The 144,179-nt window shown below is 44.5% G+C and overlaps 1 protein-coding gene across 2 annotated transcripts; it reads left to right on the forward strand.

The window, feature by feature from the left end:
• Positions 1-26,704: 26,704 nt before the first annotated feature.
• DCP1B (decapping mRNA 1B) lies at positions 26,705-110,518 on the forward strand. 2 transcript variants are annotated; one of them, XM_082255732.1, is made up of 9 exons: positions 26,705-27,014; positions 33,753-33,793; positions 40,449-40,576; positions 71,969-72,035; positions 78,377-78,509; positions 87,960-88,091; positions 96,371-97,135; positions 99,000-99,245; positions 110,165-110,518. In XM_082255732.1, exons 1-9 carry the CDS (start codon positions 26,868-26,870, stop codon positions 110,246-110,248), a joined length of 1,743 nt encoding a protein of 580 aa, XP_082111858.1. In that variant the 5' UTR covers positions 26,705-26,867; the 3' UTR covers positions 110,249-110,518. The 2 variants fall into 2 exon arrangements, with proteins under 2 accessions (XP_082111858.1, XP_082111859.1); XM_082255733.1 differs by lacking the exon at positions 40,449-40,576 and having other exon boundaries at positions 26,886-27,014.
• The last annotated feature ends 33,661 nt before the right edge of the window (positions 110,519-144,179 follow it).

The raw sequence follows: 144,179 nt of genomic DNA on the forward strand, positions 1-144,179 counted from the left end.
TCGGGGTTGGGCTCAGTCCGAGGGACGAGCCTCACCCCCGATCGCCGCGCTGCGCGCCCCCGGGGGCGCGCAGTAGCGGGGAGATCCGGGCGCCGTCATATGACGTTGGCCCGGATCGAGAAAGGATTTGTGCCGACGTCATTTTACATGACGCGGTACGGAAGGGGTTAAAATGACACTAAAGGATATCCTTATTCTCTAAAAATAATCCATACACATTCATTATTTAATTGCCCTGTAATCTATTTCAATGAAATTAGGGCTGGCCATACATGTTCAATTATCTTGTACAATTTTACTTTAGATTTTCCTTAAACCTTGTAGTGCAAGGACCTGTCCGTTTTAATACAATTGAAAGTTATTTCGTTTTGACCTCATATTACATTGTTTTTGGTAAACCTAAAGGAAAATTGTACAAGATGATTGAACATTGTAAGGGATTACTCATTGGTAGGCGTATGGGTGACCCCTTTGGGGGTGCGTTTTCACAGAGAGATAGCCGAGCAGAGGTTGAAAACAAGACTGATTTATTCATGCAATTTACTTCACACAATTGCAAGCGTCAAAACAGCCAAAATAAAATAAAAGACAAAATAAATCCTTGCTTCTGTGGGCGGCTACCTTCTCACGCTGGAACCTACCTAAGAAGTCTTTCCAACCTACTGTTGGGCCGACACTGCTGATCCTACAGCAGACACTCAAATGTCCATTTGTTTGCTTTTCACACAGCACAAACATTGTCCATTGAACATGTCCCTTTGTTTTCTTTCACACAGCACATGTTCATTTATAACAGGATCCTTTACTCTTCAGATTCTTCACATTGAACACAGTTCATTTAACAGGTCCCTTTACTCTTCACACTCTTCACATGGAACACTTTGTCTTCTCACCTTTGAGACTTCTTCACTCGTGGTTACCCTCCTTAGCTTCACATCGCTGTAGGGGGTCTTCTCCCATGCTCACCAGCTTGTCGGGAGGCACACATCCGACTGTCCCCCTCTCCCAGCCCACACGGCGACAGGCGGCAGCAGTCCTTCTCCCATGCCCACACGGCGTCGGGAGGTACACGTATGTCTGCCTTCCTCTCCCAGCCCACACGGCGACAGGAGGCAGCACTCAATAGATTTTCTCTGGACAAATTATAGAGGCCTTGATCTCCTCATTCTGAACAGCTGAATGGTTTTCAACTTCCTGCTGGCTCTTTTTGCAGCCAACACCCTATAGTATCAGTGAACTTTTCAAAGCAGGTGGGAATGTGTCTCCTCTCAGTGACTACATTCCCAGATTTACCTGACTTCCTGTCACATACCCCCCCCTCTTGTTTCAACCCTAGGGTTGGGACACATATTTCCAGGCACGCATGTGTCAGGCACTGCTGACTCACTGATAAGCCTCCTATTATCCTCAAACTTCCGGATGAAACTGTTTCTGTCATCTTCACTGACAGATTTCTCATAAATGCCACACAGTTTGTCTCTCATCTCATATACACATTCTTCAACTGCATTTTTGGCATAATTTTGCTCCTTCTCGTTTCTGTCATCTTCATTGACAGCTTTCTCATAAATGTCAGACAGCTTGTCCCTCATAACCGTCTGTCCAATCCACCATGGAGGACCGTGATCCATAGGCAACTCAATTGGGCTAGTCTTAATGTCTTCAACATTCTTAAGACGCCTCTCTCTGCAATCCATAAATGTTTTCCACAAAACTTTGAGAACCTTTGCTTCACTAAGCTTTGTTCCAAGTAGGGACTCTTGACATCGCTCTGTGACTTGAGTTGCCTCTCCATACAGCTGTACACAATCATTGACTTTTTGTTGTAAAAGGGAATGATCTTCCTTCTTGAGCTTTGCTTGCTCTAAGATGCTGTGCAGAGAATTTTCAAATTGAGACAACAGGCTGTCACACATTTCTTCAAAGTGACCCCTGTTCCTTTTCCCAGAGATATCAATATCATTCAAACATTTCATATTCATAGGCAGATCTGAAGCATTTGCACTCATCAACTTCTTAAACTTTTCGCCCTCCTGAGCGAGTCGCAGTAAAGGCCTACTATTTGATTTGATATTCAGTTTATATTTCTTGCCAAACTCTTCACAGAAGTAGCCAACCAGAACATCATCAACTTTCCTTCCACCAACATAGGGGTTAAAGGCAACAACACAGTTGAACCCAGCGATCTGGGTGGTATCCATTATAGACCTCCTCTCTGCATCAGTGAAGAAGCATGGAACTGCAACACATTCTTTTACAGGTTTCTTCAATGCACTTTCTGCTGAACTATTTGACCGCTCAAGGTCACCTAGTTCTTTTTCTCTATCTGAATTCCACATGGAATGCATCTCAAGATCACGATCAAACTTCTGCCACCCGTCTTTCACCAGTTCCATTTTGGAAACACTCCCTGAAAGGCACTTATTCATTTGCTTCACGTTTTCACCAACAGCCTTAGTTTTCCCCACTAGGTTTTCAGCCTGAACTGAGAAATCATCACATTTCTTACTCAGCTCCTTTGTTTGCTGAAGTTCTAATGATACATTTTCCAATGCTTGAAGTTTTTGAAGGAACGGTTTATTCCAAAGGGGTGATTCAAGCCACATGTCATCACATTTCTGAGGCTCACTCAGGACAGACCCCAAAACACTGATCCTTTTAAAAACTGCATCAGGCACACTATCCCCTCTTTGGGACAGATCCTCTGTTGCCTGGAATTCCTCTTCCAGTTCCTGCAACGGAATCTTCATCTCTTCTACTTGCTGTTCTAAGGCTCGCTTAGACTTTTCTAGCTCCTGAACTCTTTTCACAACATCATCCTTGGAGCTGACCAATTCTTCCATTTCTGTACGCAGCTGTTTGTCAACACTTTCTAGTTCAGCCTTACACTCTAGAGCTTCCTCCAAAGAGCGAGCCAAGAACAGGGCTTTGCTCTCGTTATCACGCACCTCCGTTTCTGCACGGGCGCGTTCTTCTGCATATTTTGCAGACACAGTCTTCTCTTCACCAAGCATCTGATCAAACTTCTTTTTCACATCTTCAACACACTGTAATGAACAAACGCTTTCTTCCATGCGTTTTTTCATATCCGCTATCTGAGCTTGCAATGTTGCGACTTGCTCTGATAGGTTTTTCTTTGCTTCCGCCTCCTCTTTTAATTGTTCCAGGAAGCCATTTTTCTCATCTTCCATTTGTTTGAGCTTTGTGCTAAAACTCAGCCTTTGACACCTCTCTTCCTGTAAGAGTTCCTGCGTGTCTTGCAGCTGCGATTCCAAGATAGAAAAATCTTCCGCAATTTCTCTAGATTTGCTGTCTGCTTGAGAAAGCTGATTTGTAACATTGTCCAACTCAACCTGCAGTCGGTTTGCCTTCTCTGACAGCTTAGCACACAATCGGTCACCTTCTGACACCTTGACTTGCGATTCCAGAAGCTGTGCCTCTACTTTTTCCCTCTTATGTTCACAATCTCCTTTTCCCTGCATAAGAGCCTTCACCTCATTGGCTAGTTTCTGGGAATGAGACTGTAATTCTGCCACACAGGCTTCTTTCTCCTTTAACTGCTGCTGGAAACGTTGGGCTTCACCTTTCCAACTTTCACAGTCTGCACGTAATTCATCTACCACATTGCTCAAAGTGGTGAGCTCATACACAGTACTCAGTAATTTAGCCTCTCTTTCACACAGCACATGTTCATTTATAACAGGATCCTTTACTCTTCAGATTCTTCACATTGAACACAGTTCATTTAACAGGTCCCTTTACTCTTCACACTCTTCACATGGAACACTTTGTCTTCTCACCTTTGAGACTTCTTCACTCGTGGTTACCCTCCTTAGCTTCACATCGCTGTAGGGGGTCTTCTCCCATGCTCACCAGCTTGTCGGGAGGCACACATCCGACTGTCCCCCTCTCCCAGCCCACACGGCGACAGGCGGCAGCAGTCCTTCTCCCATGCCCACACGGCGTCGGGAGGTACACGTATGTCTGCCTTCCTCTCCCAGCCCACACGGCGACAGGAGGCAGCACTCAATAGATTTTCTCTGGACAAATTATAGAGGCCTTGATCTCCTCATTCTGAACAGCTGAATGGTTTTCAACTTCCTGCTGGCTCTTTTTGCAGCCAACACCCTATAGTATCAGTGAACTTTTCAAAGCAGGTGGGAATGTGTCTCCTCTCAGTGACTACATTCCCAGATTTACCTGACTTCCTGTCACATACCCCCCCCTCTTGTTTCAACCCTAGGGTTGGGACACATATTTCCAGGCACGCATGTGTCAGGCACTGCTGACTCACTGATAAGCCTCCTATTATCCTCAAACTTCCGGATGAAACTGTTTCTGTCATCTTCACTGACAGATTTCTCATAAATGCCACACAGTTTGTGCAGTCACTTGCACCAGACACAACAAAGTTCATCAAATAATTTTGAGACCGCTGTCTCTTTAAAACACTTTTTTTTTTTCTGTCAGGATCTTCTCTCCTGCACACATAGATTGTGCAATCTCATGCACCAGATAAAGTTCATCAAACATTTGCACTTCCTTGCAGGGATCTCTGCTTATGCCTGCATCCTCCACCATATGTAAGGGATTACTCATTGGTAGGCGTATGGGTGACCCCTTTGGGGGTGCGTTTTCACAGAGAGATAGCCGAGCAGAGGTTGAAAACAAGACTGATTTATTCATGCAATTTACTTCACACAATTGCAAGCGTCAAAACAGCCAAAATAAAATAAAAGACAAAATAAATCCTTGCCTCTGTGGGCGGCTACCTTCTCACGCTGGAACCTACCTAAGAAGTCTTTCCAACCTACTGTTGGGCCGACACTGCTGATCCTACAGCAGACACTCAAATGTCCATTTGTTTGCTTTTCACACAGCACAAACATTGTCCATTGAACATGTCCCTTTGTTTTCTTTCACACAGCACATGTTCATTTATAACAGGATCCTTTACTCTTCAGATTCTTCACATTGAACACAGTTCATTTAACAGGTCCCTTTACTCTTCACACTCTTCACATGGAACACTTTGTCTTCTCACCTTTGAGACTTCTTCACTCGTGGTTACCCTCCTTAGCTTCACATCGCTGTAGGGGGTCTTCTCCCATGCTCACCAGCTTGTCGGGAGGCACACATCCGACTGTCCCCCTCTCCCAGCCCACACGGCGACAGGCGGCAGCAGTCCTTCTCCCATGCCCACACGGCGTCGGGAGGTACACGTATGTCTGCCTTCCTCTCCCAGCCCACACGGCGACAGGAGGCAGCACTCAATAGATTTTCTCTGGACAAATTATAGAGGCCTTGATCTCCTCATTCTGAACAGCTGAATGGTTTTCAACTTCCTGCTGGCTCTTTTTGCAGCCAACACCCTATAGTATCAGTGAACTTTTCAAAGCAGGTGGGAATGTGTCTCCTCTCAGTGACTACATTCCCAGATTTACCTGACTTCCTGTCACAACATGTATATATGTTTTTTTTTGCCTCCTTGCAATGTTTCTCTCCACCCCCACATCCCACTTCTGTTTGTTTTGGAACAAACAGTGCACACTAGGTGTGGTCGTGTTCTGATATATGCAGATTTAAAATTCCATACTCTGTGCCTTCTGTACAGGATGCCAAGGATGGGTCCTAAAAGACAGGTATGTCTCTCCATAATTTAGGTTGTGGTTCCTTTAACCACTTCCCGACCACCCGCCGCCTTTTTACTCCGGCAGGGTGGCTCTCCTGCGCAAACCGACGTAGGTCTACGTCGGCCATGCGCGGGAAGCTAGGGGGCGAGCGTGCGCTGCTGGCGGCACGCTCCCACCCCCACTCAGCAGCAGGGATCCCGATGCACAGGTCAGGCGGCTCCGATTGCCGCCTGACACCCGCGATCGCTCCCGGCTGGGAGAGAAGGACGGTCGGCTGTTGTAAACACAGCCGACCGTCTTTCTCCCTGCAATGACCATAGAGCCCAAGTGATCCTTCTATATAGGATCACATGTCTCTATGGTCATTTCACAAGCCACGCCCCCACAGCTAGAATCACTCCCCTTGGCATACATTTATCCCATTGATCACCCACAGGGTTAACCTCTTCCCTGCCAATGTCATTATTACAGTAACAGAGCATATTTTTAGCATTGATTACTGTAGTAATGTCACTGGTACCCCCAAAAGTGTCAAAAATGTCAGTTAGAGGTCCAATCCGTCTTCCGCAATGTCGCAGTCCCGAAAAAAATGCCGCCATTACTAGTAAAAAAAAAAAAAAACAATAAAATGACATAAATCTTTCCCGTAGTTAGTAAACGCGATAACTTTTGCGCAAACCAATCAAAATATTTTTAGAAAAATATGTAGCAGAAAACAAACTAGCCTGAAATGTTAAAAAAATTTGATTTTTTTAATTTTTCTTTTGAGAATGTCATATAGCAGAACCTGAAAAATATTGTTTCTTTTTCTCTTTTTTTTTTGTTTATAGCGCAAAAAATAGAAATCGCACAGGTGATCAAATACCACCAAAAGACAGCTCTTTTTGTGAGAACAAAAGGACGTCAATTTTATTTGGGTACAGCGTCGCACAATTGTCCGTTAAAGTAACGCAGTGCCGAATCGCAAAATAGGGCCTGGTCATTAAGGGAGAAAAGCAGCCTACAAAGGTGCCTTAATAGGCCATACACACTATAAGATTCTGAAGACTTTTTCCTTTAGACTTACCAAAACCATATAATATGAGGTCAAACCTAAACACTTTCAATTTGTATGCAATCTGGCAGGCCCTTGCACTACATAGAAAAGGAAAATATGAAGGAAAAAGTCTTCAGAAAATCTTATAGTGTGTATGGCCCATAAAGCAGCATTTTGTAAACGCAAAATGTAAGAGCAGAGGGCAGAAGAGCAGAGGGCAGAAGAGCGGAGAGGACAAGACCAGAAGAGCGGAGTGGAGAAGACCGGATGAAGATTTTTAATAAACTTTTCAAAACGTCTCCTGTCGTTATTTACACACACGCTGCCTTTTATGGGGTGAATGGGTAGGGGTACAGTGTACCCCATACCCATTCACATAGGGAGGGGGGTCCAGGATCTGGGGGACCCCCTTGTTAAAGGGGGCTTCCAGATTCCGATGAGCCCCCTGCCCGCAGACCCCCACAACCACCGGCCAGGGTTGTGGGGATGAGCCCCTTGTCCTCATCAACATGGGGGCAAGGTGCTTTGAGGTGGGGGGTGCAGAGCCCCCCCTGCCCCAAAGCACCCACACCCCCCCATGTTGAGGGCGTGAGGCCTGGTATGGTCCAGGGGGGGTGGGGCCGCTCGCTCGTCCCCTCCCCTTTCCTGGCCTGCCGGGCTGCATGCTCAGATAAGGGTCTGGTATGGATTTTGGGGGGGACCCCACAACGTTTTTCCGGCATGGGGCTACTCTCAAATTCCATACTAGACCCGAAGGGCCTGGTTTGGAACCTGGGGGGGAACCCCACGCCGTTTTTTTTGGCGTGGAGTTCCCCCTCAAGATTCTCACAGCGCAAGTCGCGCCGTAAGTCGGATCATCCTGATCCGACTTGAGGTGCGACTTCCATTCAAATCAATAGGTTCCCAGAGGGAACCATTGATTTTGAATGGAGGCAGAAAAACGCTGCTAAAAGCCACGTGGCCAAACGTGCAATAACGCTAATGGAAAAAGCTACTGAAAGCACGTTTTTACAGCTGCTTTTTCCCGGCGTCAAGAAACAGCTTTGGAGCTCGTTTTTATGACGCCCTGTATGCATGGAGCCTAAAAGTGGCATTTTTTTAGGCCCAGTGTGCAACAGGCCTTAGGAGCAATATTAGCAGAGAGTTCTGTCCAGAGGATTATGTTCCCTGTGCAAGTTACAGGCCCTGGGGTAAGCAGCATCATGCCCTTTTTTCCCCCGAAAGGATATATCATAGCGTGCTGCTGAGAGCCCACAAAAACAAAGCCAAAATGCAAAATTTGTGTAGACTGACCTTTTGAAGCCCAACTCCAAGATGGAGGTAGGTATCTTCATGAAAGGATTTATAGTTTGAACCCATAGCCTGACCTCTTGTGATTTAAATAGATAACTTTGTCCCCTGTGCATTTGCTCCTCTAAATCGAACTGCTGGGATTCATCTCCAACGAGGAAATCTAGAAAGTCGTGTTCCCAACCGCCTGCCATTGAGAAATCCTGGCAGACAGCATGCGTTTCATCATCCAATTTACTTAATACCAGCTATCAAATCATTTAATGTTATCGAGAGCCACAGTTTATTGACACATAAGTAATTCATTGTAATTGCTATGCTAGGATTTAAAGCTGAACTCCAGCCTTCATTTCACTCTTGCACAGTTGTAGAGGCTCCTCTCCTGTACTGAAATTGTCTACCCTGATTTCACTGCACACTGTGAGCTTCTCATAATGTGCATTAGAAGTTGCAGCAAGTCACACAGAGTCTGCTTCACATCCTGGCTGGAGAACATCCAGCATCATCTAGTTCTTACCTTACCAGCCTGACTGTCTCTGGCCTACCCTTTCATTTATTGGATTCGGGTTCCTTCAGTCATGGAGGTTCAGGATCACATATGGGCATTACTTAGGGTGGTCTGCATCATTGGTGTGCACCCCAGAGCCCAAACACACATTGATGTCAGTGGGGCAGTGGACGGTGTCAGTAGTATTTTATTTTTATTATTTTTAATTATGTATACAATATTATTTTTTACTAATTATTACATATTTTTTAGGAGCCCTGTTATTGTGCTTTGGTGAAATAGCAAGGGTCTAAACAGACCCCTGATGTCTCACTTTTGAGACAGAGAAAGAAACTGAGGCTATACATTCCCAGTCTCTTTTTCTGCAGCCTGCAGTAAACATAGTTTACTACGCTTCAGTTAAGAATGCAGACAGGAGCGATCAGTACAAATCACTAACTGTGTTCATTCAGAATAGAAAGTTTGATTATTGAAATATTTACCAGCCCTTTCCCCACTCCTGAGAGGAGAGGATAGAAGCTGTCAGCACTGCAGGGGGGAGAAGGGAAGCAGGGGGGGGGGGTCGTCACTACAGGGGGTGATAAGGGTGTGCCAGGCTTACCCTGTGCGCACGCCTATGGTCTGCATACAAAGGTAGTTTGCCTAGGAATGCTCACTCCTCCAGACTGACCTCCACCCATCAAGGCACTTTGATATTTGCATAACTCCTCCCAAGAACCAGCCCATTGCTTGCATCAGGACTATGAGATCTTGAGAGGAGTAATGAGGCAGGGTGCTGTGATGTTTTTAGAAAGCTGTGTACAATACCCTGTCAACCCCTCCCACCAGCCATGATCCTCCTGCATTGCACAGAGACACACAGAGACCCAGTGATGACATCACTAAATCTAAATAACATATGTAATGAAAAATGAAGGATTCAATTTACAAATGTCATTAGCATATTAATAGGGGGGAGGGAGAGGGCAAATGATAAACAGACTAAACTTCAGCTTAAAAAATTGTTTCATTCAGAGAGAGAGACATTGGGGATCACTGTAACCTTAGCTGCCTATGAGAATGCAAGCTCTTCAGAACAGTGAAGCTGCTTCTGCATTTTGATATGTTTATTATGTCTTTTTCCATCATGGTATATTTATGAATCTACAACCTCATACGTGTTGCTGACTCTCATCAACAAAAACACCAGTTCAAGTAGACCTCTTAGGAATTTTGCAAGTCTGCATGAATACATTCCTGAAATGTTCCAACATATAGCAGTATCATTGCTCCACCTTTTAGCATTAAAAAGCCTTCTTTAGGCAAGCCATAAGTGATTTAACTTTCTTTCTTGTAAGTATGGTTTGCAGGAAACAAAATTGCTCAATTCCCTCATCAACACAGTCAGTGTTTAAGGGGAATGACTACTGCAGTGCTATTGTGTTCTGCCAACAGGGGGGCACGGGGAGCCTTGCGGGCCAGAGAAACTATGGCCGCTGGCAGTAATCAAATGCCAAAAGTCAGACAGGCTAGTCAAGCGATGGATCGACTTCAGTACAACCAGCCTGCCCATACATGGATCAAATCCCGGCAGGTCCCTGGTGAACCAGCCAAAATTCCATCCATCTACAGTGAGGGAAATAAGTATTTGATCCCCTGCTGATTTTGTACATTTGCCTACTGGAAAAGAAATCTTTAGTCTATATATTTAATGGTAGGTTTATTTTAACAGTGAGAGACAGAATAAAAACAAAAATATCCAGAAAAAGGCATTTCAAAAAAAGTTATAAACAAATTTGCATTAGAATGGAGGAAATAAGTATTTGACTCTCTTATTAATCAGCAATATTTTTGGCTCCCAGGTGTCTTTTATAAAGGTAACAAGCTGAGATTAGGAGCACTCCCTTAAAGGGAGTGCTCCTAATCTCAGCTTGTTACATGTATAAAAAACACCTGTCCACAGGAGCAATCAATCAGATTCCAATCTCTCCACCAAGACCAAAGAGCTATCCAAGGATGTCAGGGAGAAGATTGTAGACCTATACAAGGCTTGCTTGGGCTACAAGACCTTCGCCAAGCAGCTTGGTAAGCGGGTGACAACAGTTGGTGCGATTTTTTGCAAATAGCAGAAAAACAAAATAACTGTCAATCTCCCTTGGTCTGGGGTTCCATGCAAGATCTCACCTTGTGGAGTTTCAATGATCACGAGAACGGTAAGGAATCAGCCCAGAACTACAGGGGAGAATCTTGTCAATGATCTCAAGGCAGCTAAGACCATAGTCATCAATAAAATAATTGGTAACACACTATGCTGTGAAGGAATGAAACCTGCAGTGCCCGCAAGGTCACCCTGCTCAAGAAAGTACATGTACAGGCCAGTCTGAAGTATGCTAAAGAACATTTAAATAATTCAGAGGAGAACTGGATGAAAGTGTTGTGGTCAGATGAGACCAAAATTTAGCTATTTGGCATCAACTCAACTCGCCATGTTTGGAGGAGGAATGCTGCCTATGACCCCAAGAACACCATCCCCACCATCAAATATGGAGGTGGAAACATTATGCTTTTGGGGTGTTTTTTCTGCTAAGGGGACAGGACAACTTCACCGCATCAAAAGGACAATGGACGGGGCCATCTACTGTCAAATATCGGATGAGAACCTCCTTCCCTTAGCCAGGGCATTGAAAATAGGTCTTGGATGGGTATTCCAGCATAACAATGACCCAAAACACATGGCCAAGGAAACAAAGGAGTGCCTCAAGAAGAAGCACATTAGGGTCCTGGAGTGGCCCAGCCAGTCTCCAGACCTTAATCCCATAGAAAATATGTGGAGGGAGCTATAGGATTGAGTTACCAAACATCAGCCTAGAAACCTTAATGACTTGGAGAGGATCTGCAAAGAGGAGTGGGACAAAATCCCTCCTGAGATGTGTACAAACCTGGTGGCCAACTAAAAGAAACATCTGACCTCTGTGATTGCCAACAAGGGTTTTACTAAGTCATGTTTTGCGAAGAAGTCAAACACTTATTTCACTCAATAAAATACAAATAAATTTATAGCTTTTTTGAATCGCGTTTTTCTGGATTTTTTGTTGTTATTCTGTCTCTCACTGTTAAAATAAAGCCACCATTCTAGTAAATGAGTTCTCCTAGACAGAGATGATGTCAGAAGTCTGCTGTGACTGTATAGAAAGTGCACAATATAATTCAATGTATCAAGAAGATAACAATGTACAAAATATTGTGCGCTGGATAAATAATGACAATATCATTATCTTTATAGTATACAATATTATAATGTAGTAGATATGATGAATAGAAGTGTATCTAAAACAAATTTTGAGTTTTGGATGGAGTATGAGTTAGGCTGCATTCACATTATAGTGTTTTGTGAAAGTGCGCAAAATCATACTGCGCATACAGTGGCGGTTCTACATTAAATTGCTCCCCGGGCAAGACTCCCTCCCGGCGCCCCCCCCCCCCCCCAAAAAAAAATAACATGACAACATAACAATAAATGCAGAGTGCCACAGCATTGCCCCCAATAAATGCAGAGTGCCACAGCAATGCCCCCAATAAATGCAGAGTGCCACAGCAATGCCCCCAATAAATGCAGAGTGCCACAGCAATGCCCCCAATAAATGCAGAGTGCCACAGCATTGCCCCCAATAAATGCAGAGTGCCACAGCAATGCCCCCAATAAATGCAGAGTGCCACAGCATTGCCCCCAATAAATGCAGAGTGCCACAGCAATGCCCCCAATAAATGCAGAGTGCCACAGCATTGCCCCCAATAAATGCAGAGTGCCACAGCATTGCCCCCAATAAATGCAGAGTGCAACAGTAATGCCCCCAATAAATGCAGAGTGCCACAGCATCGCCCCCTTTCAGTGTAGAGATGCCAGCTTGCCACCTTTCAATGCAGAGCGCCAGCGTCCCCCCGCGAGATCCGTCCGTGCACTTACCTCACTTCTCTTCAGTTCAGACCCCGGATTCCCTGCGTCTCCTCAGTCCTCCCGCGGCCCCTACTCCTCGGCCAATGGCGTGGGGTTTGCCTTTTGGCCAATCAAGAAGTGGGAGGACCCGCTCCCTGATTGGCCAGGAGGAGGATCAGTGTGACAATAGCGAATTTTCATTCGCTATTGTCACACAATGGGCGGGCTCGGGGGGGGGAGCAATGCTCTGCGCCTCGGCTCGGCTGCCACAGTGAAATTATTCAAAGTTCCTCGGGCGGTCTGGTACCATTTGATCCACGGACCGGTACCGGTCCGTGGCCCGGGGGTTGGGGAACACTGTCATGCCGCCCCCCACGTGTCATGAAAAAATGCCGCCCCGGGCGGCTTCCCCGTTCGCCCATGCCTAAAACCGCCACTGTGCGCAAATGGTCGTTTTTGCACCTTGCTGCACCACACACATAGGGCAGTTCATTTATTATAAGACACTGTCCTATTTGCGACAAAATGGCAAAGTAGCTAATGCGCCTTTTTGAGCATTGTGCTTTGTGTGGTTTTAAACTGAGGGGTTTGATTTAATAAAGGCAAATAGACTGTGCACTTCACAAGTTCAGTTGCACTATGCAAGTGCAGTTGCTCCAGAGCTTAGTAAATGAGGTAAACCTTCACTTTGCAAAGAATACACGTGCAAGGAAAATTGAAAAAAAAAAAAAAAAAACCCTTCATTTTTGCTTGCACATGATTGGATGATGGAAGTCAGCAGAGCTTCTGCTCATTTACTAAGCTCTGGAGCAACTGCACTTTGCAAAGTGCACAGTCTATTTGCTTTCAATACATCTACCCCTGCATCTGTTTTGACATGCTCGGGGTGCCATTACAAGGAATGGCATCTCAAGCACAACACACAACACGTGTTTCGTAAGTGCACACGGCTTTGTGTGCATTCACTGAACTCTATAGTGTAAATGCAGCCCAACAGAACCCCTGTAAGGTCCGTTGGGGGTGCAGGGGCGCTACCCCCTCATCCATGGATTCCAATGGGGGTTTTTTTTTTTTTTTTTTAAACACATGATTAGAGCCAGAGGCTCTAATAGGCTTAAAAAAAGGTGGGCTTGGGGTGCAGAGAACTGCCCCCTGAGCCCACCCAGTTGTATGACAATAGCGAATTGTATGACAATAGCGAATGAATATTCGCTATAATCATACTGATTCTCCTCCCAGCCAATCAGGAAGCGGGTCGTGAGACTCCTTTCCTGATTGTCTGAAAAGAGAAGCGATTTTAATGGCCACTGGGCAGGAAGACGGAGGAGACGCACGGCCGGGCAGAGGAGATTCAAAGCCACTCAGCCATCCGGGAAGGAGGTAAGAATGCTGGCTGTCCGTCCATCCGTCCCGCAGGGGGGTGGATTTGCCTGCCAGCTGACTGTCCGTCCCGTGGGGGGTGTGGGTTTTGACACCCCCCCAAATTATCATGCACCAGCCGCCACTGCTAAAACTGGATCAGAGAGTGGGATTGATTTAGGCTCCGTTTCCACTATTGCGGCTACAAAGTGGTGCTACTTCTAGCGTGACTTTGTAGTGTAACTTGTTTGCGGCTTTCAGTGCGACTTGTCCTTCATTATAGAAGGAAGTCGCACTGAAGTCGGCCCAAAAGTAGTGCACAAACTATTTTTCAAGTCGCAGCAGTTAGAACGGGCCAAATTGAAATTAATGGCTTTTGACTTGCTGTGCGACTTGACATGTGTCAAGTCGCACAACAAGTCGGAACAGTGGAAACGGAGCCTTACTAAAACTGATGCACACAAAATCTGGTGCAGCTTTGCACAGAAACCAATCAGCTTCTCGTTTTTATTGTCAAAGCCTTAAGCCCCAAGCCTATTTTTGACACTTTTTGTTTACAAGTTAAAATCATTTTTTTTGCTAGAAAACTACTTAGAACCCCCAAACATTATATTATATATATATTTTTAGCAAAGACTCTGGAGAATAAAATGGCGGTCATTGCAATATTTTTTAGTATTTGTGGAGCGGTCTTTCAAACGCCATGTTTTTTGGAAAAATTGCGAAAAATCACATTTCACTTCATTTAAAAAACTAAACAGTAAAGTTAGCCCATTTTTTTTGTATATTGTGAAAGATGATGTCACGCCGAGTAAATAGATACCCAACATGTTACGGTTTAAAATTGCGCACACCCGTGGAATGGAGACAAACTACGATCAATAAAAATCTCCACAGGCGACTGTTTCAAATCTTTTAACGGTTACCAGTTTATAGTTAGAGTGTGTTTTTTTTTTTTTTTAATTATTGCTGACGCTCTGGTGATCACGGTGATAACTCACATGTGTGGTTTGAACAGTGATTTCATTTGCGGCGCGACTTCCATATACGTTTTCTTTCGTGCGTGAGCTCACGGCGACGGGGGCGGCTAAAATTTCTTTTTCCTGTTTATTTATTTTTATTTTAACACAGGTTTAAAAAAAAATAAAATAAATCTGATCACTTTTATTGCTGTCACAAGCAATGTAAACATCCCGTGTGACAGCAATATGCAGTGACAGGTACTCTTTATGGAGGGATCGAGGGTCTAAAAGACCTTAGACCCCTCCACTACACTTCCATGTATTCAAAATGCCGAAAACTGCATTTTTGAATACATTCACATTTTGAAACTGCTGCCTTTAGCAGCCGAGTAACCCGGATGTGACGTCATGGACGCCACCTCCGTGTTACGTCATCGGAGACCCGATCGAAGCCGCAAATGAGCAGAATAAAAAAACACCTTTTATTTATTTGCAAATAACGTTGTCATGCTTTTTTGCCAGAAACATAATACTGTATTCATATAATTTTAAACTAGGCAAATTCCAGAATAATATGTATACTTTTTATTCAAACAAAACAAACAAAAATACATTTTTTTTTTTCAATAAGAGCCCATTCACACTAGCGCGACTTGTGAGGCGACTTGTGTCGCCCCAGGTCACCCCAGGTCGCTTGACATAACAAAAGCAATGTTAATCAATCAGTGCCGTTAATTGGCACTACTGAAGTCGCTCCGACTTCAGAAAAGGGTCCTGTACTACTTTGAGGCGACCTGTGATCCGACTTGTCCCATAGACTTCAATGGGAGTCGCCTCCTTATCTTAATTGAAGCGACTTGTTATCAGACTTTCCAGGAAGAAGAAAGAGATTAGCCAGGCATTCCCCACATTGCAGCCATGCCTATATGGTATATATATATATGTAATGGTATATATATATTCCATTATCTCTGCTTGGTCTGTGTGAGTGGCACTGGTGGACACAGATAAGTGGCACTGGTGGACACTGATTCATGGCACTGATACGTGGCACTGGTGGACACTGATTCGTGGCACTGATACGTGGCACTGATACATGGCACTGGTGGACACTGATTTGTGGCACTGATACGTGGCACTGGTGGACACTGATTCGTGGCACTGATACGTGGCACTGATACATGGCACTGATACGTGGCACAGATACGTGGCACTGGTGGACACTGATACGTGGCACTGATACGTGGCACTGATACGTGGCACTGGTGGACGCTGATTTGTGTCACTGATACGTGGCACTGATACGTGGCACTGGTGGATACTGATTCGTGGCACTGATATGTGGCACTGGTGGACACTGATTCGTGGCACTGATATGTGGCACTGATACGTGGCACTGGTGGACACTGATTCGTGGCACTGATATGTGGCACTGGTGGACACTGATTTGTGGCACTGATACATGGCACTGATACGTGGCACTGGTGGACACTGATACGTGGCACTGATATGTGGCACTGGTGGACACTGATTTGTGGCACTGATACGTGGCACTGGTGGACACTGATTTGTGGCACTGGTGGACACTGATTTGTGGCACTGGTGGGCAGTGGCACTGGTGGACACTGATACGTGGCACTGGTGGGCAGTGGCACTGGTGGACACTGATACGTGGCACTGGTGGGCAATGAGGAAATGAGTAAAAAAAAAACAGAAAAGGGGAATTAGGTCACAACACATCATATTCTGATTGGCCAAACACAAAGTCGTCTGTCATATAAGTCGCGTAAAATAATTCACAAGTCGCGGTAAAGTCGCGGTAAAGTCACTGTAAAAAGTCGCTCTTATTTTTTGTTTTTCAGTCTAGATTACATAAAATAAAAACATTTTTTTTGCAAAACAATATTGTCATAGAAAGCCTAGTCCCCTCCCCCCCAAACAATGTATCTTATATATAACTTTGATATCTAAGTGCCAGTTCACACAATAGCGATGTCAGACATCGCATGTGATTTGCAGTGCACTGCTATGCAAATCAAATGCGATGTCTGTGCGATGCAAATTCAGCTATACAGATTGGTTGAATTTGCAACGCATTTGGAACAAAGTCGTGCAAGACCCTTTTTTTGGTCCGCACCAGAATCGGATCGCATGAGTGTTCACACCTATGCAATCTGATTCCTCTCCAAATTGACAGTTCGCACTGCGATATGTGAACTAATCTGGGGGTGTCATTAACTTTGTATTGACACTCCCAGCAGTTCCTATATGGCAGTGTGAACTGCCTGCGAGTGGGGTGCGATGCGGGAACCCGCAGTGAATTCGCAGGGTTCCCGCATCGCACCAGTGTGAACTGGCACTTAAAGTGTAAGTCCACTCTAACACTAAAATCCCTGCATCTTCAGGCATCCACGATCTAACTCTAACCTATATAACCCTGTAAAGAAGAAATCACCATACACACCTTTTTTTAAGCCGATCCGATCCTGTCCCTATCGGCGGAAGCTCTGCAGAGGACATAGCCGACAACGGGTGTGAAATGACAGGAAAGTGACATCACTCATAGACGTACTATGGGGCTTCCATTGTCGGATGTGTCCTCTGCACCTGCCTCTACAGCGAAGCCCCAGCTGACAGCTCAGCGTGGGATCAAGTCGGATCGACTTCAAAAAAGGTATGGACACTGATTTCTTCTTTACAGGGCTAGATAGGTTAGTGTTAGATTGTGGAGGTCTGTAGATGCAGGGATTTTAGTGTTAGGGTGGACTTCTACTTTAACCACTTCAATACCTGGCACTTTTCCCCCTTCCCACCCAAGCCAATTTATAGCTTTTAGCTCTGTTGCATTTTGAATGACAATTGCGCGGTCATGCAACACTGTACTTAAACCAAATTTATGTCATTTTTTTCCCACAAATAGAGCTTTTTTTTGGTGGTATTTGATCACCGCAAGTTTTTTTTCTTTTTTGCTAAACAAATAAAAAAAGACCGAAAAGTTTGAAAAAAAAAAGTTTTTTTTGTTTATGTTATAAAATGTTGTAAATAGATACGTTTTTTTCCTGCACTGATGAGCACTGATGAGGCCGGGCTGACAGGCACTGATGGGGTGACACTAATATGCGGCAGTGATAGGTGGCACTGATATGCAGCACTGATGGGCACTGATATGTGGCACTGATAGGTAGCACTGATATGCAGCATTGGTGGGCACTGATAGGCGGCACTGATGGGAACTGATAGGCGGCCCTTATGGACACTGATACGTGGCACTGATAGGCGGCACTGATAGGCAGCACTGGTGGGCAATAATGGGCACTGATGGGCAGCACTGATAGATGGCAATGATGGGCACTGGTGGGCAGCACTGATGGGGAGGGCACTGGCAGGCAGCACTGATGGTGGGCTCCCTGAGCCCTGATTGCCATCCCTGGTGGCCATGGTGGGCATCCCTGGGGTCATAGGTGGGCATCCCTGGGGTCATGGGTGGGCATCCCTGGGGGCTCTAGTGGCATCTCCCCAAGGATCTGCATTGGTAATCAATGCTCTGATTACCAGTGCAGACTCCCCCCCCGTCACAAGAGCCACAGATCGTCTCTCCTCTACTTGTGCCTGTCAGGCACGTACTGAGAAAAAGCCAATCAACGCCACTTCCTATTTACTATGTGACCAGCTGTGATTGGACACAGCTGGTCACATGGTAAAGAGCCTACGTCAGAGTGACACCCCGCCGCACCGATCCCCGCGCTACGCGCCCCCAGGGGGCGCGCAAAGCGCATTATCCTGCTGCCGTCATATGACAGCTTGTCAGGATAATACCACCACCTTCCTGATGTCAATTCCCTATAGGGCGGGCGGAAAGTGGTTAAGTAATGACAAAGTTACTGTAAAATAAACAAGCCCACAAGGAGTATACAGGTACGAGAGCTGAAGTAGTATGAAGTAGACGTTAAGCCAAAAACTTTTAGATTTTAGACTTTAGAGTGGGGAGGATCCAAACCCCTGTCATGTTTTTACTGCTCTCTGGGACTTTGTTAGAGGGATTTCCCCTCACTTCCTGTCTTGCTGACAACAGTTTATCCAAACAAGAAACCAGAGGCATAACCTTCAGGGCCCCAATGCAAGATACCATGAAGGGCCCTCCTGACCCATTGGTTCCTTTCCATCGGTCCTGAGGCCCTTTTCTCTGGTCCTGGGGCCGAGTCACAAAGTACCATAAAGATGTAAAGAATAGGCGACGTACACTGTCATAATGTATAGAATAATGTATAAGTAAGGAAAACGTATATTTGAGGCTTCGGTCACTTAAGGTGCAGTGTCGGAGTGAGTGCAAAGTTGTGCGTTTTCCTGCACAAAACGCACTGTCCTTATGCAAACACGCGCGGGTTAATCAACTCCTAATGGCACCTGCATGCATCTTGCAAATGCAGTCACTGCTAGCTGACCTGCATATGCACAACCCAGTGTACATGCAGGGGAACGCTGCAAACAGGCAGGTAAGTGTAGTTTATTGCAGATGAGACATTGCATGTTTCTTCTGCAATTTAAAAGCTGCCTGCTTGCAGTATCAGCTTTAAACCCCCATCACATTTGGTGGGAAGTACTGCCTGCTGAACTAAATCCCTTCAAGTGAATAGGGCTGCACTACAGCCGCATACATTGCAGCGCATTGGTGAAGGCTTTAAGGGGTAAAACAAGAGGTGAACAGGCAACATAATATGTATTTACCACCTGTCAAATGCCCTCTAAAAAGTGATCTACCTTGAATCTCTAGTCAGAACACTAACGCTAGTGTAAACAAGCCCCTAGTAAATTCCCCTGATTATCCTTGATAATGTATATAGTAAAGTAGATGCTACAGAAGCAGATCATAAAATGATAAATAAGTACAGTAATGCAGAGCAATCAATGAAATATATAATTACATCAGAACACATGAATTTTAAATTATCTATAGACTAAAATATAAAAACAGATAATAAAATAAAAAGTAATAAAATAAAATGCTCTACAGAGAGGTAGATAAAGTCAATCACTAAAATCTTCTATAGGCATTAAAGCGGAACTTAAAGTGGAGTTCCACCCTAAAATTTTACTTTTGTCCATCTTCTTGCCCCGGGTCACCTGTAAAACAAATGGATACTCGCAATTTTTTTTTAATTCACTTACCTTGTTTTAGAAGAACATATACTCACCTTACTTCCTCTTTCTCCCTCGGCGGCCACGGCCCGTCGTCACTTCCTGGCTTGCAATGATTCCTGGGAGCTGAACGTCATCGCTTCCAGGAATCAATGCGCCTGCACCGGCCCCGACGTCAGTTCCGGTGCAGGCGCCGTCATACCTTGCTAAACAGCTTCTGGACATGCCCAGAAGCTGTGCAGGGATGACGCTGCAGCCCAGGAAGTGACGGCGGGGCCGGCGCAGTGCATCGTGGGACCGAAGAGGATGGAAGAAGACGCAGAAGAGGATCGCGCTGGCTTCAAGCTGCCCACACCTGAGATGGTGCTGGAGAAGACATTTTCAAGGTAAGTATTTCTTCTTGCAGGTAAGTGCAACCCGGGACAGTTCAGAGGCTATCCATTGTGGAATGCACTAGCCCTGACTGTCCCGGGGTATTTTTATGTATTTTTTTTTTTTTTTAGGTGGAACTGCGCTTTAAAGTGGAAGTCTGGGCTAAACCTATCTAATATTCAATTGGCCCCCCACCCCCTCTTCTAACTCCTATATTAAGGAGCAGTTCACACCACATGCAGTCCAGTACATTTTTTTCTACATCAAAAACGCATAGAAATTAGGTTATATGGTTTCCAATAGCATAGTTCACACCAGTGCTTGCAGTTTTAGTGTGTTCCAGTTCCAGAAAAAAAAGCAACATACTGCATTTTTCCTGCGCTGGACCGTACTGGAATGCTGTAAATTGCATCAAAAACGGAACTGGAAAGCACCATAAATGCACCAAGAACACACATGTCCTTATTTAGTGACTGTTCACACTACCGCGGCACGACTTCGGGGGCGACCTGTGAAGACTTCGGCGCGACTTGCACGGACTTCATATAATGAATGTCAATGCAAGTCGCTCCGATGTCGCCCCGAAGTAGTACAGGAATTACTTTCTAAGGCGGAGCGACTTGAGTCGCTCCTATTAGAACGGTTCCCGTAGCAGTGCATGGACCGCGACTTGTCAGGCTGACCAGCCGCCTGACAAGTCATGGTATTGTGAATGGGCACTTAAAGCAAGGAAAAAAGAGGGGGAAAAATGCACTGGACTGCATCATAAATGCACCAAAAATGCATCAGAATCGCACTGAAACGCATCAAAAACGCACATGCAGAAAAGCATGTGGAAAGCATCTGGACTGCGTTTCTTTGGTGTGAACTGGCCCTAACTACCCTGTTGAAGAAAGATGTATATACTTACCTATTCTCAAGATTATCCTGTCCGGTCACAGGATCTCCGCATCAACCGACTTCAGGGGAGAGGGGAGAGCAGCGACAATGGCTAGAATGTCTGAGACGTAATATTTGGCAATCCATAGTCAGCTGTCCCTATTATCTGCCAAAGCCGGACCTGGGAGCCGATCATGTGACAGGACTGGAGCACCCTGAGAATAGGTAAGTATGTACATCCTTCCTCTACAGTGTAGTTACAATAGAAGCTAGAATGGGAGTGGAAGCAGATTTAGGATTAGATACAATTGTGCTCAAAAGTATGCATACCCTTGGAGAATTGGTAATGTACAATATGTACTATTTTTAAAGAAAACATGAGTGAGCAGGCAAAACACATTTCTTTTATTTCTTATGGGATTCATATTCATATGTAGGTCATAATAGAATGGCACAATCATAAAGCAATACATGGTAACAAGTAAACAAATGAAATGAAATGACCCCTGTTCAAAAGTTTGCATACCCTTGGTTCTTAATACTGTGTAGTGTTCCTTTAGTGTCAATGACAGCTTGCAGTTTTTTGTAATAGTTTTCTATTGGCACTTTTCCACTGCAAGTACCGGCTCGGCTCCACTCGGCACTACTTGGCCCAGCTCGGCTCGGTTTGCTTTTCCACTGCGTGGTACGAGTCGGCACCTTTTTTTTCGGCACTGTATAGGCTCTACTTGGCTCGGTTTGCTTTTCCACTAAAGTAGTAAGTGGGTGGGATTACAACGATTCTCTGACCAATCAGTGGCTAGTAGTGACAAACAATCAAGGCTGCATGTAAAGGATTGTGGGATATGGTATAGGTACGGAACGCTTGGGACCACAACCGAGGTGGTACTGTTTAAGTGAGCCGTATAGAGCCGTACCATGTAGTAGAAAAGTGATGCCGTACCAAACCGTACAGAACCGTTCTAACACGTACCATGCAACAACCTGATCCGTTCCATGCAGTGGAAAAACGCTGTATGAGGCCCCAAATTCTTGCAGGTGGTATAGCTACTAATTTGTCTTGGCAAAATGCCTCCAGGTCATGCAAAGTTTTTGTCTGTCTTGCATAAACCGCACGTTTGAGATTTCCCCCGAGTGGCTCAATGATAATAAGGGTAGGGGACTGTAATGGCCACTCCAGAACCTTAACCTTTTTCTGCTGTAACCACTGAAGGGTCAACTGAGCCTTTGTGCTTAGCGTCATTGTCGTGCTGGAAAGTCCAAGAGCATCCCATGCGCTGCTTTGTGCAGAAGAATGCAAATTGTCAGCCAATATTTTCTGATAACATGCTGCATTCATCTTGCTATCATTTTTCATGAGATTCCCTATGCCTTTAGAGCTCACACCAGTGGCGGCCGGTGCGTTGGGGGCGCAGGGGCGCTGCCCCCCATCCATGGGTCCCCCTAATCTGCATGCGGGGCGCCGGACGCATGGAGTTCAATGGGTTTTTTTTTCTTCTGAAGCACGTGATTAGAGCCAAAGGCTCTAATAGGATTCAGAAAATGGTGGACCTGGGGCGCAGAGCAGTGAGCCCCGGGCCCACCCATTGTGTGACAATAGCGAATGAATATTCGCTATTGTCACACGGATCCTCCTCCTGGCCAATCAGGAAGTGGGTCCGAGACCTGTTTCCTGATTGGCCGAAAGGTGAACTTTTGCGATTGGCCAAGGAGTAGGAGGAGGACTTGGGAGACACGGAGGACTGAAGAGAAGCCGCCGCTGCATCAGGTAAGCGCACGCTGGTCTCTGCATGCTGTGCTAACTCTGCATTGAATGGGGGCACGCTGTGCTAACTCTGCATTGAAAGGGGGCACGCTATGGTCACTCTGCATTGAAAGGGGGCACGCTGTGCTAACTCTGCATTGAATGGGGGCACGCTGTGCTAACTCTGCATTGAAAGGGGGCACGCTGTGGTCACTCTGCATTGAAAGGGGGCACGCTGTGCTAACTCTGCATTGAAAGGGGGCATGCTGTGCTAACTCTGCATTGAAAGGGGGCACGCTGTGCTAACTCTGAATTGAATGGGGGCACGCTGTGGTAACTCTGCATTGAATGGGGGCACGTTGTGGTAACTCTGCATTGAAAATGTGTACGCTGTGCTAACTCTGCATTGAAAGGGGGCACGCTGTGGTCACTCTGCATTGAAAGGGGGCACGCTGTGGTCACTCTGCATTGAAAACTCTGCATTGAATGGGGGCACACTGTGGTAACTCTGCATTGAATGGGGGCACACTGTGGTAACTCTGCATTGAATGGGGGCACGCTGTGGTAACTCTGCATTGAATGGGGGCACGTTGTGGTAACTCTGCACTGAAAGGGGGCACGCTGTGCTAACTCTGCATTGAAAGGGGGCACGCTGTGCTAACTCTGCATTGAAAGGGGGCACGCTGTGGTCACTCTGCATTGAAAGGGGGCACGCTGTGGTCACTCTGCATTGAAAACTCTGCATTGAATGGGGGCACACTGTGGTAACTGCATTGATGGGGGCATGCTGTGGTAACTCTGCATTGAATGGGGGCACACTATACTTTGATTACTGAAGGCCCCTTTCACACTTTTGTGACCTCAAAGTCATGCAATTTTTTGCCGCGTTTTTTGCAGCAAAGCAATGCCTATTCGATTTTTCTGTTTGCGCCCCCCCCCCAAAAAATTTTGAGCACCAGCCGCCACTGGCTCACACTCCCCCCCCCCCAATAATAAAAACATAATTGAGCCACCACCATGCTTCACAGTGGGGTTGGTATTCTTGTCACTGTAGGCCTTGTTGACCCCTTTCCATACACAGCGCTTATCATAGTTGTGCGCACAGGGTGTGTCGGTTTTGCCTGGAAACACTCTAATCAACCCATGGGGCACAGATTCCCCCTGCTGTACTGACACTGTTCATGTTTAAATACATTTTTAAATGTCTGTTTACATTTATTTCTAAAACAAGTGTGTGCGTGTGTATGTGTATATATAAATATACAGTATATATATATATATATATATATATATATATATATATATATATATACATACAGTATCCCACAAAAGTGAGTACACCCCTGACATTTTTTGTAAATATTTTATTATATCTTTTCATGTGACAACACTGAAGAAAGGACATTTTGCTACAATGTAAAGTAGTAAGTGTACAGCTTGGTTAACAGTGTACATTTGCTGTCCCCTCAAAATAACTCAACACACAGCCATTGATGTCTAAACTGCTGGCAACAAAAGTGAGTGCACCCCTAAATGAAAATGTCCAACTTTGGGCCCAAAGTGTCAATATTTTGTGTGGCCACAATTATTTTCCAACACTGCCTTAACCTTCTTGGGCATGGAGTTCACCAGAGCTTCACAGGTTGCCACTGGAGTCCTCTTCCCCTCCTCCATGACGACATCACGGAGCTGGTGGATGTTAGAGACCTTGCGCTCCTCCACCTTACGTTTGAGGATGCCCCACAGATGCTCAATAGGGTTTAGGTCTGGAGACATGCTTTGCCAAGCCATCACCCTCAGCTTCTTTAGCAAGGCAGTGGTCGTCTTGGAGGTGTGTTTGGGGTCGTTATCATGTTGGAAAACTGCCCTGCGGCTCAGTCCCCAAAGGGAGGGGATCATGCTCTGCTTCAGTATGTCACCATACATGTTGGCATTCATGGTTCCTTCGATGAACTGTATCTCGCCAGTGCTGGAAGCACTCATGCAGCCCCAGACCATGACACTCCCACCACCATGCTTGACTGTAGGCAAGACACACTTGTCTTTGTACTCCTCACCTGGATGCCACCACACACGCTTAACACCATCTGAACCAAATAAGTTTATCTTGGTCTCATCAGACCACAGGACATGGTTCCAGTAATCCATGTCCTTAGTCTGCTTGTCTTTAGCAAACTGTTTGCAGGTTTTCTTGTGCATCATCTTTAGAAGAGGCTCCCTTCTGGAACGACAGCCATGCAGACCAATTTGATGCAGTGTGCGGCGTATGGTCTGAGCACTGACAGGCTGACCCCCCAGCCCTTCAACCTGTGCAGCAATGCAACCTCTATTTCCCCAAAGACAACCTCTGGATATCGCCGCCGCTCTTCCCCGATCGTCGGTGAATCGAGTTTGGAGATCCGCCCGCCTGTGTAAACAAAGCGGGCGGATCTCCTAAGTGACAGACAGTGTCAGATTGCAGGGTTCAGCATAGCTGAACATGCAATCTGTCCCTGTGTCACTCAGTCACCTCCCCCCACACATGTCAGTAAGCACCAGGCATACATTAACCCCTCCTTCTCCAATAAAATTAACCCCTTCCCTGCCAGTGTCATTTTTACAGTAACAGTGCATATATATAGCACTGATTACTGTAGTAATGTCACTGGTACCCCCAAAAGTGTCAAAAATGTCAGTCAAGGGTCCGATCTGTCCGCCACAATGTCGCAGTCCCGCAAAAAAAAAAAATCGCAGATCGCCGCCATTACTCGTTAAAAAAAAAAACACCAAAAATGACAGAAATCTTTCCCTTAGTTAGTAAACGCAATAACTTTTGCGCAAACCAATCAAAATGCGCTTATTGTGATTTTTTTTACTAAACATAGGTAGCAGAAAACAAATTGGCCAAAAATTTTAAAAAATTTTGATTTTTACATTTTTTTGGGGGGGAATTTCATATAAAATAATGTGAAAAATATTGTTATTTTTTCAAAATTTACGCTCTTTTTTTGTTTATAGCGCAAAAAGTAAAAATTGCACATGTGATCAAATACCACCAAAAGAAAGCTCTGTTTGTGGGAAAAAAGGACGCAAATTTTGTTTGGCTACGGCGTCGCACGACCGCGCAATTGTTCGTTAAAGTTGCACAGTGCCGAATCGCAAAAAGTGGCCTGGACGTAAGACAGCAAAATCCTCCGGTGGTAAAGTGGTTAATATGTTATTGTCATTTCAAACGTCATTTGCAATCTTTTTCTATCTGCTGCTTTCAATAAAATAATCCCTAGTGATCCTGCCATGAATATCCTTGTTCATGTACTTCCTGTTTGAGAGTGACAACACTCTGCTCCTGATTTCTATTTGTGGTACTGTGTTGACACCTTTTCACAAAGGCTTCACACTCCACGATTGTCACCATCAGGACATCCACACTGAGAAATAACGTTCAACAATTGACAGAAGTAGCAGCAAAAAGGCTTTAGGAGATCGACAGCACTGAGATGGAACAAAGGATTAAATAAGTGGAATTCAGGTTTAATAAAAATAGTTATTGATACACAAGGCAAAGAGAAACAACCGTATGTGTTCCATTGTGTACTGACACAACAGGTGTCTTCAGATCAGTGCCATTATATCACACACAGGAATACACAGCCAGCTGATGGAATCATAGAATATATTATAACTCTGAGCCCCACCCCGTCCCTGGCAGTGTGGGCGGGGTGGGGCGTGTCCAACACAATCACCCTGAATGGTGGACGGGAAAGACCGCATCCTGCACTCTGGGTGGGGCGTGTCCACTGAGGAGTAAGCCCTGAAGGGCGTGTCCGGTGCTAAACTTGCAAGGTGCGCTGGGCGGGACGAGGTGTGTTATCGCCTGCGGTCTGGGTGGAGAGGGGCGTAACCAAAAGCGGTCCCCTCCGCAAGAAGGGCGGAGCGCTGCGCTCCTATCGCTCTCCATGGCAACACACCTCTCTTCCTGGTTGCCATGGGGACCACACTCGGCGCGCCGCTCTCCGCCCTGCTCGGCGCTCCCTTGCTCAGGCTTGGTTGGGAAAGATGGCGGCCTCCGGTGGCGACGTTCTGGGCCGGGGTCTGGATATCAGCCTGGCCGCCCTGCGCAGACATGACCCGTACATTCAGAGCATCGTAGACGTAGCCAGCCAGGTGGCCCTCTACACCTTCAGCCACCAGGCCAACGAGTGGGTGAGTCACCTGCTGAGGGGGGGAGCCTGAGTTTCAGTCAGAGAGGCTTATTATAGATTACATCGGCTCCTGCAGAGCAGTAACCATAGCAACCAAGCAGGGACCTTCCTGTGCTGCAGTAAAGTGAGTGCTTGTTGGTTGCCATAGTAACTGCGCTGTTCATTAACTCCTCAGGACTCTGACAGGCACACACATGTATATGGATATCACCGAGTAAACTTTGGGGCCCTTTCCCTTCCCTGAGACATACCTTTGTAGCGCCACAGCGCATGAAAATGATTCCCCTTTACATCTTATTAACCACTTAAGCCCTGGAAGATTTTACCCCCTTCCTGACCAGGGCCTTTTTTGCGATTCGGCACTGCGTGACTTTAACGGACAATTGTGCGGTCGTGCAACGCTGTACCTAAACTAATTTGAAGTCCTTTTTTTCCCACAAACAAAAAGATTTTTTTTTTTTTTGCGGGACTGCGACACTGCGGCGGACAGGTAGCGCAAAAGTTATTGCAGCTACTAAGGATGGGAAATTTATGTCATTTTCATTGTTTTTTTTTTTTTTTAACTAGTAATGGCGATCTGCGATTTGTTTTTTTTTATTTTTTTGCGGGACTGCGACATTGTGGCGGACAGATCGGACCCTTGACTGACATTTTTGACACATTTGGGGTTACCAGTGACATTACTACAGTAATCAGTGCTATAAATATGCACTGTTACTGTAAAAATGACACTGGCAGGGAAGGGGTTAACTTTTTATTGGTGATCAAGGGGTTAATGTATGCCTGGTGCTTACTGACGTGTGTGGGGGGAGGTGACTGAGTGACACAGGGACAGATTGCAGGTTCAGCTATGCTGAATCCTGCAATCTGACCCTGCCTGTCACTTAGGAGATCCGCCCGCTTTGTTTACACAAGCGGGCGGATCTCCACACTCGATCACCGCTGCTCTTCCCCGATCGTCGGGGATCACCGCCGCTCCTCCCCTGGCTGTGAATGAATACAGTGGGAGGGAGGGAGAAAAAATGGACATGGACTCATAAAATTAAGTAAAAAAAAAAGCGCAGTGCATCTTTGGTGCGTTCCCATTGACTGTATTGAAAGGTGTGTTTTTCACACAGCGTACTGAGGATGCAGCAAGCAGGACTATCTAAAAGCACAACACGCTGAGAAAAAAAAAAAAAAAAGCGCACAGATGTGAACAGTTACATAGAATTAAAAAGAGACTTTTTACATGTGCTTTTGACGTACTGGGAAGGTGCAATTTGGCGTGGCATAAGTGCACAGGAGTGAACAGAGCCTTAGTTACACATGAATTACAGGAGTTCTATCAAGAGTCTGACTCTGCATTCTAAGTGTCAGAGGTCATCTGTATGTAAGGTTGGCTGCCTGTCTCCCAGCTCTTGAGAGTGCATCTAATGGCGCTTTTCCACTGCATGGAACCGACCGGTTCGGCTCGCTTTTGCGCTTTTCCACTGCATGGTACCACATGGTACGGTGTTGGATCAGTACGGTAGGGCGGTGCTTTTCCACTACATGGAACCGAGTGGTACGGCTCGCTTAAACAGTACCACCTCGATTGTGGTTCCAAGAGGGCCGTACCGGTACCGTATCCCACAATCCTTTGCATGCAGCCTTGACTGCTTGTCACTACTAGCCACTGATTGGTCAGAGAATCGTTGTTATCCCACCCACTTACTTATAGTGGAAAAGCAAACCGTACCGAACCGTTCCAACACCGTACCATGCAGTGGAAAATCAAACCGGGCCGAGTGGAGCCGAGCCGGTACTTGCAGTGGAAAAGTGCCATAAGGCTCCTTCCACATGGGGATGGCTCTGATGGGAGTCTGCCTGCTCAGCAAGCGGATGACAGGTCCATGTTCACTCGGCTTATACAGAGTGGACACTGCCACCCCTCTCCATGGACATTTGGATGTAAGCAGATCGTCTATCTGTTTATACCCAACAGCCATCCGATCTGATCTGCCAGACGGATAGGGAATGGATCACCTTCCATCTCTTAGCGGAAAAGATCAGATGTTGGCAGGTGTAAACGGACACAAGTCTGTTTATACCCACTGATTCATAGAGAAGACTGGAGGATTCGATCAGGTCTGCCTGGAAATCTGACAGGCGGACCCAATCGGTCTGCTAGTGTGAAAAGGGTCTAAGAAGAATGTGCACCGTCACGTCATACTGCTGTGTACACCGAGGAGTCGGGAGTGTGTGAAATCTGAGGAGCTCACACTCTAATGTCCCCACCACAGTCACATAGAAACTCAGGATCATAGTAGACCCTCAGGGTTTCCTGAACACTCCTCTTTGTATGAGGAATCGGGACGCTCATGTGAGAGGCTGGCTGTAAAATAAAATGACCGATGACGTTCGTGTAGATGAGCTTTGCTCTGCTGCAGTGGTGCCCCCACCTGGTCACATCCCAGAAAAAAAATGACTGTTTTTTTATGATACACAAATCAAACTATATCTCATCCAGTGTGGATTTACCTTTATTTTAAGTTTCAGTGCCGGTTCACACTTGTGCGATGCGGGAAGGCTGCGAATATTCAGCATGTTCCCGTATCGCATCCGCACATCTGGCAGTTCACACTGCTATATGCGATACGCAGGGGGTGTCAATTAAAAGTTAACGACACCCCCATTTGCGATCGCATATTGCAGTGCGATCTGCAAGATCGCACAGAATCGGATCGCACTAGTGTGAACCACTGTGCGATCCGATTCTGATGCGGCTCAAAAAAAGCCTCATGTGCGAGTTTGCTGCAGATGCGCTGCGAATTCGCAAACCGCACAAGTGTAAACCGGCACTCAATCTTCCAAAAAGATATTTAGGTTTGCCTTGGTAAGCCTCATTCGGTTTATCAGCCCTACGGATACTGTAGAACAGGGCTCAAAATTTAAATTCCTGAGCTACTAGCCAGGCCTTAAGAGTTACTCGCCACCTGTTGCCCCACCCAACCCCTGCCCTGCCCCGCATTACACCCCTAAACACGCCGTTGTAAATTATTTCCTGAAATTACATTGTTAAATGTTTTAGGAATTAAGTTACAAAAATACATTTTACCAACCACAACTTAATCAGTGCCCATCAATGCAGCCTCATTGGTGCCCATCAATGCAGCCTCATTGGTGCCCATCAATGCAGCCTCATTGGTGCCCATCAATGTAGCCTCATTGGTGCCCATCAATGCAGCCTATCTCTGCATGGGGATCATAGGGAGAAGAGCCGGTCTGATCAGAGAGGATCTCCCGCTGTGACACAGCTTGGATTTGAAACCCTGGCTGCTGTCAACAAAGTCCCGCCTCCTGGACCATTATACTTGTGCGGGTTGGGAATGCTCACAAAATTGCGCACGGCCCGACCCACAGGTAAAATGTGCTGCCCTTTAGCAGATGCGCTGGGGTGCCATTCATTTTTAATAGCAACCCCACACATTAGAAAAAGTGAAGTTTTTTGTGCGCCAAATAGCTTGATACTGTGGCACAATTTGAAAAGAAGAGTCAGGGACTTTTTTCACCTGCATTTCTGTAGGTAGGGCAGCAAATTGAAATAGGTGGGTTGCCGACCTGCATAACACAGGCTGCACAAGTGTGAACCTAGCGTAAAAATATTTTGTATGACAAAGCTACTTTAAACACACCTAAGGCCTCATTCACACGTATGGAGGCGTCGGCAGGGTATAGCCTAAAAATCCTTTTCTGTGGATAGGGAGCCACAGGTGGTGCATGCAATCAGCCATAGAGGTGACTGGCTAACAATTAACCCCAATGATTTTTGCATCAGACGAATTCCTCATACACATATGTGTGTGTAAATGCCGATGCACAAAAGCATTAGTCTTTACATGAGTACAAGCTCGTACAGCCATTCACCTCTATGGGCAGCTGTGTGCGCTACCTGCAGTTCTCCAGTCATGCCAGGATTTCTATGCCAGACCCTCCCTGCTCCTTCAAACATCTGTGTGAATGAGGCCTAAACAAAGGTAAATGTACAGTTTGAATTAATCCATGCATGCATTACATGGATTTAGAAATGTCTTAAAAACTCACATGCATGTATGACATTGCCAGTGTGAATAAATCCTTTTGAGCTTGCTGGATTTCTGACAGATTGATAGGTAGAGTGGATATAAGAAGTCTACACACCCCTGTTAAAATGCCAGGTTTCTGTTAGGGATGCACCAAAATGAAATTCTTGGCCGAAGCCGAATAATAATGAAATGCTTGGCCGAAGGCCGAATACCCAACGCGGTGTTACGCATTTTTTCCATTTATTTTGCCAGTTTTTAGGGGGCACGCTGATGGGCACATTTTATGTTAGGGGGCACGCTGATGGGCACATTTTATGTTAGGGGGCACTCTGATGGACAAAACAAAACATTTAAATCAGGTTTGCTCTTAACATAAAATATGCCCATTAGCGTGCCCCTTAACATAAAATATGCCCATCAGAGTGCCCCTTAACATAAAATATGCTCATCAGCATGTCCCTTAGCATAAAATAAGGGGCACGCTGATGGTCACATTTTATGTCAAGGGAGCACTCTGTTGGGCACATTTTTTTTTTTTCTTTTTTTTTTTTAAGGGGCACTTTATAGGGCACTCTAATGAGCATGGCAACATATGGCAAAATATGCCAGTCTGCACACTAATGCTTGTGCAGCTACCGTATTCTCCCCCAAATGTGCTCCACATACCTGAACTGCAGCCAGGTCGGAGCCAAAAGCCGTGAACAGGGGGGCGGGGCGTGCACATAGTGTCACGTCCTAACTCGCTGGACCGAGTGTGAAGGAGCCGCAGTCAGGAGCAGGGGGCGGGACGTCACACCCCCTACTCGCGGCCAGACAGGACACCGGCGGCGTGTGAGCAGGGAGCCGGGAGCCGCAGTGAGGAAGGGGACTGAAGGACTCCTAGGTAGCGGGCTCGCGGTCCGGGCGGAAGCATCGCGCGGGCCGCCATTTAGTGACCGCCGCTGTAGTGATGGCGGGTCGCCGGTCGGGACATTGTTCGGCACAAATTTATTCGGCCTTTTTACTTATTCGGCTGAACACCGAAAGTGCTTTTTTTGCTATTTTCGGCCGAACATTCGGTGCATCCCTAGTTTCTGTAATGTGACAAAAAAAAAAAAAATGAGACAAAGATAAATAATTTCAGAACTTTTTCCACTGTTAATGTGACCTATGAACTGTGCAACTCAGATGAACAACATACTGAAATCTTTTAGTTGGAGGGAAGTAAAAATAAAAAGCTAAAATATAGTTGCATAAGTGTGTACACCCTTAAACTATCTGCGCCAAACGTATCTTTTGGAATTATGGCCAAAAAGTTCAATCTTGCTTTCATCAGACCAGAACACTTTTCCCACATGCTTTTGTGTTTTTGCAAAATTTAGATCAAATCTTTGTAAGAAAATGTTTCCATCTTGCCACTCTACTCCATAGCCCAGACATATGAAGAATAGGGGAGATTGTTGTCACATGAACCACACAGCCAGTACTTTCCAGATATTCCTGCAGCTCCTTTAATGTTGCTGTAGGCCTTTTGGCAGCCTCCCTGACCAGTTTTCTTCTCATCTTTTCACCAATTTTGGAGGAACGACCAGTTCTTGGTAATGTCACTGTTGTGCCATATTTTCTCCACTTGATGATGACTATCTTCACTGTGTTTCCTGGTATATCTAATGCCTTGGAAATTCTTTTGTACCCTTCTCCTGACTGTTACCTTTTTACAATGGGATCTCTCTGATGCTTTGGAAGCTCTCTGCGGACCATGGCTTTTACTGTAGGAAGGACTAAGTAAATGTCAGGAAAGACCTACTAGAACAGCTGAACTTTATTTGGGGTTATTCAGAGGCACTTTAAATGATGGCAGGTGTGTACTGACTTCTATTTACCATGAGTTTGACTGTAAATTCTTAATTCTGAACACAGCTACATCCCCAGTTATGAGGGTGTGCACATTTGCAACCACATTATTTTAGTTTTTATTTTTACCCCCCCCCCCAAAAAAAAAAAAAAGAAAGATATCAGTTTGTTTTTGAATTGAGTTGTACAATTTATAGGTCACGTTCGAGGTGGAAAAAGTTCTAAAATGATTTAAGTTTATCTCGTATTTTTACATCACAGAAACCTGACATTTTAACAGGGGTGTGTAGGCTTTTTATATCCACGTTCTATACAGATATAACAAAACACTTTAATTGTTCTATTTAAAAGACTAAAACAAACCAGATCAGAGAAGTTCATTATTGTGGTTAACCAGTTTAGCCCCGGAGGATTTGGCTGCTTAATGACCAGGCCACTTTTTTCAACTTGGCACTGCGCGACTTTAACTGACAATTGCGCGGTCATGCAATGCTGTACCCAAATAAATTTAAGTACATTTTTTTCCCCACAAACAGAGATTTCTTTTGGTGGTATTTGATCACCTCTGCGCTTTTTATTTTTTACGATATTAATAAAAAAAGAGCGAAAATTTTGCAAAAAATTTACATTTTCTACTTGGACAGTTAAAAAATATCCAATATATTCAATTTTTGTCATATATTTAGGCCAAAATGTATTTAGCTACATGTCTTTGACAAAAAAATTCTCAATGAGGGTATTTTTAACATACACTTTAATGTAAACATGGAATGTGGGGTCCTTGGATCACACATTCTCAGAGTGCCTTATAGGGAAAATTATGTGTTAAATTCCTCACATTGCTGCTTTCGTTGTTGCAGGAAAAGACCGATGTGGAGGGGACATTGTTTGTGTACAGCAGGTGAGAATGAGATATGTGTATATACTTTGTATGTCATACTATATAATACTTGGATTCTTCTAAATCTAAACCTCCCAGCATGCTTTGCATTGCGCTTATAGACTCCTGAATCTCCAGTTATCTGTTGCTAAGTAACATTCTATATTCCCCTTAAAGTGTCACTCCTCAATAAAGTTGCATTTTGGGCATTGGTGGATGCTGGAAAAAAAAATTACCTAAAAATAAGGTCTGATATAATAAATAGTGACCTGTTCCTTCATCTGAAAACCGTGCTTCTCACTACTAAGGGCCCAGTCACACTGTGGTGTTGCATTAGCATGTATGTGTAACGCCCCTGCGTTTTACGTGTGATGTGGATTTTCAGCTGCAGAAATATTCCACTTCAGTAGTCATGTAGAGAAACGCTGAGACACCAATCCCAACTCCCAAGACTCATCATGTGTGGATGATCTCAATTCAGCAAGTAAATACACACACTCAATAAGATGTTTCCTAGAGTGACTTATGTATATAGTAACACAGTGATGATAGGCTGAAGAGACAGGTTGGGTAGAGATGGTAGATGACAGACACTTGAAAGGAAATGTTCTTGAAAGTAAGATAGTAGCAGATGGGATGCAGATAGGTTTAGCAATCATGTATGGTAGCAGATGACAGAGTAGCAGGTGGACATACAAGAGAGATCAACCCAGTGCAAGAACAGGTGGTAGTAGGCTCAAGAGCTAGCAATCTTAGATAATGCAGATGTAGTAATAGTCCTTAGTATGCAGAGCTAGATAGTGTAAGCTTTAGTATAAAGGTTATAGAGGTTTCCCCTGTGGGGTACTTATCACTAATAGCAATGTAGCAGAGGAGAGGTTCGGCAAGAGCGGATGATCCGGTAGAGGGATACAGGGATCAGCGCAGCGTGGTTCCGACAGCGAGGTATGCTTGCAAGCATGAGAGCTTCAAGACAGGTTAGCATCAAGGCACAAAGCAGTTTGAACGAACACATGTGAGTGAGAGCCGGCGATCTAAATAGCCATCCAGTCCGGCGCTCAGTGATGACAGCATCAGTCTTAAAGGTGTATGCGCACCTTACCAAAAGAGAATGGTGGGGCGCATACACTTATGAAAGAGTAACTAGGGTACCCAAAGGTACCAGAACATTACAGTATGTTACCACCCTCTATGCATGTTACATGTGTTGGTGCATTCATTTTGAATGGCTCCCCAAATCCACCTTGCTTATGAACATATCACAGCACAGTGCAAAGTGCAGCAACTCATTACCATGCATTGTGGTGCACTGGCAGAAATGTTGCATGCACCATTACTGGCAGCACACTGGCACACACCATGCATATTGTGTGTTTCCATGCATTGCAGTGAAGCACACAGTAATGTCCTAGTGTGAATGAGCGAACAAAAAAAAAAAAAAACTTGTGCCGCCCCCCCCCCCCCCCCCCCCAAAGAAAAACACCTGTGAAATCTATACGTGCCTTGCCCCCTCAGCTTCCACACATGAGAAGGTGATATCATAGACCTTCTGCTGGGATCCTGGGTATGTGGAGTAACCCAGATCTTGTGAAAGATGCTACAATGCACTCTTTTGAGGTTTGGGTTTCTAAGCATTCCCAGAGTTTCACCCTTCAGAAGGATTGGGCAGAGGCCAGGGATAGGAGAAATATTTTTTTCAACTTTTCTCCACTTGTGGTTTTTTTTTTTTTACCTTATATGAATGAAAGTTTATCTCATCGTCTATCTCAGGTGAAATGTGATGCTACTTTTCCATCAACTTTCCATTCAGGTAGAGAAGAAGTCCTCCCCAATAGTCCCCTGTTTGTGAGTTGTGCAGATCACAGCCATTCTTCCTGTGTGTCCTGTACAGCTTTTATTCATGGGTTGACATGAGTAACTACCACAGATCTAAATATCTGAAGCAGATCATCAAAGTTAAAGTGATCTTAAAGCCTATTTATTTATTTTTTTATTAAAATGAAGAAGTTCTACTTACCTGCCCTGGTATTGCACAAAATGGTCCCTTATATCCTGCTCTGGAATCTCCTGCAATCGCTCTCTGCTCCTTCTTCCTGTGGGTGTCCTCATAGCAAACTGTGTGCTATTGGGGCACCTTTGCAGGTGTGCTCTGGGCATCCATAGACACACACAGCTGAGCTGGGCATCCATAGACACACACAGCTGAGCTGGGCATCCATAGACGCACACAGGGCAGCTTGGTCTTGCCCCCGCTCCCTCCAGGAACGCATTGAGGTAAAAACTGTTAGACATAGCTGCTTAAATCCCCAAATTCATGCCCTCCTACAAAAAGGAATGTTCCAATTGATCATTTTTTCCATGGATAATCACTCCTTGAATAAAAGAGAATTGGAAAGTAAATTTGGGACACACTTGCGACTTTCTATGTCAAGCACAATTAAACCGTTAACCTGCATCACCTTCGTCAGTGTACCATACACTCACCTACCGCATTTGAACAACTTTGCTTAGACAAAAGCCCTGTAAGACACTATGGGGGAGATTTACTAAAACTGGTGCATACAGATTTCACCCATGCGATCCGATTCTGGTGTGGCAAAAAAAAAAAATGGAGCCTGCGTGATTTTAGTGCAGATGCAGTGCAATTTGACCCCTACAGATTTAATGGCTTAAATTGCACTGCTGCAGAATCGCATGTGATTTGAACAGGAATGCGGTGCGATTCCTGTTCAACTCTCATGCGCATTCCGCACCAGTGTGAAACAAACTAAAACCTAGAAGCTGATTGGTTACTATGCACAGCTTCGCCAAATTCTGTGTGCAACAGTTTTTTAATAAATCTCCCCCTCTGTAACTTTTTTTTTTCCTCATTGCCCGAGGCACTTGTAAGAGATTAGAAGTGAAACCACAGTTTTTAAAATGTTGGGAAGCTGACCTGGAAGCTAAGTTTTCCCAAGCACAAAGAGAATGCATGATTCTTTTTGCACATAAAGCCTCCATGGTTGGCAAATATCAAAATGTGGTTCTAAACGTTTGACCAGGTGGTACAGAACTCCTAAGCTCCTCCACCAAAATTTCCAAAGGTATCCAACTGTTGTTGGAGATCTATGAATGCTGAGGGAACCCTTTTACATATTTTCTGGGAATGTCCCAAATTGCAGAACTTCTGTGAATCTGTAGTACAAACAAAGATCCTTCTAGGTGTGTCTCTAGACAGGAACCCTGTTCCATACTTGTTACAGGAAACTCCACTTTCTATTAGAAATGTTAAAAACACACAAACTTCCAAACCCTGCACCCCAGCAATGTGGAAACCTTTTACTTTCTACTCCATCACACTGGTTTGCTAGGATCACAGAGATCCAAGAAATGGAACAACTCACTAGAATTTTGATATGGCAGTGGTTAAATCGTTAGCACTTCTGTCTAGCAGCACTAGGGTTGTTGGTTCAAATCCCAAGCAAGGCACTACCTGCCTAGAGTTTGCATGTTCTCTCTGTGCCTGCGTGTGTTTCCTCTGGGTTCCCTGGTTTCCTTCCACACTCCAAAGACATGCTGGTAGGTTAATTGGCTCCTGTCTAAATTTGACCTTGGTATGTGTTAGTGTAAATTAGGAACCTAAAGGCCCGTACACACGATCCGAAAATTGGATGAAAAATAATGCTTGTGAAAGGATCGGACGATAATCTGATCGTTAGTACACAGCTTACGAGAGGCGATCACGACAGTTCGCCCGATATTATCCGGTCGTGCAAGCATAAAAATTTTGATCGTATTATAACACATCGTACGATAATCGTATCATCAGTATGTTGTTCGTCCGAAAAAAATGGTGAGCAGTAGACATCATTTTCCCCCACACGCTACAGCGTGGTTACGCATACCGGAAGCTTTTGAATCATCGCCTGAGAAAATTTGTATCGTAAGTAACCTCTCCCATTTGCAAATATAATTGAGAGTTCCTAGCAACCAAACAAAAACGGACGGAGAGTCGTCCGATTTTCGGATCGTGTGTACTGGGCATAAGACTAAGACTTTAGGCTCCCTGAGGGCAGGAATTGATGTGAATGTACAATATACAGTATATGTAAAGTGCTGCATAAATTGACAGCACTACAGAAGTACCTGTAATAAATAACAATAAAATAAAGAGCAGGATGAGAAATGCTGCCAAACCTTGGTTCTTTTTAGGGACCAAACCCTTCTAGCATCTTCACAGAGACCTGTAACCTAACCTCAAATATCTCTGTGCTGTATGGAACTGGTCTTGATCATCTGGACCTCCTTCCCTTCCCCACTATTCTTCTCTCATATCCCTATGCCCCATCCCCCATCCATTCCATTTGGCAGTCTTTGGCCTAACTTTTCCTTGACATTTCTCTTTTACTATTATTTCCTTAGTAAACCTGTAGTACACCAACTTTACACTGTAATGGTTCCTTTAAAAGGATAGTTCACCTTTACCAAAAAACTGCCGGTACTGATAAGTGGCTTCTGTAGATAAAAAACAAAACTGTGCAGCTCTTACTAAATTGAATAAAGCCCTTGCTATAGGTGTAGGCCATTTATACATACTTTATGAAGCCTGACTGGAATACTCCCAGGACGTTGCTGGTCACCTCCACCATCACAGGAGTGAGCTCCTTCTCTGATTCCACCCCCCTCACATGCTCTTTCTCTCCCCTGAACTAGGCCTCACTTAACAACGACCTGGGAGTACTTAGCAATGTCCTGGAATAATTCCAGTCAGGCTTCATAAGGTATGTAAATGGCCCACACCTCTTAGCTTAAGGCCCCTTTCACACTTGTGCGACTTGTCCTGCGATTTGGGGACTGCAAAATCGCATGACAAGTCGTTCTTCATTATTTCCAATCAGTACTGTTCATATCTGTGCAACTTGAAGTCGCACCGACTTCAAAGTAGTCCCTGCACTACTTTGGCCCGATTTTAATGCGTTTTTAAGGTCCAAAGCCCAGTGAAAATCGTGGTAAAATCGCGTGACTTTTAAGTTGCACAAGTGTGAAAGGGGCCTTATTTCAGTTTTATCAGAGCTGTAAATTTTTTTTTTTTTTTTTTGTCTACAGAGGCCCCTTATCCGCATAGGCAGTTTAGTGTTACAGGTAAACCATCCCATTAAAGTAATGTGTTTTGCGCTAATATAATAAAATATATATATTATACTAGCATAGGCTGATTTTGGCTAGAGATAATCAAAGGTTCTGCTGGGGGATATCGGAGGAAGAAGGGGTAGTGTGAGCGATGTGGAAAAGAGAGGGCAGGAGGGGGGAGAGTAAGGTCACAGTGACAGTGCTAACTCACGTGGATGGTCCCCAGGAGGACGGGCCTGCGTTTGTAAGATAGCTGCGCAAATACAGTGTGACATTAAGTATTGCAACAATCTCTCTATTTTATTCTCTAGGGTCTCTGCTAAGAAAAAAAATATATAATGTTTGGGGGTTCTAAGTAATTTTCTAGCAAAAAATACTAAATTTTAACCTGTAAACAAGTGTCAGAAATAGGCGTGGTCCTTAAGTGGTTAACAAAGAAAACTCCTTCCCAATTCATGTTGTCAGAAGAGAAATGTCACAAGGCCTGAGAAAGAAAATTATTTCTTTACACAAGAAAGGTGAAGGTGAAGGCTACAAGAAGATCAAAAAAGCTTTACTTCTTATCAGTCAGAATACTGTAGCAAATGTGATATAGAAATTTAATACAGATTGAAATGCAACCATCTGGCAGAGACATGCAGGCCATCCACGGATGTTAACACCTTGACAGGAGCGTCTTCGGATGAGAAGGGTTAAACAAAATCGCAATGCAAGTTCACTGCAGTTGGCTAAAGAAGTAGCCAAACTGGGGCGATTGTTTTGCGTGACACAATACGGCGTACACTGCAGGGGAATGGTATGCATGAATGTTGTCCATGAAGGAAGCCTCTCCCAAAGCCCATGCACAAAAAGCCTGCTTAGAATTTGCCAGGGCCCATGCTGAAAAAAGAAGACTACTGGGACCCTGCACTCTGGAGTGATGAGACCAAGGTATATGCTTTTGGAACTGATGGCTTCAAAAGTGAATGGCGTCACAATGGTGAGGAGCACAAAGAAAAATGTATGGTGGTGGCAGTGTCCTTCCGTGGGGCTGCAGAATACTTACCTAAGCCTGATGTCGATCCAGCGATGTGCATGAGACCTGAGGCTCTCCCGGGTCTCTCCCCCCTGATTGGCTCCTGCTGCTATCAATTGCAGCGAGTGAGGTGGGGGTGGGGGCTGAGCCGTCTTCTCTGCGTCTTATGGATGCAGAGAGCCGGGTCAGTAGCGAGCATGCACAAGTGCCCCCACAGCAAGTGGCTTGCTATGGAGGCACTCGGCAAGAGGGAGGGCCCTGAGCGCTGGTGGGGGACCCAAGAGGAGGAGAATCAGGGCTAGTAAGGATATTGATGTGAATTAAGAGCAGCAAACTATCCATATTTTGTACCCATAGTTTATTGTTTGCTTCAGTTGCACTATCAGGGACTGAAATGCTTCAGAAAAGCTTTTTTAATGCTGAGATGATCAAAATGACCACAACTGATTACAGTTGAAAGTCAAATGGCATTGAATAAAGAATTTATAAAAAAAAATGTTTAGACTTCAGAACTACTTTTTATTAATTTTTCTCAATGTCACATACCCATAGAGCTGCATCTCCTAAACATGGCTTCACTATTATGAACCGGTTGAGTATGGAAAACCGCACAGAACCTATAACAAAAGATTTGGACTTCCAGGTGCAAGATCCCTTTCTGCTGTACAGGAATGCCCGATGTGAGTATGAGATCTGTTTGTGGTCTTGTTTTAGTTGTATACATGTCATGATCCACTTATTAGTTAGAGGTGAAAAATGGGGGTTGTTCTCTAGTCCAGAGGGGAAGAATTGAGTGGGGCTGACATTGTTTGTTTGGAATTTCACTGCAGCAAAGGCAACCTTGTTATCTCACTGCAGAAAGTTAAGCCTTTCACACAAGCCGAATGTTGGGCGGCATCGGCCAGTTTCTATTGCACATTCGGCCCATGTGTACTTTCTGTCGAAGGGGCATGACTGAAAAAGGTCTGCCGATCGGCTCCCATCAGAACACAGTAGAACAGCAGGGGGGATCGCTGTACTAATGTCGGATAGTTAGTACAGCGGCTCCTCCTGAGCTGTCCATTTTTGTTTTTTTTTTCATTCAGCCCTGTGACAAATCACAGGAAAATATGCATGTATTACAGTAATGTACTGGAGTGTTGTTGTGTTTTTTTTTGACAGACACTTCAAACATTCTGTTTTTTGTAAATTATTTTTATTGTAGTAGAATGCAATGTATTTAGCATATGAATGTAAATCTGTCTGGAGGGTTAGTGTTCATGTACACGGACATTAACCTAAAAAAAAAAAAAAATTGCAAAGGGACAGGATTTTACATTTTAAATGTAGAAGAGACTCTTGCAGTCACTGTACAGCAGAGTTTAGGCTGAGAGAGGTAGAAGCAGAACCAAGGACCAGTCAGTGCTGCTGCAATGCTCATGGACAGGATTGGTAATGCAGAAGAGACATATGATGTCTCGTCTGCATTAAAGTTACACACCTGTCTGTCCACACGCAGCTCAGTGTAGAAGTTCGGTATTGCTGAAATGTCTGAACTCCCACGTCTGTGCAGAAGAGTCGCCATCTCGGCCAGGGATCAATACCCAGAAGCTGCCAGGCTGAAGATGTCCCGGGGCTCCCCACTGGCCGCTGACGTTGCAGAGCTGAAAAAGAAAATGAGTTTAATTCCTCTTTTAAATATAGGCATATGCCTGCATTTGTGGCGTCCTGAAGCCCCAGCCGGTGCATAATTCTGTCCATAGAACTCTGTTGACAGAATACGTTGTATGCTGGTATACATCTGTAAATGCCAGTAATTGCATTTACAGGCAGACAAGTATGGCTGTAATTTCCCAAATGCAAAGCATCCATTTAAGGACGCATGCACGTGTATATTGTCCTGAAAATGTAACGGGATTAGGTGTCCAAGGCCAATAGTGAAGGCACACTTGGTACAGTTTTGAAACGAGCCAGGGGGGTCGTCAGCAGTAACATCTTCTATGCTTTCACTTGCACAGGATCATTTTACAAAAGACAATCGCTGGATAAGTAATGACAGATTGTTGTCACACAGTGCAGTTTAGAGGCCTCCACCACTGCCTATGTATATACAGTGTCTCCTCATCCCTCAGACAGCCATGTGCTTACTATTGATAAAGAAATTATCCTTTTTAAAGTTGGATGCAGACGATGAGCCGCTCTGATCCCTTCTCCCCCACACCCGCCCTGTGGTTAGCCGCCTCTGCTTGTGTGTTATATTTGTTACTCTTTAGATATTGGCCTAATGAATAGTGGATATTTAGCTCGTCATAGTACAGCAATCAAATCAATCGATATTGTGGCATTTATACAAAAAATCCTTTCAGCTGAGACATCACTGAGCTGATGAGATTAATAGGCTACTTAAGTAGAAATAAATTTCAAAAAAAGGTTTATTATGTAATTAATCTCATTTCAGAAGGTGTGGTGTTTTTTTTTTTTTGTGTGTGGGGGGGTGGAAACACCCATTCCCCCATTCTGCCTGAGTGACCTATATACATTGCAAGGATTTTAGGAAATGTCACTTCACGTTTTTCTTTTCTTTTTTTTTTTTTTTTTTTTTTCAAATTAATTTTTATTGAAGTTTTGCAAACAAAAAAGTATAAAGTACAAACTTGTTAAGACACAAGGATAAGTGTCCAATACAACAGTAGTTTAGACAAACAGTAGTAAAACTACAACAACATTGTCTGATCAGATTCAAAAAGGGGAAAAAAAAGGGAGGGGAAGGAGGTGCTGGATGGGAAGCGATAATTAAGAGAGTGCATACCATTCTGTCCAAATGGACCACATGTGGGCAAATTTGGCGCTGACACCCGCTCTGCAAGCTAGCATAGATTCAAAATAAAAATTTGTGCGGACAATATCAAGAACCTCCGAAAACATTAGGAGCCGTGGTTGTTTTCCACTTTCTAGCAATAAGCAGTCTAGCTGCCAGAAGGACGTGTATAACTACACTACGATATTGTGGCGGGAAGGTTTCAATACCCAAATTTAAAACTTCCAGGGAGGGATTTGGACGGGTCAGGATACCTGTCATATCAGAGATAATACGAAAAATTCCATTCCAAAAACTAGTGAGCGATCTACAAGACCAAAATATGTGATAAATATTGCCTATATGCCCACAGCCCCTCCAACAGTCGGGGGAGGAAGTCCGATAGAACAGGGATAGCCTGTAGGGGGTGAGATACCATCTGAGCGCTATCTTCTGGGTGAGTTCCCAGAAATTAATACATCTCGAGGCTAGGTAGACCGCCCGAAAGGCACATTTCCATTGGTAATCAGTGAATGATTGGCCTAATTCCGACTCCCACTTTAGGAAGGGTTTGGATTTCAGGAAAGAGCACTTGTCTTGGAATAGATTATAGAAGAGGGAAATTCCTTTGTGGGGTGTTGTGGGAGAAGAGAAAAATTCCCACACAGATTTAGGGAGGGATAAAGGAGGGGGTGTCAAAGGGGGCAGAAGGTGGGAAACTTGTAGGAACTTGTAAGCGTCTTGTGGGGAGATATTAAAACGGATCTCAGTTGGTCAAAGGATAGAAGTGATTCCCCCTCGAACAGGTCTGAGATCCAAGTGATGCCCTTATCCTTCCACTGCAGGGGCGCTAGGGAGGGTAGGACATCTGTGAGGGTTTCAATGGGGTAAAGGGATGGCTATTCTATCCTGAGGCATGTCCTGACCTGAGTAAAGACGACGCCAAGCCAACAGTGAGGCCTGCAACATCAAAGGGAGGCCTTTGGTGCTGCTGGGTAGCCATATGTCAGTTAGTAGTAGGGAGCGAAGGGAGGACATGGGACTGAGTGCAGATTCAATGGATACCCAGGGGGAGTTCCCCGGGTGGAACCATGCTCTGAGTTAGGCAAGTATGGATGCATAGTAGTAATCTCCGATGTCTATCATACCCATACCTCCCGCCATCCTATGTTTAATCAGAGTCAATTTAGCACATCGGGGGCGTTTAGCACGCCAAAGATATGCGGAAAGTATGCGATGTAGGCTTTTAAGGTGGGTCGATTTAAGAGGTACAGGGAGGGTCCGAAACAGATACAGTATTCTGGGCAGGAGCAGCATTTTAAAGGATGCAAGCCTTCCTGACCAGGATAGTTCAGTCTTGGACATTGCAGCCGTAGCCGAGGTAAGTTTGGAGATAAGAGGGCCATAATTAGCGTCAGCCAGGTGTTCGGGTTTAGAGGTAAGGTGAAGACCTAGGTACGAGATGGTGGATTGGCTCCAGGTGTAGAGGAAGGCGGCTTGTAGGGTCAGTTTTTGAGTGGTAGGAACACCGAGGTCCAACACTAGGGATTTGGAAAAACTTACCTTGTAGAATGAGACACCACTGAATCGTTGGAGTAGTTCGTGAACATGTGGGAGGGATTTGGTGGGGGAAGTCAAAAAGAGGATAACATCGTCAGCAAAGAGATTCAATTTATGGGACCTTCCATTTAGGGAGAAGCCTGATATTAGAGGGTGGGATCTAACTGCCTCGGCCAAGGGCTCTAGGAGGAGATTGAATATGGCCGGGGACAAGGGACAGCCTTGTCTGGTTCCATTAGTGATCTGAAAAGAACGGGAAAGGACATTATTTGTGTAGACCTGTGCTCGGGGATTTGAATAAAGGGCAAGGATTGCTGATAGTATAGGGCCACCGAAACCGAAGGCCTCCAGAGCCCGAGTCATGTACTCCCAATGAACCCTGTCGAACGCCTTCTCCGCGTCCAAAGAGAGGAGCAGAGAAGGCGTCCGACAGGATCTGGCATAATGAACAAGGTTAATTACCCGCCTAGTAGCATCCGACGCCTGCCTACCCGGCGTGAACCCCGTTTGGTCAGGATTAATTAAGGAGGGTAGGATGGGGAGGAGCCTGGAGGCCAAGAGCTTAGCATATAGTTTGATGTCTGTGTTAAGGAGCGAGATAGGTCTGAAGTTAGGAGGGGAGATCAGCTCTTTGCCTGGTTTGGGAATCCTAACCACGTATGCACTCAACATTTCAGGAGGGAAAGAGGCAGAGGACATAGCGGATGAGAAGACCCTCAATATCGTCTGCGATAGTTCGCTGCCAAATATTTTATAGTAGTCGTTGGTGAGCCCATCAGGGCCAGGGGATTTACCTACTGGTAGAGATGCAATTGCCCGAGAAATTTCCATCGGAGTCATGGGGGCATTCAGGGTCAATAGTTGGTCAGGGGCTAGTGTTGGAAGATTCAAATTCCTAAGGAAGTCACAAATCAGTTCGTTGGTAGGTTGAGGGGTGGAGGGATCCTCGCAGAGATTATATAGGGAACTATAGTCAGTTGCAAAGGAGTCCACAATGTCCTTAGGGTCATACAATTTACTCTTAGTGACCGGGTGGAGCAAGAAGGGGATTTTAGTTTTGCGGCATTGTTCCTTAAGCCTCTGGGCCAGAAGCCTGCCAGCTCTGTTGCCCATAGAGTAGTGGGATCATTTTAATGCAGTAACGTGTTTGGTGTATTGTCCCAGAAGGGAGACTTTCAAATCACAGCGTAGCTGCATAAGTCGGGTAGACAGGGCAGGGTCAGGAGATTGTTTGTTTGTTTATTTTGGAGCTCTAAACATCGAATTTGAGAAAGAAGGTCGTCGACTTCCTTTGTCCTCCGCCTCTTGTCCCTAGCACTTAATTGCAGTAAAACACCTCTGATAAATGCCTTGTGGGCACACCACAGCGAGAAGGGGCTAGAAACTGAAGTACTATTGATATCAAAATATTCCTGCAACCGTTTTTTGATCAGAGGAATATTTTCTGGCTTCTGTAGAATGTGCGAGTTAGCCCGCCAAAGGTACGCAGGACCAGGGGTGCTCCCCTCCACCACCCCTACTGAGACTGGTGCGTGATCCCACTTCACGTTTTCTGTCTGCTCCTGTTCTGATTAAATTCATGCAAGACTTAGGGTCCTTTCACATGGCGGTCCGTATGTCCGTTTTTCATCCCATCCGATTGCGGATAAAAAACGGACATAATGCATGTCAATGGGATTGCGGATGACCATCCGCTGACATCCGATTTGCGTCCTTTTGTGTCCTTTCCTATCAGTTCAGTTTTTTGGAATGCAAGAGAACCCTATTTTTCTTCTGTTTAAAAAAACGGAAAGGACGCAAAAACAGATGTCAGCGGTGTCATCCGCTGACATCCGCAATCCCATTGACATACATTATGTCCGTTTTATCATCCGCAAACGGATGGGATGATAAACGGACATATGGACCGGACACTCCAATGTGTCATCCGTGTCCGTAAAAAAAAAAAAAAAAAAAAAAAAAAAAAGTGCCTAAACGGATTAAACGGTCTACCCCGTGTAAAAGGACCCTTACCATAGCCCTTACCAAATTCACTGGTTCAGGAAGATCTCCCTACATTATCACCACCTGACAAGTCTGTGTAGCAGTCGCAGCATTGCTTTAAATATGTAAAAGATCTTAGACTGTATCTGGTCAAAAATAATCTTGTGTACAGGGGATACCTTTTATGTGACTCTAAGCTCTGTTACGATTCCTAAGACTAGTGTTTCAATCACAGGGGCAGGAAGTATGATTTACTCTCTGTGAAAGTTTAAGACAAAATTAGCATATTTCAGGGGGTAATGACAAACATGGCTGTTGAACTCAACAAGTAGAAGAAGGGGCTGTTATACAAGTAACTAGGAGCTCCACTGTCATAATAGTGAATGAACCTTACAAATGTTTTATTTTTTATTTTTTTCATGTTTGACTCCTATCTGTTTAGAATGAGTAGTATATCAATGGCATTAATAGACACCAATACTGCTTAGTTTAGTTTGTCTGTAAAGGTGAACTCTACATAGATATAAAAGACACAAATGACTGCAAATTGCAGCCAGTATAAATTAAAAAAAAAAAAAAAAAAATTACTATAAGCCTCTTGCAGTCACTGTATAGCAGAGTTTAGGCTCCGTTCACATGTAGGCGTTTTGGGGAGTTTTTCTGCTCTAGGATCAGCTCTCGAAACGCCCAACAAGACAAATCCTATTCATTTCAATGGCCCCTGTTCACGTCTGAGCGTTTTGACGCTGTGAGCAAAACGCCCAACGCTCAAAAAAGTACATGAGCTTCTTTTTGGGTAGATTACAGGCATTTACCATTGGTCTCTATTCAATCTAAAAACGCCTGCACAAAAAACGCCTGTAAAACACCTGCAAAAACGCCCATAAAAACGCCTGTAATAGCAACGCCAAGATGTGAACGTAGCCTTAGGCTGGGAGAGGGGAAAGCAGCACCAAAGGCACAGTGTAGAATTTTGGTATTGCTGAAATGTCTGAACTCCCATGCCTGTGCAGAAGTGACGTCATCTCGGCCCGGCCAATGGAAAAGGCCAGGGCTAGGTAGATATAAAAGACACAAATAAAATAAATGCAAATTGCAACCAATATAAAAAAAAAAAAAAGTATATATAACCTGCTATAAGCCTCTTGCAGTCACTGTACAACCGAGCTTAGGCTGAGTGAGGGGAAGCAGGGGGCACTCAGTGGTGTTGCAATGCTCCCATTATAACGGACATGCTAATAGGAGAGAGCAGAGTGACCGAGATTAGCTCATCGGTCTACTTATTCTTTTACTATCCAGTAACAGGCTGGGGGGTGGGAGAGACAAAACCTGTGAGGCCCCTTTTACATGGGGCAGACTCCACTGCAATCGGCAATGGATCTGTGCGCTGATCGGAGCATAACAGGAGGAGGACATATCCATGTCCACTCAGTATCCGCAGAATCCGCTGTACTCCATGGGCGGCCAGGAGTAAACAGACTCCTCTCTCTGCAAGTGTAAATGGACACAAGCCTGCCTATAGGGACGAATGGGCCTTCTGATTAGGCCCGTCTGAAAAATTGACAGGCGGACCTCATCGGTAAGCCCGTCTGAAAGGGACCTAAAGCAGGCCATAGACGGTGCAGATTATGGCCATCCTAAGTGTTCATGGACTGCAGCAGAGAAAAATCCAGTCTCCTGCCCAGTCAGAGGACTATGCTGTGAGCAGAGCTGTTTAAATCTCAGGACTGCATTGACAGAAATACAGATATTTGGCAGATTAAACAGCTCTTGTATATATTTAATCTGTGTATTTGTTTATTATTCTGAGCAGAAAATCAGCTTGGTTTTTAGTACAGGGACTGCTCCTGGGAGATGGACGCCCACTGACAGCAGCAGAACCGCCCCAACTAGGGATCCACCAGCTGCTGTGCGGAGTTACAGCTATAATTACTGAAAGCAAGAATTAAGTATAGGGGAATACACCAAGACACTTGTCCTATGGGGCTCAAAATCATTATCAAGTATCTGAGAATGCGGAACCCGTGTCACTTAATACAATACACTCACAGGGATTTTACAGACCTACAATAAATTGCTACTTTAAAGGCAAACTGACATTTTACAGTTTTCTTTAGCTGTACAGTTTATGTAAAAGGATCAGATTAAAGTGGGCATTTCAGTATTAAATCTACATGAATAAATTCCTGACATGTGAAAACATACATTAACTTTATCATTTTTCAGAAAGCTTCACCTTTTATCATTAAAGATCTGTCCTAAAGAGGAGCTCCAGGCTCCTTCAGAAAAAAGTAAAAGTCAGCAGCTAAAAATACTGTAACTGCTGGCTTAATTTAAGGACACTTACCAGGGGTCCAGCGATCTCCGCACTCGAGCTGATTCTTCAATTGGTTTTGGGTGCAGGCACTGGCATCTCTAGTAACGGAGACCGTAAATGAAGCCTTGCGACTTCACAGCCTTTTTTCGACTGCACAAGCGTGATTTGCGCTGTGCCTTGCGAATGGCCCCGTAGCCCTTTAGGACCTGTGATGTGTCCCAGAAGACTGCGGAAGAAAGACTGCGGGGAAACTGTCAAAACCAGGTACCCACTGCACCCCCCCCCAAAAAAAAAAGTGGCAGTGGAGAGAGGGAGGGAGCAAAGAAATGGAACCTCCCCCTTTTCGGGTGGAGCCCTGCTTTGGGGTCCAGTATAATGACTATGCCTAGGTTGTAGTCAGTCTGCTGCAGGCAGGAGGAAGCATTCACTTAGTCTCCCTATCCCCACTGATCAGACTGCAACATTGTATTTTTGTAGCAAATCGCAAGGTGAGAGGCTGCAGTATGAGCAGAACTGTGTAAACACAGCCAAGAACTGCACAGGTACCAGATAATCCGCTTGTTACAAATGCAGAGACTTGTATTCATTCTTAGTACTGCATAGTGATTGTCCTTCACTATTCCTTTCTCAGTGATGAGTAAGGCTGCCCATAGATGGGCTGATCGCAAAAAGAAATTAGTCGGACAGACAAACAGACTCCCTTCTGATTCCACACAAGCGAGGTGGATGGAAGAATCCTTCCCATTGCGCTATTGTTTTCGGACAGTGGGGACTCAACCGCTGTTAGAATACACTTATTAGTACTGCAGCCACTGATCAAAAGAAAAATTTTGAACATTCCCATTTGACAAAAGTTGATCATTAGATCGACTTTTGTCAAGCAGGAATGGCCATAGATGGATCAAAATTCTGCCCGTTATTGCCGAACTGACCAAATTTCGATCCATCTCTGGCCAGCTCTAGACTGGTTGAATAGAATAGACTTGTAGTTGTTGGTCAGGCTTGTTCTGAAATCCAGAGCATCTAGTGAGAACATCCACAAAGTATACTGTCGCCAAAATATGATACAGCAAAGACTTGCATAATTTAGAAAAGTTTTTGAACATTCCGTTCAAGCAAGCATTAAAAAAAAAGAAAAAAAAAAAAGTTTATTTACACCATGGAAGAGCAATTTAATGAGCTCAAATGTGCATGCATTGGAAAAAAATATATATTTGAATAAATGAAGCTACCTCTTTCTAGAAAGCAGGATGATTCACTATTAAAAGGATCTTCTTAGTACGTACAGTATATGTCAAAGTCCTACAGTGTGACAGAATTTAATCGGTTTGCTCTTTTGTACTTGGCACGTTGGAGAGGCCCGAGTGCTTTTATTTATTTTTATAGGTTGATGTGAAAATTGCTGTGAGGTGTCTTGGGGGGGAAATAATGTACAGAATCGTACATTGTATAACACTTAGAGGTCTATTTATAAAGCCGTGAATGTGCCTTTTAACAAACATTCACTAGTGGAGAATCATTTAAAACACAAGAACCGAGAAGATTCACCTGCAGAGACTATTTTCGAAATGTCAGATTTATTTCTGTATGAATACGCCCCTGTAGATTTAAGGCTCCATGTACACGGGACGCTGGAAATGGCCGTTTAGGAGCAGTTGGGCGTTTTTTTCAGAAGCCCCTGAACCCATCTACATTTTATCTTATCTGTCCATGTACACCAGGTCGTTTACAGTCATTTGCAGGCAGTTGCGTTCAGGGACTGTTTTTAGAACGCAATTATTTGCGTTCAAACGTGTGTTTCCCGGCGTTTCAAACACACAAACGCGTCCGAACGCATCTGAACGCGATGACCCGCGTTTAGCGTTCGCGTTTTTCCATTTTAAAGGGGAATAATTTTTTTGACCTCTAGGAACGCTTCTAAACGCAAACGCCCGCAAACGCTGCTAAACGCCCGCTAAACGCGGGTACAAACGCGACCGAACGGACGACCTATGGTGCAGCGACTCTGCTCCCACTTTCCTGCTTCCCGTCCTCCTCCTGACCCCCATTCCAAGTTGAAGCCCTGCTCCAGGTACTCTCTACTTACTGGCTGAATCCCGGTTGCTGACCTGGCCAGCAGGGGGAGCTGGGACAGCTTGGTCGGGGCTGGCCGGGGGAGAAGAGTCTCCAGTGGGGCAAGGAACCACCCTCTGCTCAGACACAGTTTACACTATCCTTGCTTGGGGGGGGGGAGGCCTGCGTTCTGTCCTTGTCTTCAACCTGCACTCAGTAGGGTCAATGAGGGACTTTTTACTTTTCTTCACCAGCAATTCTTTTAGGCATGTCTGTGGCAGAAGCAGTGCAGCCTCTTTTACGGGGCATCAGAGCGGCCAAGGGGGCCAATGCCCCCCTGCCCCCTGGCCCAGTCCTCCCCTGGTGAAACCTGTCCTGTTAAACCGCTGTATGGTCTTGGCCACCGTTCTGCAGCTCAGTTTCATCATCTTGGCAATCTTCTTATAGCCTAGGCCATCTTTATGTAGAGCAACAATTCTTTTTTTAGATCCTCCGAGTTCTTTGCCATGAGGTCCCATGTTGACTTTCCAGTGACCAGTATGAGAGAGTGATAACACCAAATTAAACACACCTGCTCCTCATTCAGACCTGAGACCTTGTAACACTAATGAGTCAAATGACACCGGGGAGGGAAAATGGCTAATTGGGCCCAATTTGGACATGATAACTTAGAGGTGTACTCACTTTTGTTGTCAGCTGTTTAGACATTAATGGCTGTGTGTTGAGTTATTTTGAGGGGACAGCAAATTTACACTGTTATACAAGCTGTACACTCACTACTTTTCATTGTAGCAAAGTATAATTTCTTCAATGTTGTCACATGAAAATATATTAAAATATTTACAAAAATGTGAGAGGGGTGTACTCACTTTTGTGAGATACTGTGTGGGTGTATATAATATGTAATATATTTTGGTAATCATTTTTGCCCAGAGATGGAATTTACAGCTAATGGGGGCTCAGCAGTGCTGACTGCATAATCATTCATTCAGTGCAGATATTGTACAGGAATTTATCTGCTTCTAAAACAGCATCTGGGTGCACCATTTTGAAGTAACAGACCTCCTAAATGTTAAAGGTGGGGTCTGGTTGCATCACTCTCTGGTGTCTTCAGTTCTCTCCGCTATGGTTTTTCTTTCAGTTGTTTTTTTTTTCTTTATTGATTTATTGACGCTTAGACATATGAAATGAGTCATACTTTGATAAAAAAAAAAAATAATACATAAGGTTCAAGAAGGATTCCATAGCTCAGTATATGTTGTCTACAGTAAAGCATGACATTAATACACAAGTAAAGTTTCGTGGAGCCAAATTTGCATAGTCAAAACTGCATAGTAGATTTATGTATACATAACATTAAGGCTCGGTTCATACTGGGGCGACTTGTCAGGTGACTTAGTCGTGCTCCATTTAGTGCAATAGAACTGTTGTAATCGGAGCGACTCAAGTCGCTCCGACTACTTTTAGGCGACTTCAGAGCGGCCTGCATTGATTTCTATTAAAGAAGTCATTTGCAAGCTGCTTGGAAGCCACCCCAGTGTGAACAAAGCCTCAAGGAAAATAAAAATAATAACCATGACCATAACAAAAACCAAGTATCATTTTACAGAGAGATACTTTAAAAACCACCAGTAAATAGATTTGTATGCAGTTTCTGTTAGTCCTCAACTGGGAAACGTAAAACCCAATTAGTCCCAAATTAATGTGAAAGTACCGAAGGTGTTGGAGGTAGCAGCAAAATATTCTTCATATAAGTGTTGTGTCTTGACTCTATATAATACCTCAGTGACAATAGGGGCCATTTTTGTTTTCCATTTTGTGGTAAATAGTCAGACGTGCTGCAATAAGTAGATGAGTAATAAGAGCTCTTAATTGTGTAGGTACTAGAGGTCTTGGGGAATTCTCTTTTGTATTGATTAAGGCAGTAAAACCAAGACAGGCCTTTAGGTTTGTTAAAGCCATTCAGTAAGTACCATGTCTCCTTGTGGACTTTGAAACGTATTGCTGGGTAATTAGTATGGAAGTGAAGCAATAAAATATGTGCATAAGAAAGAGGCTCGGGTTGTATGCCAGAATAATACTTCACAATGTAGTGGGATATTGGCACAGGTCATAGTGGACACTGGGGGTGTCGTATTATGAAGTTTGTCCCATACAAAAAGAGTAGCTTCAAAAGATGGGAAATGCATCAATTTAACTAACAATATTGAGGACAGATCTCTATGACCAAACACAACTTTCTCAATATGTAGCCAGAGTTTTTCAGACTTTGGATCAAACCAGGCCTTAATTTGGTCCAGAAGTGCCGCATAATAATACTTTTGTATAGCAGGAAAGCTCACATTTCCTTTGTCTGTTTTAGTAACCTCAGGAAAGATAATTTAGCAATCCCTCCCCTCCACAAAAATTGTCTAGTTTTTCAGTTAAGGTAAAGAAGGTCTCCAGCAAACATATCTGTATTTTTTAAAATAGTATATATGTTTAAGCAAAAGAAGCATTTTCAAGGCCGCTTTCCCTATCCAAAATCGCACATGAGTGGAAATATGTTTTAAGTCTTTCCGTATTACATCCAACAGGCTAAGAAAATTTGATTCACAAGTGGCAAATGTCGGGTAAGATAAAGTAACCACTAGATATGGGAGTTTTAGTAGCCCACTGAAACAGGAATCCTGGTTTGAGTTGTACTACTAGTTGTTACTAGTTTCTCTGGGACTCCCATCCCGCTATGGTTTTCTTCCTAGGTTTCAACCTTAAAATGTTCCCACTCTGCTGCCGTTTTTTAAGCCCTGGTCTGCAGTCATTTTACTTTCTACACTGTAGATTGCAGACAAACAGAATGTACACAAAGCAATAGGTTCTGTGATGACCGCTATCAAAGTTCAGGGAAAGGAAACTTAGAGGTAAGAGGTTATGTCTGCAAAGTTTCTTGGTGTACTGCATGTAATAGAAAGGCAAAGGTGTTTTAGAAGTACGGTAAAACCTTGGATTACAAGCATAATTCATTGCGGAAACATGCTTGTAATCCAAAGCACTCTTATATTAAAGCATATTTCCCCATAAGAAATAATGGAAACTCAGATGGTTCGTTCCACAACCATTTATTCATAAGTCCTTCAGTTTTTTAGTACATATAAAAAGATTATAGCAATGTAATAGGTTGTGTAACCACAAAATGTCCATCCGCTAATGGCAGCCTCCACAAGGGGATTAGAAGCAAAATCCAGCAGGAGCTACAGAGTATAAAAGAGCAGAGAGGCGCCTCTAAGTGTAGCAATATGGTTTACTTTTAATGAAGGTTCAACACTTAGCAACTCACATGGTTGATGAATAAAAGAGGCACATCTAAGTATGGAGGCATCTGGGGTAAAGCTATCCCCACAGACAGGCGTCCTCACCGGCGGCTCTCACCACCATCAGTCTGCAATCGAAGACTACCGTGCAGTAGTGTGATCTAAAAGAGAGGCTTGAATCGCTTGTGGAGCGCAGCGTGGGAGGGATGACGTCGGTGACACTGCGGAGGATGGTCTATGTGGACAGCTTTACTCCGGATGCCTGCATACTTAGATTTGTCTGTTTTTAATCATCAACCATTTGAGTTGCTAAATATATCATCATTAAATGTAACCATATTACTACACCTACAGGCACCTCTCTTCTCTTATATACTTGTAGTTGTGACATCATGTTACTTGTAGATCAAGACATCGCTTGTTTATCCAGTCACAATTTTTTTTTACAAAACTTTTGCTTGTCTTGCAAAACACTCTCAATCCAAGGTTTTACTGTACTTGTATCATTTGAGCGCTACTAAAGGATCTTATATGGCAATCTAAACAAGTCCCCAATCCAGTTACTATGTGATACACAAGCTTTAAAAAGTAAACCAAAAACTTAATTTAACTTCCCTTTCTGAGCCATACCCTCCTTTATTTGTGTCTAACATGTTCTCCCTCTCAGACACTGCATCTCGCAAAGAGAAGCTTTCAGCAACAGAGGCAGTGCTGTCAATCCAGAAAGCGGTGGGAGTGGTGGTGGATTACATGTAACCAGGTGTTGATTAGCAAGCTACAGTGAGAATCAGCAGTGAGAATACTGATAGCCAAACCTTCTGCAGCATCTTCTCATTTCATGAGGGTGACAACTCTACTCTCAATCCAGGAGCAGTGCAGCATTGTTGTCACATTACAGAAAGCTGCATTAAACTAACTTGAATAGCAGGCTTAACCGGTATTGGTTGGACTTTGCAGGTGAAAAAAAAGAAAAACTTGTAGATGGAATTATTATTGAATTCTGAAGCATATATATATTTTTCTACCGTAACAAATATCCCCTGCCACATATGGGTATCTTTAGCAATATTAAATCGTGCAAGTTTAGATACCTTATTTTCTGTTATTTGCATATAATTATGGCCTTTGCTAACAGCACAGCCACCAGCAGGACTCAGAAGCCACGAGGCGCAGAGACAGCTCACACAATTGTAGAAAAAACGAAAACCATGGAGATCTGCTGAAGATGGAAGCAATTTCTAACTGGCTTCTCGATTTTTCTGCTTTGACAAATACCCAGCATCCTCCAATTGCCAAAGGGTTTTTTTTTTTTTCTTTACACGTGTAATTAACTGCCTTCTAAACTCTCTTTACATGCGCAGCAATAATTGGGGCATGTCAGGGAGGAGATTGTTGGACAATAGGAAGGAAACAACTGTGGAAACTCAAGCTGCAATCTTTAACGTAATTGTGCTGATGGTATGGGATATGTAACAAAAAAAAGATTCAAGTAATTGATTTGCCAGTTATTCACTGCCCTATTGCAGCTGAGCGTATGATGAACTTACATTTTATTGTAGGCCTATTGCCCAACATCTTATTTTTTGTTCTTGGATATTCCAGATCTCCATAACCTCCACTGTAAACCTTTCATCAGTGTTGTGTAATAAGATGACATATAGTAACACAAAGAATATGATCTAAAAAAGCATACATTGAAATATCCTAATTAGAACAGTATATAATATGTGCTTTTAATTTATTTTTTTTTAAAGATCTTTTAATACCTTTATTTTGTGTCCACTTTTCTCTCCACTTTTCTCTATCGTTCATTGACAGACACAGTCTCTGTTCTTCTTAACAGTAGGGTTATACTGCCCCCTACAGGAGTAGGACACTAGGCAGAAAAAATGGTTCTGGTTTAACCTATGGGCAGTCCCAGGAGGTAAACTCCCTCTCTCTGCTATAGGATGTCAGTTTTTTCTGCCTAGTCAGGAGCAAGGAACCAGTTCCTTGCTGGGATCTCTGGTCCTGGCAAAAGTTGTTTTTTTTTTTTTTTTTTCCTGTGAGCCCTACAATCAACTAAGCCAGACTGGGCGACGGGCTGGATATATAGATCCAGTGTAGAAAAAAATTGGTGAACCAACAAAACTACGCAAATGAATGTGATATAAAATTAAATAAACACTAATCATAAATGTGATTTACGTGAAATCTCTTCCACTATGCAAGCTGCCACATAAACGTAAATAACGTGCTAAATGAGAAAGTGAAAAATTGTAGCGCTCAACAATTAGATATAAATCACAATTAAATTCCAATGTGCAAAAATCGTGCAAAGAAATAAAGTCTCTAATGTCCAAATTAGTAAAGTATATCTCATTTAATAGGATGAAATTCTGGTAATTTAATATTTATTTATCATTGATTTTAATATGTAGATTTTAATATGTATATTTATGATATTTCCAATTCACTTCCTAAATTGAACTATATGGCTTCTGGTTAAAATATTTATTGCTTTTTAAGAATAAAAATGCAGTGCATTAATGCTTGCGTTGAATAGCAGTATATAACGTTAATGCCAGCACCAAATATCTGAATATACAAATAGAAAATGACCTCAGTGAGTATCCGTAACATGGGGGTTGAACTAAACAAGCCGTGAGGTTTGGGCGGTTCAGAAAATCTAAACAAGGAAGTGATTGGGTATCTGCGGTTCATGATCTCCATAAATACAACGTGGTAAGGTACGGTCACATGATCCCCTGATGACGTCAGAGTTGACTGACGAATCGTACGTCAGGAACGTGAGACTGTACACTTCCGGGTCTAAGGAGCGCAAGCGTGGAGCGGCGTCTCCTATCCCCAGCAATTGACTCTGATTTTAAGGCGTTTATCTACTTGGATTGTAGTACAGTAAGTGCATTTTATCTCAATAAAATGATCCTCAATGAGTAATACTGCACCATGAGAGCCTGTCTTGTCATTTCCCCTATTTATGACTTGGTTCCTGAATGCTCCATCGTTTTGGCTTTACACTCATGCCTGTGAGAAAGTGGGATGTACAAGCTCGAATTGATGTGGATTATTAAGCGTGTCTGACCCCCTATAATCAAGGGGTCCAGTGGTTCTGGTAAGCGGTACCTTTACATTTCACTGGGTGATCGTGTGGAGGTGAAGGCTGTTCTAAGAATCACTCCTATCAAGTCTATATTTCTAATATTGGCTGTTTATTTAACCCAATTGATTTGGACATTAGAGACTTTATTTCTTTGCACGATTTTTGCACATTGGAATTTAATTGTGATTTTATATCTAATATAGATCCAGTGGTCACCCCAGCCCCCCAGCTCCGCAGTCGGTCGGTCGCGACATAGCCCCAACGGATGGGTACTGACCCTGCAAGCTAAATGTCTCACCAGGTCACATACGATCTAGTCTAGGCCCATGTCACAGCGTTCCTATTGGCCGACAGCCTCCCCACTTCAGTGGAGAAGAGTTCTGTTAGGAGATGGCGCCGCCGGTTCCAGGTATGGGTATAGTAAGTAATTGTTCTCCCCCTGGTGGGTTTTGCGGTGAATGCGGGCCCCTCCTTAGGACGGTTGGACCCCTGGGTTCCCCTCTGTCCTGTCACGCACCCCCTCTTACCTGTCCTCGCCTCCCCTCACTTACTGGGGCTATGGGACTCTTGAAGCTACCCCGGGGGTTGGGACCGGGCGTCATCCTGACGGTGGGGGTGGGGAGTGCGCCGTCAGCGACCGGACAATTGATCGTGCTGGGGGAACTCGTCTGTCACTACCAGAGCCCCCCATCCTGTCGATCCCATCCAGGAGGCTGGGGAGTCCCCTCGGGGGGCTCCCAGAAGTTCTGCCGGGCTGCCATTTTCTTGTAGCACATGTGCTAAGATTGGCGGCCATGTTTGTGTAGCCTGGCGGCCATTTTGCGGTATATTCCCATTGAAAATCAATGGCGGCCATGTTTTTTGAGTCCCTAGAGGCATTTTTTTGGCGGTGAAGCCCCTGACACTCTGGTTTCCTTCTGCACGCAGATCGCTGCAGACACGTGTTGTACAAACACCCTGGGCCTTCCTGGTGCATCTCTGGTGCGGGTGGTGAGTCTGGGGTAGGGCTGAACGATAGTCGATGTGATATCGACTATCGTTCTGCGGGCGTGGGCAATATTTATATCGCCGAAGACACGATTATTTAGCATTAGGCAGGGAGAAGTCGGGACTCGGGGGGGAGGAGGAGGACTCGCAGTGATTTCAGCCGACACATCCGTCCCACACGTTCAGCGGTGAGCAGCGTGCCGTGAGCAGCTGCACAGCTAACCAATCACACGTGCCTGCACACCTGATTGGTTGTCCGTGTAGCTACTCACGTGATTGGTTCGCTGGGCCACGCTCACCGCTCGGTCAAGAGAACTAGCTCCAGGGCGGCAGACTGAACGTGTGGGACAGATGTCATGTCGGGCTGTGTTCTTCTACCTCCTACCACCACTGTGAGTCCCGACTCTGCCTAATCCACACTGTCAGTGTATTCCACCCAGTTCAATATCGCGATATATATCGTTGAAAAACAAATATCGCAATGTACTTTTTTTCCCAATATCGTGCATACCTAGTCTGGGGGTCTCTCTCTGCTGGGGGTCTTCAGTGTTTTGTGCTTGACCCTTTGGGGGGCGCTATAGCGTAATGGGATGTTCCAGTGTTTTTTCTTTTCAAATTTTTACCTGCGGGTTCCCCTGGTGCGATATGGACCCTGTGGGACACGTTTCCCTACCTGACCCAGAGGCAGCAGGGTCCTGGAATCTTTTGTGTCCTGGGTGGAGGTGGCCTTTAAGGGGCGAAGTGCCAAAAAAAATGCCCCCCTGCCTCAACTGATGTGTCCGATTTCTAAATCGGATTCAACCACCGCAGACGTGGGTCTCCCTGCTGGGTCTACTACCTCGCGCCCGGTTTCCTCTGATAGAGAGGATGACATCTCTCCCTCCGCCACCGTGCGAGAAAAGGTGCTGGAGGACGCCCTGGTTTTATCTGTGCGTGAGACCCTAAAAATGGAGAACGCGACTGAGGCGCAGGTTACTTTTGGCACTCACAAGCCATCCAGAGCGGCAAAGGTTTTTCCCTTTCCCGCGTATTTTGACAACATGGTAAAAAAAAGAGTGGGACCGCCCAAAGCGTCCCCCTGGGGTGCCTAAGCAGATTGCTAGATACTACCCCTTTGAGGAGTCCCCTATTAAAAAGTGAACTGTGCCACCGATGGTGGACCCTCCGATCTCCAGATTGAATAAAGCTACCATGATTCCAGTGGAGGATTCCCTGTTCTTTAAGGATCCGGCGGATAGAAAGGCGGAGTCTGTGGCCCGCAATATGTACTCCCTGGCGGGGTCTGCACTAAGACCAGTGTTTACTGTTGCCCTTGTGTCTCAAACCTTGACTGAATGGGCTAAGTTACTATGCCGTGACCTGAAGGGGGAACAACTACACCCTGCCTTTGCGGAACTGGCAGACCAGTTGGTTCAGGGATTGCAATTTCTTTGCGATACCTTGCTGGATGCGGCTGCACTCTATATAGCCCTACTGTTGGTTTTGGCAGTGGTCATCCGGGGCATACTTTGGTTAAAATGCTGGTCTGCGGATCGGACCTCAAAGAAGGCCTTGTCTGATCTACCTTTTCAAGGTGATCGCCTGTTTGGGGATACCCTTGATGACATTATCAAAGGTCTTACAGGGGGTAAGAGTACCTTTCTCCCACAGGCTAACAAGGGTAAGGACCCTCGTCGTAGACGGAGTCCCTCCTTTTCAGCACACAAGTTTTTTTTTTTTTGTCCCTCAGGGTCATTTGAAAAGGGATCGTCCTTCAAGGCCCCCTTGGGTGGCTCCAAGTGACCCTGGTCTGGCAAACAGAAACCGGGTTTCTCCAGACCTGCGGATAAGACCCCTTCGGCCTGGAGGTGCGCCCTCACCCATATCTGGGGTGGGAGGACATATTTGCTTGTTCCTGGACCTGTGGCTATCCTGGATACAAAACAAATGGTTTCACGAGGTCATACGGTCTGGTTACAAGATCGTGTTTCGTTACGTCCCTCTGGTAAGGTTCTTCCCTTCTAATGTGCGACTGTCCCCGGACCGCTTACAGGCACTCTTTGGGGCGGTACAGGACCTGTAACAACAATAGTAATAGTTCTATATTTGGAACGCTTTCAGGGCTTTTACTGAAACCTGTTTACGGTCCCCAGAGAGGAAGGCATGGTGTGTCCGATTCTGGACCTAAAGGCACTGAATTGCTATGTGAGAGTTCAAAAATTCAAGATGGGAGTCCGTTCGCATAGTGGTGGCTTCCCTGCGTCAGAGGGATTTCATGGCCTCCATAGACATCAAAGATGCCTACCTTCACATCCCAATATGTGCAGGACATCAATGGTTTCTGCGTTTTTGCCATGGGAAAGGATCACTATCAGTTTGTGGTGTTACCCTTTGATCTCGCCTCTGCTGCTCGGGTCTTCACAAAGGTGTTGGCTCCAGTTCTGGCGTTGTTACGCCAGCTGGGGATAGCGGTACTGGGTTACCTGGACGATCTGCTTCTCCGTGCAGAGTTTCCCACGGTGCTGGTGACAAACTTAGCGGTCACCATGAGAAGTCTGGAGGAGCTTTGTCCGGATCCGCCCTTCCTTCCGAAGGTGGTTTCCAGTTTCCACTTAAATTAGGACATTGTGCTACCTTGTGTTCCAAGCCTAAACAACCTAAGGAAATTGCACTACATACTGTGGTTGAGGCAATCGGGGTGTACTTGGCAACTACTGAATCTTTTCAAAAGTCAGATTTGCTCTTTCTACTCACGGATGGACCAAAGAAAGGGCTGCCTGCGTCTGCTACGACTATTTCCAGATGGATTAGGCAGACAGTTGTGGAGGCTTATTCAATTTAAGGGTCAATTTCCACCTTTCCCTATTAAGGCGCAGTCTACTCGGGCGCTTAGTGCTTCCTGGGCCTTTCGCCATGAGGCATCTGTGGTTAAGGTTTGCAAGGCAGCTACCTGGTCGTCTGTTCATACCTTCACAAAGTTTTATTAGGTGGATATGCTTGCGTCTGCAGATGCCTCCTTTGGCCGCAAAGTTTTTCAGGCTGCCATTTAAGGGGGCCTTGAGGGTGTTTAAAGTTTTTCAGGCGGGTCTCATCTTGTTGTTTTGATGAGCTCTATGTTGCCTGGTTGGCTATGGTTCAGCCTTGGGGAATTATTTTCTGCTGTTCCCACCCCTCATGTTTTATGGCACTGCTATGGGACGTCCCTACTGTTGAGAAGAACAGAGATTGCGGCCGTCAATGAACGATAGAGAAAATTGGATTTTTGTCTTACTGTAAAATCCTTTTCTCTGAAGTTCATTGACGGACGCAGTACCCGCCCCTCTTTTTTGAAGTTGTATTTGTATTTTCTCTGAGACCGTTTTGTTACAAAACTGACATCCTATAGCAGAGAAAGGGGAGTATACCTCCTGGGACTGCCCATAGGCCTAGCCAGAACTTTTTCTGCCTAGTGTCCTACTCCTGTAGGGGGCAGTATAACCCTACTGTAATGAAGAACAGAGACTGTCTGTCTGTCAGTGAACTTCAGAGAAAAGTATTTTACGGTAAGACAAAAAAAAAAAAGTTATTTCCCAGCGCTGATGAAGGTGAGGTTTTGAGCCCCAAAAATTTTTCTCTTTTTCCGTGCAATCCAGGCCTACTAGACTCATACCAGTTTTGTGGCGCTGTAATCATTTCTACCTTCTTTACTGTGCAATATAGGTCAGAGACCATAAATGCCATTAAAATCTGTGTGGGACTGGTTAGGTCCTCTGCAATGAGTGATGACGATGCTTCCAGCCATCAGAAAAACTGGTCATCACTAGGGGTGCACCGATCTGACTTTTCTTGACCCGATACCGATACCTGGCATTGTGTATCTGCCGATACCGATCCGGAACTACACACTTACACAATATGTATGCGGCTGCAGTACAGAGCAAAGCCGCTGCTTCATGTGTATGGCTCCTCCATTCACAGGCGGAGTGCATCTGATATCACTCCGCCTGTGAGCCGGACCTATACAGAAAGTAGCGGCTCCCATCCCATACTACTACTACACCAAGTAAGGGACGGCTGAGCCAGGACTCAGCAAAACCGGATTGGCCCATGGATCGGCGGCTCCGTACAAGTAAGGGACCACTGAGCCGGGACTCATCAAAACCGGATCGGCCCATGCATCGGTTAATTTTACCGATTCCCCCTGATCCAGCTATTGTGGCAGTATCGGCGCCGATAGCCGATCCTAATATCAGATTGGTGCATCCCTAGTCATCACAGCTTTTGCCGCTTGCTGGTATTTTCTTTCCTATTTTCTATGGGAAAATTGTAACAAAAAATTATTTAAACCCTAAGGCTAAGTTCACAGATGTGCTGTGCAAACTGAAGCTCTGTTTTCACAGCTAATTGACAAAGTAGTTGGTCAGCGTTTCAGGTCTGTTTTTGATCAGGATCAGGTCAGGATTGCATCAGGTTAGGGTTTTATCCTGTTCACAACTGAATCACATGTGCGATTCAGAAGTGTTCCAATAGAAGTTAACGGGCTTAAATTTGCACCTGAGCCGGTCCGGCAGGACTCTTTTTTTCAATTTGCACTGAATCTGCACTTCTGCTGCACAGGACATATGTGAACAGGCACAATAGAAATTCACATATCTTGTGAATTAGATCCAGTTCAAAATGTATCCAATTTGCAGCCTACGGTTCACATACATGCGTATTGGATGCGTTTTGAACTGCATCCGCTTACATAAGAACCGAACCGGCTTTCGATGTAGCTGGCTCACATATGTCCGGGCCGACCGCAATTGATTTTTTTTTCAAGTAAAAATTTGAACCTGAAACAGTGAACAAAACTGCCCCAGGACTCCTTTTTAAAATTCACACTGAAACCGCGGCCGGACATATGTGAACCGAGCCTAAAACAAAAAATGTCATATATTGTGGCCTATTGGTCTTTAGATGTGATGGCTGCATTCATTTTTTTTTTTTTTTTTTTTTTCTGGCTTTTTTTCTTTTTCTTTTCATCTGGTTATTTCGCCATTAACACACTCATTGCCATAGGGTGACAACACCTAACCATTGAATTATACATATGGAGGAGCAGCTTTGCCGCGTAGACCACCCCCCTCCCTTCATCTGTCCTACATTTAGGCGAGTTCACAGAAGAGAACTGGGAAAGATACATTTTCAGTTCAAGGCAAAGGAAATTACAAGCGCACTGGATATCTGGCAGGATCAGCTTGTAGTTTTCTGTACCTGAAAAAAGAAAACGAATGCAGCCACCACATCTAAGATGGGATGAAATGTATTAAATATTGTTCTTGGGTATAGATAAACTTGAATTGTGCATGCTGCAGAATTGTTCCTTCCAGAACGTATTCGCTATAGACCCACAATTTATATTACCTTTTTCAAACTAATAAAACTAAGGACTTGGCTAAGCAGAATATTGCTTAATTGGGGGGGGGGCACATTTTTACACTGAGAGACATACATTTTAAAAACCATCTAATACTCCCTATTGACTTTATTATAACACCTGCAAGCATTAAATGTAATACAGTTTTTCATCTGTGGTTAGGGGGACAGAGAACATTTTTCCAAAATTCTTAATACTGTTGGGAAACCCAGGCTTTAGGAGCTATGGAGATATTTGGGGCCTCAGTCAGGATTTGGAGAAATAGTAACAGCCACACGTGGCCAATAAAACAACAGTTTAACATGCCTGATTCATATAATAGGATGAAAAGCCATCATAAAGTTGCAGTCTTACCTCCTGGAGCTATGTGGACATAGTCCAGCTCGGTCTCAGACACTACGTTGCCTTTCCAGAACACGCTTGGCCGTGGAGCCATGTCCTTGGGCATAGGCCGGTAGGAAGCCGTGGCATGGCGGATGAGGGAGTGAAACATATTGGATCTTCTTTATGCCCACTGCAGTTCATACAAATAAACTCCAAGCTCTCGTCTCAAAGAGCAGAAATGCTTTTTGTGTTCAGTAGCATTTGGCTGGAGCCCCCATGTCTCAGATATTGAGCCAGCTGAGTTGTCTGTAATCTCCTTCTCTAGATTTGTAGCTTCCTCTGCCCCCTGCACAGCTCCAGTCCTGTCTAGTGGAGTTTTACTGATTGTGACTTGCAGGGAGATTGACTTTGTCTGACTGTCACTCAGCCACTTCACAGCGTCACATATGCTCCTGCATTTTGTCTCCATCACCAGTAGCACCGATAGAAGCTCTCTTGTTGGAGAGAGAAGAGTTTGATAGCGGTGTCCTACAGGGCAAAGACCACTGGCCTAGCCCAATCAGATTGGCTCTTAGCATAGCAAATGTAGATATCTTGCCAGGTGTTTTGGTCACTATATGTGTCACCCTTATCGAAATGACACAGGGGACAAAAATACAACAGTGTTACAGTCAGAAAAAGTGGCAAACTAGTTAAAATATTTAACCACTTCAGCCCCAGAAGGTTTTACCCCCTTAATGACCAGGCCATTTTTCGTGATGTGGCACTGCGTTGCTTTAACTGACCATTGTGTGGTCGTGCGACACTACTCAAATACAATTAATGTCCTTTTTTTTCCCCACAAATAGAGCTTTCTTTTGGTGGTCTTTGATCCCCTCTGCGGTTTTTATTTTTTGCGCTATAAACCAAAAAAGAGCGACAATTTTGAAAAAAATATATATATATTTTTTACTTTCTGCTATAAAACATATCCAATGTAAAAAAAAAAAATCTAATTTCTTCATAAATTTAGACCAATGTGTATTCTGCAACATATTTTTGGTAAAATCCCAAAAAGCGTATATTGATTGGTTTGTGCAAAAGCTTTGATTGGTTTGTCCAAAAGCTTTAGCGTCTACAATCTATGGGGTCGATTTATGGACTTTTTATTTTGTTTGTTTTTATTAGTAATGGCGGCAATCAGTGATTCTTAGCGGGACTGCGACATTGCGGCAGACCAATCTGACACCAAGTGACACTTTTGGGACCAGCGATCAGTGCTAACAAAATGCACTGTCACTGTATAAATGACACTGGCAGGCAAGGGGTTAACATCAGGGGCAATCAAAGGGCTAAGAGTGCTCCAAGGGAGTGCTTTCTAACTGTGTGGAAGGACTGACTGCACAAAGAGATCTGTGTTCCTGATTAGATCGAGTCTCCTACATTTTCTGGCTTGGGGATGTCCAGCATCCCGCCCTTTTTTTATTCGTTGGTTTTCAGTTTTTTTCAATCTTGGAGACCTTGCTTCAAATATGGGTTCTACTTAGGGCAGAAAAAAGTGTGTGTGTGTATGTGTACCCGCGCTATGGTGCTATAAACAGTTACTAAGTAATGTATCTGTGTGTGAACCAAAATTGTGATGTTTGAAAAGCTGTTGCTACAGTAAGAAGGATGTGATATCTCATGTGAGAATGCAAAAAATTAAATAAACTAGCGCTGCTTCCACGTATAAAACAGCTAGTAAATCGTACATAAACAGTGCTAAAATAAAGTGCTGGTGCATTAAATAAAGTCCATAAGTGCCATCAAAGTGCCAGTGCTTGATGAGTTCTTGTGAATTCAGAGTGCCACTCCGTTCTCCCCTCCTGAAATCCCCACTCACCAACAGTATGATTCAAAACGGCATGTATTGCTTCCTAAAGCAAAGTATATAAAGTATATAGATCCTTCTCCTCCGATCTCAAGGCTCTCATCAAGATGTTTTTATGGAAATAAAAGAGGTTCCCGTAGCCTAATATTGTCTAATTTATTCAAAGGTTAAAAGCAAACACACTTACAAATTTAAAAGCATTTCCAAACTGAAGTAAATGTAATGAATGCCCCTGCTGCGTGCTTTACAAATGCTGGATCTGATGTCGCTCTGTGGTCCCACGCTTTACACGTTTCGCCCCTACCACTGGGCGTCTTCAGATTTTAGGAGGGGAGCACGGAGTGGCACTCTAAATTCACTAGAAGAACCCATCAAACACTGGCACTGATGGCACCTATGGACTTTATTTAATGCACCAGCACTTTATTTTAGCACTGTTTATGTACTATTTACTAGATGTTTTGTATGTGGAAGCAGCGCTAGTTTATTTAATTTTTAGCATTTACTTAGGTCATTCTGCATGCAAGTAAATCCTGTCTATGGATGCCTGCTCCTCCAGACTGAACAACCATCCATCAGCATATGTTTATTTCAGTATGTTTTATTGGAAAAAAGACAAGAGTATAATTTGTCGTAGCATACATAGTAACAGTAGTGTTCATTTTTATATTGGACCTTTCATAACCATGAATAGCCTGATGAAGGAATTTTGATATTTGCATAATTCCTCCCAAGAGCCAGCCCACTGCTTGTATCAGAACTGAGGACTCTTGATAGGAGTACTTTGGCAGGGTGCTGTGATGGTTTTCAGAAACACCATGCTGGCCCCTCATAGCAGCCATGATCTGCCTGCATTGCATAGAGAAGCACGAAAACCCATGAAGGACCTCATTCTGTCTAAAATAAGATGTGCAATAAAAACAAATTTTATTTAAAAAAAAATGTGTAAACGAAAGTGGAGGAAGAAAGTAAAATCTAGGCAGATTAAACTTCAGCTTTAAGTGCCAGTTCACATTTGTGCGACGCGGGAACGCTGCGAATATGCAGCGTGATCCCGCATCGCATCCGTTCCTCTGGCAGTTCACACTGCCATATGCGATACGCAGGGGGTGTCAATTTAAGTTAACGACACTCCCAGTTGCGATTGCATATCGCAGTGTGATCTGCAAGTTCGCACAGAATCGGATCGCACTAGTGTGAACCACTATGCGATCCGATTCTGCTGCGGATAAAAAAAAGCCTCGTGCGAGTTTAGTGCGAATTCAGCCATACAAAGTGTATGGCTGAAATTTGCACCACACATGAGATCGCGTGTAATTTAGGAGCAGTGCGCCCTAAATTACAAGCGATCTCTGTGATCGCACTAATGTGAACTGGGGCTAAATTGGGGAAATTTCCCTGTACTTTCTGTCTGTACCAGAATAACCACCAATAAAAAAAAAAAAAAAATTGTTTATAATATGTTATAACCCCGCTATAGTAAAAATGTGTTTTTTGTTTTTTCTGTCTGTGTCCTCATTTTGAGAGATTTCCATTACTTCTTGTCCTAAGAGGAAGTGAGCAGAAAACCCCCCCCGTAGAAGCACAAACAATAATAATGTGTTCTTAATCCTAATGCTTCTACACTCCATTTGAAACCAAATAAAGTTTGGGCTGGAGATGGACTGTCGGGTACTAAATGGCTGTGTTTAAAGATATGTATCATAATAGGGATTTATCGTATGTTTTGAATTAAGGCCAGTGGTTCCAATACCTTGAATGGTGGCCGCGGTGCTTCCGGCACGATTCAACTCGCTGCTGTCCTGTGATTGGTTGCTTAATGTACTTATGGGTGAAGTCAGCACGCCGCCCGCATCCCCATTGAAGTCTTTTCAGACAAGCGCGTAGGGTACGGCGTGCTGACGTCACTACGCTGCCCGGAGGAACGGGCTGTACGAGAGCCGACCGGCTTTACATGTTTGACAAGCGTTTTTTTCTATAATTATGTGAGTATGTTTTTAATGTTTACTGAATAAAGAGTCTGAACGATATCACACTATCCAGTCCCCCTTTTTTCTTGCACATGCACTGAGTCCTACTCTGTGAACGCTATTGGTATCATCATCATTCTGGCTATCTGGAGGCTCTGGCTGTTGTGATCTTGCCTGAGGAGCGCTGTGTGGAATATAATTGTATGCTTAATCATTTCTTCCATCTGGTTAGGAGATAAGTGTGGTAACTGTGTGCAGCACTGAGGTGTTAACCCATTGGATTTCCTTTCTTCACCATTTTGGGCATTCCTTTCTGGGACGTTACCTACCTCAGAATTAAGAACTTTACGTTCTTTGACCTATATGACATATATTTCCATTGCAACATTCATATTTATTGTAATATCTCTGCTTATGTATGGACTTAATTTGCTAAGCTGATGGTGTATCCTATTTACATGTGTTGCTACATGTGTGAATGACTTCACCTTAGGTACCTATTTGTAATTGTTTTTTTTAGAGACTATCATTTTTAGTTTCTTGTTTTGGGTCATTAGCGCGGCTTTTTTTTCTATTTGTCGGGTACTAAAACTGGTCCTGCTAAAGTGCAGGCAACATGGGTTGTCTGCAGAAGCTTGTGATAGTAGCCCCCAAGTTCAAGGGACTCTGTCGTGTGAGAATCATGGAGGCTGCCATTGCTGAACTCTACTTTTGAAAATGCTAGGGGGTTGCTATGCTTATGTATTGGCATCAATGCTTTCTAGGTCACTGACCCAGAACAAGCATAGAGATGAGGAATTTGAATGCTGATTTGTCAGAATGCTTGTTCTGCGTCTGTGGCTCAAAAAAACTTACAAAGACATTTTTATCCTGTTTATGCTGGGCTGAGTGAGAGTGCCTCTTTAAAGACACTGGTGCTTCTATTTTCCTTCTAAGTTCCAATTCCTAGTGCCCTCAAAGTGCTTTTTGCACATGAGAGCTCAGCTGCCTATCCATGGCCTAGTCCTATTCATCCATTCCAAATAATTTGGTGAAACTGGACTTCTTTTTAGGATTTGGTACCATCCACCTCCCTATTCTTCAGGGCTGTTTACTGAGGGTGTCTAGCTTTCTGTCTTGCAGTTATCATTATATGGATTTGAAACGACTATTATCCAGGAAAGTTACTAAGACATACTTCCTTAGATGCCCATTCCCAGAGTTCTGGAGATAAACCGTTTATGTTGCTGTAGTTCTCGGTGGCCAGCAGTTAATACATCTGTTTTTCACACTTGTTATCCGAGCGCAAATGAAATTCTTCCTCCAGTGACTGGGCTGTGAGCTCTTTCCAAACGCCTGGTTCCCTGAGTGTGTCAGAAATGGAACAGCTTTATTTTTGTCTGGCTTGGCACAGGGTCAAGGGTGCAGATCTGATATAAAATGGCCCAGGAGAGGATGTTGAAAATATTTGACGAGTTACCGTTGTTTACAGATGACTGAGAACTGCTATACAAAGGCACATGTGATGTACTGATACCTCTATTCCGCAAATGCTCCAGGTAACATGGTGGGGCCTTTTTGTGCAAATACGGCCCTTTATTGGTAGCCATAGTCTATGCTGCCAAGTTAGGGTAAAAATATGATGTAAAAAATTTTAGGAAAAAATATGATTTAAAATATTTTAGGCAATCTTTAACTTGTTAATGAACCTTCAAAAAAAAGTTTTTTTTTTTTTTTATTATTATTTTCCAGTCTGCAGATTTCATTAAAATAAATCCTGGTGGCCCTGCAATAAATATACTTTTTCAGGCACGTCCTGTTAGAAGATGACCATGCTCTTGCCTCTGTCTCCTGATCTCTACAGACGACTTCAGATCCACGCATTTAAGGGCAATACACACTATAAGATTTTCTGAAGACTTTTTCCTTCAGATTTACCTTTTCTATGTAGTGCAAGGGCCTGCCAGATTGCATACAAATTGAAAGTGTTTAGCTTGTTTAGCTTTGACCTCCATATTATCTGGTTTTGGTAAATCTAAAGGAAAAAGTCTTCAGAAAATCTTAGTGTGTATGGCCCATTACAGATGGCTATAATATTGCGTTGGCCCACCCTTTCAGCTATAGCAGCTTCAACTTTTCTGGGAATGCTGTCCACAAGGTTTAGGAGGGTGTCTTTGGGAATGTTTGACCATTCTTCCAGAAACGCATTTGTGAGGTCAGACACTGATGTTGGACAAGAAGGCTTGACTTGCAGTCTCCGTGCTAATTCAACCCAAAAGAGTTCGGTCAGGTTGAGATCAGGAATCTGTGCAGGCCAGTCAAGTTCCTCTACCCCAAAGTCGCTCACCCATGTCTTTATGGACTTTGCTTTGTGCACTGGTCCAAATCATTTGGTGGAGGGGGGATTACGGTGTGGGGTTGTCTTTCAGGGGTTGGGCTTGGCCCCTTGGTTCCAGTAAAAGGAACTCTTAAGGCGTCCGCATACCAAGACTTTGGACAATTTCATGCTCCCAACTTTGTGAGAACAGTTTGGAGATGGCCCCCTTCCTGTTCCAGCATAACCGCACCAGTGCACAAAGCAAGGTCCATAAAGATATGGATGAGTGAGTTTTGGGTTGGAGTAACCTGACTGGCCTGCACAAAGTCCTTACCTCAACCTGATAGAACACCTTTGGGATAAATTAGAGCGGAGACTGAGCCAGGCCTTCTCATCCAATATCAGTGCTCAACCTCACAAATGCGCTTCTGGAAGAATGGTCAAACATTCTCATAGACACCCTCTTAAACCTTATGCACAGCCTTCCCAGAAGAGTTGAAGCTGTTATAGCTGCAAAGGGTGGGCCAACGCAATAATAAACCCTACGGATTAAGGCTGGGATGCCATTCCATTAAAGTTCATGTGCGTGTAAAGGCAGGTGTCCCAATACTTTTGACAATAGTGTGTGTGTGTGTGTGTGTGTGTGTAATTGATCAAATATAAATATATTTATATATAATTTTATTTTTTAAAGGCTAATGAAAATCTAAACCAAAGGTTTCAAAGGTTGTTTTCGGTCTTGTTAAATCTGCAAATTTATAAAAATAATCCCAGGTGATCCTGTCAGTAACAGCATACCTATTTCAAACTAAAAACACTAAGGCCTCATTCACACGTGCGAAATGAGGCCACGGGTAATCATTGCATGTGTGTAGCTGCGAATAGCTGTGGACATGGTCATGGTCCCATTGCACTCAGAGGTGATTCCCACGTGCTCCTGTTCGCATGAATCCCAGATGAGTCTCCTGCTTGTAATTTCAAATGACCCCATTCGCATGTGTAAATGGGGTGCCCTAACTATTACCTCTTAATTTGCAACAGCACTGTTGCGTTCAAGCTTCTTCACTTGGCTGTTGTGCTGCATGTCCGATAGAATGGATAGGCAGTCCAAAAGCAAACTGAAGGCCCTCTCATAGCAGACTGACAACACTACTAATGGGGCAGTGGCTTACAGTTGCAACTGTGTAATTCAAGGCTGGGTTAATCTTTAGTAACATGTTACACCTGTGTTTAAAGTGTAACATGTTAATATGCTGCATCCCATCTAACCCCCCGAGACAACAGGCAGGGGTCACAGCTTATAATTCTTAATGGACTGTGAGGGTGCTGATGAGAGCCCTTGTAGTCCATTCACTCTACCTCTAGCTTTGTAACTAAAAGCCTGTACAAAGGTACGGGCAAAAAGCTGGAGCGAGAGTGTGCAGGAGCCTGACATTACATCTGCGATCATTGGATATCTGCAAGCTCCTGAGAAAAAAAGGTAATACGCATTTTTTTTTTAACTGCAAAAATGTGTGCATTTTTTTTTTTAAAGATAACCTTATCCTTTAAGAAAGCTGTAAACAGTGGGGTGTGATTTTGGGTTTACAGTACTTTAAAATGCTATCTAAAGTCGAAGCCAGGTAAACCACTATAAATACATCTGGCACCATCACTAAGTGTTTTGCCCCATTTTAATAATAAACCTTCAGTGACCTTTTTATTAGGCCTTATGCATGGTCACCCGACTGCTCGGTTCCCTCTTTTCCTCACAACTTGCAGGGCTGGGAATAGAGACTGCAAAAGACACTTTGCGGCTTCTACCAACATCACAGGTTGGGGAAAACGTCACTCTAACAAGGATGATTGACATCCCTTAAAAATTCCTGACTACTGTAGTCTGAAAAACATCCAAGATGGGAACTTGCTATCATTCACACTGGTAAGGACAGCCCAGTCCTCACCAGTATGATTGACAGCGGTGATTGACATCCTGCCCAATGGGACAGGAGGAGCCACTGCCAGTCAAAAACTGTTATCCACCTAGTCCGGCTCCCAGCTGCGTATGTCACTAAATCGCCAACGGCACTACTGGATGTGGTGGCTCCTGAAAAGGCACACAATGTTATACAGATCTTTTGTGGAGACTATAATGGGTGCTTTTTTGGTTTTGCTGACACTTTTAACATGTTTTCTGTTTTCATTGCAGTTTATATCTATGGGATTTGGTTCTATGACAAAGAAGAATGCCAAAGAATAGCAGAACTTATGAAAAAGTAAGAAAAGCACTATGCTTTTTCATCTTCATCTTGGGGGGGGGGGGGGGGGGTAAAAAATATCATAGAATTGCTCACTAGATTTTTGCTTCCCTGAGATACACCAAAGTGATAATTTCCGGTTTGTTGAAACTGTTGTCAGTGGAACAGGAAGTGAGGGGAAGTCCTTCTAATGGTTTCTCAGCTAGCAGTAAAACCAGACGTGGTTTCCACCTTTTTCCTGTTTTAAATTCAAAATGAAAAAAATGTATGGCTGGATATACACTTGTTAGGTTTTTCCATGTTTCCCAGTTTTATCTTTTTTTTTTTTTTTTTTTTGCATATCTTGTATGGTATACTATATCGTAAAGTTGCACATTGCAATTCCCATGCTAAGTTTGTGTCTCTGTTGAAAATTATCTTCATTTCCTGTATTAGTGACACCCAGGCATTGCTATGAATGACCTGTTTCCCATCTTTTGAATTTATTTTTTTAAATGTCCATGTAGAGATTTCGCAGGGGATTGGAGCCATACGAAGCAGAAAGTTAAAGTGTAAACTCTGAATTTTTAAAACACCTGGTCACCTTGTTTGCTGAGTCTTCTCCTTTTTAAAAGCCTACCTTTGTTTTTGACTGAGTCGGTGTAAGGTTCACTGACCCAGGTTTCCTCTTCTCAGGTGGCTCCATTCCCTTCCAGGGTCCTATAGAGCCACCGTTTAATGCACACTCCCTGGAGAAAGACTACCTATATTATGAGACATGCACGGCGAGAAAACTTTAGTTCCTGTGTGATAAATGCAGCCCGAGGACTAGAAGGGGTGCATTGCGCAGACAGCCAGAGGACTTGAAAGGGCCCTCAGAATAATAGGACATGTAGTTCGAAGGAGGGGGAGGGATCAGTGGGCTGTTTTTTTTTTTTTTTTTTTTTTTTTTTTACAGTTAGCCTCCGCTCACATATATGCAAATTGAATGCATTTATTCGCATGACGTGAACCAAACTGACTTTCTATGGAGCCAGTTCAAATCTATGCGGTGCAGCGGTAGAGCGATAGAGTCCTGTGCTTTTCTGAGAACTGCGGTGCAATTCAAATGCGAATTCCAGGCTCATTGACTTGGGGAATGCATCTGAATCACTCATCCTATTTATTTTAAAAACAAATTTACGGGGGTACAATGTATTTTTAAAACGGATGAGATGTGCAATTCAGATGCATTCCCATAGAAGGCAATGAGCCTGGAATTCGCATTTGAATCGCACATGTCATCCGTTTTAATAAAATTTAATAAGAAAAAAAATGCAAGGGGGTCCCCCCCAATCAATACCAGGCTTTTTCGGGTCTGGTATGGATTTAGGGGAACCCCACGCCAACATTAAAAAAAAAAAAAAAACCCTGTCCGAGCATGCAGCCTGACAAGCCAGGAAAGGGGGGTGCCTTTCCTGGGCCCCAGGGGTACCTCCTGGGAGCCTCATGGAGCCACGTGGGGCAGCCATTTTGTTGTAGGCTTTATTGTGTTAGGCCAGCAGCCATGTTTGGGTAGTCTGGCGGCCATTTTCCGTTGATCCAGTGTTCTGCCAAAAACTCAAAAACTCCAACTTGCCGAGAACTCCAATCACGTCACATCCGGTGACTTTACATCCGAGGGATGGAAAAACTTCTTGTAAGCCGAGAAGGATGGGCCACGTCTACAACGAGGCTCCTTACCAGCCTGCCCAAGAAAAATACTCTTCCCCCCCCTGTGAGACTCATAATGAGGTCATCCAGGGTAGCCCCAAACAGGCGATCTCCCTAAAAAGGTTGATCAGTTAAAGCCTTTAGAGGTCTGGTTCGCAGACCAAAACTTAAGCCAATCACCCAAAAGCCACCTTCACCCGCGATGCAAAGGACTCCAGGACCAACCCAGTGAATCAATGAGAGGAGGTCAGGTGGGGAAACGTGCTCCAAAGACTGCATGAGTAAATAGGGGGACCCCCACAAAAAGTGTAAAAACACTGCTAACGGACATCCCCATCGCACTGGTAACACCACCAGGACACCAGCAACAGAGCACCCCACGATCCTGCAGCAGAGAGAGTGAGGACCCCACCAGACTTACCACACCACCAGACAGGCACTGGCAGCACCAGGATAAACTGCACTCCACGTGTGGCGTCAAGGGAAAGAAGCAGGGGCGGACATACAGGGGTCGCCATGGCGACCGGGCCCCATGCTGCAGGGGGCCCGAGAGGGCCCCCTGTAGCTATAGAAAGGATGAGCGGCAAGCGCAGCTGAAACCGGGACTCCCCGATCCTCAGCGAGTTACACACAGGGCAGCTATTGCCAGCTTGTCTCTCTCCCCAGCTGCGGCTGCCTACATGGTGAGAGCAGAGACGAGCACTGAACCCGCCCCTCCCCCTTCCTGTGTGTTTCCTGTACAGCACACAGAGGAGAGGAGGCGGGACCAGCTCTCTCCACTCTGCAGAGTTTGCAACAGCGCCGATCTGAGGTCTGTGATATGTATAACTAATAATACTAACTTGCAAGGGGGGGTGGAGGTGTATGGTGCTAGGGGGTGAAGATGGAGGGGGCGGGGGGGTGTATGTAAAACTCCTACCACGCTAGGGGGTGAAGATGGAGGGGGGAGGGTGCATGTGAAACTCCTACCACGCTAGGGGGTGAAGATGGAGGGGGGGGGGGTGTATGTAAAACTCCTACCACGCTAGGGGGTGAAGATGGAGGGGGGGGGTGTATGTAAAACTCCTACCACGCTAGGGGGTGAAGATGGAGGGGGGGGTGTATGTAAAACTCCTACCACGCTAGGGGGTGAAGATGGAGGGGGGGTGTATGGAGATGGAGGGGTGTATGTAAAACTCCTACCACCCCACCCCACCCCCTGTGATCTTCATCCCCACTGTCCTCTTTCTACCATCCCATCCCTGTCATCTTCATCCCCACTGTCCTCTTCCTACCATCCCACCCCCTGTCATCTTCATCCCCACTGTCATCTTCCTACCATCCCATCCCTGTCATCTTCATCCCCACTGTCCTCTTCCTACCATCCCTGTCATCTTCATCCCCACTGTCCTCTTCCTACCATCCCATCCCCTGTCATCTTCATCCCCACTGTCCTCTTCCTACCATCCCACCCCTGTCATCTTCATCCCCACTGTCCTCTTCCTACCATCCCACCCCTGTCATCTTCATCCCCACTGTCCTCTTCCTACCATCCCATCCCTGTCATCTTCATCCCCAATGTCCTCTTCCTACCATCCCATCCCTGTCATCTTCATCCCCAATGTTCTCTTCCTACCATACCATCCCTGTCATCTTCATCCCTACTGTCCTCTTCCTACCATACCATCCCTGTCATCTTCATCCCCACTGTCCTCTTCCTACCATCCCACCCCCTGTCATCTTCATCCCCACTGTCCTCTTCCTACCATCCCACCCCTGTCATCTTCATCCCCACTGTCCTCTTCCTACCATCCCACCCCTGTCATCTTCATCCCCACTGTCCTCTTCCTATAGAATAGAGCAAATGCTAGAAAAATTTAATTAAAATAAAAAACTACTGACACCAATGGCAGAACTACCACACAAACATTGCACTTGCGACCGGCCCTGGCGTTTCGCCACCAGGCTGGGAGGGAAGGGCCCCGTCCGGGGGGCCCTTTATGGTTTCTTGCATCGGGGCCCTGGAGGTTTTAGTTGCGCCACTGGAAAGAAGAGACCCAGGAGTCAGCACCAGGGGACAAGGAGGGGCTCCCACAGCCGAAATCGCCACCCAGAGGCTCCTTTGTAATGGCAGCCACTTATTCATATGACGGTGTTCTGTCAAAAACTTCAACAAGGTTACTTCCGGTGAGTGTACACCAGAAATAATTGGAGATTTCGACCACTTGGTGTTTCCACAGAACACCGGCAGCCTTTACAGTACTTCTGATACATGCTATATTGAGTGGATATTGTTAGTCCGCTAGTTGTCGCTGCCTTGGAGACGGCCATGTTTATGGTTACTAGCGGGCGAACAAACAATGTTCACTTATTGTTTGTTCATGATGTAAAGTCACCGGATGCATCCCTATGGGGCATCGGATGTCAGCGTGGCCTTGCCCATCTTGGTACAAAGACCTGATGCGGCTGGACGCTTACGTACCTTGGAGACTGCCTCTCAGGGAGGATCTGTTGTCCTAAGGGCCAATCTTCCATCCTGCTTCAGTCGCTGGCTTTGATGGCTTGGCAGTTAAGAGCCAGGTGCTGAAGGATAGAGGTTTGCCTGGGTCGGTGATTCCGACACTGCTGAAAGCTAGGAAGTCTACCTCCTAGGAAGATCTACCAACGTACATGGAAAGCGTACATTTCATGGTGTGAGTCGCTTGGTGTTAACTTCTTGCTCCTTTTTTTTGGTGGTTTTGGTCTTGACCTTCCTTCAATGAGAGGTTGAGCAGAAGCTGACCTTGAGTACCATCAAGGGCCGTCAATGATCCCTGGTGCGTACCTTTTTTATTCAGGGGTTCAACATTTGACTCCACCAGTGCGGTCTCCTCTACCGCTGTGGGATCTGAACTTGATGCTTTCAGTCCTCCAAAAGCCTTCTTTTGAAAAGATTCAGGAGATTCCCCTGCTTATGCTGTGCCAGAAAGGGGGCCTTTTGGTGGCGATCACCTCTGCTTGCAGTGTGACAGAATTGTTGGAGTTATCTTGTTGCACCCCCGTGGTCCACAAAGATAGGTGGTTCTTCGCCCCTGTCCGTCGTTCCTTCCTAAAGTAGTCTCTGATTTCCATTTGAATGAAGATCCTGTGTTCCCTTCCTGTGTCCCAGGCCAAAACATCCTAAGGAAATTGCATTGCATGCCCTGTATGTGGTTTGGGCGAATCGGGTGTGCCTGGCAGCTACAGAGTCTTTTCAGGAGTCAGATTTACTATTTGTGCTCACTGATGGGCCGAGAAAAGAACTGTCAGCTTCTTCTGCGACCATTTCAAGATGGATCAGACAGACGGTGACTCGGGCCTATTTGATCAAGGGTCAGGTTCCTCCTTTCCCTGTAAAGAAGCACTATACTCGGGCGCTTAGTGCTTTTTGGGCCTTCCTTCATCCGGCATCAGTGGATGTGTTTTGGCCGCAAGGTTTTGCAGGCTGCTGTTTAGAGGGTCTGTTCCCTCTTTGGGGGGAGTATTGTTCAGGTGGGCTCTATTTTTTTTATTTATTTTTTTTTGAGCTCCTGTTACTTGGTTGGCAAAGGTTTAGCCTTGTGATTTTTTTTTGCTGTTCCCACCCCTCATTATTGACACTGCTTTGGGGCGTCCCAATGGTCAAGAATCCTATGGAGCTGTGTCCGTCAATCAATGAAAGAGAAAATGGGATTTTTTACTTACCATAAAATCCATTTATCTGTGTTCATTGACGGACACGGCATCTGCCCCTCTATGGAGTTGTAATACTTCTGACACTGCTTGTAACAAAGCTGAGTACCTATAGCAGAGATGGAGTATACCTCCTGGGACTGCCCATAGGCATAGTCAAGTTATTTTTATGACTAGTGTCCTCCTCCTGTAGGGGACCGTATAACCCAATGGTCAGGAATCCTAAGGAGTCGTGTACGTCAATGAACACAGAGAAATACGTAAAAAATCCCATTATTTATTTAATGTATTCCTCAATAGTCACAAAGCATATATATCCACTCCGTGTGCCTTTTGCCAACCTGGATATTGCCTTGTAAAATGTTTTTGTGAAATGTATCACTGGTCTGTAGAAAGCCTGTGGAGAGAGTAGAAGTGTGTTAAGCCTGGTACACTCGGGCCGAATATTGGCCTGTGTGTACAGCAGCCTGTCCAACAGAAGCCAACTTAACGTCCGGCTTCTGTTGAATGGGCATAGTGGAAAAACTGCTGCCGAACAGCGCTCGCAGCCAATGGCCACAAGCGCTAGCGGGGAGGTGGTCCCCCTGTCAGAACACAGTAGCTAAGTGGGGATATTGCTGTACTAACAATACATAGTTAGTACAGCAATCGCCTCTGTTTTTTTTCATTCAGCCCGCAGTGTTGAACATAAAAAAAAACTGCCTGTGTATGCCAGGCTTTAGGGACCCAGCAGGCCCGCGCACTACAGACTGCCTGCAGAAAACTACTGGAGAGGAGCGTAGATAAGTCCAGTCACCTCGTACTAAGAGAGGGCAACATTGACCGGTCTTTATTACATGAAGCTCATGCACAATAGCAGAGTTTTACACTGGATTACTGCTTAGATCTGGAAAACCTAAACAAAGGGGACTAACATTCCAATATGAATACTCATGCCTTGTATTTAGACAATATTTGCTTACCTGAAGTTCAAGGATTTCCCCACAAGAATCCTGATCATAATATGTATTATTCTTTAGTTTAACCCAACAGGAGCAGCTAAAGGCACAACATGCAGCCAACATTGGGGCATCTCCCATGATTCTTTACTCAGATGGAAAGGACGTGGACATCTTGCAGATGTTAAACAAGGCAAAAGATGAATATGCAAAGGTGTGTAGTGGTAAAAGCCTTCTTAGTGGCCCTGTAATCTATTTTTCATAAAGTATTTTTTGTTTTTTCTGCAGCCTTGTAATGTCCTCGGTGAGCTCCCGAACCTCTCCTTTTCCTCACACTTCTGTTTGTTTGCAACAAGCAATGCACATTAGCTGCAGTCCACGGTGCACTGCTATATGCATACTACAAAACCCATAACCTATAGTCCCTAGTCTATCTCTGGAACAAAAGAGAGGGGGCTGCGTTTTTACATACAATGGGACTGTGGAGAGCGAATGTAGCCACCCTCTACCAGGAAGACGGATCAGAGCAGCAAAAATAAAAGGCTTTTGAAGGAGGCTGAAATCCAATAGAAAGTACTTTTGAGTCAAGAATACATACCTAAATAGACTTTATTTTTGTAACCATAGCACTCAAAGCTTCCTTAAAGGGGTTATTACCTTTCTGAAGAATGTCACTGGCAGCCCCCCCCCTTTTTTATCCAGGCATAACACACTGTAAGTGTTTTTGTAAAACAAAGCCTCTAAATACCTTTTTTTTTTTTCTTCAAATATATTTACGCCAGTCACATTACTCCTGGCCGCTCTCCTACTCCGATCCATGGCTACAGTGGGAGGGGCCGAGATCTCCCTCTGACGTCAGCCAGGGTGGTCACATGGCCGCTCGGCCCCTCCCGCTGTAGCCCTGGATCGAAGCAGGAGAGTGGCTGGGAGTCACGTGACCGGCCTGAATATATATATATATATATATATTAAAAAAAAAAAAAAAAAAAAAAAAAAAGGTGTTTAGAGACTTCGCTTTAAAAAAACACAGAGTGCGTTATGCCTGGATAGAACAGAGAGAGGCTGCCAGTGACAATTTTTTATTTATTTATTTTTTTTTTTAACTACTAAGAGCGGCAGGAGGGGCCAGAGACACAGACACATGGAGCTGACACGCAGGGAGGGAGGCATGAGAGGGGGAGAGAGAGGAGAGCTGCGGATGACGGAGGCACGTAAACTGACCACGGTAATCTGGGCTCAGCAACCATGATTATTGTAGAGTACACAGGGGTGGGACACAGGTACTTGCAGGGTCAGCCATGTTTGTTACAGCTTAGAGAGGGGCAGGTTAGACAGCACAAGCATTATGCTGTTTTTGTTTTGTTTTTTGTTTTTTTTAATCAGAAAGCAAGTTTATTTTGTATATTATTTGAAGAAAGAACAAGGTACAAAAACGCATAAACATATGATTTGCTTAGCAAAGTACACAGCGAGTCATAACACGTGAAATAAGTAAATACATGCACTATGCAGTATGAGAGGAAATGAGACATAACAACACATCTGTTCTAAAAGGTGGTGTGGCAGCCATGCAGTATAACATTTCGTACCTGCCCACAAAAGACAGGGGGTGGGAGCCTACAGCCAAACCCCGGCTACACCACGATACCCAGCCCCCAAGAAACTAAAGGAACAGATCAACAAAAGGCCTAGGCATTACATGTCCGTGTACTCTCCAGCCACCGACTCCATATTTTGTCATATTTATTAGGGCACCCTCTGTTTGTATATCAACCTTTTGTACCGAAGGGTAGAATTAACCTCAGCGATCCAGTCCTGAAGGGTGGGAGTATGCACTCGCATCCACATTCTGGCTATAAGTTTACGGGCACTAAAAAGAGTCTCATGAAGGAAGGTAGTGAAGAATTTATCAATGTCATCGTCGGGTAAGAGACCCAATACACAGGGTAGGACGTCCAGCTGTAAGGGAGAACCCATATGGTCGTGCAGAAACGTAATGACTTGTGCCCAGTATGACTGGATGTCCAGGAAGGACCAGATGAGATGTATGAATGTACCCAGTTGTAATGGGCAACGAGGGCAGCAAGAGTTGTAAGAACGCCTGTATGTCGAAATTCTGATTGTACATCTTGCACAGAGCCTATCTCACCCCAGCTGGGTCACACGTTCCGAGAGTTTGGGTGAGGACAGCCTAGGGCCATCTAAAATATCGCCCCAGTCTGTCTCATCCAGGGAACCCGCGGCGGCCAGCCACCAAGACTGCAGACGCACCACCTGTCGGTCAACCTCAACACTGCGCAATTCAGCATAAAGCATTGAGATGAGACCCTCCTTGTGTGTCACTCATCAGCACCTTCAGCAGAGGGATATCTTGCAAGGTGGGGAGTTGTGTGGGGAATTGTGCACGTAGCGCGTGACATAACTGCATGTATCGGAAAAACATGTGTGGGGGGAGATCGTGTTCTGATTTTAGCAGGTGGAAGGAGCGGATACCTGAGATCACAGATCACCTGGCCTAAATACAATATGCCCCTATCCACCCATAGATGACAATCAGGGATAGAAAGTAGCTCTCTCAGACGAGGATTATGCCAAAGAGGGGTCTTGGTGTGTACCTGTGGGCAGTTCAGTTTTTTAGCAGCTATTGCCCAAACTTTCCTGTGATGTACCAATAGGCTATCCCTTACAGAGGCTTGGGATAGAGGACCGCAACCTCTTAGGAGCACCTGCATGGGGGTAAAGGCAGGATGTGGTGGTCCCTGGCAGACCAGTGTTTGATATCTAGGTGCCTCCAATTTATGAAAATAGAAAAAAATGCGAGAGTTGCGACGCTAGATAATAATAAGAGTGAAAATCCGGAAAACAGCTACCCACCCTCTAGTCGTTGGGTTTTTAAGCGTGGTCCAGGGCAGCTTATGATGCTCGGGACCCCAGACAAATGAATTCAAAATGTGATCAATGATCTTAAACAGTTTTAGGGGGATCGGGACAGGGGAGTGCCAGAAGACATAGAGAAATTTGGGCAGCATAATCATTCTTAATAAGGTTCACCCTGCCCATAAGTCCCAACGGCAATCTAGCCCAAGTCTGAGTACGTTGTTTAAGCATATCAAAAGGTGGTTCAACATTGTCCTTTAGGTAATCCGAGGGAAATTTAGTAATCGTGACACCCAGATAACGGATCGCCGCGACTCGTTGTAATGGAAGGGAAGTGGAGGCGCTAGTGGGGGGAGAAGGGTCGAGAGGCAATATCTGGGATTTTTAATCCCGAGTGAGACCCAAACTGTTCTATGGTGCGCAACGCAGTATGAAGAGAGTCATCCGTGTCTTCCAAATATAAGAGCATGTCGTCTGTGTTTCAGTCAGGGCCGAATGACACAGACCGTGGACGTGGGGATGGGCACGAAGCAACAACGCCAATGGCTGCATTGGAAGAGCATACAGCAGGGGGGGACAGAGGGCATCCCTGTCTAGTTCCGCGACCCAGGGGGAAGGAATCCGAAGTCCACCTGTTGACCGACACTTTGGCCACAGGTTTGTAGTAGAGTGCCCAGACCCGACCAAGAAAGGTCGGACCAAACCCAAAGGCTCGCAGACACTCCCATAGATAACTCCATTCCACTGAGTCAAAAGCCTTATCGGCGTCTAACGCCACCACTGCCCTGGTACCAACTCTGTCATGGTCATCCTGTAGATTCATATACAGACGCCGTATATTCATGGCGGTATTTTTACCCGGCATGAAACCAGTCTGATCAGGGTGTATTAACGAGAGTATAATCCTATTCAGACGGAGCGCTAGGAGTTTAGCTAAAATCCTTGTCTGCCTGGAGCAGCGAGATGGGGCGATACGATTCTGGATATAGGGGGTCTTTACCGGGTTTGGGAAGAATTATAATATTAGCCTCTCTCATGGAGTCTGGCCGCTGGCCAGCATCATGAATGTGGGTATACAGGGACAACAGTTCCGGGGAGATGGTTTCAGAGAAGGTCGCATAAAAATCAAGAGGTAAACCGTCAGGCCCAGGGGCCTTAGCCATGGCCAGGGAGGCAATGGCGGAGGCAATTTCATCAGCCGACAAAGGGGCACCCAGCTCCGCACGTTGAGCATCTGACAGCTGAGGAAGGGACACGTTAGACAGAAAGTCGTTGGTCTCCTGGGCAGTAACTGTCGTCTGGGAGGCATACAGCTGGGCATAGAAGGAGCGAAATTCAGCAGCTACCAACGGTGGCTCAGAAATAATAGTCCCGTCGGAGCCCCGGAGTTGAACCACCACCAGAGTCTTAGTATCCTGATGGGCTAGGTAAGCCAACAGCCTGCCTGCCCGTTCGCCTTGTTCAAATACCCGCTGTTTGCAGAAAAACTGTTTCTGTTTGGCCTTCTCATAAAGCAATTGGTCGACTAATCTGGTCTGTGATTTGAGCGCTAGGACATTGTCGGGTGAGGGGTCATTGGAACAGCTATCAGTCAGGGAAGTCAGATGCGCTTGCGCATTAGCCAGAACAGAGCCAGAGGACCGCTTAAGGCGATTGATGCGTCTGGCGAGGGTAGCCTGAGCGTGAAGCTTAAAAGCCTCCCACACCAGCGCCACACATCCGCTGAGCCCTTGTTAGTAGTGAAAAAATAAGACCATTCCCGGGTCAGACCCTCCTGGTCCGCTATAGCAGTGAGCCAGAAGGGATGGAGGCGCCATGGACGAGGAATCGCCTGTGGGACTATACAAAATAGGGCCCAACAGGGCACGTGATCAGACAAGGAGTGGGGTTCAAACCCTGAGTCCTGAAGCAGGGTAAGTAAAGGGTTGGAGACTATAATGAAATCTATGCGTGACATCGTAGAGTGAGTGGCCGAGAAACATGAATAGGAACGAAGGTCAGGGTGTTGATAACGCCAGGTAACCGTCAGGGCAAAGTCACGGAACAATCGACCCAGACGTGTAAGGGGCTGAGACCCATGAGCAGTTGGGGAATGTTGACGGTCAAGAGTCGGGGCCAATACCATATTAAAGTCCCCCATCCAGACAGCCGAAACATTAGGGTGCTGAGCCATAAAGGACACGCCTTCCTGGATCACCTCCGAGCTGTATGGAGGGGGGACATTAGCCAGAAGCAAATATTGCCTAGTATATAGTGTAACATGCAGAAAAACAAACCTGCCCTGGGGGTCCGAACGAACAGAAATAATGGAAAAATGCACGTTTTGAAATTAGGATGGAGACACCTCGGGAAGCATTGGCGTATGTAGCATGGTATGTCCAGCCAATCCAGGGGCGTTTAAGGGTTAGCTGGAGTTGGCCCGTGACATGCGTCTCCATCAAAACCACAATGTCAGCCCTGTAAGACTTGAGGCAACCAAAAATGGCAGAACGCTTCACCTTATCCCGGAGAACCCGGACATTCCACGTGAGGAATTTCACGGTGGCCATCGCGGTGCGAAGAGGGAGTAAAAAAGGATAAGCGTGCGGGGAGTCCCCAAGGACGGTTCTCGCAAATCATAACATAACAGAAGCGTGTAATTCTTTAAAAGGTTATCGTACCTGTGAAACAACCACAACCAACATGCAGCATATAATATGAACAAAACAAACCCACAAAAAAACCCAGAAACCCACCCCTCCCCCCCCCCCCCACCCCGCTTTCCGCGTCCCCAACTGTGCGGGAGCATAACACCAAAACCCCATGAAGAGTAGTCAGTCATGACCAAAAATAAGGAGGGCCATAAACATGGCTCAAGCCCATAAGTGAACAAAAAATAAGGCCATTTCTCCAGGACAGCCAGTGGCATTGCGAAGCGAGCAAACACTGGATTGTACCGGAACGGTAGTAGGACACATGGTATTACACATGTGCAGATGGAGATAGAGCCAAAGAGCATTGCTACTGTAACAAGGTTCCATGTCCTGAACACAGCGGAAAAAATCCAAAAGGAGAAAAAGAAACCAGGAAAAAAATGAAAAAAAAAAAACAAAACGTAAATAAGGAGTTAATGACAGGGAATGTTCAGGAGTGGTATCCTATAGCAAAGTCAACATTGTAACGTGGTGCCCTCCAGAGTTCACAGTGCAGTTCCATGTACTGGGCAGGGACACCCAATACCTCATAGACAATACTGTAGGGGAGACAACCAAGGGAATAGAACTGAGTGTAGCACCACAGCCAAGGAGGCCAACATAATAAACAGAGGTGCGTTAAATCCAACATAGATGCCAACCACACTCTCCAGATTTGGCAGGTGGAGCGAAGAAATGACAACCGGCAGGTGCGGGAAACTGGATAGGTGCGGAAAACCCCCCGTCAGATTTGCGACCAGTATACTCAGGCGGGTCGTTTGCGGTCTGCTTCAAGTTGGTCCAGCCAATCTGAAGCTAGGGTCGGGTCTTCAAAGAAGATTGCTCTGTCGTCACACACCACACGCAGACGGGCTGGAAATAGCATGGCATATTTCAAGTGTTGCACGCGTAGTCGCCTTTTGACGTCTGTAAAATGGGACTGTAGCTTTTGGACTTCCGCCGAGAAGTCTGGGAAAGCTGCGATGCGGCCATTTTGAAAGGGAATATTGCCGCGTTCGCGGGTTAAACGTAATACAGCATCTTGGTCCCGATAATTAAGGAGTTTTGCAATAAATGTACGGGGTGGTGATCCCTCAGGCGGGCGGCGGGCAGGCACACGGTGGGCTCTTTCCACAGCAAAGGTGGCAGAAAAGGCTTCTCTGCTAAAGTGCGTGATTAATAAAGTCTCCAGAAACTTGGCTAAATCAGACCCCTCAGACCCCTCTGGCAGCCCAATAAACCGTAGATTACAGCAGCGTGCCCTGTTCTCCAGGTCATCTTGCTTCTGTGCCAACTGCTGAATCTGATGCTGCATTGAGTCTGCTGTGTGCTGGAGGGGGTTTAGAATATCTTCAGCCCTACTAATCCTGACCTATGTCTCCGCCACCCTGTCCCTGAGTTTAGCCATATCCTGCCTAATAAGAGAAATGTCCACCTTTTACCTCCTCAATCTTCGTGGTGAGCGTGGTCTGGCAGTTAGATATGGCCTCCAGGACTCTGGTGGTATCGGCCGCGGGAGTCTCAGACGGAGCGGCGCCATCTTGGGCCTCCATGTCCCGGTCCTGACAGCGGAACTTATCGAGTTGCTGTGCGGCCGTAGCGGCCTTTCGCGGCGGCGACATGTCCCTTGGGTCGGCGGGAGTTTCCCCACAGGTTGTAAGCAAAAGATAATCTGTTTGGGTCACCCAGGATGAGAGAGCAGGATATTGCAGGAGCGGAGCTCAGCTTAATGTGCGTCCTACACCATTGCCGTCCAGGCCACGCCCCCCGCATTGTGCTGTTTAACCTGCTATAGGGAACAGGAGCTCTCCCTTTTTAATTTTTTTTTTTTTAGGCTACAAACATTTTAACCACTTCAGCCCTTGAAGGTTTTACCCCCTTAATGACCAGGCCATTTTTTGCGATACGGCACTGCGTTATTTTAACTGGCTGCGATGCTATACCCAAATAAAAATTATGTTTTTCCCACAAATAGAGCTTTCTTTTGGTGGTATTTGATTGCCTCTGCAGTTTTTTATTTTTTGTGCCTTAAACAAAAAAAAAAAGAACAACAATTTTGAAAAAAAAAAAACAATATTTTTTACTTTCTGCTATAATACATATCCGAAGAAAACAAAAAAAGGAAAAAATTGAATTTCTTCATCAACCTAGGCCAATATGTATTCTGCTACATATTTTTAGCAAAAAAAAAAAAAAAAAAAATCCCAGTGAGCGTATATTGATTGGTTTGCGGAAAAAACTTATCGCGTCTATAAACTATGGGATATTTTTATTTATTTATGTTTACTAGTAATGGCGGCGATCAGCCACTTTTAGCGGGACTGCGACATTGCAGCGGACAGATCGGACACCTAACTGGCACTTTTGACACTTTTTTTGGGAACCAGTGACATTATTGCAGTGTTCGGTGCTAAAAATATGCACTGTTACTGTAATAATGACACTGGCAGGGAAGGCGTTAACATCAGGGGCGATCAAAGGGTTAAGTGTGCTCCTAGCTGTTGCTTGCTAACTATGGGGGGCCGGGGGGGGGGGGGTCTGACTGGATGAAGACAGAGATGTCCTTGTTTACATAGGCAGATCTCTGTTCTGCCTCTCTGGGGAACAATCGCGGTTGGCCAGCGGACATCGGGTCCGCCTGAGCCGGTTATTGACATCCCTGTTAGGCAATCACGGCGCGATTGCTCCTCCGGCGGGGCGATCGCACCATCTAGTGGCTATTGCACAAAATGACGTACAGGTACGTGACTTTGCGCAATAGAGCTGACCTGCCACAATGAATGTATGTTAGGCGGTCAGCAAGTGGTTAAAGTAAATCTGTGCTTTGCCAGTGCAGTACAAAGCAACCGGGTAATTTCATTCAGACCTCTGCAGATGCATATGCTTAACTTCCTTTCGCTCCTCGTCACTCATTTCAGCCTCCGGGAATGAAGGAAAGTCCTGTGTAAACCATCGGAATCAGAAACACAAGACTCCTAATCAGCAGTGTCAGATGGGGGATGAGTCCCATGCTCCTCACTATTCAGAAGTATCAGGTATTTCCGTTGACACCCAAAATTGATCAGAGTGGCAGGGAAATGAAGGGAAGGTAATTATATGCTGGAGTATATGGGGGATTATAGCAAACGCATTGCTTTGTACGGAATGGGCTAATTACTGATTTGCTTTAAATCACTCCCGACATGGCATTAGTCTGCTGCGCTGTAAAGCGTCCAGGAGATTTATTCTGAAGACCCTTGCCAAAGGTGGTTGTGAACTTCCTTTACCTGGCTCATTTGTTTGTTAGCATTGTTTGAATTGGCCTCATCTCTAGAGAACATCTGTTCATGGATAGACATTTTTCTTTCAGTTGATATGCGTTTGATCATAATGAGAATGTGTTGAAAGTTAAAGCTAAAGTTTAATCTGCTTATATTTTGCCTTCCCTACTCGTCCCCCCCCCCCCCCCCCCATCATCATGCTATGAAAATTGTTAAATGAAACCTTTTGTTCTTTGTTCTACAAACATCATTGTAGATGCGGTGGCGAGCAGTAGGTTGGCCCTTCCCTAGGAAGGGAAATATGCCATTATTAAGGTTCCTTGATTGGTGGAAGTCTAGAGGATTGGGCGTTTTTTGCATGCAAGTTGCCCGAGGTAATGCCCACATGTGCTATTGTATCTCCATGATTGAAAGAACTCAAATCGAATAAATGAAAGCAACCAAGGTAATTTAGGCTCGGAAGAGAGGAGCTTAGAGGATGCTGGGCATCCTCTAGGCACAGAATAAGGTGGGCGCTATGTGACTTGCTGCAGATTCTAATGCACATTCTGAGAACCTCACAGTGTGCAGCGAATGCTGAGTAAGCTTTCTCAGTACAGCAGAGAAGCCTGTACCACTGTGCAAGGTTTAAGAGAAAAGATTAAAAGATGGTCAAAGGCAAATATGTATAAATTGCAGCTGAATGTTTGTTGTTCTTTGATTGTGTATAGAACAATCGATTTTTTTAAATAAAAATGCAAGGGCATGTTTGACAACATCACAAGTGAACAGTTATTACAAAATAAAATTGGTGTTGCTTTTAGCGCATGCTCGCTCCTGATTGACTATTTGTTTTCTGTCTGTTCCCTTTTGCAGTGCAAGCCTTGTCCTGAGCCTAAAGCAATAACTAGTTCCTCTGCCATCCACAATAATCCCAACTTAATCAAACCCATTGCAGTGAAACCCACCGACTCATCACAGCATGTGAACAGCACACAGGAAAGCAAGGTGATGTACAAATATGAATCTGCCATTTCCAGACTCTCCCATCATGCCTTATGAGCTAATTACATTTCTGATATGTGCTGGATTCATGAATGAACTTCTAGTAAGGTCTGTAAGGATTACTGTATCTTTGAATATGCTTTTTGCAGTTCATTATCTCTCATGTGAAGCAGAAGTGTTTGGTCTACCATGCTGACCTGTAAGGTGTCCACATGCCAGCTAAAGAAAGTTCTTTAGCGCTGCACAAGAGAGGTGATGGTTTTAATGGAAACAGAGGGGTCCGGGTTTTTCTCAGGTTTGTGCCTGGCATCCACCATATCTTCTTCCTCCTTACAGGAACCACTCCTTCTAAAGTACCTGTGATATTTTATCTTGCTGTCTTCCTTGATAACTGATGAGAACTGCGGCTGAAATCGCTTAAAGCTGAAGTTTAAACTGCTTCTAGTTTGCTTTCTCTGGTTCCTCATTTCCTCTCTCATCAGCATGATAAATCATTTTTAAAATAAGGCAGGCCATAGACAGTTCAGATTTCTTACCTGCAACCATGGGTTGCTGGAGCAGACGGTGGAACCCGTCCCCCCTGGGAAAAGACAGTGAATATCGCCAGCAGCTATAGCAGCTGCTGGCGATAATCGCAAGCAAATCTGACTGGCTGGTTGTACTGAAGTTGATCTATTTGGTCAACTTGGCACATGTAGCCTGCCCACTAATGGTTTAAGTCTCGAACCTTGTATGGCCGGCCTAAGTCTTTTCCATTTTCATTACATACTTGTTTTAGATTTGGTGATGTCATGAGTGGATCTCCTGTGATTAGCTATGTAATGCAGACATCATGACTGGTAAGAGGTGCTGGCAGAGTTTCCTGAAAACCTATCTGTGCCCTGCCTCAGTACTCCTCTTAAGAGCCTTTGGGCAGTCCCGGAGGTACACCCTCTCTCTTCCTGCATAGGATTTCAGTTTTGTATCAAAGCAGTGTCAGAGAAGTAACACCAACCCAACTCAAAAAAGTGGGGCGGGTACTGCGTCCGTCAATGAACTTAAGAGAAAAGGATTCAAAAATCCAGTTTTCTCTATCATTCATTGATGGACGCAATCCTCTAATGCATATCAGTAGGGACGTCCCAAAGCAGTACCCAAATGAGGGGTGGGAACAGCTGAACAAAAACAGCCCCCAAGGTTAAACTTAGCCAACCAGGCCACATAGGTCTCATCAGAACAGCAAGATGAGGCCTACCTGAAACAAAACAGAAACACCCCCCAAGGAAGGCCAAAAGCCCTCCAAACAGCAGCCAGCAAAACTTTGCGGCCAAAGGAAGCATTTGCAGATACCAGCACATTCACCTCATAAATTTCGGTAAAGGTGTGAACAACAGACGACCAGGTCGCCGCCTTTAAACCTGAAGCACAGACGCCTGATGGCGAAAAACCCAGGAAACACTAAGCGCCCTAGTAGAACGTGCCGAAACAGGGAAAGGTAGAACCTGACCCTTAATTGAATAAGCCTGCACCACTGTCTGTCTGATCCATCTGGAAATAGTCACAGCAGACACAGGCAGCCCTTTTCTCGGCCTTCCAAGAGGACAGAGAGCGAATCTGACCTACAAAAAGACTCGGTAGTCGCCAAGTACACCTTGATTGCCCAAACTCTATCCAGAGTATTCGTTATGTATTCAGAGTATGCAGTGTATATTCCTTAGGATGTTTGGGCTTAGGACACAAAGATGGTAACACAATGTCCTCGTTCAAGTGAACACTAGAAAAACCACCTTCGAAGGAAGGATCCGGACGAGTACCACTTGTCTCCATGAACCAACATATAGGGAGAACGACAGGACAATGTTGCCAGTGCCGACACCCTGTGTGCAGAAGTGATAGCCACCAAGAAGGCCACTTTTATTTTTTTATTTTTTATGTGGACTTTCATAATCTCAGGGTTGCAGTGTATTTATTCCACAGTTAAATCTGTTAGAAATAATGTACTGTAGTCACTAATTTAATGTACTTTTTTTTTTCCATGTAATTTTGTGCAGTATTTTGCTCCTCCTCTCCCCTCTCTTCTCCTTGCGTAATGCACACTGGTAGGAATTTACTGAGACTGGAACAGATGTGCATGGCAACCAGTCAGCTTCTAGTTTTATTCTACTGAACAATTTTGAAGATAGAAACTGATTGGTTATTATGTACAGCTGCTCCTGGATTCTGTCTCCTCCAGTTTTAATAAAAAAGTTTTTGGATCTTTTTGTCAGAAGTTACTATGATATGAAGTATAATTGCATGCATTTCATAAGTGTCAAAGGATTTTATTGCCAATTACATTAGGTTTATGCTAAGAGTCAATATTTGCAGTTGCCCCTTCTTCCAGAGCAGGTAAGTTATAATAGGTTTATTTATTTTTTTTTTTTTTAATTCTCCTTTTAACCACTTCTGGACCGGAAGGATTTGCCCCCTTATTGAACAGGCCATTTTATGCAATTTACCACTGCGTTACTTTAACAGACAATTTTGCGGCCGTGCGACGCTGTACCCTAATAAAATTGATGTCCTTTTTTCCCCCCACAGATAGAGCTTTCTTTTGGTGGTATTTGATCACCTTTGAAATTTTTTTTTCTTTTTTTGTGCTATAAACAAAAAAAGAGCAACAATTCTAAAAAAAAAAAAAATATATATTTTTCAATTTCTGCTATATACCATTCCGTAAAAATCGAATTTTTCCATCCTTTGTACTCTGCTACATATGTTTGGTAAAAATAAAATCCCAATAAGCGTATTTTGATTGTAGACGCGATAACTTTTGTGCAAACAAAACTAGGGGAAAGATTTATGTCATTTACATTTTTTTATTTTTACTAGTAATGGCGGCGATCTGCGATTTTTAGTGGGACTGCGACTTTGCAGCAGACAGATCGGACCCCTAACTGACATTTTTTACACTTTTGGGGGGACCAGTGACATTACTACAGTAATCAGTGCTAAAAATATGCACTGTTACTGTAATGACACTGGCAGGGAAGGGGTTAACCTAGGGGTGATCAAAGGGTTAAGTGTCAGGCTAGGGGAGTGTTATGGGGGGGGTTTATACTCCTGGTCAGACCCTGAGGAAAGGTAGGTTAGATCACTTTTGAGCAGCGTCCCCGGGCTCTGGGCTACGTTCCTGGCCTACATTATTAATACGACAGCACCAGAGATCCTCCTTCCAGAGGACAAGGTAGCCAAACTAAACAACACGGCAGATCAGCTAAGAACCGCAAAACAGGGGACAAAAAGAGCCATTATGTCCCTTTTGAGGCTCATGTCTGCCTCAATCCCAGTGATACGATGGGGCCAGCTACACATGAGGGCCTTACAGTGCCACCTGTTAAACAACTGGGACAGCAGCATGAACACGTTGGAGGTACTGTAACAATTCCCATTCCCAGAGCCATCAGAAAGTCTTTAACATGGTGGACAGAAAGATACCCTGAAGAAAGGCAAACTTTGGCTCCCGGCGACTCAAGTCCGAGTTACCACAGACGCGAGTGCGTCTGGATGGGGGGCTCATATTGGACAACAGGTTGGACAAGGAAACTGGGAACCAGAAATGTCAGAAGTATCCTCCAACTTAAGGGAACTGACGGCGATACTGAAAGTGCTATATGCATTCCAGGAGGAAGTAGAAAGGAAGCATGTACAGATTCTATCAGACAATGTCACTACAATGACATACATCAACCGACAAGGGGGTACCAGATCGAGGCCCCTCATAAGAACCGCACATGTACTTCTCTCATGGGCAGAGGTTCTTTTACTATCACTTACGGTGGTACACATCAAGGGTACTCACAATTCCCTAGTGGACCTCTTGAGCTGAAGACCGCTGTATCCAGCAAAATGGGAACTGAACCAAATAATCTTTTCAATACTTGTCTCGAAGTGGGGCCTTCCGGAAGGCGATATCTTTGCCTCTGCAAAGAACAATAAGGTGACGAAGTATTTCTCTCTAAGGAGAGAGGATGACTCACTGGGGGTAGACTCCCTGGGGTTTCCATGGAGGTTCAATCTGGGGGTACAACTGCACCCCAGGACGATCAAAAAGATCCATATGGAGAAGGCGAGGGTGATCCTACTAGCACCCTTTTGGCTAAAAAGATCCTGGTTTACAGGGCTAAAAAAGATGGCAGAAGAAGATCCTTGGACTTTACCGAACCAGGACAACCTCCTACTGCAGTCCGGAGCATGCCACTCGCAACTTCAGAGTTTGAAATTGACAGCATGAATCTTGAACGGTGCATGTTACTGAAAAAAGGTCTACCTGCTAAAGTAGTAGAGACGCTCCTACAAAGTAGAAAACCAATAACAAGAAAAATATATACAGGAAAATCTGGAAAAAGTATTTAGCAAACATACTCGACTTTCTTCTTGAAGGAGCAGAAGCTGGCTTAGCGGTAAGCACTCCCAAAGTACACGCCACAGCACTGTCAGTTTTTTTGGATACAAAGCTAAGAGAGAAAGTTCTGGTCAAACGATTCTTCAAGATCATTTCAAGTAAAGGACAGAGCGAAAGCATTAAGCTGGCCCCTTGGGACCTTTCCCTGGTTCTTAGGGCTCTAACTAAAGCACCTTTTGGGCCACTTTCGGAAACTTCATTGAAATACCTGACACTCAAATCAGCCTTCCTAGTCGCTGTTACATCAGCTAGACGAGTTAGCGAACTTCAGGCCCTCTTTATAAAAGAACCTTTTTTCATAGTCTTTCCAGACCAACTAGTCCTCAGAACAGACCCACTGTTTCTCCCCAAAGTTGCCTCAGCATTCCACCGGTCACAAGAAGTCATCTTCGCATCCTTCTGCCAAAATCTACACAACCAAGGAGAGGAAGTGTTACTCTATAAAATGCATCCTCCATTATCTGGACGCCACTAAACAATTTAGGAAAGCTACAAAACCTTTTCAATTTGTTGGCCGACATTCACGAAGGGAAGTCAGCATCTAAAAATTCCAGAAGTAGATGGATCAGAACAGTGATAAAAACAGCTTCCGTTGCCCAAAAACAAGCCAGCCCACAAAACTCCAAAGTGTACTCCACATGCGCAATTGCTACTTCCTGGGCAGAGAAAGCTGGAGCCTCCATCGATCAAATCTATCGAGCAGCCATCTGGTCCAGTGATTCCACCTTTTTGTGAAGTACTACAGGATCGATTTGGTCTCCATCCAAGATCTGACCTTTGTTTGAAAGGTCCTGCAGGCAGTAGTCCCACCCTAGGTACGAATCTTTGGGCTCTCATTTACCCGTCCTGAGGATGGCTAGGGAAAGCTAGAGTCATTACCTGATAACTCCTTTTCCAGGATTCCTCCAGAACTGTAGACCCCCACCCTTGCTATTGAAAAATATTAGGTACATATATCAGAGCGTTAGTATTTGGCAGCAAGGCGATCTTTGTACAACTGAAGGGGAAGCCTAGGGCGGCCTTTTTTAAACTTGTGTGTGCTTGTGTTTCATGCAGAAGGTGGAGCCTATCTCTCATGTGACTGTCCTGTAGGATTCCTGGAAAAGGAGTTATCAGGTAATGGCTAACTGGCAACTTTCGGCCTAGGGGGCAATTACTAATCAGAGGCCCATGGTGCAGCGACTCAGCCCCCCTCCTTCTCTCCCTCTTCTCCGCCTCCTCCTGACCCTCATTCCAGGCTGAATCTCTGCTCCAGGTACTCTCTACTCACTGGCCGAATCCGGGTTCCTGACCAGGCCAGCAGGGGGCAGTTGGGAGGGAGCTGGGAAAGTTTGACATGGAACCGGCCTCTGCTCAGTGCTCAGATACAGTTTACACCATCCATGCAAGGGGGGAGGCCTGCACTCTGTCCTTGTCTTCATCCCGCACTCAGTGGATCCGCAGTGGGGACTCTTCACCAGGAATCCTTTGGTCATGTCTGTGGCAGAAGCGGTGCAGCATTTTACAGGGCATCAGAGCGGCCTGGGAGGCAATTGCCCCCCTGCCCAATATCCCAGCCCTCCCCTGTCGGGAAAGAACTCTAGCTTTCAGTGCTACAAGGGATATGTCAATGAGGTTTTTTACATCCCCTTGAAATTTTGATACCTGGGGTGTTTAACCCTTTCTCTGCAAGAACAGTTTTTCTATTTTTTGCACATATGTATAAAAAAATCATTTTAGGCCTGAAAATCACATAATCCCCCCCCCCCCCCAACATTATATATTTTCTGAAAGCAGACACCCTAGAGAATAAAATAATGGTAGCTCCAATTCTTTTATGTCAGACAATATTAGCGCAACAGTTTAGGAAATGCAAAATTTCAGTAAAAAAATGCACTAAAGTTAATTTTAGGGCACACAAAATAATTTACTCAATTATTTGGTAAAACCTAAAAGATGAGGTTGCGCTGGTTAAATAGATACCCAACATGTCAAACTTTAAAACTGCGTGCGCCCGTGAAATAGCTGCAAACGTCAGTATCCTATATTTTCCGAAGGTGACAATTTAATAGCCCCTATAGGTCATCAGTTTAGAGTTACCTAGGAGCTCTAATGCTAGAATTATTGCTCTCATGACACATGAATTTACGTTCATATGTGCGTGTATAAGTGGGTAGGGGGCCTCAAAATTTCTCCCCAGCCATACAGGCTAGGGAAAGGGACACGGAGACCCAGAAGTGATGTTTTACAAGTTGCTACTAGGTCAGTAACAGAAAGGATGACCATGAAAAGGGATGTTCACTGGGCTGTCTGCCATCAACCCAGCAGCACCCGCCATGCCCGTCTCAGGCACACAGAGCCCCGGAAGCATTGTGGGGGTGGGGGGAGGGGTGTGAGTGTGGAAGCGATTGGGTGACGGCAGAGCTGGCCGATAGCTTCCATCTGACAGCCAGCAGTCGGCGTGTCCGATATACACACTGTGTGTGTGTGTGTGTGTGTGTGTGTGTGTGTGTGTAAAACTCCTACTGCAACTGACAATGATTTTATGTTCAACTATGAACAGAATATGTAGTCATGGACTTTGTGTGGACACATAGAAGAGAAACTGAGTACCATAAAAACAACTTTATTATGTACCATTAAAAATCTATTACACAACATTAAAAATGACTCTCCACATAGGGGTTCACAACATGCTAAGATTCCGATTACAGTTCACGTGTAGATTCTATGCGTTTTGGGAATCCTTCAGGAGCACATGTGACAGAATCTGTACACTAGAACCCAGTCCTAATCTTCAATAGAGTAATATCAGCCAGTAGGGTAGACTGGAATTATTAGCATGTGCTGTTGCCCATAGAAGTACAAATGAGTAAGCCAAGGTGAAGCCTGCCTCTTGGGTGGAAATTCTGGTACATTCATTAGACATGTACACATAATCCTAAAATAAAAGGAGCAACTTCCCAATGGAAACCATCTAGACCCAATGTGAGTAAGTCAACATAAAGAGAGCATAGTAGTCAAAGTAGTGATATGGGGCTTATGATGGGTATTTTAGGAACCAACTCAGTTCACATGAATCCAGCCTGTATGAATCTATATCTAAATCCTTTGTTTTGGGATTAGAACCCCTGTCATTATTTTTATTTTTTGCTGTCTGTGTCCAAGCTGGGGAGGAGACTAAAAGATATGGGGAAAATTAAATTTTTACATTTGTCACCAGAACATAGGACATCTTTCAATGGGAGCACCTCTTCTGGGGACAGTTGTCTAGCAGCAAATTTCCCCACATTTTAAAGAGATTTCATGACAATTCCTGTTGAATCTTCCCTCTCTATCAAAGCGACAAAAAAAGTATTCTGTTTAGGTTTGCTTAAGGTTTCTTTAACACGGAGCGGGCCGTATTGCGATCAGCTCCGGCACTTTTTTTTTTCCACGGATACGGATGACACTTGTGTCATCCGCTCCGTATGTCCGCATATCATCCCATCCGTTTGCGGATGATTTACGGACATAATGTATGTCTATGGGCATTGCGGATGTCAGCGGATGACACCGCTGACATCCGATTTTGCATCCGTTCTGTTTTTTAAACGGAACAAAAATAGGGTTCTGTTCCGTTCCAAAAAACGTAACAGAACTGAAAGGACGAAAATCGGATGTCAGCGGATGGTCATCCGCTGACATCCGCAATCCCATTGACATTCATTATGTCCGTATATCCCCCCGCAAACGGATGGGGTGATTTACGGACATATGGAACGTCCGTGTGAAAGAGCCCTTTTTCCATACACCTGTGAGAATGTCGATTTTTTTTTTTTTTTTTGTTTTGTATAACAACCAGAAAACAGTATGCGACGTTTGTGTTTTTCTTTCATAGTCTGGAGATCCAGGACCTCATCACCTGTCACTGACTACTCTGTTTGGAAAAGCAGAAAAGACCTTCATGGAGAGTCACGAATATAAAGACCCCTCCAAGATCCGTCCGGCAGTGGTTCGCTCCTTGTCATACGAAGAGCCAGATCGATTATCTGACTCCAGAGAAAAGCAGCTGTGCCCAGCTATCCAGAAGCTGATGGTGCGTGGTGCTGACTTGATACCAGTTTCAGAGACCCCAGAGAACCAGCATAGCCAGATTGGGAGCTCCCATCCCCCTGGAGACGTCTTCAGCAGCCTCTTCCTACCCATAGAAGACGTCTCCCCTTTTCCTGCACAAGAGCCTGATGGTGGAGAAAGCCTTCTGCACAAACTTGCCACCACCCACTCCACAGTTCTCCACTCTGAACCTGGTCTTACTCCCTCAAACCATTATTACAGTGGTCCCATGCCCAGCATCACAACCAGCACCCAGGGGAAAAATACAGCCAGTGCCCCACATCACTTTTATGAGGGCGCACAGCAGAGCCAAAGGACTTCGTCAAATCTCTCTGCAATGCCTCTCTCCTCCCAGCTGCCGCCTCCAACTGGAACCATCTCTCCTCATGAGCTGCTGAAAAAACTGAACCTTGTGCGTCAGGACCAACAGTATCAGGCCAGCACCAAACCATCCCTGGCTGCCAAGTTCCCGCATGTCTCTCAGCCAGCAATAAAACAGACCTGGGCAGAGAAGTTGCCAGTGGGAGAGAAGTCCAATCCACTGCTTCAGGTATACTCTGCAGCATGTTTTCTTGGTGATATCACTGTTTTGTTTATATTCAATTTTTTGTTTTTTAGAATTTGTAGAAACACTGTGTAGCTCGTGCCTATGTGAAGTCAGTTTCTTCTAATCAGCTAGCTAACACTTGTATTAGGTTTTAATCTGTTGCTCCCAATATATTGGCAGATCTGTAGCCACCCACACACCCATTGTTAAAAGTTTAAAGCTGCACCCACAACTAATACCTACATTTGGTAAAGAAATTAATGGAAATGCTCCAATCTGCAGTTGCGTGACTCTCCAGCGGAGATGTACTAAAACTGTAGCAGCTCTGCATAGAAACCAATTAGCTTCTAGGTATTTTTGTCAAAGCTTCATGAACAAGCTGAATGTAGAAACTGGTTGTCTATCTTGCACAGCTGCACCAGATTCTGATTTCTCCAGTTTTGGTAAATCAACCCCCCCCCTCTTTTGAGTTGTCTTTGGGTGTCCTCCTCACTGCCTGGGTGACATGGACAATTCCAGTTGACTGTCATCAGTGGGGTCCTCAGAAGACAGGTGCAGAGGGAAGATGTTAAGAAGAAGAAACTGCTCCACTGCAGTGCTGGTTCCACCGATCATGACTTCTGGGAGCGGTGACATGGATGGTGGATTTAGGTGAGTTTTCAAAAAGATCGAAAGGTATCCCAGTAAAGCTGGCTATACATCAGTAGATACCACAAAATTAAAACCAGTCAACACCTACGCTACCACTAATAAATGTGTGCAAACCAATCAGTGAAAAAATAAAAACAAATTAGTAAATAAATGTAGTATTTCGCTGCTGCAAACACCAAAATGTGTTCCCACAGAAATAGACAATATAATGAAAAAAGTGCTGTGCTGCTGACCAACTTAAAAGTTAAACGGAGCACTGCAAAATTAACAATATGTAATCCAAATACAACATGTAAATCAATAATTTGTTAGTCCATCAGTAATATAAACCAGTCTGGTTAATAAACATGTGTAAAACAATAAAAAAAAAAATAATGAATGAAACCTTTTTCATCAACATAATGTTTTTTCAGTGCTCATTAAGTCCCACACCTCATTGGCACGTTTAACTGCTTCTAACTAAAGCAACGCATGCCACCTGTGTGCTCACCAAACTCTCACCTTCATACATCACAAAATGCGCCAAATAATCATCATCTGTCAGTTTGCTGTTATCAGGTGATTGCCAGACCTCCTGTCCTTCAGGGACCCTCCAGACGTCATTACAAATACTACTATTATAATTGGGTTCTGGTGCCTTTAAGACTCTGGATCACTCATGCAATCTTATGCATGTTAGGAAAAAGCTTATAAAAATCCTCCCATGGTGTGCAGTATTTACATATGTACTGAATTTTTTCAATAGAATTTGCACTTGCAATGTACAAACTCAAAAAGGCCACAAAAGTACTGGTGCAAAAGACAAAATGCTCTCTCTTACAATAACTGCCTCCAACACGCCCTACATGTTACGTCATGAACACGTGTTTGTGTTTCTAAACTCCACAAAAAAAAAAAAAGTCATGGAATTGGACCCAGCCTTTTTCTTGAAACTATCTACTGAGACAACGGGAACCAAACTAACTGCAGCCAGTGACTGGATAGTGAAGAAGCAGTAGTGCACTTGTAAGGACATCACTCTTGTCTCATTCTGAACGGAAGCTTCTAGTGTTCTACAGACAGAAGTGTGCTTGCTGTGTTGCTCTTTATTATCAGTCTCAGGAGTTTGTAGAAGAAAACTTGTAAATACATAACTGAAATACACATAATGTTTACCTGTTAAAGGATTTGTAATTCTGAACAGCCAGTTTTGTGATTTTTTTTTTTTTTTGTGTAGGTTATATCCCCACAGCGGATTCCAGCCACTGTGTCACCATCTGTCCTCCTGTCTCCTTTGGTTTTCACAAAAGCAAGCACACAGATGTCAGTCGATCTGACAAAACCAACGCTGTCTGATAGTGACACGACCACAAATCTACTCCTTCCTCTCTCACTCACAGACACACCCATTAGCAGCGTCAGCAATCACAGCAGCGTACTGACCAAGAGCCAGCTCCGTGACACCCTTCTGCATCTTATAAAGGTGAGTGGACATCAGTAGACTCCTGTACGCTATCTGCTTGTAACAGAAAGTTTGCATACTTACAAGAGAAGTGCGGGAATTAAAATGACAATCAATCATACTAATTTAGATGGCTGCAGCACCTATCCCGGCTGCAGCACCTATTCCAGCCGCAGCTTTTCCCTGCCAGCTTTACACTGAGAACGGAGCAATCAAACACCGCTGATCACTCAGTTCTCGGGTCCACTCTGAGTACAGAGCAGTAACTGCCAGTTACCACTCTGTGCTCTGCCCTTCTAGTGCTTACTAGAGCACCATGCTCTGGAGGGGCCAGGAGTGCCTGGCTCAGGCATCTGGGCAAATCCCGGCATTTTTGTCAGGATTCCTCCAGAGGCTGGACCAGTACTGTGATGTCAGCCAACAGCAGACTTTAGCCCACTGTCGGCTGAATCTAAGACAGATGAGTTCAGAACTAAGCACTCTGTGACCCAGAGAACAAGTAAGGCCAAAAGTGCTTTGGCACTACATCTCCTCCTTTAACATCCGGAAAGTTGAATATCTGCTTTCTGCTGCATTAAAGCTGATGTTTTATCTGCTTATATCGATGACTCCCCTGTGTTTATCTTTGCAATGCAGGCCCATCATAGCTGGTTGGAGGGACCTGAAAACATCCCAGCACCCTGCCTCAGTACTTCTCTGAAGCGCCCTTAGTGCTGATGCAAGCAGTGGGATTGCCCTTGATAGGAGTTATGCAGTTATCAAAATGCCTTTACAGTGGGTATGAATGTCCCCCCTTAAAATCACATTTTGTTCTTTTGCAGCCTGAAATAAAGACAGACACATTTTTTGTTTTTATCCAGCTGTATTTACTCAGTACAGGTGAAAGATATAACCCCAACCACCAGCATGTCAGAAAAAGAGTTGGAAAAAGGATCACCCTCTTGTGTCAGTATTTTGTTGAACCACCTTTTTCTTTACCACTTGAAAACCAAGCCTATTTCTAAAATGTGTTGCTTACAAGTTAAATCAGTATTTTTTGCTAGAAAATTACTTAGAACCCTCAAACATTTATATGTATTTCTTTTTAAGCAGAGACCCTAGAGAATAAAATGGTGGTCAGTGCATAATTTTATGTCACACTGTATTTGCACAGCGGTCTTTCAAACGCAATTTTTTAGGAAAAAATACACTTCAATGAATAATAAAAACAACACCATAAAGTTTGCCCAATTTGTATAATGTGAAAGATGATGTTATGCTGAGTAAATGGATACCTAACATGTCACGCTTTAATATTCCCCATGCTTGTGGAATGGTGTCAAACTACTGTACTTAAAAATCTCCATAGGCGATGCTTTAAAAAATATTAACGGTTACCTGTTTAGAGTTACAGAAGAGGTCTTGCACTAGAATTCTTGTTCTCACTCGAACGATTGAGGCGATACCTCACATGTGTGGTTTGAACATTGTTTGTTCGGTGCGCGAGCACAGAGGAATGGGGTGTTTTTATTTATTCATTTATTTTACACTGTCCTTTCAACCACTTGCCGACCAGCCGCCGTAGTTTTACTGTGGTGGGTCAGCTCTGTTACACAAAATGACCTACCTGTACGTCTCTTCGTGTAACAGATAGTGGGGGCGCTGCCGGAGGTGCGCACATGCGCCGATTGGCTAGAGGGGGAGCCAATCAGTGGGTCCGGCGGACGCGATGTCTGCCGGGCACCTGCGATCGCTCCCCGTGAAGGGAGAACGGCAGTCTACCGATGTAGAATAAATTCCTGCACATGCTTGAGTTGCTGTAGGACTCTTTGTTGGCATTAGATCACTCCCAGTGAAGTATAGACTTGGTAAACTGCCTCAGGTGCACCACAAGTCTCAGCGGGCCCGGAGATTACTCTGAACAAAGAGACATCCGAAGCCTATAATTGCTCAAAGTCATCTGACGCTTTATTCATTCCATACAGTTTATATGAGAACAATGCATACACAGTTACACCTCCCCTTGGTCATCTGAAATGTTCCTACAAAAATACATTGTTTCATTATGACTTTATGTAGAGAGACAAAATCCAGTTGTGTCTGGGAACTGTACAGCTATTGCTTGGGAAGATAAGGGGAATAATAAAGAACACTGAGACCTAACTAGATTTTGTTCTCAGCAAAATACATGAGAAATACACTTATTATTTCAACGTTCATAAAATGTCGGCTAGAAAATCAAAATGGTTGAACTATTGCTCAGAAAAACTAATAAAGAAGAACTCTTGCTAAAATTCTTCTTTCAATCCCCTCTTGAAAATCATTACATTTATTTACAATGATTTTCTCTTAACCTTTATAGTCTAAGGAATGGGGTGAAGTGTGATGTAAGAGGGTGGTTAGATCTAGTCCTACAACATTACCGTTATACATGAATAAATTGTCTATACCTTTGTTAAGCATTTTCTTAAAGCAGGGTACCACACAAAGCATGATGGTACCGATTTATAATAATAATTCCTAGCTATACCAAAGCTTGCTTCCAACTATTACATCACCTAAAATATTGATCCCAAGAGTTGTCAATGCCAAAATTCTTCTTCAGTTTCACAGAATGGCCAGAGTGACCTTACCCTTAGGGCCAGCATTATCAGGAATGTAAATGCAACATCCATCTACTTTATCAATATATACATAAGTATCACCTTTTTGTACAAGGATCATATCCAGAGCCATTCTATTCTGGAATGTCATCTGGGAGGTAGCTTCTAGTTGTTCTTAAAACATGAACATGTTTCCCTATAAAGCAATATCTCTTCCATGGCGTCTAGTCTGTAAGTATTGCATATACATATGAGGAGTGGGTGTAACACATTTTGCTAAGCATACCATAGCGCTCTTGACAAATGCATACAAGAATAAAATGAAAACTACCACCAAGACTATGCTGGTAGCGATCCCCTTTAACCATCCAAAAATACCTGATCCCAAGAAAAACTCATCCCATGGATTAGTAAGGCCTGAATTCTTCTTAAGCTCAACCGACAAACTCTCTAGCTTTCAGATAGCTAATGTGACCTTTCCATTGGGACCAGTATTACTGGGGATGTATGTGCAGCATGTACCTATTTTCTCTATCATGTGACAGACTCCTCCTTGCTCTGCAAGCATCATATCTAATGCTACCCGATTCTGAAAAGTCATTTGTGAGGTGGACTCTAATTGTTCTGCTATTCCCTGGAGGGCATCTCGTGTGTAATTAACAAACCTCTGTTGATTATAATAAATGTAATTTATCCAATCTACATTCTTATTAATTGTAACTATGGGAAACAATGATTCAAATCCAGCCGCTACTTTATCTCCGGCCTTAAACTAATGTGGGACCCCTCTTGGAACACCTAAGGCATCTATATAAACATGTGGGTCAAAACTACCCATGGGTACCTCTCTCTTTTGTTTCCCTGTATTTCTAGTGTTCTCCTTAAGCTGATGTGTGTTTTCGTCATTCTCAGTGAATATGTGTAGGGGCATTATTGCTTTAGCAAGGGCACACTCTCCTGTCCACTTCAAAGGCAACCTAGTCCTTATTTTCATATCTCCACATATCCAATATATGTCTCTCAAAGACATTATTTGATTCTCTATAACAGTAGACCTGTAGGTGGAGCAATAACCTTCTGTAAAATTTCCTAAAAATCTACCCCCACCACGGTGTCTGGAATAACATGTGTAGCTACCTGGGTAAATGGTGATAGATCCAGTGGGCCTAGATTCTTTAGTTATAATGTGATATTCCTTTTTTCATGTTTCACAATTAGAATGGTTACTAGAGGTATTGGTAAAACAAGTTTCTACATTCTCAGGGATGTTAAGGGGCACTGTACCTAGGTGCGGCCTAGCTCCTCCACAGACATAACAATCTGACATGTTATGTGAGCTAGCACTATACCTCATCCATTCTAACCATAAGTTTACATCAGAGAACCCTGTCTCCACGGCAGTGCCTCCCAACCCCGGTCCCCAGGGCACACCAACAGGCCAGGTCTGCAAGAAAACTGAAACGCATCACAGGTGACATAATCGGCCTCTTAGCGACTGCAGCACTCCAGTCCGCATCTCCCCAAGGCAATACTTAAAATCTGGCCTGCTAGTGCACCCCGAGAAACACCGCTCTACGGCCACGGTATCCTCAAAAGTGGGGTCTGCTATAGCTATCATTTCTCCCAAAGTCTGTACACGGGGCCTTAAAGGATTGGTCTCTTGTACCTGTGATGGCCACTCAGGAGAGCCATACATATCTCTTAGCTGAAAAGGCTTTCTGAAGCTAGTGTACCCTGATCTCCACCAGGTACCCAAAACGTAAGTTCCAGTATCTTCTGGACTAGATTTTTCCTATGGTCAGTCTAAATTGCTCGGGAACATGTTTAACAATTGTCATTCTGCTTATAAGTGTTTTGCTAGTAGTAGGTTTGTACTCCTAATCGTCTCCCGTGTTCCAACCCACTAATCCCCAGTGTCCACATTCATTCCCCCAGTATTCATCCGTGACACACACATAGATATCCCTAGACTCTGGAATGTCCTTACACCAGTGATATAGCCAAGCAGGGTCAAATGGACAAGGTGCTATGTCACAATACTCAAAAATGAAAGTGGCTACTTGAATGTTTGAAGAATTATACCAAAATATGGTTACATCGCCTGTTTTCTTAATAGCTATCTGGGGATATTTGGAAGGGGCTGACGCAGCTCTTTTCCTCCTAACAAGTCTCTGTGCTACAGGGATCTTTGTTTCTTCATTCCCCTCTTCGGCAGAGGGTGTGCTGTTCTGGCCTCCACACAGTCCTTCAAGGGGGCCTAAGTCCTCTGGGTGATATATACAGTTAGTTATGATCCAAGTTGGAGTGAACACTAGTTCCTTGCTATGAATACAGTCATTTTGCTAATTTTCAGAGACTAGAACACCGGCTTCACTCGCTCTTCGAGGATTTTCAACACCTGCTTCTCCTCCTTTATCTGTGTCTTTATCTTTGCCTTGCTTCGCACAATCCACCTTACTCGACTGGCATGGATCCAGGCCTGTTGGTTCTCCACAAGGACAGCGATTCTGGTCACAGCGACTACCTTTGTCTTTTGGTCCAAAACTAAATCCAGCCTTGGTCTTGTGATGTGGCGACAGCTTGATCACTACTTCATCTCCTTCCTTCAAGTGATGGGTTGATACCTGTGAAAAGAAAAGACAGGTGCGAGCAACTTTTCCGTTCCACTTGATTCAAAATTCCAATGACTTTTTCTCAACTCGTCTTTGATTGTCCTATTTATCCTTTCCACTATACCTGAATTCTGTGGATGACAATCTATTTTCAGGATTTTAACTAGTTCCTGACATTCTTTTTAATATTAAAGCTGAACCATTATTAGAACTTATTCAAAGCAGGCATCCCTATCCAGGAATAATCTCCTGATTGAGGATGCGCGCCACTGTGTGGGCATCTCCCTTTTGTGGCCCTAAGAGCTTCCACTCATCTGCTGAACATGTCCACTATTAACTCTGGTTTCTACCCTGTGTTGGGCTTATGTGTGAAATCTATTTGTAGATGTTCATGTTTGGCCTTATGTGTTTGTTTGTGTTGTTCCTAATACAGGTGATGCATCTAGCAACATATGCTTTCACTAATTTAGGCCTGTAAATAGACATATGCTTTCACTAATTTAGGCCTGTAAATGCAAAAAAAACTTCAGTAATACTTCATATGTTCTTTCCCACTCCCTGTGTCCTATTCCATCATACTAGGCAATAGACAGTGGGGCGTTAGCTGCGGGGATACTAGATCTCCCCTCTTTTAGAAAAAGGCTATTCTCAACTTTTTCTAAACCATCACCTAATTCCTTAAACCTGTTCTGTAGCATGCGTTTGTAGCTCTAACAATGTGTGATCTTTTGGCCTGGCACAGGAACCATCTACAAAAACATCCTCTGTTCCCTCTATGGCTGTCCTGATATATTATGCTATACAATCATGTTGTGGTGTAACACACCTTTTAATCCCAGTAACCCATTTAAAACTGGGGCCTACCTAGGGCAAATGATGTGGCCATCCCCATTACCATCTCACAAGATGCTATGCTTGGAGTCACTTCAGGCATGCCTTAGGCCTGGACTGCGACCATCTTTGGACAAAAACTATAGGGCAAAGTCTACCACCATACACCTGGGCAAGTACACCTGTCATGGTCTTACAATTGTCCCTCGCATAAACACAAAACATTTTTCCATAATTTGGGAGGCCCAGTGCAGGCGCTACAACCCTAGCATTTTTCAGATACATAAACGCATTCAACATTACTTGTGACATTTCTGGACCTGTGGCTTGTCTCAAAATGTTGTCATAAAATAGGAGCAGTCGGATCCATTGCAATCAATGATCCTGGTTTTGTGGGCGGGCAAGACCCACTGTGGGCTGGCAAGACCCACGTGACTGACTCTCCTTTTCTCCCTCTGTGAGAACAAAACCAAGGTAAACAACACTTTCCTGACACCATTGTCATTATTCCTGTGACACTTTGTGTCCACATACATGTACATTTCTCAATAAACTCACTCGCTCTGACTGGCCTCCACAGAGTGACTACATATGTTATCCACATATTGTAGCGGGACTGACCCATGAGCAGGTGTCCATCCCCTCTTGTGTGGTCTGTAGAACTATAGAGCAGACAACTAAAACTGTCTACTTAGCCCTGAGGCATTTCTACACCAGATCAGTTACCTGGACTGAAAAACAAAACAAGAAACAAAGATGGCTGTGCCTCCTCGTCCACTAGGACGCTAAAAAAAATGCATTACTTCAACCAATCACTGTAAAGTGGGTAGCATCGGATGGTATGGCTATGAGTAGAGATGGCACATCAGATACCACTTGCATACTACATACTACAGTCAGATAAAACTAAAACTTTTTTTTGGCCTTCTGCCAATCTAACAAAAACCTGTCCAGAGGTTCCCCTCCCTCAATAGATGACACCCCTAAAATATCACCCAAAAACTGAAATCAGATAAAAAGTTAATCTGATTTGAAACTTTTGGCTCGGTGCCAATAGGGTCCAATGGTCACACTAACCCTTTCTTGGCAAGTAGCCAATTTTCAAAATTTTGCACCAGAGCTCCCTTTTACATTTAGGGACACAGGGGACCTATTTGTAAAATGTAATTTCTCATTATCTATAATTCTATAAAAAAATAACCTCAAAATATCTTGCCGACTACGGAGAACTATGTTTTGCCTGATAAAAACTGTCTTTGTTCGCTATTATTACTCTTCCCAGAGGTTCCTATGCTTTATGCACAAATGTATAAATGGAAAAAGTCCAAAAATTCCATAAAAAAAATAATTGCATATGTGTGGCTCTGCGCAAGAAGTGACCCCCCCCCTCCCTAGGAATGTGGGAACCACCTCTCCCTAGAAATGTACCAACGTCAAAGCCAACATCGCAGTTTCAAACAATTATGTATGTCTAGCTTGGAAAATGAATATTCAGAACAACAAAAAACAGGGGTGCCATGTTATCTTGTGAGGTAATACTATTTTAGCTGTACCTTCGGCCAAGAGTCTGTCTAATGTATGCCTGACTCCATCCTCCCTAACAAACTAAGTGGGCACCTATGTATTATTCTGAAACTGTGCCAAATGATTGAATACTCTCCTGACTCATTTACAATTGGTAAATGGGGGTTTCTAAATGTCTTGGTGGGGATCCCATTAATTCCCATTGAAGGTTCGGCTTCCAATGTCTCTCCATTCCAGAATTCTTGTGATATGGAGCTGAAAGTCGCTCCACAATCCACGAGAATTGGAAGATTCATGCCGTCTACACAAAGTGAAATCATAGGCAGTTGTTGATAATTGAGAGACACACTGGGAAATGCCGAGTCCCCATCTTCTGGGCACCATCATTGTTGCGGATGTTGGGGCTGCCAGTTAATGTTAAACTTAACTCTAGGCTTCTGTTGCTGTGGCTGGTCAGCTGCAGGTGAATCACCGACACAACGGTCCTCATAAGGGCAGTCCCATTTGAAGTGATTTGGATCCCCACAGCTGAAACAACCATTCCTTTGCAGAAATCTACAGTATTATTAAAAGGGGGCCTATTCTGAGAATGCCCTGCTCTGCCCCTGAATCCCCCCTTGCCTCTTCCACTTTGATAGCGTCCCTGAAAGGGTGTCTGAAAATATGTAGCAACGGCTGTTTCTCTCTGGGGAGATCAAAACATCCCGCTGCATCCTTTTCTGTTATGGCTTCCTGGAAACCATCCATGTCTTTGTTTGTCCAGTCTGAAACTTGCTGTTTCACAATTAACATGTATTGGGACTTTAAATTATTGATAAATGTCTGAATCATGAGGCTGTAACATTCCTTGGTGACACTTAAACCGGCCTCATGATTCCAGACATTTCTAAACCTTGTTCAAAACTCCAGGACAGTTTCACCTGACTTCTGCTTACAAGCAATTGGACTTACTCTTAAAAGCCCTAGTTAACTCTTTATTATTCTTATTACTTTTCAGCCTTCTAGCCTTCTCAACTGTTTTATTATTCTACAAGGGGGCATAAGTTAACCAGTTTTCATCTCCCCTTATCCCATTGTGGATTACCCAGGAAATATGGGAAAGCTTGTCTATCTTCTAAGCATAATTCTTTAATCATAATACACTTAAAACCTTCAGTATAATTCACATATACAATATACATTAATTCTTAACACTTTAACTTTAGGTAGACCATTCTTCTACCTTAATTTACTTCCAGGAATATTATTCACCAAATATTCCCGGCCATTTACATAACAAGACAATAAACAAATACCAATATTCTCTCACTCATTAAGACATGTCTCTATGATTTACACATTCACATAATCACTTGTTACCATGGTAACCCTTTATGGTTTCAAAACCCTCCTTCAAGCCACTGATGTATATAAATTAAACCCTTATACTTTTGGACTCGAGTGTCCCTTCTAGGACAAAAAAGAAAAAAAACCCTTTCCGAGTCTTGACCAATACCTTCCAGGTACAGTGGATATCAAGAAAGTTTTCCTACCATTATAGACAAACAATACACATATTATCTTATACTTCTATGCGACAGAAAGAAGAAGCAAAAGGAAGAAAAGGATCTGAGTCTCGTGGATTACAACCGGTCAGTCAATTTTCACAGTACTGTTTATAATATTTCAATATCTCATAGATCAATATCTCATAGATCCCATCTATGTCTATAGGTTTCCACAACCTATCAGGTCACTCGGGACCTGGGACCCTCCCAGGGCCTCTTTAGTGTTCCCCGAACACTTGGATCTATGTCTCTAGGTTTCAGGTCACTCAGGACCTGGGACCCTCCCAGGGTCTCTTTAGTGTTCCCCGAACACTTATCAAGTCTATACAACCAACAGGTATTACTCTAGACTATATGGTCGTGGACTCGGAGGTCACGGTAAGGCAGAGAAAAATTTCAACACTTACTGGACATGGGCGTTGTTGACCATCTCGGTGTGGGACCTCCAAAACTGTTGGCATTAGATCACTCCCAGTGAAGTATAGACTTGATAGACTGCCTCAGGTGCACCACAAGTCTCAGCGGGCCCGGAGATTACTCTGAACAAAGAGACATCCGAAGCCTATAATTGCTCAAAGTCATCTGACGCTTTATTCATTCCATACAGTTTATATGAGAACAATGCATACACAGTTACATCTCCCCTTGGTCATCTGAAATGTTCCTACAAAAATACATTGTTTCATTATGACTTTATGTAGAGAGACAAAATCCAGTTGTGTCTGGGAACTGTACAGTTATTGCTTGGGAAGAACAAGATAAGGGGAATAATAAAGAACACTGAGACCTAACTAGATTTTGTTCTCAGCAAAATACATGAGAAATACACTTATTATTTCAACGTTCATAAAATGTCGGCTAGAAAATCAAAATGGTTGAACTATTGCTCAGAAAAACTAATAAAGAAGAACTCTTGCTAAAATTCTTCTTTCACTCTTGGTAGCCTCTCTGACCAGTTTCCTCCTGGCTCTTTCATTCTGTTTGGAGCGACTCCTGATCCAGGGAGGGTTTGTACTGTACCAAATAACCTTCCACTACTTATTAACAGACTTCACTGTGCTTCTAGGTGTTAATAAAGCCTTTGAATTTTTGTATCCATCTCCTGACTTGTGCATGTCCAAAACTTTTATCCCAGAGATTTTTTGACAGTGCCTTGCCACCCATAGTTGTTTGGGTCAGCTGCAATACCAGGGACTGCAATGCTCCAGGAAAGCTTTTTTCATGCTGAACTAATCAAAATGACCACAGCTGATCACAGTTGAAAATCAGGTGATTAGTTACACCTGATTTGAGTTTACAAATCATTTTTTAGGAGGGGGGGGGGGGTGATCTTTTTTGCAACTGAGTGATTCTGTTTTTGATTTTTTTTTTTGTGACATGGTGTTATATCTTTCAAATACAGTAAATACAGCTGGACAAAACAAAAACTGCCTGTCTTCATTTCAGGCTGCAAAGCAAATAAAGTGATTTTAAACATTATACATTGTATATGGGTGGATTTCAGTCTGTGAGAAGCTCAGTGTGCAGTGAAATCAGAGCAAGCATTTTCAGCACAGGAGAGGAGCCTGTACAACTGTGCAAGACTAAACGGAAGGCTGGAGTTTTAATTTTCAAACCTATGCAAAAATCCTCTGTACAAAATACAGTACAGTGTACTGCGAAATATGTTGGACCTATATAAATAGTGTGTGACTTGCGGGACAATGGCATGTAAGCTCCTCTGATGCAGAGACTGATGTGACTAGCGGAGTGTTTTCTGTACAGTGCAGAATATGTCAGAGCTAATAATGCATGTAATAAAGTGGAATTTCTGTTTTGATGTCTTTTTTTTTTTTTTTTTTCAGAATGATGAGAGCTTTTTGAACACCATCTACGAGGGATACCTCTCAGTCTTGAACAGAAGGGCTGCTCCGGCTGGAATGCTTTGAAGCCTTTTCATTGGTTCCTGTATTGTTGTGTATTGAGGTGGGCTGCAGTCAGTGTGATCAGATTTTATTTCCATCTTTCTATCAATCTTTTCCATGATAGTGCACCCATCTTCAATAGCAACATTGGAGATTGGACCAATATTTCAGAAAGTTAGACCAATAGGCCAAATATATTGTTCCTACTATTTTGCCTGGGAGACGGCTACTCTTAAAGGATGACTTTGCATAAAGCGATTTCAGGAAAAATCATTGTTTGAACTCAAAACTGATTTTTTTTTTTTTTTTTTTTTTGAGAGGACACATGGAGCTAAAAATGTTTTATCTATTTTTCTGCAGCTGTGATTAAATTGTACAGTTGTTTTTAACACTTTATCCACATCAGTAAGAGCAACAAGGATGTGCAGGAACCAATTGCAGCTCATTTTATTGTACATTGATTAGCTGCTAGATTATTGCTGATTGGTTGCTATAAGCTGCTGCCTTGTCAAGTAGTCCTGTGTACCTGATACATGGGGTCTGCTGAGGAAAATTTTGTGCACCTGCCACAACAGATTCTCAGGTTAGTCTTTCAAGATTATTCTGACAATGTATTAAAACAGAGGACAGGAACTGTTATACCCAATGTGATCGGAGGACCTTTTTAATTGTCGAATCCACAATACAAAAATTGCAGCTGGATTTAACTTGAGCTTGTGGGTGGGTGGGGCCTCATCAATTTGCTGAGCTTTAACGGATAAGTGCACCTTTTTTTGCTTCCTTCCCCTGACCTAACCTCATCCACCCTCCCCATATACACATGCATCATTACCTCAATCTGACAGCTGCAGATCCGCTGTTTGTTTACATCCAGTTTTGGACGTTTTCACTGACCTGGCCCGGAGCATTACGGCTGCATGGACGTATATGGGGCTGTCTCTGATTGTCTTTGGCCTCCAAACTTTCTAAACAAAGGGCCGGGTTGCTGTCCTTCAGAGTTTAGGGGGGCCGGACTGTGGCCATCCGGAGTAGAAAATGTCCCAGAATCAGTTGGAGTAAACAATGCCCCATCATTGGTGTCATTGGTAGGAATTGTGTCCCATCATTGCTGTCATTGGGCCCCATCATTGGTTTCATTGCTAGGAATTGTGCCACGTCATTGGAGTCATTGGGAGGAATTGTGCCCTATCATTGGTGTCATTTGGAGGAATTGTGCCCTATTGTTGGTGTCATTGGGAGGAATTGTGCCTCATCGTTTGCTTAATTGGGAGGAATATTGCCCAAGTATTGGTGTCATTGGGAGGAATTGTGCCCCATCATTATTGTAATTGGGCTCCATCGTTCGTGTCATTGGTAGGAATTGAGGCCCTTCATTGGTGTCATTGGGAGGAAATGTGCCCCATCTTTGGTGTCAATTAATGAAATGGTGCCTCAAGGGCCAGATAAAAGCAGGCAAAGGGCCACATCCGGCCCCTGGGCCGCAGTTTGAAGATCCCTGCAATAGAGGTTCGTGGGGCACTAACACGCAGATGTGGCCAAGACCATAAAGACTTGCACCGCTGGAGGTAAACAAATAGTGGTAATGCAGCCATAAGATCACATTACCTATGCATCTGAGGAGGGGGAAGGGGAAAAAATAATTATAATAACTTTGTTTAAAAGTAAACTTCTCTTTTAAGCTGAATCTGACAGTATTGTCCACTTCAATGGTGAGACGAAGAGGTATTTTAGAAAAGGCTTGACTAATTCTAAGCCTTTATAAAAGTTTTCCAGGGAAGAGTTTAACTTCTTCCATTTACTCTGAGGGGGCTGCTTATTACAGTTCTCAGGACATTAACTTATGTAGAAATGACAAGGAGTCTGAGAAGCCTGAGCCCTGTCCTGAGATGGACAGATTTATAGGAAGAGTGCTACAAAAGGTAATGCTGGAGCTGAGTAGGTATATATGGCAGTGTTTTTGCTAGCAACAAGTCCATCATCTCACCATGGGTGATTTCCGATATATAACCTTAAACATCACACAGCTCTTGGCTTCGGTGGAAGTTGAGCTGGGTGCTATAAACCCCTCACTCCCATTGCCTTTTACCAAAAAGAAAACCCAATAATACTTTTTTTTTTTTCCTGCAGTTTTTTATGCCAGCCCAAAAATGGCAGCAGTACTTCCCCTGCACAGCAGCAGGAATTATTTTAAGACTAAGCGGTGGTCACATAAAGGATCTATGCATGCCGCTCAGTCCCGGAGAACTGTGAGCCCAGTCTGTGCGATGTGCTTCGTAGGGGGCATTTAAACGAAAGGCTTTGCTCACTGGAAATGAGCAGAACAATATTGTCATTCTGCCTGCAGAGGATTACTGGCACTGAACTGAGAAGAAAGTCAGGGACAGCGCTTAAACATGGAGAGGGTAGGTTGAAATTGGGGAACATCTTCTGACTATGGGCGTCTTCGTTGGACGGTGCGGGATCGCATCACTGCCTGCATGCGCAAGAGTGCAGTCAACCCGGCACACAGGTGCTGTGCTAGAATGTAAATTGAGCTGTGTTTGTACAGCTTAGTGTCCATTCCAAAAAAGGCCATGAGCAGGCAGGTAGGTTTATTTTATTGCAGAAGTGACATTGCATATGTCTTCTGCCAAAAAGAACCTGCCTGGTTGCAGGTTTTGAAAACAAGACTTTAGTTCTGCTTTAGGTTTTTACTGAAAATACTCTACGTGCTGCGCTAAAACATTAAGATTCTCACATCTAATTTTAAAGAGTCCTTAATGCATTGAGTTCATCCCAACGTGAATCCAAAAGAGGTGCTCAGGAGAAACCTTTATAAAGCTGTAAAGCTGAATGCTCCAAAGGGATGAAGAGACCACCACCGTCACCCAATCACACTGCTTCTTACCATCCACCATAGACCCTCACAACAAGGTCAAATGAGCAATATGGTAGCACTCCTGAGCAGATCCATTGTAAAGTTCATCTGCCACTTGCCTCTAGGACTCCCTAATGTCCCCTCCAAGGACTCACCAATAGCATAAGAAGGAACAGAGAACACTGCTCAGTGTATAAATCACAACCCAGTTTATTACTTAAAAAATACTTCACTCCCATTTAATATAAAGAAAAACCACATGTCTGTAAACAACTCCTGCCTTCCCAACCAGCAAGATGGCCCCCGCATCCCAATGCACGATGACGTCACGTGTCTCGGGACGCGGCCATCTTGCTGGTTGGGAACGCCGGAATTGTTTGTAAACATGCGTTTTTTATTTATATTTAATGTGAGTGCAATACTTTTTAAGTAATAAAATGAGTTGGGATTTCTACACTAGGAGAAGTGTTCTCTGTTTCTTCTTATGCTATTGGTGAGTCCTTGGAGGAGACCTTCAGGAGTACTAGAGGCAAGTGGCAGATGATCTTTACGACATACCTGCTCAGGAGTGCTACCATGTTGCACATTTGACCTTCGTTGTGAGGGTCTATGGTGGATGGTAAGAGGCAGTGTGATCGGGCTACGATGGTGGTCTCTTCATCCCCTTTGAAGCACTCTGCTTTACAGCTTTAGAATTGTTTCTCCTGAGCACCTCTTGTGGATTTATGTGGGGATTGACTCCTAATGCATTAAGGACTCTTTAAAATTGATGTGAGAACCTTATAATGTTTTAATACTGCAGCTAGATGGTTTTAAAAAAAATGATGTTGTTCAGCAATATTGTGCTATCAGCTATTTTTTAGGTATTATTCATAGTGGTTTATGGTTTTACAGCTAGCGCAGCTGATTGTGTCAACTTACTATAAGTTTTTATTGAAAGCAGGCGGATTAAATCGGCCACCAGTTACATATAGTCCTTTGTTGACTCCAGCAGTGAGATCTTGGCACTTGAGTTCTTAACTTCCCTCATCTACCTGAGCAATCAAAAGTGGCCTCCACTTTCACCAGTAGATTCTTCATTATGGAGAATCGAAGAAGTGAGACTTTATTTCTTCTCTTAATGAAAGGTCAACTTAGGAAATTACCAGTGAGATCCAGCTTGCTGGATTCCATGAGAGGTTAGAGAAGTTGCTGTTTGTTGTAGCGTGCCCTTTTAATGGAGCCAGATGTAATGTGTTTACATGGAAAGAATGCTAAACTTGTATTTTTATAATGCCAAGAGTTATAAAAGATATTTTTTCACAAGAATCCCAGATCATATAAGTACTTTATTTTTTTTTTTTATCGAATATCCCAGTCTTTGGAGAAATGGCAGTTGTGTGTAGTTCAGACAGTGGCCTGTAGGTGCCATCATCTGCTCAGTGTATCACTAGTGAGGCAGTGATGTGTAGTTCTGAGCCTCTGGTGGCCTCCAGGTGGTGCTAGCCACTCAATTTATAACCAGTGAGGAGCCTTTCTGTAGCTTCTAGCAGTTGGGTTAATGGAAAGATAAAGCACTGATTCTGTAAAGTCACCTGAACAGTGTGGGAGAAGGAAGTACTTTACTGATCCTGCTCCTCTTGTGTTTGTATTATGGAATATGTCTAAAAACTGCACATATATTACCAACATCCACCTCAACCCAATATTTCAGTTATATGTGGAGCATTGTAGGCTGGCTTTTTATATTTTTGGGGTATTTTATCAGCTGGATGGTTGTTCAGAAGCCAAGTATTTTGCTCCTTAAGCTGAATCTTCGTGAAATGCAAATCTAACAGAGACCCACAGGTAATTGTCAATGTGGTTAAGGGGAGCTGGGAAATTATAAATCTCTGCAATCTCTGAAAAATATAAGAAGCCTGCAAATGACTGTTCATGAAATTCGTTTTTGTTTTTTTGTTTTTTCCAAGGAAACTACAAAGTTTGCTGTCTGCAATAAACTTTTCATTTCCCGATTCATTGTCTGTCTGGCTCTATTTTCTGACTGTCCCTGAGCTGTTACCTAGCAACATTAGATTTGATGTTCTGGAAAACAAAATCAGATAATCTGATTTTTATATTTAATATTGGCCAGCAGTTAAAATGTGTATTTACAAGGTTGTTTGGTGAATCAGATTGTATTTGCACACAAAATATGATGCTGTGTTGAATAGATTGCCAGTTTGAAAGACAAACAGCCCAATCACAGCAAGTGCATTATGAACACACGCCAGCTATTGTGGCATCAGGTTTTCATAAGGCCCAGTACAGCAAAGCTCAGGCTAGGAGAGGGAGGGGGGCAGCATTATGGCTCAATCAAGGGTGCCCCCTGCACATATACTGACAAAAGGTGAGAGCAGAGAGCTTTAGTGGTGACCAACTTTCTTGATATAGTGAGTCTCGGGTTCGGCCCCTGGCCAAAGGGCTGTACAGACGTGCTAAAAGATGATCAGAGACTACATGTATGCTACAGAACATGGTCAGAGCCTGCAGATAAACTATAAAAGATAGCCAGAGCCTGCAGAAATACTACAGGAGATGATGGTTTAAAACTGCAAATAAACTACATGAGACAGGCGGAGACTGCAGACATGCTACACGAGATAGAGACTGCACCCATGATACAGCAGTTGTTGAGAGACAGAAAACGTATTACAAGAGACAGTCGGACTGTGGTCTGAGACTGCAGACATACAACCCCTATTCCAAAAAGTTTTAGACGCTGTGTAAAATATACATAAAAACAAGATGCAATGATTCGCACATCTCATAAACCCATATTTCTCTTACGTCCTCCGACAGTCGCCGCCCCCTCACAAGTCTTCACCAATGGGGTATTGACCTTTGCTCCGCAGGAGTAGCTAGGCACAAGATTTGTTAGTAACAAAGGCTTTTAGCATAGACACACCCCTAGGGGCTGTCCCACTAGTCAATACCTCCCTGCACTAGCATTCCCAACTCAGTTTGATCTTGCCTAGCTTAGGAGTAGCAGGCTTTCCTGTGCTGGGGCTTCAGTCTCAGCCTTCTACCCTTCTTTTGATTTTATTTCAAAGTGTTTTTTCTTTACTTTACTAGCTGTTATTTTACCAGCTCTTAGATAGGGATCTTCGGATGAAGATGATCATGCGGAGCTGGGTCTCGGACTGGCCGCCCTGGATCCCAGGGCTGAGGGCCAGATGGATCCCCAGCCTGCCATCGAGCGTTCAGCTATGGTTCGCCCTGGCGCCATGAACGACCCATCCCTGTTCGCTGCAGGGATGCTGCCTGTGAGGTGGCTACCTCACTGGACGCTTTCTGCGGTTTTGTGCTGCCTGCGTCCCGGCTACGGGCACTCCCTGTCATATGAGGACAGCGGTTTTCCGTTTATGAAGGCTACCCCACGCCATCCGGTACGGTAAGCACCTTTTCTATGTGGGGGCCTCTGTCTGGGGTGTCAGTCTGCTGTACTGTGTGTCCCCTCATGTCTGTGTCGTGGGCTCCCTGATGTATCCCTGCGGGGTTAATATTTATTCACTGTAGTGAGATGGGGACCCCTCTCTTTCATATGTCACCTTGTGTGTTCTGAGTGCAGACATGTATGTGCGGCGACCGCTACGGCTGAGCGCCGCGCGGTCCGCCATTTTCACTGTGAGTGGCATGTTGGCTTCACCCTGGGCTTTGTGCAGGGTTGCAGTGCGGTGCTTTTGGCGCCGATCGCCGCCATTTTTTGGTGTGTGGCGGGCCGCTCGATCCGAGCACGTCGGCGGCCATTTTCTAGAAGCCTCCATTGATTCCTATGGGAAGCCATTTTCCCTGAGCCAGCAGCAGTGTTTATAGTTCAGCCTATCTCTGGAACAGCGATCAGTGGCAACGCTCTGCGAGCTCTTCAGGTGATCTCTCCATGCCTTCCTAATTCAGCTGTTTTCTGCCCCTGTGGGGATTGGTGCTTGTTGTGGGCTTTGCGGTGGGCTGCGCTCGCCGCAGCGCTTAAAGGGCCAGTACCTTTTTTATTCCACACTTGTTTATTGACATGGATTCTCTGGATAGCTGGTTCCCCCAGCCTGGTGGGGGACCCTGGGTCTGCTGAACCCCCGCTGTGCCTTACTTGGCCGCTGTACTGACATTTTTGGTGTCATGGATGGGGGTGCGGATGGCTGAACGTTCTGCATAGTAGCGGGCCAGGTTATCTATCTCCTCTGTTTCAGACGGTGATGTGGCTGCTGTGACTGGCTTACCCTTTTCAGGGTCTCGCTCATCTCTGGACCTTTTGGGGTCTGGAGGGGAGGCAGAGGTTGAAGGGGTTGATATGTCTCTCCCAGGCTCGCCTGAAGAGCTTGCGCTCATGGATGTGCTGCTCCCTCCCATAAAAGATCATCCTTTAGGATACATGAAACCCGCTAGTTGGCGCAGGTTTTTTCCCTGCCCTGCTGCATTCCATCACGCTGTGATTGAACAATGGCGCACTTAAAAAAAAAAAAAAAGCCCTTTACGGTGCCTGGTCATTTTACACTGCTTTACCCTGTTGCGCCCTCCACGGAGGAGCGCTTGTGTGTGGCACCCCAGGGGATCACGCTGGGACCGTGTTGGCCAGGGTTTCCACTGAAGGATACCCCGGTTTTCCGGGATCCTACGGTTGGGAGGTTGGGGTCTCTTGCCCGCCATGCTTATATGGTGGCGCGCTCTATGCTCGAACCTATTTCGCCTGGATTGAGGGGCTCTGGCGCACCCTTGTGTCTGCTGCTGCACCGCCAGCTGCGCTGGCTATGGTAGTCCTGCTCCATCAGGGGGTCATGTACTTTTGCGATGCGGCCTGCATGAGGCCCCTTTCGCTGCACGCCTGTCTAGTGTCGCGGTGCCTACCGTCGACTGATCTGGCTGAAGTGTTGGTCGACTGACCAATTGTCGCGGAAACCGGTGGATGGTTTTCTCTGTGCTGGGTCTCGCCTTTTTTGGCGAGGCTTTGGATACTCTGGTGAATGGAGTCACTGGGGGCGAGAGCACTCTGTTGCCCCAGAATCCGAAGAACACGTCCTTTCGCGGCGAGCGGGGCCCCACATTTGGACCCTCTCAGGGGTCCTTTTCGTGCCTTTAAGTCGCAGTCCAAGGGTAGACCCTTCGTAAGGCCAAGGTGGCCTGAAGGAGCCCTGGGCGGGTAGCGAGAGTCCGGCTGCGCCGGCTCTGCGCCCCATTCCGCTTCTGCCTGAAGGGACGCCCTCACCCGCTTCTGGGGTGGGGGAACGTTTGTGCGTTTTTTTCCTCCAGCCTTGGCTGTCCCGCCTCGGGACAGGTGGGTTCAGGAAATCGTTCGAACGAGATACAAGATCGGACAGGTTTTTTCCTCAATTCTTCGGCTGTCTCCTGGGCACATGCAGGATCTCCTGGCCCAGGGGGTGGTGGTCCCGGTGCCTCACCGGGACAGGTTTTGGGGGTTTTTACGCCGATTTGCTCACTGTGCCCAGTAAGGTGGGCAAAGTACGTCGGATCCTGGACTTATGAGCTCTGAACCGCTTCATGCATGTTCGGGAGTTTTGCATGGAATCCCTGCGCTCGGTGGGGTTGCCCTGAGCCCGGGGGGATTCCTGGCCTTTGTCGACCTGTAGGAATGCGTGCCTGCGCATCCCCAATTTCGAAGGTCGCCAGAGGTGCCTTCGGTTCGCCATTACGGAGGACCGTTGCCGGTTCGTGGCGTTGCCTTTCGGTCTCGCTTCGGCTCCACGGGTTCTTAACAAAGTGCTGGCACCTGTTCTGGGCCTGTTGAGAGCCCAGGGCGTTGCGGTCTTGGGTTATCTGGATGATCTCCTGTTTAGATCGAGTGTCAGTCAGAGCCTGCTGAACGCCCTGTCCACTACGGTACAGGCCTTTCGGGAGTTCAGTTGGACCATCAAAAATCCGAAGTCGACGCTGTCTCCTTCGTTTCGCTTTCCCTATCGGGGAATGGTTCTGGACTCTGCTCATGCTAGAGTGTTCCTGCCGGAGGGAGAACTCCGGACTATTCAGGATGAGGTCAGGTCCCTCCGGGACACCCGTTCCTTCTCTCTCAGGACCTGTATGCGGTGCCTGGGGTTAGTGGTCTCGGCCTTTGGGGCGATTCCCTTTTGATCGGGTTTCACACGCGGTCTCCCCAAGTGGAGATTCTGGCCAAGTGGAAAAAGTCTTGGGATCTGAGGGTTTCGTTGTGCGCCGAACCAGAAGAGATCTTCTGTGGTGGCTCCAGTTCCCGGCTGTGTCGGGGGGCAAGTCTTTTCGTCCGTTGCTGTGGACGGTGATCGCCACGGCTGCCAGTCTGTCGGGCTGGGGTGGTGTTCTGGGCAACCTGTTTGCCCAGGGAACTTGGTAGGAGGAGGGATCCTCCTTTCCGATCAGCATTCTGGACTTGGGAGCGATATAGCTTTGCCATTCTCCAGTGGTCGGAACGACTTCAGGGCCGTATGGTTCAGGTTCAGACGGACAATGCCACCGCGGTGGCTTACGTCGACCACCAAGGGGGCACCAGGTGTGCCCGATCGGCCAGGGAAGTGACCGACATTCTGTCCTGGGCCGGAACTCACGTCCCGGCGTTCACGACAGTTCTCATTCCGGGGGTGGGGCACTGGCAGGTCGATTATCTGAGCCGCCAGACCCTGGACCAGGGGGATTGGCCCCTACACCCGGAAATCTTTCAGATGCTGTGCGCGAGGTGAGGATCCCCGGTTGTGGATCTGTTTCGTGTCTCGGCTGAACAAACTGGGGGAAAGGTTTGTGGCAAGCACGCGCGATCCTCGGGCGGCCACCTCGGACGCGTTAGTGGCACCTTGGCATCAGTATCGGCTGATGTATGCCTTTCCTCCACTTCAGTTGCGATCCAGGCTCCTTCACAGGTTGGCCTGAAAACCGCACGTGGTGTTTCTGATGGCACCGGACTGGCCTCGCCGGTCCTGGCACACGGACATCGTTCATCTGGCTGTCGTGCCTCCGTGGCGCCTGCCACTGCGGGAAGCCCTTCTGTCTCGTTGACCGATCTTCCTTCCTGCTTTACAGTCGCTGGCTGTAACGTCCTGGCTGTTGGAAGCCAGGTCCTGTGGACGGGGGTCTCTCCCCTGAGGTCCTTCCTTCTCTACTCACGGCTTAACGGCCTTGTCTGGTAACGTTTATTACCGTGCTTGGAAAGCGTACTTTGCCTGGTATGTGTCCAGGGGGTTCTCCCCTCGCTCATGCTCGGTGTCGAGAGTGTTGGCTTTCCTTCAGACTGGTGTGGTCCAGCTTTTGGCGCTGGCCATGATAACGGACAAGCTCTCTGCGCTGGCTGTTCTTTTTCGGCGCCCTATGGCGTCTCATTCCTCATTCGCACCTTTGTTCGAGGTGTGCGTCTTTTGGCCCCTCCTCGGAGGGGGCCCTTACCTCCGTGGGACTTGGACTTGGTTCTGTCCAAGTTGCAGCGTGTCCCCTTTGACGACTTCAAGGGGATATCGTTTGTCTCTGCGGTCTGAAAAGATTGCCTTTTTTAGTGGCGATCGCTTCGGCTCGCAGGGTGTCAGAGTTGGCGGCGTTGTCCTGCCGTTCTCCCTACTCGGTGGTTCACAAGGGTAAGGTGGTCTTGCGACCTCACCCGTCCTTCCTCCCTAAGGTGGCTCTGGCTTTCACCTTGGTAAGGACATTGTCGTGCCTTCGCTCTGTGCGAAGCCCGTGCATCCTAGGGGGTTGCTTTGCATTCCTTGGATGTTGTCAGGACGCTCAGGGTTTCCCCTGTCGTCCGCTATTTCTTTTCGCGAGTCGGATTCCCTCCTTGTCCTTCCTGAGGGTCCTCGGAAGGGCATGGTGGCGTCTGCGGCGACCGTTGCCAAATGGATCTGACAGTCCATTGTTCTGGCCTATACTTGCAGGAACGGGTTTCACCCTCCCCTGTGAAGGCGCTCTCTTCCAGATATCTGAGTACGTCTTGGGCCTTCCGGCTTCGGGCCTTGGTGGCCCAGGTGTGCAAGGCTGCGACTTAGTCGTCCGTGCACACTTTCTCCACTTTTTATAAGATGGGTGTTTGGGCATCGGCCGATGCCTCCTTTTGGCCGCAAGTTCTCTGTGCGGCAGTGCTATAGGGACCCTTGTTTATGGGTCTTTGGCTGTGGGGGTGTTTCACCCCTGGGTTGCTTGTTTTCCTGGGTTGTTGCTCATGTTGAGCACTTTCCTGTTGCCCAACTGGTTCTCTTACTGTGCGTAAGGTTCCTTTCTCTGATGTGGGTACTGCGTTGCTGTTTCTGCGGCTGCGTCTCCCACCCCTCATGTCTACACTGCTTTGGGACATCCCATTGGTGAAGACTTGTGAGGGGGCGGCGACTGTCGGAGGACGCAAGAGAAAACTGAATTTTTGTAAAATCTTACCGTAAAATTCCTTTCTCTGAGTCCTCCGACAGTCGCCGCCCCCCGCCCCTCTTTTGGGGTTTTTGTGTACTCTTACTGCTATGCTACCAAACTGAGTTGGGAATGCTGGTGCAGGGAGGTATTGACTAGTGGGACAGCCCCTAGGGGTGTGTCTATGCTAAAAGCTTTTGTTACTAACAAATCTTGTGTCTAGCTACTCCTGCAGAGCAAAGGTCAATACCCCATTGGTGAAGACTTGTGAGGGGGCGGCGACTGTCGGAGGACTCAGAGAAAGGAATTTTACGGTAAGATTTTACAAAAATTCCGTTTTTTTTCACAATAGAAAGCATATAAAATGTTTAAACAGAGAAAATGTACCGTTATAAGAAAAAAAAAAATGGTAACTTTGAAGTTGATGGCAGCAGCAAGTCTCAAAAAAGGTTGGGACAGGGCCAGGTTTACCACGATGTAGCATCCCCTCTTCTTTTAACAATACTCTGTAAACGTCTGGGAACTGAGGAGACTGGTTCCTGGAGTTTTTGGAGAGGAATGCTGTCCAGCTTTTGCCTGATATAGGATTCTAACTGCTCAACAGCCCTGGGTTGTCTGTCATATTATTTTTTGCCAAATATATTCAGTTGGTGAAAGGTGTGGACAGCAAGCAGGCCAGTTAAGCACCTGGACTCTATTCTAATACGAAGTCATGCTTTTGTCATAGATGCAGTATGCGGTTTAGCATTGTCCTGTTCAAATGAAAAAAGACATTGTCTGGATGGGAGCATATTCTGCTCTAAAAACCTAGATATATCTTTCGGTATTAACGGTACCTTTCCAGAAGTGCAAGCTGTCCATTCCATTTGCACGAATGCACCCCCATGCCATCCGAGATGCATACTTTTGAACGGAGTGCTGATAACCAGCTGGAAAGTCCCTCTCCACCTTAGTTTGGAGGACGCAGCACCCATGGTTACCAAAAAGAATGTCAAATTTCAAATCGTCTTACCACAGAACCCTTTTAAATGACCTTTGGCTCAGAGAAGACAGCAGTGTTTCTGGATCAAGTTCAGATATGGATTCTTTGCATGATAGAGTTTTACCTTGCATTTTTGGATGACACTGCGACACACAGGCGGTAAATCTTTAGACTTATTCCCGAGCCCATGCAATGATGTTCATCACAGAATTATGTCCGTTTTCAATGCAGTGCTGTCTGAGGGCCTGAAGATCATAGGCATCCAATATTGCATTTCAGCCTAGTGCGCAGAGATTTTTCCAGATTCTCGGAATCTTGGTGATATTGTGTACTGTAGATGATAATATATTCAAATTCTTTGAAATTTTACGTTGAATAATATTTTGAAATTATTACAAGCCGCTTTTGACAGATTGGTGAACCTCTGCCCATCTTTACTTCTGAGACACTCTAAATCTCTAATATGCTCTTTCCATACCCAGTTGTGTTACGGACCTGTTGCCAATTACTCTAATTAGTTGTAAAATGGTTTTTACAGCTTTTTCTTGTTAGTATCACCTTTTTTTTTTTTTTCCTTTTAAAATTGTACATTTTCTCAGATTAAACATTAGATATGTTTTCTATTGTAAATAAAAGATGGGTTTATGAGATTTGCTAATCATTGCTTTCTGTTTTTATGTAGATTTTACACCGCATCCCAACTATTTTGGAACTGGGGGTTGTACTACAACCCAAAAGTGCTTTTTTAACACTATTATTCCTTTATATTGCCTTTTGGAATTTACAAATGCAGCAATTTTGAAATTGGATGAAAGGTTTAGCACTGGGAAACACTTTCTGATGGATAAATAGTGCATTTTTTATACAGCTATATAGATCAGACCGAAATGAGGAGGAAAAAGGAACCTTCCCTAAAAATCAGGGACAGTTAGGAGCTATGCTGTAGGTATGGCAAGGGAGTCGAACGCCCTTTCATCATGGGTCACATCAGCAGTATGGTTGCCCTCAAAGGGCCAGTTATATCTGGTGTGCTCTACGTACAGTGCAGTTCCAGGGGTGAGCGAAGTACAGAGTGCAGGATTTAGGAGTGCGTTACCTACAGCGTTTCAAGGTTCAGGGGTGAACTACATACAGAGTGCAGGATTGAGGAGTGCATTACGTACAGAGTTCAGGGGTGTGTTGTGTACAGAGTGCAGTGTTTTGAGATGCACTATGCACAGTGTGCAACCCCAACCCCCCTGAAAGCTTCCTACCATATTTTTCTCCAACCTGTCTTGGCTCTAGTATGTCCCTGTAGAGGTGGCTTCCTTGCAAGGAGATTGTTCTCTCGCTCAGGTTCTGGAGATCTGTCCCTACCGTGAGTACCTGCAGCAATCTGTTCGCTCCAGGAGCTGCTCAGAGCAAAGCGTCCCCTTGTAATCACAGAAGGCTTCTGTGTTTAGAAGTGACAGTGGGGAGCGGGGTGTGAGAGCTGCAGGTGGCAAACTGGAGTTCCACCAAGTTGCAGCTGCAAAACTGGGTGTGAGGGCAACATGACAAGGCCTGTGGGGCCAGATTTAGCCCACGGGCCTTGTGTTGGACATGTGTGAGGTATGGTATGTGAGATGGCCAGAGACTGCAAACACATTACAGAAGATGGTCAGAGACTGCAATCATGCTACAAAAATTTTGGACAATTGGGGACATGCTTCAGGAGGCCATAATAAACTGACGACAGATTACATGAGACAGCTAGAGCTCACAAGCCCTTTTACAAATAAATTATTCCACATTTGTACTCACTACAGCCCCCTTACAGGTTACCTGTGTCCTATTTCCTATTGCCCTCTGCAAGATCCATTAAAAAAGATAAGACCGGGGAAAAAAAAACCATAAAAAGAGAAAAAAGTTGGAGAATACAGAAGAAAGTAAGACAGCGTTGAGAAAATAAACTGAATCTATAATTCCTGGAAGTTGGTCCAAAGAAAATCTTTCCATCACTTACCTGAGGACCTGACCTAATGAACCTTGGGAATGAAAACACAAATCACTGTCTGCAGGGTCTCTGAGGAACACAATATGTGCAGAAGGGATGCAGGTTAGGCATCAAGGGGGCTAACAGCTGCTGCCCCTTCACTGTCCAATCACTGGCTGGAGGTCTGAATGTGACCACGCTTTTATTTATCTTCAGAAGAGAAAGGTCGGGGTCACTAAACTGCTTTTACAATCTGTTGGAGCTGCATAAATCTTAGAACTGGACTGACAGAATTACAAATCCTTTGGTAAGTAAAACCTCTCCTGTATCTCATCTTTAGCTGTTTTCCTAGAGTTTCTAGAATATTCATGTAGATGAGGCCTGCAGGTGCTCCATGATATTATGAGTCGTCTTTGCTGTGACATCACGGAAAACAATGACACATCATTTGATGTGTTCAGGATGTTTGTCATGGAGAACTTAGTGTGATCCAGAACACTGCAGTGATTTCATTTTTCCTGGATGGCTCAATCCTGACAGTTCTGATGAGGATTAACACAAGGCCAAAATGGGCTACACACAAACTGTACTGTCTTGCTGGGTGCCAACCTGATAGAGGTAGGGGTGCCACATGAATATTAGCAGCTCTTTTACCCCTTGTATATGTCCCATTCATGTACATTTGCATGCCTCTAGTGAGACCCGCCCCTCAAGGGGTTCAGGTGGGAGCTCCTTTTAAAAATGCTATATGCCTGGCTATGCCTTTTAAACTAGCTTGGACAAGACACCTAGGGATAAAAGTCAGATTTGTTTACTTGTTCTAAGTCAGTGGCTCAGAAAGTATGGAAGCCTTGGGATTGACAGCAGAGCAACTAGCACTTCCAGAAGGGTGTTAGCCACGGCAAGTTTGCTATAAAGCTGAACCCTTCCTTGCATAAGCAAAACATTTCTAAATACAAAAGGCATGTAGAATCGTTCTTGAATCTTGGTGTGCTTTGTACAGTTAGGTCCATATATATATATAATATTTGGACACATGCACAATTTTCATACTTTTTGCTCTGCATGCTACCAGAATGAAATTACAGTAAAACAATCCAAATTAATTTGAACTGCAGACGGTCAGCTTTAAAGTGGTTGTAAAGTCAGAAGGTTTTTTATTTGCACTCTATGCATTAAGATAAAAAGATTTCTGTGTGCAGCAGCCCCCCTAATAATTACCTGAAGTCACTCTTTGTCCAGCGATGTCCACGAGTGTCTCAGCCGTCCTAGATTCTTCCTCCTGATTGGCTGAGACACAGCAGCGGCAGCATTGGCTTCCGCGGCGGTTAGTCACCTAGCCAATCGGGGGAGAAATGGGCGGGGCCAGGTCAGGGCTCTGTGTCTGAATGGACACAGGGAGCTGTGACTTGGCACGGGTGACCCCATAGAAAGCTACATGCTGTGGGAGAACAGGTGGGAGGGGCCAGAATCACAGAAGAGGAGGATCTGGGCTGCTCTGTGCAAATCCACTGCAACAGAGCAGGTAAGTATGACATGTTTATTACTTTTATAGGGGAAAAAAAACGAGACTTTACAATCACTTGAATTCAAGGGGTTGAATGTAAATATCAAGTACAAATTTTAGGAACTACAACTATTGTTATACACCGTCCCCCTATTTTCATGGGCTCAAATGTAATTGGACAAATATAATCATAAATAAAATGTTCCTTTTTAAAATTTTGTTCAGAATCCTTTACTGGCAATGACTGTCTGAAGTCTGGAAACCATGGACATTTCCAAAGACTGTGTTTCTTCCTTTCTGATGCTTTGCCAGGCTCTAACTGCAGCTGTCTTCAGTTCTTTGTGGGTCTTTTTGCCGTTAGTTTTGCCTTCAGCAAGTGAAATGCATTCTCAATTGGGTTGAGATCAGGGGATTGACTCGGCCATTGCAGAATTTTCCACTTCTTTTCCTTCAAAAGCTCTTGGGTTGCTTTTGCAGTGTGTTTGGGATCATTGTCAATCTGTACTGTGAAGCGCCCTCCAATCACCTTGGCTGCATTTGGCTGAATCTGGGCTGACGGTATATCTCTAAACACTCCAGAATTCAGCCGTCTGCTTCTGTCTTCTGTCGCATCCTCAATAAACACCAATGATCCAGTGCCACTGGAATCCAGGCATGCCCATGCCATCACACTGCCTCCACCATGTTTTACAGATGACGTTGTGTGCTTTGGATCATGAGCTGTTCCAAGCCTTCTCCACACTTTTTTTCTTCCCATCGTTCTGGTACAGATTAATCTTGGTTTCATCCGTCCAAAGAATGCTTTTCCAGAACTGGTCTGGCTTTTCTAGATGTTTTTTTTTTTTGGCAAAGTCTAATCTGGCTTTTCTATTATTCAGGTTTATGAATGGTTTGTACCTTGTAGTGAACCCTCTGTATTTGCTCTTGTGAAGTCTTCTCTTAATTGTAGACTTTGTCAATGATACGCCCACCTTCTGGAAAGTGTCCTTCACTTGTCTGGATGTTGTGAATGGGTTTTTCTTCACCATAGAGAGGATTCTGCGATCATCCACCACTGTTGTCTTCCGTGGACGTCCAGGACTTTTTATGTTGCTGAGCTCACCAGTGCATTCTTCTTTCCTCAGAATGTACCAGCCTGTTGAATTGACCACTCCTGATAATAATAATGCTACTATCTCTGATGGATTTGTTTCATTTTTGAAGCCTTACAATGGCCTATTTCGCTTGCATGGACAGCTGCTTTGATTCCAAATGCAAATACCACACTCCAGACCTTTTACCTGCTTAATTGATGGAGACAACAAAGGAGTAGCCCACACCTGGCCATAAAACGGCTTTTGATTCAATTGTCCAATTACTTTTGGTCCCTTGAAAAAAGGGGGAATGGCTAATCTTAAGGGCTGTAATTCCTAAACCCTTCCTCCAATTTGGATGTACATACCCTCAAATTAAACCGGAGCGTGTGCACTTTCAGCCCATATCCATTATATAACTATAGCTTGAATATGTTTTGGTAAATACCTGAAAAAAATACAATTGTGCCTGTATCCAAATATATATTGACCTAACTGTGTATATTTCTTCCAGATCTGTGCAGTAATCCAGTGTGAAACTTTATCCCTGTGCAGGAACTTCCTTTAAATAAGACCAGTCACTGCTGATCTTCTTGTGTAGAGTGACTGGTCTGGTCTCCGCCTCCTCTTCTAGTTTTCAACAGGCAGCCTGTAGTAGGTGAGGCCTGCTCGGTACACCTCCTACAGCTCTGCTCTGTGTAAAGACCATGTATAGTACAATGATGATGCCACTGATAATTTTACAAGGTAACATCTCGGTTTGTAAAGGCATTTGGTGTGCACAAAATGGATTTATATCCTTTGTTGCTATTGAGGAATATATTTACATTAAAGTTTTTGTTTCTGGAGATCGACTTTACCACTGAGTAGTGGAAATACGCAGTGTTTGGAGTGCAGTTTGTATCAGATTCTCAGACCTGCAATGCAGCATGCGGACTCCGGGACGCTGACTGTTAATTTCTACAACTTAATTTATACACAGACAGAAAGTGGGCAGAGCTGGAGGTAGAGTGTTTATTTATTTCCTGCTAGAACAATCTGCATTCTCCAGTCGGGGAGAAATAATGAAAAACAAACGGCTACAAATTATCTGAAATGTTACCTATAAGCACTCATCACAGCGACACCTAAAATCCAAAAGTTGGATAATTCTGAGTATTAGGAATAGTAAAGACCTGCAACAATCTGTAATAACTGATCTAATTTATAGTGAGCTCCTACAAATTAGCATTATTAATTTCCTGATATGTCCCATGTCATCAGTCTGCTGCAGGGAAGCATTTCCTCAGTCTCCTCTCTCACAATGGTCAGACTGTAACAAGTCATAAGGTGAAAGGGCTGATCTGTGTCAGAAATTTGGGAATACAGCCAACACCTGCACAGGCACCATGATTTACATGATTGTGTCTTTTCTGAGCCAGCATCTCAGTACAGGGAGTAGATGATGATCCTAGCCTAGATGATGCCTAAACAAAACATGGTGCCATCCTCCTGGAGAGAAAAGCAGATAAAGACATTGTCAGGGGGAGTAGTGTGAGCTCTGTGAGAGGTAATAAATATCTAAAGTGCTGCGCCAACAGCATTTACTGTACTGCAATTACCATGAAATAAACATTGTGTACATCTGATGACAGGTCCGCTTTAAGTAGTTGACTATAGGCCAAGTAATCAAAGCTCTTTTTTTGATTTATTGAACAGTCAACAAGTTTAAATATTGTCTGTCTAAATGTTTTATCGCAAATCTTTTCACAAATCGCCTGAACTGCAGGCAAGCAGTTAATTTTAAAAGTGACAAGAATATTTGTGAACCATTTTATCTGGCAAAAGATTTATTATTCTGTTTAGCTAGTCTTGTGACCCAAGGTACCTCTCCCAGACTAAATACCAGGTCATTGAGATAATTTTCTCCACTCTAGTTCAGCAGCGCGTTATTCACCAAACCACCCTTTATAATCCTTCTTTATATGGAAACGCCATTCGCTCCTGTAGATTTGCTGACATCTCTAATCAGGCTGAAATTGAAGGCGAAAAGAATTGTGGTTGAAACATAAAAAGGTTCTAGAAAGAATGATTGAGTAAAGAAAACTGTTCCATTCGGTCTCTACACTCTGACAGTCTAGTGTGTGGCTATGGGGACGCAGTAAAGTGTAAGCTCCTTTTGGGTCAAAAACTGATCTGAATAACTATGTACACTGGAAAGGTCTGTGAAATATATCATCACTATTTAAATATGGGTAATCATTTTTTTTGTTTGGACCAAAGTCTCTACCTGGGGAAATATCATGCCAAGCTGCTGGCTTGTAGATGGCCAGCGTGGCAAGAGTTAAGTAGAAACTAATTGTGGAGCCTAATTTCCCATCGGATCTGAGTGAAGCGCAGTTCATTAATTCCGGGGTTGCTGACTCCGTTCCCCAAATAATCAATGGATGCCATTAATTCAACTCCAGCTGGGGGGACATGAAAGCGAGTGTTTAAAGAGAATTATGTTCTGCTTCCACTCATTTCACCGGACCGAAGAATAAATATTTGACTCTTCAGTAAGAACAAAGTAACCAGAGCTAATGTCTGTTCAAACAATCATATTTGTCTTTGTTAGAGCAGGGCGGAGTCCTGGAGAGGTCTCGGGCCAATCAGTAACTGTCCCATTCCATTATTTTATACATTTTGTATCTCTTCACTTTATTATTTTCTTTTTTTTTTTTGATTGACTGATATCGTTTTTTTAATGCCGATATCTATATTTTGGTCATCGGATATCGGCCGATTTATTTTTGGACATGTAAAAAAAAATTTTTTTTATTTATTTATTTTTTTCAAAAGGTACTCCTTGTGGAGGGATCTGGGAGTCTAAAAGACCCCAAACCCCTCCTCGGCATTGAAAAGCATTCAAGTTTGGCTGTTTTGAATGCTGTGTTTGTTTAATGCGGCGCTGAGTACCCGGAAATTATGTCATGACATCACTTCCGGGTTTTTTACATGGAGACCCGATCAGAGCCAAATGCGGCTTTGATCGGGTCTTCTCTTCGGCGGTACTGGAGGTAGGATGCCTGGGACTCCCAGTGGGACGGGAGACCCGGGCGAGCCGCAGAAGGGCGGCGGGAGAGGGGTGATGGTTGTTATTACAAGTCAGCCAACCGTTGGCAGACACCGGTACCGGGGTGATGCCTCTAGCTGCAGGCATCACTCCGGTGCAAGCACTTTCCCGAAATATCGGCAATATCGGTAACCTCGGGCCGATTCTGATATATCACGGAAAGTGCACATCAGCCCCCTATATATCGGTGTTGCCGATAATCGGTCGATCCCTAATTTCATTCTCCTCCTTCTCTTCTCAATTCTTCTTCTACCCCCCTTCTCTTTCCTTTTCTCCTCTATCTTTCTAAATGTTCTCTTTTTCTTTCTCTTCTCTTTTCATTCCCCTCTCTTCTCTGTTTTCTCTTTCTCACTTCTCTTTTATCTTTTCTCATTTCTGCATAAAAAAAAAAAGCTTTGGCAGGCCAAATACCTTTTTAGCATTGACAAAGCAATTTCACAGGGTATTTATGGATTGGAGGAAGGGGTATATCCCGGGACATTATAGGTAAATAACATTAAGGGAATAGCTCTCAGTCTGTGACATGCTCTATTGGTTGAGATTTACTAAAATGGTAGCATGCAAAATCTAGTGTAGCTCTGCATAGAAACCAATCGGCTTTCAGGTTTTATTGTCAAAGCTTAATTGAAGAAGTTGAAGTTAGAAGCTGATTGGCTACCAATGCACATCTGCACCGGATTCTGAGTGCACCAGTTTTAGTAAATTTCCCCTATTGCGCAGCTATTTTCATAGTTGGCTCCTCTTCTCCAAGTAGAATGTAGAGTTTCCTCTTCTCTTGTATAGAAGTATACGGTATAATTAATCTTCTCTTATTCCTCTGTTATATCTCTTGCTTACTCTCCCTTCAACCTTTTTTTTCTGTTTTCTCCCTCTTTCTTCTTTCCTCTGTCTTTTATCTCCGTTGGCTGCAGTTTTTAAACAACTTTTTGCACTTTTTTTTTCCAGCTGTAAACTTTCTATTGGCTGATGTTTCTGTTTATTAGAAGGAAGAGAAAGTTTGCCAGTCTTCCTTCCTGCCTTTCATGGTGATGTAGAGTGGACTAAACTTCAGTCACTAAATTCCTTCTAATTGCTGCTAGTGGTGATCCCTGCTTCGGTCTTTTATCATTTAACATGCCAAGAATCTGAGAAGTACAACCATTTCATCCATCCAGAGTCTGGACACAAACTTTACAAATTTCACAATCTAAAGCCTTGTACATAGGGCCTGAAATCGCCCGGTTTGCTAGGAAATGGCCGACTTTTGGCCAGTATGTACAGCTGTCTGTTCTGCAGAAGCCAGTCTCAAGACCGGCTTTTGTCAAATAGGAATGCTGGAAAACCAGCAACCGACCAGCATCCGACCTGCATCTGTATAGCGCTGGCTGGCAGCCAATGGCTGCAATTGCTGATCAGTGTGATCTGATGGGGGGGGGGGGGGGGGTTGTGTCCGCTGTTAGTGATTTTAGTGTGTTTTTAATGAAAATATTGTTTTGATATTTTCGGGGGCTACGGCTGGTCAGGTAGGCTGTGATTTATAAATTATAACAGCAGTCCTGCCTCGTACACACGCAACGATTGTTGGCCGTGAATGTTCGGCCAACGTCCGATCGGCCGATTGTCGGCTTGTTAGTATGATGCTTCCGACAACCGACTGCGACTTTTTGGCCGAACAAAATCTGGTGTGCATGCTATAAAATTTTTGTTGGCCGTCAACAGAACGGCCGATTTTCCGTTAGTCAGTACAGATTTCGGCAGACAAAAATGTGATGAGCAAGACTGGGCATGCTCAGAGAAGAAAAAACACACGAAAAGTAAACCAGAACTTGACATCACTTCTGAAGTTGGTTTTTGTTGGCCGATAAAATTTGTGTGCAGTCTAGAGCACATTTCAACCGACACAACAACACTGGACAAAAGACGGCCGATCGGTCGGCCAACAATCGTTGCGTGTGTACGAGGTTTAAGACTGGGATGCCATTAAAGTTCATGTGTGTGTAAAGGCAGGTGTCCCAATACTTTTGGTAATCTAGTGTATTCATCTTACTGTTAAAATTCACAATAAAGTTTATTTATAATAAAATATCAAATATTGTTTACCAAAAACAATAAAATAGAACAATAGGATATATATAGCCCTGGGCTTCATTGTTGGTGAGAATCAAAAACAATAATGTAAAAAAAAAAGAAAGTCTGGGTTAGGGCGAATTCACATCAGAACACAGTAAGGAAAACTGCTCTGAGCACGTTTCCCGCACTGCGTTCAAAATGCACTGTACTTGTGATCTGGGGCGGGTGTCGGTGTTAACTTAGTGTTTGTAAAGACTGAAGGTTTTTTTACCTTCATGCATTCTCTGCATTCGGTGCTGCATATTCACTGCTTTTGTTGTGGTCTAGCACAAGTTCAGTCCATTCAAATGAATGAGCTGAAATCACACTGCACCCGGATAAAATGAGAATCGCACAGGAACACATGGCACATTCCTGTGCAATTCATGGTGTGAACCGGCCCTATCAATAACCCCAATGTATAATAAATATTTGAATGATTGTTATGACTATTATGTCAAGGTTTTCTATAGGTTTTTAAAAGTGGGTTTGACACCATATGTACCATATGAAAAACCGGCAATAAACATAATTGAATGAAAAAAGTTGGACAACAAAAAAAAAAAAAGACGGAATACTGTATATTAAGTTACCTTAATAAATATTTTATTTGGCAGAATGTTAGTAATCCTTATCTGGAAGGGATTAAGAAGATAGTACTGATTTACATCCAAAACAGGTTAGATTTATTTTTACATTTTTTTAATCCGTAAAAGAAAGCAAGGATTGATCAGCAATTTTTAAGAAGTAAGGAGAAATTTTCCAGTAGGGGCACCTGTGGTGGTGTCTCCTGTGCACAACATAGTAATGTCCTGTACTCACGATCCGAAAATCAGACAAAAAATCCCGCTTTTAAAGCGATCCTATGATAATCTGATCGTTAATACAGAGCTTCCGAGAGCCGATCACGACAGTTCCTCAGATATTATCCAATTGGACAAGCAGGAAATTTCTCGTACGATACCAGATCATACAATTTCGGTTTAATCAGTACAGTTGTCAGAAAATATAATACAAATACACTACAACACACACTACATCACTTCCGATTTTATTTTTATGTTATACGGGAATTTTCATAACTTTGGTAATCTCTTCATTTTCAATATGTGACTATCAGGCAAAGAAAAACGAGCAATCTGCCGTCCGATTTTCAGTTCATGTGTACATGCCATAAGAGGGTTTCCTCTCACTTCCTATTGTGCCTGTGGGATAGGAAGTAAAGGGAAATCTCTTCAAAGGGACACAGATAGCCAGGGCCATCTTACTGCATATTTACGCTGGGCAGTTGCCCGGGGGGCCCCATCTACCCAGCACCAGCCAAGCATTAGCAGACTTCCCAGGTCTATGCAGGCTGCGGCTCCCTGACACCCGCAAGTGCCGTGTGATACCCTGGCTGTCTATGACAGAATGGAGCCAATGCTTCCTGTATAGTTCTGGCTCTGTCCTCTCACAGGCAGAGTGATATCAAATGCACTCCTGTCTGTGAAAGGAGAGATACAGAAAGCATCGGCTCTGCATGCTTCCTGCAGCGCCGCTCCTCACACTCTGCCAGCAGTACCAGCCAGCAGTAACCGCCAGCAGTAAGTCACATATATGCTAGGGGTGCAACTAGCCCCAGCACATAATTTTAAATATCCCAACATGTGCAGTGTTTCCGACTCCTACCACCATGACCACTTCAAATCACTGAAGTGTTCATGGTGGTTAGAGTGTTCCTTTATTAGTGGAGTGATATCGAACGCACTCCGCCTGTGAGAGGAGAGATACAGGAAGCATCAGCTCTGCATGCTTTCTCCAGCACCGATCCTCACACTCTCCGCCAGCAGTACCAGCCAGCAATACCCACCAGCAGTACCAGCCAGCAGTATGTCACATGTGCTAGGGGTGCAACTAGCCCCCAGCATATAATTGTAAATATCCCATGTGCAGTGTTTCTGACTCCTACCACCATGACCACTTCAAATCATTGAAGTGGTCATGGAGGTTAGAGTGTTCCTTTAATATCACCCAGAAAAAGTAAACCTCCGTATACTGATTGCATTTCATTTGATCATCCTCTAGTTGTGTTAAATTGGTGCAAAATTGCTGCAAAAATGAGTTTTTGCAGGTTTGGATGTCTGTGGCAAGCGCCTGTCGGCCCTGCGCTGCTGTCAGGCCACTTGGGCCGTGGAGGGGGAGCCCACAACTGCAGGAATGCCTGTCCGCCGCCACGGGAACAGGCACACACAGGACAGTCAAGTCTGACACCCGTCCATGTGTGTGTGTGTATGTTCACTGGACCCAGCCGCCGAACTTGGAAGCTGTCATTAGCCTGGCACTGCTGTCAGGCTAATCAGGTCATGGAGAGGTGCCCACAGCAGCAGGAGTGCCTGCCTGCTTCCAAGGTCTGCCGGGAGACAGGCACACACCAGGACAGCCGCAGCACAAGCCACAGGGGCGGGGGCACTGCTGTAGAAGCCTAAAGTGGAAGCCAGCATGGCAGAAAGGAAAGAAAGACCGAAAGGGTAAGTACTAACTTTTTTTTGTGTAGAAATTTAATATTGTCTTTGTATGTTCAGAAAGCAAATACATCTGCATGTCACTTTTATTTTGTATACAATTGATGCCCAAATTAATAAGGATATCAGGGCATTTTATTTTTTTATTTTTTTTAAAAACGGTTTATTAATTTTTAATGTTTAAACACTGTTTTTGTTGGAGGTACCAATAAATATAGCTTTATTGATAATTTGCATTTTTATTCTAGTGGATGATTGTGTAGGCAGGGCCCCAGTGCACTGCATTGCCCGGGGGCCTATAATGCTCTTAAGATGGCACTGACGACAGCAGGAAACAACCTGGAGGATTTTAACTCCAAAACTAGAACAAAAGCATGGACTATACACATACCTTAAAGATGTCAAAAGATTAATACTGCAGTGACTTCACAGGTGCCATGAGATATCCTAAGGTGACTGTACCCAGCCAGATCTATTTATAACAACGGGCAAAATAAATGCTTTTTTATTTCAGTCTCAACTGCAGAAAAGAGAAGAACAAAACCATCACGACCCATGTGAAGACAAGGGAGCATATGACAAGCTAGTCTGATAGTGAAAGTACTGAATTAACCTTTTGCACACTGCTATACCCTTTAGTGCCTGTTCACATTTGTGCGATCACAGAGATCGCATGTAATTCGGAGCGCACTGCTCCTAAAATTACATCCGATCTCTGTGCAGTTCAAATTCAGCCATACCGTTTTGTATGGCTGAATTCGCACCGCAATTGCACCTAACTTGCACAGGACCCTTTTTTTTGTCCGCAGCAGAATCGGATCGCATGGTGGTTCACACTAGTGCGATCCGATTCTGTGCGAAATTTCAGATCGCACTGCGATATGCGATATGATCTGGGGGTGTCGTTAACTTTTAGTTGACACCCCCAGTATATCGCATATGGCAGTGTGAACTGCCAGGGGTGCGGATGCAATGCGGGAACACGCTGTATATTCGCAGCGTTCCTGCATCGCAGAAATGTGAACTGCCACTTAATGTCTTGTTCACACTTGCGTTTGGAGGGTGCAGGTAAAACGTGCAGTTGAGCTGCATTTCTACCGTCCCAACCACTCCCCCTTAGATACATAAAGAGGTGTACACATGCCACAACTGTGATGCTTTTAAAAAAAATAAATAAAACATGCCAAACATGATACATTATCCACTTGCCGACCAGCCGCCGTACTTGTACATGTACGTCATTGCGTGGGACAGCTAGTGGGGCGCACGCACCAATTGGCCACAGGTGGAGCCAATCAGCGGGTCCAGTGGCCACGATGTCCGCCAGGCACCGTGATCGCTCCTCTTGGGGACAGAACGGCAGTCTGCCGATGTAAACACAGCAGACCGCTGTTATGTCAGTAACGAACACAGGGATCCTGTGTTCCTCCTATTTAGGAACACAGGTCTCTGTGTTCATCCAGTGAGCCCATTCCCAAACACAATAAGAAAGCACCACCTAGGGACACATTTAGCCCTTTGATAGGCCCTGGTGTTAACCCCTTCCCTTCCAGTGTCTTTAGTACAGTAACAGTGCATATTTTTAGCACTGATTACTGTAGAAATGTCACTGGTCCCCCCAAAACTGTCCGTTAGGTGCCCGATCTGTCTGCTGCAATGTCGCAGTCCTGCTAAAAATCACTAATCACCGTCATTACTAGTAAAAAAATAACTCAATAAATAAAAATGACATAAAACTTTCCCCTACTTTTGTAGACGCAATAAGTTTTGCGCAAACCAATCAATATACACTTATTAGGAATTTTTTTTACCAAAAATATGTAGTAAAATATATAATGGCCTAAAATAATGAAAAAAATTGATTTTTTAAATTTTTTTTATTGGGAATGTTTTATAGCCGAAAGTAAAAAAAATGTTTTTTTTTTTTTTTTTTTTTTTTTTCCAGAATTGTTGCTCTGATTTTGTTTATAGTGCAAAAAAAAAAAATTGCACAGGTGATCAAATACCACCAAAAGAAAGCTCTATTTATGGGAAAAAAAAGGACATCAATTTTATTTGGGTACATCGTCGCACAACTGGGCAATTGTTAGTTAAAATAACGCAGTGCTGTATCGCAAAAAATGGCCTGGTCATTAAGGGGAAAAAACCTGCCGGTCCAGAAGTGGTTAACTGAATCACATCAGCCCCGCAGTTGCGTGCAATGCACATGGTCGCAGCGTGGTGATTCAGGCTTTTAGGGGTTAAAACAGGCAACAAGGAGGTGACATAACGCCTTTCCAAACAACCCCTAAAGCAGTGCACCATGGATCACTGTTCAGAGAGTGACACCATTGTAAATGAGCCCTTATTATAGCAAACATTTTTGCAAAAAAAAATCCAAAAAACTTTCATATACACTGTATATAACACATTAAGTGCTAATGAGATGTGTCCATATGTTAACCCTAAGAATTCTGTTAACCCTTTGCACCCTGCTATATCTCATTTTTTTAGCTAAATTTTGCATAAAAACAAGGATTTTCTGATTGCATATATTGCAATACATGTTCAGACTGGCAAACTATGTCATCCTTCCCTGACCAGTTCATCTGCAAAATGCTAAATAATAAAATGATTGTAAAGGATTTTTTATTTTAAATAACAAACCTGTTATACTTACCTGCTCTGTACAATGATTTTGCACAGAGCAGCCCAATCCTCCTCTTCTGCGATCCCCTGTTGGCACTCTTGGCTCCTCCCCACTGCCAAATGCCCTGTTGCTATGGGGTTTGGTTCTTGAGCTGGCTCTGTGTATCCATAGACAAACAGAGTGCAGCTCGGCCCTGTCTCCCACACCCTCCCCACTAGCTATGATTGACGGTTCTCATTGCTGTCTCTGAGAACAGAGAGAGCTGAGAAAGCCTCTGCTGTTATGCTCAGCACTGGATTGAGATCGGGCTCAGGTAAGTATAAGGGGGAAGCTGCATGCAGAAGGTTTTTTACCTTAATCTAATCGTGTGTACGAGGCTTTATCAGACAAATTTTCGTCCGTTTGTTTTGTGGCATGCTAGTCTCCTATGGAAAGTGCAGAGGTTACTCAACATACGAAAATTCTCTTACGACAGAATTCAACTTCAGAAGTGATGTCATTTGTTGAATTGTTTTGTATGTGTTCTTTCGTTTCTGAGCATGTCTAGTCTAGCTCTTACTATTTTTTTTGCATGAAAACTGTACTAATTAGACGAAAATCGGACGTTGCGTTCACGTACGATAAAAAATGTGTAGCCTGCACACCCAGTTTTTGTCATCTGAAAATTCGTAATCGGCTGTCGAAAGAACTATACTAACGATCCGAAAATCAGCAGAACTTTCTGCCTTTAGAACAACTTCACAAGTCCACCCTAACACTAAAATCTCTAAATCTACAGGCATTCACAATCTAACACTAACCTATCTAGCCTTGTAAAGAAGAAATCGCTATACATACCTTTTTATGAAGCCGATCATGTCTCCAGCGGTGGAAGCTCTGCAGAAGAGGCAGCCAATAACGACTGGGAAATAAATGAGAAGTGACGTCACCCATAGACTTACTATGGGGCTTCCGTTGTCAGCTGCCTCCTCTGTACCCGCCTCCACAGTGAAGCCCCCACTGACAGGTGAGCGTGGGACTGGACCAGAGCAGCTTTACAAAAAGTACTGTATGTATAGCGATTTTTGCTTTACAGAGCTAGATAGGTTAGTATTAAGGCCCGTACACACGATAAGAAAATTGGAAGTTAAATTTCGTCCGACGAACGATCTGCCGATTTTCGGATCCTTAGTATTGTGCTTTCGACAGCCGATTACGAATTTTCGGATAAAAACTGGATGTGCAGGCTGTAAAATGTTTATCGTATGTGAACACAACGTCCGATTTTCGTTTAAATAGTACAGTTTTCGTCTGAAAAAAATCGTAAGAGCAAGACTAGGCATGCTCAGAAACGAAAGAACACATACAAAGCAATCCAACACATGACATCACTTCTGAAGTTGAATTCTGTCGTACGAGAATTTTCGTATGAAAGTAACCTCTTTACTTTCCATATGAGACTAGCATGCAACAAAAAAAATAAAGAAAATGCGTCCAATAATCTGATCGTATGTACGAGGCTTTAGCTCGTGGATGTCTGTAGATTTAAAAATTTTAGGGTAAAGCCTCGTACACACGATCAGATTATCGGACAAAATTTCGTCCGTTTTTACTTTTCTTATTGTGTGTACAGGCTTTTAGGGTGGACTTCTACTTTAAGTATGTAGCTCTCCTCCAGCTGTATCTGTCTGCTCTATATTAACAAAATCACTGGAATTCATTAAGACTGGTGCAGACATATTTTGCAAAAGCGTCTCTCGTGTCCTAAAAGTGGTGCAGAATGTGCCAAATTCATGTACCTGTCTAGAACTGGTACTGGAATTCAGAGCACGCTGTGCAACGTTTTAGAATGGGTGTGAGACACTTTCGCTAAATCTGTCTGAGCCAGTTTCTCTCTGTACCCCAAAAGAGAGTTGGTCCTAATTAGCTCCACTTTCACAAGATACAATCTGTTGGTATTTTACTTTGACTGTGGTGCATTCATTGCGCCACAATGTAAAATTGGTGTATTTTAGAACTACCTGAATTTGGTGCACGTGTCTGAGTCAAAAGTGTTGAATTTGCTTCATGAAAGAGGAGTTTATGGGCTGTTGTCTGAATGCCCTAAGGCAGGGGTCTTCAAACTATGACCCTCCAGTTGTTCAGGAACTACAATTTCCATCATGCCTAGTCATATCTGTGAATGTCAGAGTTTTACAATGCCTCTTGGGTAGTGACCAGATTTTTAAAATTAAAACCGGGAACATATTTCTTTTTTATTGGCAAATGGTAAACTATTTTATAAGCATATTTTCCACATATTATATATGCAGTGTATGTGTTTATGCAATGATTGTATGATATATACGTTATGTCTCACATTTCGTCCATGAGATAAAAAAAAAAAAGATACTTCTTGGAATTTTTTCTAGATATGACTACCAAATGTTATGAAGATAAGATAGAGAAAAAACAGAGTGCAGAGTTCAGGAGTGCATTAAATAAAGAATACAGGGCTAAGTAGCACTCAGGAGTGCGCTACATAAAGAATGTAGGGCTAAGGAGTACGCTACATAAAGAATGCAGGGCTCAGGAGCGTGCTACATAAAGAATGCAGGGCTCAGGAGCGCGCTACATAAAGAATGCAGGGCTCAGGAGCGCGCTACATAAAGAATGCAGGGCTCAGGAGCGCGCTACATAAAGAATGCAGGGCTCAGGAGCGCGCTACATAAAGAATGCAGGGCTCAGGAGCGCGCTACATAAAGAATGCAGGGCTCAGGAGCGCGCTACATAAAGAATGCAGGGCTCAGGAGCGCGCTACATAAAGAATGCAGGGCTCAGGAGCGCGCTACATAAAGAATGCAGGGCTCAGGAGCGCGCTACATAGAGAATGCAGGGCTCAGGAGCGCGCTACATAAAGAATGCAGGCTCAGGAGCGCGCTACATAAAGAATGCAGGGCTCAGGAGTGCGCTACATAAAGAATGCAGGGCTAAGTAGCGCTCAGGAGCGTGCTACATAAAGAATGCAGGGCTCAGGAGTGCGCTACATAAAGAATGCGATTTTAGGGCATTCAGACAGCTGCTCATAAACTCCCCTGCTGATAAACTGCTAAAAACGTCACATAGGATAACATAGAGGCTAGTTTAACCACTCAAGCCCCGGAAGATTTTACCCCCTTCCTGACCAGGGTTTTTTTTGCTATTTTTTACTGCGTGACTTTAACGGACAATTGCGCGGTCGTGCGGCGCTGTACCTAAACGAATTTCACGTCCTTTTTTTCCCACAAACAGAGCTTTCTTTTGGTGGTATTTGAGCACCTGTGCGATTTTTTTTGATCATGCGCTATAAACAAAAAAAGAGCGTAATTTTTGCAAAAATAACAATATTTTTCACTTTTTTTTATATGAAATCCCCCCCAAAAAATTTAAAAATCAAAATTTTTTAACATTTTCAGCCAATTTGTTTTATACTACATATGTTTGGTAAAAAAAATCGCGAAAAGCGTATTTTGATTGGTTTGCGCAAAAGTTATCGCGTTTACTAACAAAGGGAAAGATTTTTGTCATTTTTGGTGTTTTTTTTTTTAACGAGTAATGGCGGCGATCTGCGATTTTTTTGCGGTACTGCGACATTGCGGCGGACAGATCGGACCTTTGACTGACATTTTTGACACTTTTGGGGGTACCAGTGACATTACTGCAGTAATCAGTGCTATATATATGCACTGTTACTGCAAAAATGACACTGGCAGGGAAGGGGTTAACTGTATTGGACAGGGAGGGGTTAAGTGTGTCCTAGGGGCGTGCTTCTAACTGTAGTGGGACATTGCTATTGGTGTAAAAACAAAGATCAACGGTTCTACATAGTAGAACCGTCTGATCTTTATTTTTACACAGGGAGAACTGACAGACGGCTTGTTTACATAAGCCGCTCTGTCTTTCTCCCGCTGTACCGGCGATCGTAGTGTGACCGGCGGACATCGGGTCCGCCAGTCACACTCCCGCACTCCTCCGTGAACGAGCCGAGGCGGGCGCGCGCTCGCCCGCTATTGGCTCTAAAAGGAGTGATAGGCGAGCGACGTAGATCTACGTCACTCTGCCTGGCCGGGGCTGACTGCCGCAGTAAATATACTGTGAGCAGTCGGCAACCGGTTAATGGCAGTTCAAAAGAAAAAAAAAAAGCCAAAACTTACAAAAATATGATTAACTTAACGAATAAAAACTGAAACTAAACAATTTTTTCGGCTGTGCCCATCTCTAGTTCTGACTTCATACCCAACTCTGGCCAAATATTTATAAATACTCCCCAAGAAAGTTCTTAAGTGCTGGTTCACATTGATCCGACTTGTCAGGGGACTTGGTCGCCTGACAAGTAGCGCTCCATGCTGTGCAATGGAACTGTTCTAATCAGAATGACTCAAGTTGCTCCGACTTAGAAAAAGGTTCCTGCACTATTTTTTTGCAAAGTCGGAGCGACTTGCATTGACTTCCATTATTCCATTAGTCGGGGCAGCTTCGAGTCGGATCAGTGTGAACCGACACTTAGGCTCCATTCACACCTGAACGTATAGTTTTCAGATGGTTTTTGGGCATTTTTTCAGGCGTTTTTTGCAGGAGTTTGGAGGCAGACATTTTAACAAAAATACATGTAATCTGCCAAAAAAGAAGCTCATTTACTCTTTTGAGCTTCAGGCAGCAAAATGCTTATATGTGAACAGGGGTAAATTGAAATGAATGGGACTTTGCTTGTTGGGTGTTTTGAGACTTCAGAGATGAGCGTTTTATGAGCTGAAAAGAAAAAATATCCTCTGGCTCTGGTGCATGAAAATTTGATTGGCTTCCTGATTGGCTGGAGGGGAAATTAGTGTGATAATAGCGAATATTCATTCGCTATTGTCATACAACTGTGTGGGCTCAGGGCGCAGTGCTCTGCGCCCCGAGCCCACCCTTTTTTGAAGCCTATTAGAGCCTCTGGCTCTAATCATGTGCTTAAAAAAAAAAATCCCTGCATGTAGATTAGGGGGGCTGGACGTGTGGATAGGGGGGACGGCGCCCCTGCGCCCCTAATGGATGGGCCGCCACTGCCCTGGCTGTAGAAATTCATCCCCCCTTTCCCCGCAGCTTTACAGGTCCCATAATGCTGCAGGACCATTCACAAAGCCCAGCACAGCTCGTACATGTGCAGTGGGAAGCCATCTGTGAAGCTGCAAGGAGTCACAGCCGGCCTCCCACTGTGAATTGCCAGTGCTGGAGACCCGAAGACAGATAAAGAGCAAGCCTAGGTGAGGATGGTGCTGGATCCCTGGACAGGAAAGTGTCTTTTTATTCAGTCAGCAGCTACAGTATTTGTAACTGCTGACTTTTAATGTTTTTTTTCTAGGGTGAAGATCCTCTTTAAAGAGAGGAGAGTTAGGTAGAGAAGTGCAGAGTATTTCAGGAGAGGAGAGTTCGATAGAGAAGTGCAGAGTATTTCAGGAAAGGAGAGTTAGAGGACGGAACAGAGTATTTCAGGAAAGAAGAGGTAGGAGCAGAGTCCTTTAGCAGTGCAGAGAATTTTGGGAGAAGAGAAGTAGAGAAGAAGAGTCCTCCTAAAAGTGCAGAGTAATTCAGGAGAGGACAGGTTAAAGGAGGAGAACCAGTCATCCAGCAGTGCAGAGTATTTCAGGACAAAAGTGGAGCACAGAAGGCCACAGATGAGGGAAATTGATATGTATATAGCCGACAGACTACTATCTTTCAAGAATGTTCTGCTGAGTCGGGTAGCCTTCTCTAGAGTTCTCTCCCCGCTGGAGAATCTTGCTGAGTAGCTCTGGGCTGTTTGTCTATCACTGTCACATTAATTGATCCATTGGAGACAGGTGAAATTTTACAAGGAATGCAGCCTTAACTCCTTACCAACTTCCACCCACCCTGATAATTTAATGCCACGACCATATAAAAATCCAACAATTTACTAAAGTGAAGTTGCTTCAAACCTTGTCATATGCAGAAGAGCCTGTTCTTCATGATTCCCTGCAGACTGGTACTGAGAGCCACCTCTGTGCTAAGACTGAGCGTAATATAAGAATATGTCAGAAATATAAAAATAAAAGAACTACTGCGCTTAGTCCCGGTTCACACTGGGGCAACTTGTCAGGCGACTTAGCTGCTTGACAAGTCGTGCTCCATTCAGTGCAATGGAACCATTCTAATCAGAGCAACTCAAGTCGCTTCGACTTAGAAAAAGGTTCCTGCACTACTTTGGGGGCAACTTGCATTGACTTCTATTAGAGAAGTCGTTTGCAAGCCCTGCTGAAGTCGCGCTGCATGGAGCGGCTTCAGAGTCGGGCGACTTTGAAGCTGCCCCAGTGTGAACCAAGCCTTATTGAAGAAAATAAACCAGCTGCTGGCACTAAAATACAACATAATTGTTAAAAGTAACTAAAAACATAGACAGTGCCGCGCTAAAAACATGAAAACACTCAGATAGATCTAACATGTATGGTATCTCATAACTGCATTTGAATCATAAAACTGTAAAAAAAAAAAAAAAAATGTAAGGTATCGCATGTTGGCATTTCAATCATAAAATATAATAAAAAAAAATAACTAAAGTGCGTCGTGCAAAACTGTGCAAAGTCTCACAAGGATAAAAATATATATTGTCCAAATCAGAGAGTGAAATCCGTGTTTAAAAGAAAAGTATTCTGTGTTCCAAAATTGAAAAGGGAGAGACCACTGCCAGTGCATCAATCACCGAAAGGGAAAAAATCGGGAGCGCTTACCAGAGATAGTGGACTCTAATGCCGATAGCAAAGAGCATTAGGTTATTAATAAGCCTTGTAAACACCAGATGAAGTCCAGGTGGACGAAACGTACGTCGGGTTGGACTGAGCTCGTCTCCTTATATTGCGTCCATTTGATATTACTTGTGATCACAATTTGAATGCCTGTTATTTACATGGAAAATGTAAGTTCTCTACTTTTTTAATAAATCATTTAGCATTTTGGATG

This window comes from Pelophylax lessonae (genome assembly GCF_965119305.1).
Source record: "Pelophylax lessonae genome assembly, chromosome: 4".
NCBI lineage: Eukaryota > Metazoa > Chordata > Amphibia > Anura > Ranidae > Pelophylax > Pelophylax lessonae.

Excerpts from the sequence above, each read along its gene's own strand:
- DCP1B (XM_082255732.1), top strand. The coding sequence starts at position 26,868 with ATGGCGGCCTCCGGTGGCGACGTTCTGGGCCGGGGTCTGGATATCAGC. Across the intron at positions 78,510-87,959 it reads CAAAAGATGAATATGCAAAG|TGCAAGCCTTGTCCTGAGCC; the intron begins GTGTGTAGTGGT and ends TCCCTTTTGCAG. Across the intron at positions 97,136-98,999 it reads AGTCCAATCCACTGCTTCAG|GTTATATCCCCACAGCGGAT; the intron begins GTATACTCTGCA and ends TTTTTTGTGTAG.